Raw genomic sequence first — 144179 nt, forward strand, 5'->3', positions numbered from 1 at the left:
CCTCAGTCCATTCTGCCATCTCACAGCTGAGCGCAGCCATCTGTACTGCCCTTGATCTAACACAAGTGAAATTCAAAATTAACATGATATGACAGCTGGGGGCAGGTTAATTGGAAGCTGGAGACAGGTTTTTTCTTCTTCTGTTCTTTTATTCTACTGCATCTTACCAAGATCCTTTAAAAGGTTTTTGTCTGCCTGCTGCATGGTAATGCTGCTCACCAGAGCTGCCACTGTTCTTGCAGAAAGCTGACATGCTTCTGCAGGGTACTTAATTGTGGCACAGGAACTTTATGTACAGCAAGTCACAGAGCTGTTGCTAAAAAGAGTTAGTGCACTGTGGTTCGTGGCCTCTGGGCTTCAAGAGAAATGGCACTGAATCCCACAGGAAATATAGGAGCTGCTTTCCAAACAGGCATGGATAGAAACGGGCAGTGAGGACCTGCGGAACAGGCTGGTACTTCCATTCCAACAGATAGTGGGGAGACAAATATAAGTCCTAGGGCCGCCATTCCCAAAAAGCTCAGTCTATACAAGTCAAAGATGCGAGTCCTTCTATAGCCAAAATATCTCTGGCTGTAAGGTTATCCCAAACAAGCTTATTGCCATGGTTGCCTGATCTCTCACTGTCACAGCCCAGCATGTTGTTTGCCATTTCTCTTTGCGGGTCAGTCTGATGCTGTTTGCAAGTATGCTGGTGTGCAGAGGACTACCCTTAACAGGAAGTTAAGGCCTCATTAAACACATTTATAACCTGTATTTTCAAGATGTTCACACATAGAACTCCTCTTCAAGGTTTAAAAATGAAACTCCAGCCATAACAGGGATCCATCTCCTCTCACAGGTGCAGATGCAAAGAGTTTGTAGCATTTTAAGGTTTATCCAGCCTAATTGTATGTCCGTATTTGTTTACAGTTTTTTATGGGTCCTTTTCCTTCTTGAATGATCTTTTCCATCCTTCCAAAATGCAATTAGTAAAGTTCATCAAGTGTGCCATCAACTTTAGAGAAATCAAATTTGAAACAAGAGACAAATGCTTCCCCTGCTGGCTAGGATGGCAGGCTGTGTGTGCCTAACCAGCTGTGTCTATTTGAGACTGTAGAATGATAGTTGCATTCTATTCATAAATTATCTATGGATATGGAAGATGGTTTCATGTAAGTCTTCTTCCTACACAGCTGGATGAATTTACCCTAATTCTCTAATCTTGTCCACACCAGCACATCTTTCTTCACCGCAAAGCAGCAGTTTAATAAGAGCTCTGAGTATCTTAGCCGAGGTCATTAAGTTACTTTTAAATACTTGCACAGAGAATGTAAGTTTCACCTTCAGCAGCACCTCCCTTCCAGCAAGATTGGTATATAAATGTGTAATAATTGCATGATGACTCTGTTTCTTCCTTTCATTCTGATATCCACATCTTAGTTTTTATAAAGACAGGGTTGCATGTGGTCGAAGTGACTGTTTCTTCATGTAATAGACTTCTGAGCAGGAGGAATAAGAGAAGATAGGATGCACAGAAGTGCAGTACGAAGCTGTTTTCAGAACATACTCTCTCCCACTCCACCCATAAACCTTAAATTACTAATTTTCCTCAGCCACAAGGCATGGAGGAAAAAAGAAAGATCAAGGTATTTTAGGTAGGCAGCTTCAAGGAAACAGACCAAAAGGGGAATGAATAACTCAGTCAACTCCTATTTAAGCAATATTGTTAAAGTTCTTTGAGTGTCTCCTCACAGCTTTGCTGAGGAGTTTTTTATATTGTTCTATAAGATTAAAGCTAACCTCAACAGCTTTAAATCTCCAGTTTCATGGATGCCATATGCTATCATTCTTGAAGCATATGAAAAAGAGATGGTTAGGGAGCCACGCTGAAGACTTTACTGAGTCATCCAGTTTTGAACATACATAAAATTGTTGCTTGTTCCTGGGCATTTCTTTAAAAGGGTGAGTGAACTGATTAGGTTGAACCTGTCATTGCCTCTTTATTGTCCACAGAACCAGCCATTGCCTTTAGCAAGAAGGCAAAAAAAAAACGCTGCAGGCAGCTATTTAAACTGCACTTTACTGAAGAAATTATGCAGGATTTGTCTGGCATAGAATCACTGGCTTGTGTAAACACCAGATGTAAGTGAAACACAGTGTCTTAACTAGAATGCTGTGTTTAGGCCAATAAAAGTAATATATTATTATAGACAATGCTCCTGTTACCTATATCTGGGCTATGCACCAGCAGCATCTTCTGTCTCCCTGGACCTTGCCAAGGGCTGCTCTGACCACCTGGCTCTGCTGGTTTAGTGTTGGGAAGGACTGCAGCTGAGCTACACACGCATGTCCTGCTCTTGGGCTATGCTCTGAGACAGTTTTCCTTGGTGTCTGCAGAGATCCAACCTTGCTGTCTGATGTAGCCTTCTGCTTCTTGCCTCAGTGCTTGCATGTCTGCCTCGCAGGGTGTGCTCTGGCTCCAGACTCCTCGGGGAGCAAAAATGCAAGACTTTATTCCATCCAAGAGATGATAAACCCATGCCTGCTGGGTGAATACGAAGAGGGAAAGGTGCATACTGCAAGCAGGGATATAGTCTGTGAGGTGACTGACTTTGTTCTGTCTGCTGAGAAAGCTTGCAAGCAGGGCAGAAAGATGCTGTCTCAGGCTCTGCCTTCATGACCCCATCTTATCCCAACTGCAGCTGTTCCCAGTGTTGAAGAAGGCCACAGGCTGTGTACCCAGGTGAGTGCAAGTCTGTGCCTGGTGGCCACAGCAGCTGGAGGAAGGTACACCCCCCTGAAGATGTTCACTCCATAAGCTGTATCTAATGGGGAAGGGTGTGGGTAAATGGAGTCAGTCAAGATGCTGAACTTGAATGCAGCAATATGTTTAGCTGCTGACAAGTGTGGAGTCAGTGAGGCATGGGTCAAGAAGAGGCTAGGAGAACAAGGGCAATAAAAATGCTGTAGGCTTGCTAAGGTCCTCCTGAATCCTGGGTAGTTTGTGATGTCTGGATCCAAGACTCAGAAGAGGTATTGTTGGTTTCTCTGCATCATGGGGTCAACAACAGGACAAACCATACTGCAGAGACAAAGCCTGCACTAGCAGTGAGCATTTCATAAGTAAACAAAAATACAAAAGCATGCGAGGCACATTGAAGGATAAAGGCTGACACTGCAAGGGTTAGGTGGTGCAGAGAGTGACCTGGCAGAGAGTTAGTGGCACATGATTAGGCTGCACCTCGAGGTACTGTGTTCAGTTTTGGGTCTCTCACTACAAGAATGACATTGATGCCCTGGAGCGTGTCCAGAGATGGGAACAAAGCTGTGAAGAGTCTGGAGCACAAGTCTTATGAGGAGCAGCTGAGGGAATGGGAGTAGTTCAGTCTGGAGAAGAGGCAGCTCAGGGGAGACCTTGTCACTCTCTACAGCTACCTGAAAGGACTTTTGGTGAGGTGGGAGTCAGCCTTTTCCCACACATTACTAGCAAGGAAATGGTCTCAAGTTGCACCAGGGGAGATTCAGGTTGGATGGAAAAATTTCTTTTCCGAAAGAGTGGTTAGATCATGGAACAGGCTGCCCAGGGGGGAGGTGGAACCTTGTCCCTGGAGGTGCTCAAGAAATGTTTAGATGATTTATTAAGGAACATGGTTTTGTGCAGAAATATTGCTGTAGGTGAACAATTGGACTGGATGATCCTGGAGGTCTTTTCCTCCCTTGATGATTCTATGATTGTATGGGAACTGCTGAGTCATGGCCTGAAGCACTGATTGATCACCTGAGGCAAGCACTGAGTCAGCCATGGGAGAACAGGTGAAGGCGATTCAGCTGCGTGACCAGAAGGGATGGAGCCTGGCTGTAACACCAACTGTAGCAATGATAGTCCTACAGATTTTGCCAGAGACTCACTATAAAATACCGCTGAAAACCTCTACGTTTTATGGAGTAGTTTGTCCCACCTGACTTGGCTGTTTTTCACTTTCCTATGGGTGGCACAGCCATCAGCCTGCTGGAAAGCTTTCAGTCTCCCTATTAGGTGCTGTTCCTCACAGCTGGGAAGGAGGAAGAGTCCTCCTTCGTGCTCACTGTAACACCTGCTTCATCCACAACATGCTGCAGCAGTTGAGGACAGGACTTGAGGTTTTCCAGAGATGTTTAATGATGACAAAAGTAATTCAATTAGCTGACCAAAATAAGGTACCCTAAAATGTTCTCCTTCTTGGATAAAGCACATAGTTATCAAAGGTCATTAGCTGTGCTGTAGGAGAGCTGTAAGAATCCTGATGCTTTATTAATCACATAACAAAATGCTAGTACCTGTTTAAGTTCCCAGATTTGCTTAAGCCGTCTGGGAGCTGCACAAGCAATCTGATAACAGGTTTGCACCACTGGTCTGTTAAATGAACTTCATTAACCTCCCACTCTGTAACAGTGTGTGGCTTTATGCAGCTTTCTCTTTCTATCATGCAGTTCACTGAATTACCAAGGAAAACAGTGTTTTCTGAGCCTGGAAAAGGCTGGAGAGCATAGTTCTGATCACAGTGATCTTGCATGTGAACTCTTTAAATTAATCCCCTGTTCCTTCTGGCCTGTTTAAGACAAGAAGGTTTGAAACTTTCTCTTTTATTACTGTGGCACCACATAGTGAGGAATGAACTGGCTTTTCCATTACAAAGCACTTTTTCATTTCTCAGCACGCTGAAGCCTGGCATACAATGCTAACTCAAGGCACGGGAAGTTTTTTTAGCAGCTTAAAGAAAATTAGGCTTTCTTTGAGATTTGGGAGCAAACAGGGTTGTTTGTTTCTAGGGGAAAAACTGGGTGGTTTCAGCTGGAGTCTGGCAAAATAGTGCATGGAGAGAGCCAGGAAAGCCAGGTTGTTTTGTTGGCTCTAAATATACTCTTTCTCCTACTCTGACTAAGATTTTATTTTTAAAAACAGACAAGATTCCAGCAATCGCTTAGTTCTCACTTTGAGTAAGTTTCCTCTTTTTGGTTTGCATACTGTGTGTGCCTTTTTAACGTTTATTTATTTTCCTTTGCCAGCTCCACACTGAGAACAGATAGCCTACCCCTGAGGTATCAGCACGAGGAGGAATCACTTCTGTCCCTGCTGCGAGCAGCCACTTTCTGTCAGCCTCAGTACTACATCCTCAGCATGATGTGATAGGGATCAACATTGTGCATCCAGTCCCTGCATAATTTCAAGGGGATATGGAGAAGGTTCACACTGCTCTTAGTCACCTTTTCCAGAATGTATTCCTATCCCATGCGACCATGTCGTTGTAAAGAGATTACAGCACAATTATTTCCAAGCTCACGCTCCTCCTTAGCTACATCTGCACCTAGAGATGCAGCCTTCTTTCCCTGAAGCTGCATTGGAATTTGTCTCCTCTATCACTTCTGCTGACAAAATGTTAATAATGTCACTGTGAATATCATGTTCTTTATGGTCAGCTGTCTTTGTTTTATTTGGAAGATGCCCGAATAAGTCCAAAATAACCTGCAGCCTTAAGGTTGAGGAAAAATTGATTGACTGCACTGAAGTCATTACTGGAAGTAAACAGTGTTAAGCAAGATATATGAATGTATAAACCTACATTGCTCTTTATCCATTTGAAGATCACAGTGTAATGCAGATCTATGATCTGTAGGTTAGTTTTGACTTCAATTAGTAGTGGGCTGTGTATCAAATTTTATTTCCTTCAAAAATAGTATAATACATAAAACAGAGAGGTTTAAATTAATGCAGACTTAGTTGCCCTGAAATCACGTACACGGTCAACAGAGACATGGTGTTTTGTTTTTATAATACAAATACAACAGCAGAAATGCCCAGTGTGTGCTATCATTTATGTGTTGTCCTCTCCTCAAGGCAAAATTGTCTGTGTGCCTATCTATGTAGTGAGCATAATGAGAATTGTAAAAGTTAAATATGAAAGAGTGTGTTAATATAGGTCCATCTTCAAATGCTAAACTAAGACAAAATTCAAATGGAAAAATATTAAAAATAAATGTCCCTTCTCTCTAAAACCAGAACATGGAAAAAATGCAGCCTTCAATGATGTTAACCCTTTGTGTTTCTTGGAGCCTGCAGACCTCAAAGCAGTATGCCAGTGGGAGCTGCCAGCATGCTTCATCTTCATTTAACAGTGGGAGGAAGCTGATACAGCCCATCTGTTTCATTTTGGAGGTACAAAGCTTAGGAAGATGAGATGCTGATTTGTCACATGTAATTCAACCCTCTGAATGACAATGTCGTAAGAGAGTTCCGGTCTTCTTTGTGCATTTCTCTGACCTCCTTGCCTTTGATTAAACCATCCCCTTTCCTTCGGTGCATCTGTTGAAGACAGTAGCTAATGAGCAGCCTTGCAGCAGTGCTTGTACTCTGACCAGTGCATAATTTGATTGCCCAAAAGAAAGTAGTGCTGATTGTTGTTAAATATATATGTCCCATAGGATAAATAATCTCCAATGCAACCATTTTTCAGTCACAAACACTTTAGGCTTTGGTTTGTTCCTTTTGTCTAATGCTACTCAATTTTCTACATGAAGTGCCTCTTGTGACATCAATTCTGAGTCCTGTCAATGGTTCTTGTGCCACTAAAACCACACAGAATGCACACAACAGCAACCGAAAAATAAGCTGTATTTTTTCCTTGATCTTGTCTGAGTAGATTTTGCTTTTTATGCAAATACTCTCAGCTGTGGCCATAGCATAGAAGCTGCATTGTGCAATTGCCACTGTTGATGACACAATCGGTTTTGCTGAGACATTTTCTCTATTAGTGTCCTGCTGTGAGCATCTAAAGGAGATCTTTGACTGTAGACTGCAAAGATGGTGGAAGCAAAGGCTTGAATAAACCACCCATAATGCTGGTTTTGCATTTTAAGGAAAAATGGTAATTCTCTTCCTCCACTGCACAAAGTAACTTCCCAGTTCTATGAGACAAAAGAGAGATGTGGAATGAAGTAAAAAAAAAGGCTGTAATTGCATGATATCAGGGAGGAATACATGCAGTGTATGTATCAGCAGTAAATTCCCAACTGAGAAATGGGAAAAACAAAAGTTTTTTTTGATAGTATACAATCTGTCATAATGTTAAAGACTGGAACGAGAGGAGAAAAACAAACTGGCTTTTCAGTTAAGTACCTCCTAGAAATTAGTTCAATGGTTCCCAGTAGACTAAACAAGAATTAGTTCACAGAACAGGAGGGTTCACATAGAAAAACTTCAAACTCATTTTGTTTTCCCAAGTATTCCCTGCCTGGGGAATACTGGCTCCAGTCACCAGCGTTGTACTTGCCTGGCATGTTCTTAACCTGTCTGTATCACTACTGGTGGCCTATAGAAAAGCACTTTGAGATCTTTAGTACCAAAAGTTTTGCAATCATGTTGCATCATATTGTTGCTGGCTTTAAGGAAAGGTATGAAATGGAGATAGATTAACTGCCTCCAACAGGCTGAGTGATGCTTAATATTGAACAAAATCTTAACATGCACCAAACCACAAAGCTGTTGAGATAGTTCAGGCTTACTTCTTGCTGTTACCTGAGTTTTATTGTTACGTATTACCTCATGCAAATTTTGTTTCCCACGTGCTTCTCCAGAATGGCCAGATCTTTGTGCAACAGGGCTGACACCAGTTCACAGAGGAGAGCAGGCTCTGGGAGGGCACTGCTCACAGTCCCTGCTCCTGCTAATTCTCTTGGGTTAAGGACCAGGGCCAAAAAAAGAAAGAAAGGCAGAAAGTAGCTGTTTGCTCTGAATGAAGAGATACTGAGAACTCACAAAGACAAGCTTTTCACCTACAGGGTCAGGCTCTGTAGGAATGATGAAAAAGGCTTCTCTATGACCCTGTCCTACAGAGGCCATGAGGAGGCAAAAGGAAGGAAGGCACTGAGCCAGGAAAGGAGAAGAGGGAAGCCAAAGGGAGCTGCTACATGACCTGTCATCAGATCTGGAGCAAAACTGTCTACTGGAAAACCTCTCACTAGCTGGTGCAGGTCTGCCTCAGAGCCCACCAAAAGTATTGGGGAGAAATGGGCTCAGCCACTCCATGGGCTCTGCTCCATGGGGATCTGTCTTGTCACTTCAGAAGGTCTCTTCCACAGGGGCAGTGACAAGTTTGGGCTTCCAAAAAAAAATAAAAAAAGGCAAAACAATGGCTTTTGGGATCTGTTAAAAAGCCCCAAATGTCCCTCTGGATCCTCCTTATCAAAGTTTTAAGGCTGACAGTTGTGATTATGATGAGCTTTCCCCAACTTGTTGTCAAATTACATTTATCTTCCTGTCAAGCCTCTTTGTACCTGAGCAATAATGAACACGCCAGCAGTTTAAAGCACATTTCCCCAGCCTCTCTCCCTAGGAACCACTCCAAGTACTGTCATTTACCTGACCCAGATACTGTACTATTTTGCCAACATTTCTCCAGACCCTTCTTGATCCTTTCAAAACCCCACTTCTCAGCCTGCACTGTAGCTACACAGTAGTTGCTATTCTTAAATGCAGGTTTGTCAAAGCAGAGCACAGCAGGTATTAATAACCAGCTGCTGCTTTCCTTCTCAAGCGAAGTGATGAGGAGATGCTGAAGATCTGTTTACACAATTCTTGAAGAGCAAAGTTCTTCATTCCCTCCAGAAGCATTGTTGATTCAATTGAAGAACTCCCCTTGGGGAGGGTGTTGCTTGTGAAAGGTTACAGCCTATTAAGATAAAATCATCTCCATCAATTGTCAGCTCTTTAAGCTAATGATGATGATCTTGAGTAGTTTGCTCTACTCTGAAAAACTAGGTACACAGCTTAATTATATTAATTAGCAAAATAGTATTATCACAAAGAATCTATCTCTATATATCTCAATGCCAGAAAGAAAAGTTTTTTTTTAAAAAAAGTACAAATTAGTCTGAATGACACCTGTCATTTATTAAATAGGAACTGGTCACAGTCAAAACTTGTGTTTTGACTGCTGTAAATATGTCTTCATGCCTGTTCCAAAATCTCCAAAATGGACTAAAAAAATTGCTTGTTCATGAGTGGGTTTTCTAGGGTTTTTTGAGCTCTTTTGATTTGGGGTGTTATTGTTCTGTTGGTTTGGTTTTTTTTTTTATATTTGCAATGAATGCAGCATAGGAATGCTTATTGCTGTCCTTCCAAAGGGATATGTTTCAGTACTGTGGATCTATGCTTAAAATATGTAAAGAGGTGCTGTAAAGGTAGGTAGTTGAGGCAACAAGGTGGTTATGCAAGGCTATATCTGATTCCTAGAAATCCCAAGCTTTCCTGATCTATCTTGAGTAAACTGAAAAAAAAGAAAGAGGGAAGGGAAGCATAAATTGATGATCTTCATCAAGCCTGAGATGTGTAGGACTCAAAGAATGATGTTTTGTGGGTTTGCAGTAGACACCAAAGCGAGTCAGTATTACGTTTCATATTTCCTGCAGGGGAGCATCAGCAGACACATGATGTTCAGGAACATAAACTAAGTTCTCTTCTGTGCTTTGTTTTTCTATCATAAACCCATCTTTCACACTGAAGATTATATCTGCTTTTACTGTGTCTATCAGATGCTTTGTCTTTGTTTCAAAATTGTACATTACTTCAACCACGTGTTTGCAGCTAAAGTAGTGCTACCTTTAAGTAAAAAGAATGCATTTGATCCCACATTTCATGGAAAAATATTTTAAAAACTGCTCCAAAGCTTTCTGAACCATTGACTTTATTCCTCATTAAGTGTGGTAAAATGAGAAAATTCCTTGGAATGACAAGCCAGGAAATCAACAGTCTTCTAAAGGGGTAAACACAGAGGCTGCATGATCTATGCAGTCCTGGAAAACAAACTGTATTAAGCAATTTGCACTGTTTGAAAGCAGAGAGAGGACGAGGGTGGAGAATTCAAGTGTTGATGACCTAAGAAAACTCAGTATAAAAGATTTTACTAAATAATAGATCAAGTAAGCTTAACTTACTCAATAAGGTTATAATTGATAAATTTGTGCAGATGTTCTGTGTCATGCTCTTCAAATTAAAATGAATAGCAGTACCTAAAATTAGTTGAATTATGTTAATAATTAACTGTGAACAGGAAGACACCATCTTGAAGGAGACTTTCTAGTGGAGCACGATGTAGGCACCATGTAGATCATTGGATTTAGTTATTTCTTCACACTTTTCTGAAAGAAAATAGAACTAAGGATTAAATTTGCAGAGGACACAAGTTACTGAAGTATAAATAAAAATGAGGTGAATTGCTTTGTACAGATGGATTTCCATCACTTGACTACATAATTGCACTGAATGTGTATTTGGGAAAGAGGAGATGTGTGACTAGCAGAGGGAGCCCATGTGATGCATCACTAACTGGAACTGTGTGTCATTCCTGGAATACTATGTCTGTTTTCATAGCATCAACACCAGAATTTATGTTGAGAGATCAAAAGGGATTAGCAGGGAAGGCCAAAGAATGAGTTGAGGTCTTGACAGGGCACTTCAGGAAGATGCTTCAATTTGATGCATAATGTAACATGGGCTTCAGCGTGATTAGACCACATGAAAGATTTCTGATTACAATAGGAACTCTTGTCTGGTGAATGAGTGAAAGCTCAAGTCAGACAAAGTCAAGCTGGGAATGAAGTGCAAGTTTTACCAAGGAAAAAAATTAGCCTTTGAACAACACAGACTACAGAATGGTTTGATATTTAATTTTTATCATCCTGGATCTCTTAGGAAGGAAGGAATGTGGCTCTAAAGACCTGCTCCAAGTGAAGAATCTTTAGGCAGGAGACACTAGGTGAACTGGCCTTTATAACTCGTGTTAGACTAGATTATCTGAAACGTTTCCATCTGGACCTCCAAATATCTTTTTCTCATGTGTTGAAGAAGTGTTTGCTAGAAATTTTTAGTAAAATGAACCTGAGGCCAATTTATCCCTGCACAGTGGCATTCTTCAAGCCAAGAAGACAGATCTGTGATGTTTCCTTTGGTTTTCTGCGGGGGTACAAAATAAACAGTAGCCACTGAGATCATATATTTAGCTACATAGCAACTTTCAGGAAAAGCAGCAAAAGTTTTATAAATAGGGACAGGCAAAGCAACGGAGATGACGGAGTTAGAAACAACCTCATCCTGGACCACAGAAAAATATTTACAAAAAATGTGTGCAAAAATTAGACTATATAAAGCTGCCAGTGACTAAAATCAGAATGTTTTATGTGAATAATTTACCCCAGGGGAGAGAGACATCTATGGTTATGTGCATCATGACTGACATTTTCAAAGATGACATCCCAGGAGAGTAGCCCAACAAGCCTTGACTTTTAGAGGCACGATTCTCCTCTAAGAAGTTTGATCTAAGGTATAGCCATTCCTATCAGTTTTGGTGATGTTCCTCTGGTCCAGTGTTTAATCACTGGAATTGAGCCCCTTCTAAGTAGTCCACAAGATCTGCCATTTAGAGTGACAGTATTTTAGCTGCGTTGAAATATTCTTCAGAGAGAAAATTCATAGCTTAGGAGAGCAAGGGCTTTTGCCACAAGGTAGCCAGAAATAGTCTGTGGTGCACTCAAAGTAATATGATACATATAAAGCATACAAAAACTTCCTTTCAGATCCCAGAACACCAGCACACCTAGCCTCAATTCAACAGATGCATCGTCGTATGTTCAGCTGGGGTCAAGGAAGCAGTGCAGTTTGAGGTTTACAAAAATATATCACTTTCTCAAAATATCTCTGGCCATGTCCATCTTGGTCAGGCCTCAGCTTGGTCTCCAAATGCCACTGACATATCATTTCTGGATTACAGGGCACCAAACCATTTTCTTCTACTTGCAGTTTGCATTCTCACGGAAGCAATTTATAAGTCAATGTCACATCTCCAAAACATGTACTCATCTTTTGGACTGGTTGAAGAGTAGAGACCTCCCTGCATAGAAATTCTCTTCTGTTCCCACTGTCAGTGAAAACAGTTGCCCTAGATTGCCTTCAAAACAGAGAACATGGATTTAATACAAATTGTTACTCCAATATATGTCATGAAGTCTGAACCTAAAATTAATGACTCCATGTACAAGTTACGTTCATGTCTGCATGCTGTGGAAAATGACACCACCTACACTTTTTTTCTGAAATAATCTTGATATTTCATATGAATCAAGTTTCTCATGTGATCCATGGCTTCAGGCAACTTTCAGCTCAAGCAAAAAGAATTGAGAGGCTGGCTTTGTCTCCCTTAAAATTGGCCAAGTTTATGCTACTTGGAAAAAGATGAAACTGCATTTCCTAGATGGGTCTTTGCAAGACAAAGCCCTTTGATTTCAGACAGTTTTCTTGCCTTACTAAAAGAAGGAGCAATAATGCCTCTTCTGTGAATATTCAGTGCAGGTCCCTGGACACAGCTGGCTCTCCAATGAGCTGCCTTAGATCCTGAAAGTATGAAGAGCCCATAGTGGATTTCACAGAATCATAGCATGAGTCTTGAAATGGTTTCAGTTAGAAGTTGAAATTTCACCTCAAAACATCTCTAATGTATGTGGTATGTGCGAGATTCATGTGCAAGTTCTGCTCATACCTGTATGTGCTGTTATGCCCCTGCAGAGATCTATATGCTCCTTTGGCTGGGGCAGCCCTCTCTATCTGATACGCCAGCAAGACTCAATATCCTCTCTTTTAACCAGTGCTGTTCTTCAGCATCCCTCTTTGCAGAGCAAGCCCAAAGCAAGCACACAAGAAATGAAGAAAAGCCCCACTGCTGTTATTCCAAATTTATCATACTTTCTGTTACCTGCCCCGCTTGCTGAGCCTTCACTCTGTGATGAACCTGCGGCAGAGGACAGGTGCAGTCATGGCTGGCCACATACACATATGTTATACGTGTATTATGTGTATTATATGTGTATATGTTATATATACACCTGAGAGTGTTACAGTCCTGGTGGAAGATGGCTAGCTCACATCAGTGAGGAACATTTATGCACCTACAGTGGAGAACAAAAGAGTAACAGCTTGTAAAGCTCCTGTTCCCAAGTGCATTATCAAAAGGGAAAGATGTGAGCATCCTGCTGCCTCAGGCAGGCTGATGTTGCTTGCCTGTCTGCCCTGCTGACAAACTGGGACTTCAGCTCTGCTGGCGAAACGGTTAATGAAATAAACATGCTCCATTTCTCAGTCATTTAAGCTATTTTCACTTGTGTCAGGTTTCATTTTACAAAGCCCCGATGTTGCGGCTGAAAGCAATTGGCAGTTTGAAGCTTCTGAGAAAAGTTTCACAATGGATCATCCAGTATGTGGCAATGAATCTTTCTGACACCAAATTTTGCACTTCTTCCCATTAGAATTTCTGGCTGAATATTAATTTAACTTTGTTTTAGGCACAAGTAGCCTCCTGATCCCAGGCAGCCTCCTGATCCCAGACAGCCTCAGTGTGCAACAATCCACTGGATAAGGCTGAGCCTTCAGCTAATTTAGAATTCAGCTGGCTACAATTTACATGAGAAATAGTTGGCAGATCAGTCCATTTTGTCATCTTCCTTGCTTCTTCTGCAATGTCAGATCTCTTTCAGCCATAGAAGACTATGTGCATGAAGAGAATAAAGTCCCGCTGCTGAGACATTTAAATGCCATAAAATGTCACAACATCAGATATGCTTCAAGATCTTAAAAAAGAATTAGAAGTGCAGAGAATTTATTGGATACTGACATGCAGCTAATAGCACGTTTGTATGCAATGATTTCACACTATTTCTGCAGTTTTAAATGTCATCTAAGTGTATAAATTCCTTTCAAACATAACCTTTACTATGGGAACATCAGTAACATAAAATCTAATTAAAAGATAAAAAAACTTGTTGGAAGCATAGCCTTTTTCATATCAAATTGATAATGAGTTAGTAGAATTCTATGAGGGATATTATTTCAGATGAATACTGACCAGCACAGAGAAAACCCGACCTTCCACAGCATCATTTAGTGGAAGTTCCTCCCCTCTCTTCAGCACCTCATCCTCACCCTTTGTAATCTTGTGTGAATTATTATTCCATGTGGCTGCATCAAAACATATGAAAACAGCAGCTGGACCTCTGAAACCACCCCATTTCGTTCAGACTTAATCCCTCACACTGGGACACTTGCCACCTTGCCACAGTCTGTTACACCCAAGCCTGTGGCTACTGAGTTACAGCTCTGCCAGTCCTCCTGTCCAGCAAACCGCCAGTGCATGAGGAGGAACCCAGCATCATTAGCAGAGTTACAGAGCTCCATGGACAAAGTAATAGCAGGCTGTGTTTCCCTCGCTCAGTGCTTCCCCTGGAAAACTAGGCCACAGTGTCCTTCAAACCATAATGAGAATTATTATTGAGAGGATGTCAATCTATGTAACAGAAGAAACGAGGCTTGACAGTAAGGAAAATTAGGGGTACAGTACAGTACAGTACAGTACAGTAGGAGAACCAATTACTGCAAAAGGAATCTTTTTTATTTCTCTATGCTCAGACCAAAACAACAAGAATTTACCCTGGCCAAAGCAGTTGTCTAATTTTGACAATATATGGTTATCTGTACCTAGCTGAGTGTTGCCTGGAAGACTTAGAATATGAGAAAGTTCCACTTAGGCTGTTCTTTCCCTTGCTTAGTTTTTTGCATTAAGATCATGCTGCAGAAGTGATATCTGAAAATACCGTATCGCAATGCAAATGGACCAGCAGAGCAGCCCTCATCCCTTTCTGTTTCTCTTATTATATCCCTAGAGAATCACTGCAAGAATATTTTTGTCTTCTGTGACTTTCCAACCATCACTTACTTTCTCTTCCATCCTGGTCATTTAGAAACTATTCACCTTCCAGGTTTAATTGCTGTGGCTCTCTCACCCATGTCAGCATGCTCTGTAGGAGCTGCCAGCCCTGATATGATCTGCAATGGAAGCAGCAGCTTTGGGAGCAGTCAGCACTGGGAAAAATCACTGTGACAAAACTATATTTCTGGACTCCCTGACACAGGGCACAGTTCTTTCCAAATGAGGAAGTTCCCCATCTACTCACCACAGCCCCACAAAGTTACTTTAATTGAAGCCCTGCATCTCTTGTTGCTCTTACGGTTATATGGAGCAATGCTTGGGAGTCACCTCATTTTTAACACCCATTTCTCAGTGTTTGCTTCTGCTGCTGGATATGCAGAGACAGTTCTTTCTTCATACCCTTTGGCAAGAGAAGCATATGTCTTAAACATGAAAGTATTTTTACATTTACACAAAAACACAGGAATTATCCTGTAGTTTTAAATGCACTCTATCTACTGTAGCAGCTAGCATTGGCCACTGACCTGTACCAGTTTTCCAGTGTGTCGTTCCAAGTCCTCTCAATCATTACGAAAGAAAGAGATTATTTTAAGCCCTGAAGTAAGAGATTTAACCTTCCCTTGCTTAGTGCAATGTGCAGTGACTATGAAAATCCATATAAGCTGTGAGGACTCCAGCAACCTTCTTCAGCTTGCCAAGCTAGCCAATTGACTTCAATGAAATCCTGTGGCTGTGACTACTGCCTTCTAAAAAAATAAAATATTTTCTTTTATGGATTTCTGCATTTTCCAGCCTTTTGTTGCATTAAAGGATTTAACCAGTAATATACCTGTTCTGTATGCAAAACATTGCTCAGTAGAAGCTAGAAAAATGAATTCGTAGGATCAAATACAGTCATTCTTACAGCACTAGAAATGTCATTACTTGCAGTACAGGTCATGAAATAATTTTAACCTGATTCTTCTGGTGAGCAGTCTACAAACAGTATCTTGCCAGAGTGATTCTCAGGGAGGTTCATAACCCAGGGGAATGGCATCAATGCCATTTGCATGTAATCTACTTGGACAAATTGCAAAAGCTGCAGTTCCAGAGTTAGCAACCGCCCCTTTCTATTCTTCTACAATTTGTAACTTTACAAGAAAGTAAATACTTGAAATACGAGGAACTGGTCTGGGGATGGCTTCTTTTCTGTGTAGATTGTGAAAACTTTGGGCACTGATGTTAAAGTACACAGATCTGCATGCTGTCCTGTGCATCAGCGTGGGTGCGCTGTGTCTCTCAGAGCCCTCCTCTGAGGCTCATGCTGCTCTCATCTTCACAGAATCATAGAATGACTTGGGTTGAAAAAGATCACAAAGATCATCTAGCTTCAAGCCCCTGCTATGTGCAAGGTCACCAACCACCGGACCAGGCTGCCCAGAGCCAAACCCAGCCTGGCCTTGAATGCCTCCAGGGATGGAGCATCCACAACCTCCTTGGGCAACCTGTTCCAGTGCATCACCATCCTCTGTGTGAAAAACTTCCTTCTAATATCTAACCTAACCCTCCCCTGTCTCACTTTAAAACCACTCCCCCTTGTCCTATCACTATCAACCCATGTAAACAGTCATCTAGAAAGATGTTTGTTTACAAATTGATACAGATTTCATCAAGCAAATAAACCTCGAGCAGTAGTTGTGAGCCAAGGCCCAGGGCAGCACAACACCCTTCCTCCTTCCCTCCCAATTTCGGATCCTGCCTGCTTTGCTGGCGCACGGCCACAGCCTGCCAGGTTTCACCTATTTCATAACCACATTGCAATTATTGCCAGAGGGGATGAAACAGCACAGAAATGGCAACGAGTAAAGTGTGCGGCTCTTTAAACCTACATACAGGAAAGGTGAGCACAAAGCACAGCACTCCAGAGAAGGATGTTCAGGAAGCACTGTTCCCAGCGCTGCTGGCTGGCTGCTCCCTCTCCACAGCAGGAATGGCAGCACAGCTGCTCACTGTGGGAGTGCTCTGCACTCTGCAGTGAGATCCCTACCCACAGCCCCACACTGGTCCCAGAGAAGATCCACTTTTTCTCCACCCAGTGACATTCTGTCATCATTTTTCAGCAGTCCTGGCACAATCATTACCAGTGCGTTACGCAAATAAAAGATCTTTGACTCTTACTGGGCAGTAGTGATATTTAACTCCTCAGCCCACATGATCCCAAACACCCAGGCTCACTTTGCAGCTGACTGACAGTAGCTGTGTGTTAAAGCTCTCCTCAGCAGCCCATGGCACACTGGAGCATGACTGATGAATATGTGCCTCCAAAAAACATTTAGACATTAATGTGCTTCGTAAAACCCAGTGTACGTGACATTCAAATACGTTCTAAAGTTGAGCTATTTATTTGGCAGTTTATTTCACTCCTAGCAGGCACTGGGGGGGTTATATTTTTCAGCAGTCACACAGTATGTTGTTTCTTTTGTTACCTCAGAATGTGCTAGGTGTCATTTCCTCCAATTTATCAATGGAGGAAACCAAAGGACGGAGAACAAAACCCAGCCTGAGTTCCTGCGCTCCGCTTCCTGGCTGTGCTGCTTTCCTTCTCCCCAAGCAGTTCTCAGCTTACAGTGAGGCACTGATCAGTCACCTCCTCTCCCTCCAAAAGCTCCTCTATGGGCTGTAGACATTCCAGCAAGGCTGGGGCACTTCCAACCAGGCAGGAGGGGCAGCTGAACCCCCATTGGCAGTGCTGCCACTTCACATCCATTTTGTCCTGAGGCACTGCTAACACCTTCAGTGCCACTGGATCTTCCAGTACGCAGGGATACTAAGGGATGACACCAAGACCACACCATCCCATAGCTGCCCATATTCCTGGGCTAAAATTACCCACTTTTTTTTAACATTTGATTGCCTCCCCACTCCTTTGGCTTTCCAGCTTGTTACACTCTATAGTGGGTGCTCCCCTGCACGTGCAAGGGTTCTTGTTGCCCTTCACTCAAGCCCCATTTCTAATCTACTGTGCTGCTTTTGCAGCTCTGCCTTTCCCCAGCCACTGGAGATCAGAGATGGTAAGTCAGAAAATGAAGTTTAATAGTGTCCGGAAACAGAAATAACCATAAAGCCTCGAATGGTTTTACTGCCTTTTTCTTATGGAGAACAAGCAAGTTGTAATGAATAGAGGGAATCACGGGTCAGTTTGGAAAATTATTGGACTGATCTGTCCCACCACTGCCACAGAGGAAAAAAGAATCTGAGGGTTATAAGATTGTGGGTTTTTTTTTTTTCAAATGTTTACAGGAGTTCAAACAACTGAGATTGGTATAGGATACATGCAGGCTTACTAATTTTTGAACCAAGTTAGCAAATACTCCATTTAGAAAGCTTAGTCAGTGATGAGGTGTGAATTGAAGAAAGAAGTGGTGAAGTCCTACAGCCATTACAGGTGAAAGCAGCAAGCTAGCAACTTCTCCAGTATTAAAATGCCATGGGCCAGGTGTCCCACTGCAGCAGTTCTCCACTTCAGCTACAGGCTGTGAAATACACACCACTGTATATGCAAGCTTTGCTGCAACTATGGCTGCGTGACTCTCTCCTTTGCAAGTAGCACCCTTCATTTTGAACCTCAACACAGGTGTAAAGCTAGGTAGATCCAGGCTTACTGAAAGGAGTTTGACTCAGTGATCCTCCCGGGTCTCTTCCAACTTGGGATATTCTATGATTCTGTGAAAGATTATTACATGTGCACAGGAAAGCCAGGAGTTCCCTTGATCTGTGCAGCAAACAATGCATACAGCAAGTAGAAATACTACTGACAAAACTGCATTCATGCAGTAGAAATCCAGGAAATCATACATATGGAAATGTAAGAATCACAAGACTGGAAGATTAGGTCCTTTAGGATTAGTTCATTTGATTAGGAGAGCAGAATTAAAATTTGGAGCTCATTTCCATTTTTCATGCTGGCAGTTCTGATTCATCTCTCTGCTGCTTCAACTCCAAAACAGGAAAAAGTGAGCGTGGTAACCAGCCAGGGAGTCTTATAAAAATATTCCTGGGCTGTACGAAGCAGCTGAAAACCAGCGTGACTCATACAGCATCTTCCACTATGCCTACACCAGCAAGCCCATGAAATGGGGCACCCACCCGAGCTCCTTGCTGCAAAAGCATGAGAACATAAAGAAACAAATGGTCCAAGATGGAGAAGACATTTTGTAATACTGTGCTTAAGTCCTGACCCTGTTGGCTTGAGTAGGAAGACCAGCACTGAGAGAAGAATGGCCATAGCTTCTCCAGAACTTGTCCCTGAGCTGTTTTGAATGCTTTGATAAAATCGATAGGCCCTGAACTTCCCTCAGGAAGTGCTGTTGGAAGAATTTTTGGAGGACTGAGTTGCCATGTGCAAGTGCTTGGTGAGTTCAGAGGACGGAGAGCATGATCCTGGGCTTTGCACTTCCATCTCCAGTGGCTGCTACAGACTGGACCTCACCAAGCACAACTGCTGAGTGGGGTGTGAGGCAGGAGTGGAGATGGGGCTGATTTTTTCAGAGACACTCCTTTTAAAAGCTGGGTTTGTTTTATCCTTTTACTTGTATTCAAGAACAAACTTGCTGTTACTGTGTACATGGCGAATAATCCCTATGTGAATGTTTTCTTTCCCAATTAGTATTTTCTTTTAAATCAAGCAATATGTTGACTTATTTCTCTTTTCATATCCTTACTCACTTACTGAAGCCAAACAAAAACGAAAAATGCAGTCAGATAAACAGCCATTTGTGTTTTGTCTTCATCTTCCAGAGTTCAAAGCTATATAAACAGTTCAACTACTTTACAGCATATTTAAGAAAATAAAGGCAAAGAAAAGCATAATGTTAACTTCTGGCTTGATTTGCTAAGAGCACTTCACCATACTTTGTGTGTTTGTACTTCTGCATAAACTAAAACAAACACCGTCAAAAAGGACTAATAATAAAAATAATTGCATCGTGGATGCAAAGAATGCTTTAAGAAAGTACAACTGAGGAAAATACGCTGTAAGAGATTACTCTTTTACATCATTGTCCCAAAGCTTGCTGGGGAAACAGATGAACATGTCCAAGCAAGTCCTGGGCAAGGGTTGTGAACTCCTTTGTCTGAGGGACACAGATGGACAAGGCCAGGGGCAGTGAGAGAGATAAGCAGAGAAGAACAGAGCTGTCTGCCATCAGATTCCTCACTACGGAATTCCCGCATGCTGACAGACTCTCCTGGGCCTGCTACCTGAGTCCTGCTGCTTCCTCCTGGATTGGCTCTGTGACTTCCTGCTGCTGCTCTCCCCCCTCTGCTGCTTTTGCCTCAGACCATTGAAACGTGCAGCGGGACAACCGTTGGGTCCTGGTGGTGACTATCCCCGCTTTACGTGGTTCTTGCTTCTTTCCTTTCTTTCCCCTCATTCCCTTCCCTGTCTCCCTGATTAGGATTTATAATAAACTGGTTGGATCAACATTTGAACTGTTGTTTCTTTATCTTACGCCGGGTATACAGACATTAAAAGAACCTCCTCTCCCTGCTACAAATTGGAGCAAGACATATGCTAATAAATTTGGTTTTGAAATCATCATTACTGGGTTAACAGTGGAACCTCATACTTTGCTTGCAGGTGTTTATGTTGCATTCTCTTAGCATGTAACATGCAAACTGCCTGAAGGATTTTTAGCTACCCATCAACTTTCTAAGCATCTGTCTAACTGAGTTCATTTAAAGGCCTTATGTTACACACAGATTTGGACTGAATATGAATAATGCACAAAAGCAACTTCCATTTTAAGGTCTCAGCGTTACACTGGAATCCAAAAGAATTTAAATGGTCGTTTGGATAACTGCATCTATTTTAGCTGTTAGGTTGTTTTTGTTGTTTTGTTTTGTTTAAGCAGATGGTATATATGGATATTACTCACAAAACAGAATTATCTTCATTTTTAGTGAGATACAGAAGGATCAGAGGAGTTACGTATATAACAGAGTTCAACATACAAAACCTGTCAGCCTTAACTCATGTGGCATTCATCTTTCACTTTTTTTTTTTGCCTTAAAGTGAAGAAAAACACCAAACAACCTTACGTGTGTTTAATCCTTTCAGTGTTACCAGACATCTCTCAAAGATGTGATGTGCTAAGCAGCGATTTATCAACAGTAAGAATACCTGAGTCATTAATCCAGATGAAGAAAGAAGTTGTACAGAAACATTTGGTTTGAGATATCAATAAGATAGCTCTGTGATTGCCACTAAAAAAGTGATGGGCCAGGACTGCTAATGGAGCATCAGTGGCCCTTAGGCCTATCTGACGTATAATACTAACTGTACTGATGTTTTTTCAAAGTCTACACTTTTCAAATGGAGTAAAGTTGGTGGTAAAATTCCAGCAGCTTGGGTATTGTATTTTCTGATAAAGTGAAACTGACCTTGTCAATTTACAGCCCAGCTAAATCTTGATGTAACGTAGTTATTGTTGTATAGATAAGTTGGGAACAGATCTGACCCCGGAAGACTGATTTTATGCTGGCTCGGAGTACAGTCAGTAACAGCCAATGTCATGTTGCTTCCCACCAAGCGGACGTGCCTACGGAATGCTTGCAGCTGACGACATAGAGAAGGACTGCTCACAGAGCAGTGCTTGCAGGTGCTCACCATGGGTTAAAAGCTTCATTTTCTAAGAGCAGAACTCATTCCTGGCAGGATCATCATATTGAGGCATATGATCTGTCACTGGACACTGAAAGAGCTCAGCACCTTCTAAAACTGCTCCCAGACCATTCAGTTTGACATTTAAAAATGCAAGCTAAGACGTGACATTTACTGTGCAAATTGTTTTCATCTTTCTTTTCCTTTAACTTTATAATGACTAGAAAATAAATCTAAGTGCCTAACAATTCAGATTGAGTGCGGATATACTGACGTTCTTTGTCAGAGCCCTACTGACTTACAAGATGTTATCCATACACAGATTTACATTATAACCTAAATGCAAAAATAGGATCTCAAATTGGTTAAACAAATGGATAAATCTGTGTAGAATGCATGTCTTGAAAAGCTCTAATTAAAACAGTGATTTTCAACAGACACTGCCCTCTTCCACTTTTTCCCACAACTGAACAGAAACTGCATTTTGATCTCTGTAGGACTTTGCTTGTTTTTCTTCAAATTTATTAGCTTCTGTAATTATATAGTCCATTTTATTGTTAAATCAGGAACAGTAAGAGAACACTCTAGGTTGTTATAGTCATTTTACAATGAGCATATCAGCTACAATACCTTTACCTAATGTTGTCATAAAACCAAACAAACAGAACCAGAACAGCAATTTTTTTTTTTCTTTTGACAAATCTGCTTATTGAGATATCGCGTATTCCGCAAGGAAGAAAATACTTGAAAAATAAAAAAGTTAAAATTTAGTTAAAAGCTTTACTTGTCTAGGAGCAATCTCATAAAACTTTTTAAGATGAGCACTTCACTTCACAAAATGAAAAACTATTTACAACGTTTTGCTTGCAGTTTGGTCACATTATCTACACACATTTGCAGAAGATCTTAGGCAAAATAGGTATGAATCTTTTTTCTGACATAAGCTATCAGATTGATTGCACATTTTCCTTTTACGTAATGGCTCTCCTATAGTGCACTGAAGTCAGTGATCACTGTCTAATTACATTCTCGTTTTAATTTATGGCTCAACAATAAAATCAATAACACTTCAAATCCAAATATCTGAGCGGCTGAATTACGTATAGTGTGAAACATGTGGATCCCACTTTTTCGGACCTCATTTTCAAAAGTTAGGCGCACAATAATTCACCTTGCTAGCACAATTATGGAACTGTGCAAAGAAACAGAGAACCCACACATCTATCTTGAAAATCAAGGCAACTCGTCACATTCTGTGAACTGTTTTCTAATCATAGCTCATTTAAAAAACATTCACTTCCCTATGGCACTATAATAAACTTCTCAGCACGCTATGACTGAATTACAGTATCTTTTACATACATACTACATTTTGGCCAATAATGTAATTTCCATGTTACACAATATCATTGCCTTCACAAGCAGAGTTGCTACATACATTCACAGTTTCAATAGATTGTAATTAGCTTCTCCAGTTGTGCTTTGAAGATTCCAAATATTTTTCAACAGTAAGTGCAAAGCAAATGTCCTATGCAGCTACAATTGGTCACAGAGTTATAAACTCCATAATTATGAGATGAGAGTTCTCTCATTCTCCATTTTCATCACCTGCTTTTTCAGGTATGACCTCCAGGCTTCGACGGGGCTTTGAGATTTCAGCATTTTCAGTGCCTGGCTTATTGAGTCCACATGAAAGAGTGGCATAATGGATTTGTTTCAGATTCTCCAGTGCTTCATTTTTAGCATATTTGAGAAGATCAGCTTGTCCCTGTAAAACAAAAATGGTGTTTGAATACGCAGTGGATAATAGAGCTATATATCTCTTTTTTGCCCTTCTGTTTATTTCAGACTAATGGTAGAGTTGCCCTGTTCAAATTAAGTAAATAAATAAATAGTACATTACTTCATGCTTGTAAAGTGATAAGAACCAAGATCCTTGCCAGCTCTGGACCAATCTGTTACATAAACAAAGGATAGGGATTATTTCTAACAGCTTTCAGAAAGGTGATCTGTTCTGTATTTATGACCTATGGGACTAAAAATGTTTCCTCATGGACAGAATTGTGGGGGCTCATTTATATACTTCAAGGAGCAGTTAAACAACTTTCATTTTTGGTTCTTGGAGATTTTTTTTTCTAAGCACTGTGACTAATTCAGTAGTAGCATGGTAAAGAGCCAAAGTTTGTCAAAATATGAAATACAAAATACAGGTCAGGAAGTGACAGGTAAAAAGCACAGTGACAACAGAGACTTCATAGGACTGTCTGCAGTTCAGATCTATCTTGCAGTCTTAGCCTAACTGCAATTCAGCTTACGCAAAGCTGTAAGAGAAACTGTCCCAGACTCAGGTGATCCAGCTTTCTGTATTAAAGCCCTGTAACTACCACAGCTCAAAAATCAGATGATGCTTCAAAAATACCAGATCTTAAGCAACATTAGTTTGTATGGATCTGTTGATCACAGCCTGAGCCTCTGATTGACCACCTGAGGCAAGCACTGAGTCAGCCGTGGGAACACAGGTGAAGGTGATTCAGCTGTGTGACCAGAAGAGGTGGAGCCCGGCTGCATCTCTCCTAGACCCCATTTAAGGGCTGACTGCCACTGAGGAAGGATCTCTCTCTGGAGATTGCTCTTTGTGGAGTTTACTGCAAGTCTGCGATACTGGTGAGCATTTCTATTCAATTGTCTTTCCATTGAAATAATTTTACTAAGCCTAGCTTTTGTACACCTATTGATTGTATACAGTTCCAATTGAAGGGCAGAAAACAAGCACACAAATAACCAAAAAAGGCACTGTGGTTCTTTGAGACTCTCATTTCATGTAATGCTTAAAAAGTTATGAACTTTGACTGCACCTTCTCCTGCAATAGGAGTATTCATGTCTTTCTGAAGTAAAAATCCAGCTCCTGACAGTCACTTCTCTTGTACAGACATAACTGCTATGTCACCTCTCTTCCTCCCCTAAATAAGGGTGAAGTCCTACTTCACTTTTTGATTTCAAAAATGAAGGAAAGGTAAAATGACAATCAGATTACAGTAGATGTGCACTCAAGTTGTGATACCTAGCCTTGCTTCTTTTAGCAACTATAGAATATAAATACTACCTTAAGAAGTAAACAGAATTACACACTTGAGGCACACAAATCAAAAACATATATTGCTTTCTTCAAAGAAATACCTCCTTAGAATAATCCAAGGCTATAATAACTAGAATGTCTTTTATGTTTACAGGGCAGGAAAAATCTCAAAGCTTTTCCAAACACAGCAAAAGCTTCAGTAAAACTTTTTTCTAAGGAAAACCAGGGATACTTTTTTTTTTTTGAAATTACGTATTTTTTTTTCCAAACTGACAAACAACTAAAAGCTAATTTAAAACACTCCAGCAGACTAAATGAGTCATATCTGGAATGCAACTGTCTGTAGCCCAAGCTCTGTTTTACATGGATTAGTGCTAAATAATTCTAGAAGTTTAATGAAGTTGTTTATTATAGGCAGACTTGCTAGCAGCAGTCTAAAATCACTATGTTTTTGGTTTTTTTAAAATGTTTTCAGTTGCTTATATGCTTGCCAAACTTTTACTACTTAGACTGTTATTCTCCATGCAGGATTTTTGCCACTGGCAGATTTTATTATCATTACTGTTAATATTATTCTTTAACCTCAACCATATGGATCATTCAGTTCTGAGAATAAAGACAGGAAAATGCCATCAAAAAAACTTTTTTTAAGAATCTTCCATCCTCCCACCAACTCCTTTTTGGGGTAAGAACTTGTAATTCAGCAACACAGGATCCAGAGTTGTGGATCCAACTTATGATCTTCTAACAGATACAAATCAGATTTTGAGTGTGGTTAGTACAATCACACAGGATTTCATTCTTGATCATTTTTCATGTCCTGACAACTCCAGCAGGTGGCAAGGCAACACACATTCCATTCTCACACAATAATGTGTTTGAAGAAAATGCTTGTCCAAGCTGTCCTACCACCAGCATTTGGTTACAACACAAGCAGTCTCAAACCCTGATTGGAGGAAGGGAAGAAATAGCTTGGGATGGCAACTGACAAGGAAGCAGATAAAGGGAAGGAGGAGAGAGCAATCTCTAGACCTGACCTGGCAAGTAGTTTATGACTGAAGAAGAAGAAACTGGATTGCATAAGGCAAAGTAGTGACAAGATCCAACTGAAGGAGACTGTGAACTAGCAAAAAATCTAACACAGTGGAAGAATGCTGAGTTTAGAACAGGTAGGTTGAGAAGAGAGGAAAAAGAATGAAATAACAGCTTGAAATTGAGATTGGAATACCTAAAAAATAAAAAACAGATCTGACAAAAAACATCATGTTTAAAGAACCCTTGAAACAGTAGACCAGTAGGAGTAACAACTCAAAAAGAATGAAAGAGCTTTGCAACAAATTAAAAGCTGGTGAGAATAATAATAATAGAAATCAGAACAGGTAAGCAAGTGCAGAATACAATGAAATCAGGTAACGTGATGAGAAAAAGTTAACACTCATCAGGAAGACCTTGGGGAAGAGGGGACAATACAAACTAAAAAGCAACAGGAAAAGCTGCCAGAAGGGAATATGAGGCACCAAGTGTGAAAAGAATAGTGGATGGAGGAGACAGAGGAGAAAAGAAGACAGAGGTTGGCAGGAATGGCTGGGTTTTCAGCTGGGAACACATCTGAACAAGACTAACATGGAAGACTGCGTCAAGAGAAGTGTGACCAGCAGGTTGAGGGAGGTGATTCTGCCCCTCCACTCTGATCTTATGACACCCCACCTCAAGTACTGTGTCCAGTTCTGGAGACCCCAACACATGAAGAACCCAAAGCATTCTATGATCCTATGTTAAGATGAACTCTATAGACAAGAATATATCTGGGGTAAGGAGTTGGATAATGTTTTATGATTTTTGGTTATTGGTATTCCACACCAAAACATCATGTAATGCACTGGGGGTTTGACTGCTGATGCTCAAGTTCCAGGTGCCTGTCCGGAGGAGGAGAACTACATTTCCCCAGGGGGCTTTGTGGTCAGCGAGGAGATACAACTCCTGGCAAGGTCACCTGATGTTCGCTTCTCCGTCTGCTTTTCTTCATCGGCTCAACTGGACTGCACTTCTCACCTCAGCGTTGTGGTGAGGCCTATCCACTTTCCAGACACACTCTCTCTCATTATATTTTGCTGATACTATATTGAGTAAATTAGTTTGTTCCACCTCAGATTGTTGCCACTGTTTTCAATTATTTTGGGGTCCTCTATTTCCCTTTTCCAGAGGTGCGGATACACGGATCCTTCTGCCCCGCTGGTCACAGAACCAGGCCGAACCAGCCTGTAAACCATTGACATTCTTGGTGGAGAATGCGGGCAACAGTGTGTGGCTAAATAGTAGAGAAGCTCACCAACTGGCTGGCATTGCTAGGGACTCAGCCATTGACAGAGGTATTAGCACATGCCAAAACCAGGCCATTACCCTCTGAAAGCGGATGTTGTTAGCTGTAAAAGAAAGATACCCCTTCAAAGATGATCTGATGCCTGAGAAGAAGAAATGGGCTGATATGGAACAAGGCATCCGTTATTTGAGAGAATACGCTGTGGTGGAAATGTTACATAGCCCCAATTTCATTCCTGATGAGCCAGACCAAGAACATGATCCTGAGAGAGCCAGGTGTGCACCAAACATGTGGCGTACATTCACGAAGACTGCACCAGAAAGGTACACCAGTACATTTGCAGGAATGTATGGCAGAGGGGAAAGAAGACCCCTTATAAATGACTTGGTTAATAAACTTAAATATTTTGAGTTACATTTAAGCCCTCTATGAGCTTGTGTTTCAGCTGTTGCAAAAGTAGCTGAAAAACTGGACAGAATGGAGAACAAACAAGAAGATATAATAGACAAACTATCAACCATGCCTGATGCTGATGAATAATCCATGGTGGTAACAGATACATCCAGTGAGGAACAGAATTCCCAAAACAGCCTACTGGAGGGGCTGATCAACTTGATTTCCTCCCAGCCAGTGTCATCCAATGTCTCAGCTATCAGAAGAAGATGTCCTCCTGATCGAGCAAGTGACAACAGTAAGACTATGTCACGTTTTGCCTTGTGGCATTACCTACGTGACCATGGAGAAGATATGAAGGAGTGCCATAAACAACCTACTCCTTCACTTCAAGCACAGGTAAAAGAATTGCAAGACAAATCAACCACCAAGGTGAACTTTGCCAAAAAGGTGATGGCTCCAGTTGCTGCAGACAACAGAGGTAACATACAGAGGGGCCCTGCCCCCAGCTAGGGGGGAGGAGGGGGATAATAGAGTTTATTGGACTGTGTGGATTAGATGGCCTGGCATATCAGAATCACGGAAATATAAGGCCCTTGTGGATACTGGTGCACAGTGCACTCTAATGCCCTTGAGTCACCAAGGGACAAAATCAATTTACACTCACAGGGTGACTGAGGGTTCCCAAGAGCTGACTATGTTGGAGGCTGAAATCAGCCTCACTGGTAAAGACTGGCAAAAGCACCCTACTGTGACTGGCCCAGGAGCTCCATGTATACTGGGTATTGATTACCTCAGAAGGGGATATTTTAAGGATCCCAAAGGGTATCGATGGAATAGCTGCTGTAGACACAGAAGGTATTAAACAGTTATCTGTTTTGCCTGGCCTATCAGAAGATCTGTCTGTTGTGGAGTTGCTACGAGAGAAAGAGCAACAGGTACCAACAGCTACAAAAACGGTGCACAGGCAGAAGTACCGCACCAACAGGGATTCCTTGCTCCTCATTCAGAACTTGATTCGTCAACTAGAGAATCAGGGAGTGATTAGCAAGACTCACTCGCCTTTTAACAGTGCCATAACGGCCACCGCATAAAGCCAGTGGAGAATGGAGGCTGACGGTGGACTATCATGGCTTGAATGAAGGCACACCCCCATTGAGTGCTGCTGTGCCAGGTATGTTAGAACTCCAGTATGAACTGGAGTCAAAAGCAGCCAAATGGTATGCCACCACTGACACTGCTAATGCCTTTTTTCTCCATTCCTTTGGCCAAAGAATCTAGGCCACAGTTTGCTTTCACATGGAGGGGTGTTCAGTATACCTGGAATTGTTTGCCCCAGGGGTGGAAACATAGACCAACCATTTGCCATGGGCTGATCCAAGCCATGCTGGAACATGGAGGTGCTCCTGAGCACTTACAGTACATTGATGACAACACTGTGTGGGGCGATACAGCAAAGGAAGTTTTTGAGAAAGGAGAGCAAATAATCCAGATTGTTCTCCGTGCTGGTTTTGCCATTAAGCGAAGCAAAGTGAAAGGACCTGCCCAGGAAATTCAGTTCCTAGGTATAAAGTGGCAAGATGGCTGTTGTCACATCCCGACAGATGTGATTGACAAAATCACTGCCGTATCTCCACCCACTAATAAGAAAGAGACACAACTGTTTCTGGGTGTAGTGGGTTTTTGGAGAATGCATGTTCCAAACTACAGCCTCATTGTAAGCCCCCTTTATCAGGTGACGTGGAAGAAGAATGATTTTGTGTGGGGTCCTGAACAGCAGCACGCTTTTGAGCAGATTAAACAAGAGATAGCCCATGCTGTGGCCAGTATGGAATGGAACACAATGTAAAGAACATCCTCTACACTGCTGCTGGAGAGAAAGGTTGCACTTGGAGTTTGTGTCAGAGTTTCAGGAGAGATCCGAGGCCGACCCCTGGAATTTTGAAGTCGGGTGTACAGAGAGTCTGAAGAATGTTACACTCCAACTGAGAAGGAGATCTTAGCTGCGTATGAGGGGGTTCGGGCTGCTTCCAAAGTAGTTGGTACTGAAACCCAGCTCCTTCTGGCACCTTGACTGCCAGTGCTGAACTGGATGTTCAAGGGAAAGGTTCCCTCCACCCATCATGCTACTGATGCCACTTGGAGTAAGTGGATTGCATTGATTACCCAGTGAGCACAGATGGGGAACCTCAGCTGTCCAGGAATCCTAGAGGTGATCATGGACTGGCCTGAAGGCAAAAAGTTTGGAACACCACCAGCAGAAGAGGTATCACGTGCTAAAGAGGCCCCACCATACAATGAACTACCAGAAAATGAAAAGAAATATGCCCTGTTCACAGATGGATCGTGTCATACTGTGGGGAAGCATCGCAGATGGAAATCTGCTGTGTGGAGCCCCACACGACAAGTTGCAGAGGCCACTGAAGGGAAAGGAGAATCAAGCCAATTTGCAGGAGGTTAAGGCTGTCCAACTGGCCTTAGATGTTGCTGAACGGGAGAGGTGGCCAATGCTCTATCTTTACACTGACTCATGGATGGTAGCAAATACCTTATGGGGGTGGTTACAGCAGTGAGAACAAAATAACTGGCAAAGAAGGGGTAAACCTATTTGGGCTGCTGAACTGTAGAAAGACATTGCTGCCCAAACAAAAAGTATGGTATAAAGGTACATCATGTAGATGCTCATGTGCCCAAGAGTCGGGCTACTGAAGAACAGCAAAATAACCATCAGGTAGACTGAGCTGCCAGAACTGAGGTGACTCAAATAGACCTGGACTGGCAGAACAAGGGTGAATTATTTCTAGCTCGATGGGCCCGTGAGACCTCAGGCCATCAAGGAAGAGATGCAACATATAAGTGGGCTAGAGACCAAGGGGTGGATTTAACTCTGGATGCTGTTGCACAAATCATTCATGACTGTGACACATGTGCCACAGTTAAACAAGCCAAGAGGATGAAACCTCTCTGGGGGGAGGGGTGATGGCATGAGTACAAAACTGGGGAGGCATGGCAGGTTGATTATATCACCTTGCCATGACCTCGCAATGGTAAGAGTTATGTGCTCACCATGGTGGAGGCAACAACTGGGTGGCTTGAAACATATGCAGTACCCCATGCTACCACCCAGAACACCATATTAGGTCTGGAGAGGCAAATCCTGTGGCGACATGGCACCCTGGAAAGAATTGAGTCAGATAATGGGGCTCATTTCCAAAATTCACTTGTGGATACTTGGGCCAGAGAACATGGCATCGAGTGGATTTATCATATCCCCTATCATGTACCAGCCCCTGGTAAGATTGAATGCTACAACAGGTTCTTAAAAACTATGTTAAAAGCACTGGGTGGCGGAACATTTAAGCACTGGGAGAAGTATTTTGCAGAAAAATTTGGCAGCCAACACCAGAGGATCAGTCAGTCGAGATGGTCTCACCCAATCCAGCTCCCTACATATTGTAGAGGGAGGTAAGTTCCCTGTAGTACATGTAAAGAATATGCTGGGAAAAGCTGTTTGGGTCTTTCCAGCTTCTGGGAAGGGCAAACCTCTATGTGAAACTGTCTTTGCCCAAGGACCTGGGTCCACCTGGTGGGTGATGCAGGAAAACGGGGATGTTCAGTGTGTACCACAAGGGAATCTGATGTTGGGGGAGTGCAGTCAGTAATTCCTTGTGTTCATATTTTGTTTGTATATATATATATTAAGCATGATGTAGTGATGTAGAATAAGGGGTGGAATGTGTAATGGTTTTGTGATTTTTGGTTATCAGTATTCCACACCAAAACATCACGTAATGCACTGGGGGTTTGACTGCTGATGCTCAAGTTCCAGGTGCCTGTCCAGAGGAGAACTACATTTCCCCAGGGGGCTTTGTGGTCAGCGAGGAGATACAACTCCTGGCAAGGTCACCTGATGCTCTCTTCTCCATCTGCCTTTCTTCATCGCCATTCACCTCCTTCATAGCCACTGCTTTTCTTCTTCGGCTCAACTGGACTGCACTTCTCACCTCAGCGTTGTGGTGAGGCCTATCCACTTTCCAGACACACTCTCTCTCATTATATTTTGCTGATACTATATTGAGTAAATTAGTTTGTTCCACCTCAGATTGTTGCCACTGTTTTCAATTATTTTGGGGTCCTCTATTTCCCTTTTCCAGAGGTGCGGATCCACGGATCCCTCTGCCTGCTGGTCACAGAACCGGGCTGAACCAGCCTGTAAACCATTGTCAGATTATTATTATAGGCAAAAGGGGTTTAGACTAAACACATTTGGCCAAGTGGGGTCAAGTTTAGACTGAGGTAAAATACAAAAATGAATCTGTATTCATTAGACACTCTCTTATCCAACAATTACAATGAAGAAATTGATTTCTGAATGTTTCTAACTTAGAAAACCATTTGTGAAACCAACATGTGCTGGTATACCTTGAGTAACAACCAGAACAGCTACTTTTTTCCTCTGGTATGTATTCTCTTGTGATTTTTGGTTAGAAAGTTCTCCAGTTATTATGTAACATTAAAGTGCTACATAGATGATATCTGAAATAACTGCCTAACTCTCTCCAAGAAATCCCAGGAAACTGTATTACAAATGAATAGGCTTTAGCTCAGGTTCTGGGACCCCAAAGCTCTTAGTGCCTAAATAGCAGGCTGCTTGGTTTGCTGTGGTATCCCACAGCGCTCCACATCCAGATGACTTGCTTTGAGTGCATTTACAGAATCAAGCCTTAAAGGATTTAGCTTCGTAACTTATAAGAATTGCTTTAATTAGGAGCCAAAGCTCTACAAATCTGGCAATAGCAAGAGAATACTTTTCAGTATTTTAATAGAATTCATTTTTCTTCTGCACACCTACAGTAGTAAGCAGCAGGTGTCAGGGGTTTTATGAATACTCAAGGTGACAACAGTATTGCCTGAATTCATTGATTCAGTTCATAAAATTTGGATGATGAAATAAATATCTAAGAAGTTGCATCCTGGTGTTTCAAATGTTCTGTTTATAAATACATTTACAATCATAATTCAGATGAAAGATCAACATCATTGCAGAGGTAATACATGCTATGAACTGGTGGATTACAAAAATATAGAAAATAGTTTGTGTTGACCAATATGATGTCTAAAAAATCATAGCCCACAATATGCAACTGAAAAATGTTGGAATTACAACTCACTTTCATTCCAAGTTCTTCATTTGAACTCTCCCCATATGCTTAGAACAGAATTCTGTTGCAGAGAGTAATTTACAGAAGCTGTTGTGCTCTTTTTCTTCCTACGGGCATTTCAATGTCTGTGCCTATTTTTTTTTTCCAAAGTTTTGCTATGCCAGTAAAATCTATGAATTGTTTCTTTAGGTTGTTTGCAGAAGTCTGCTTCAACAGAACTTAAGAGTGATTTTTTCAGATGGTGCGCTCTTTCTGGCAGGAAATCTGATTATCAGTGTTTAGAAAATATGAGTTCTACCAGTCTGAATCATAATGATAAATTACCAACAAGTGGTCTTGCAAATTAACTATCTGAAAGAGAAGAACAGTCTAGCAGTAAGACCTCTAAAACTGGGAGCAGCCCTTGTAGATAGGTCAGCTCTTCTAGCAAAGATCTCCCCTAGAATTAAGCTGTCAATTTTGTTATTTTATCAGACTTTCCATTGCATCAATCATAGTCAAAATGTCCCAGTTAAGATAAAGAAGATCAATTTTGCCTTGAAGGCAAAATGCAACTTAATCAGTTTGGAAAATGTGTCAGTCACAACACATGAGCAGCCTACTCCTCTTGGGAAGAGCTGATGATCATGTTCATCTTAATCTTGGACCAGAAAAAAAAACTATGTCAATGTTGAAAAGATTTCCTCAATAATCTCTTCAAAAGGAAGGCCTTCTAACTTCATAATTACGTTAATTCTAGGGACACGTGCAAAAGCCCATCAGTGCTCTCAGGAGTCAGATCTCCAGTATGGGTTCTCCAATTCCTGGCTTACACAGAAATTCCAATTTCACAGGTCAGTCATTCATCAATTGCAAAGCCTTCCCCCTCACCAGCCTTTACATTTTGAATGGAAATAAGAGATGAAGCAAAGCTACTGTTGCTTCTAGAATTAAAATAAATTTACTTCTCCAAATGGTATCTGATAGTTGAAAATTAAGGAGTATAATTTGTCAGAGTTCAAGAAGTATTTGCACAGCATTCTCAGGCATAGGGATTGATTTTGGGGTGGTCCTGTACAGAGCCAAGGGTTGCAGTCCGTGATCCTTGTGGGTTCCTTCCAACTCACAATATTCTGCGATTCTAGAAATTTGTCCAATGCCACTGAACTGTCTCTCCACCTCTGTACCTCCTGGTTAGTACAGGCTTGCTATTTGACACATCACATGTGTCATCTTCAGGAAATACTGCTTTAATAAAGGAAAAGTAACAGTCTGCTTCTTTGATCTCAAAGCAGAATCTGCAAATATGGTTTTAGAATGCATTAAATGTACACACTGTAGCAAATTTGACCTCTTTTTGATCCTCTTCTGCTCTGGATGGAAAGAGCAAGCAGCACACAGAAAAACTTAACAGCTGAAACTAACACAGAAAGCAGAGACATGACAACATGACAGGTTTTCTGTAGTAGTCCACTGTAAAGAGAAGTGGTAGCGAATTCTATTTTCAATAATAAGAACTAAAAATGAAGCACACATGGGAGAAAATTCTAACTAAAACAGATTTTATAGTTTAATATAGCAATGAAATATTTGAGTGGGAAAGAAGAACTCATTAGTAGATGTAAACACAAAATTTGAATAATCTGGGCTAGAAGGATAGTGTCAAGGGAATAAATTAGGGTAGGCAGTTTTTCTGTCTCTATAAATTTTGATATACTCTGCCAAGATGAAAGAGAAGAGATAAGAAACTTGAAAACCTATCCACATTCAAGTTTCCTGAGGGTTTCTAGCTGAAAGTTCTTTTTGATTACATCATTTAAAGTTATGTAAAAATATAAGCAAATGTGCTCAACAAAAGGCAAAGAGAATCTCTGGGTCATATATGCTCACTTTACTATACTACGGATGATTTGTATGCTTTGTATGTACCTTAATTGCCATTCATCACTGACTGCAATAGCAACATCTTTCCTTTTGTTTTCCAGTAGCCACATTACCCTGAATACTCTCACTTCCTTTGAAATCAAAGAACAGGGTTTACCCAGCAGCACAACTTCCTCTCAGACCAAGCATCTTCATACAAATCAGTACTCATTTCATCCATGCATTGACATTAAGAGGTTTTAAAATAAAAACCTCAGGGACAAACAAAACGAAATAACCTCCAAAATAATATATAAAAATACAAAAATATGCTGTCAATCTGTGTGTTTTCAAAGTAATGAATGTTGAAAATGACCGTAAAAGTGAACAAATCTAGTCGAGCTATGAGACAGAATAATGACCAATAATAACTACAGAATGCCACCTGTGAATAGAAAAATAGCTAACTAATGGAAGACACATTACCTTTAAAATTGTAATATTCCATGTAAAGCTTTCTACTGATTTTTGCAGTTTTCTTTCTTTTAAGCCTTCTCTTGCTCCTATATTGTGCAGGTTTTCATGAAACTCCATTGCTGTGGAGAGTAAAAGAGAGAGTAACATAGTAAATATTTTCCTGTATTTCTGTGATCATAGAAACAGTGATTTGAAACTAAAAAGGTAAAGAACAATGAAAAAGCTTCAGAAATTTCATTCTTCAAGCACAAATATATCTGTGAAGTTACAGTACCTGCCTACATACTCAGATCTCTCTAAGTCAAAATCTGCACTGCAATACCTGCTGGGTCACTGCCATAGGAACATGGAGCCAAACAAATATTTACTATACAAAATATTTTTCAATCACAATAGAATCTGTTGCACTACATGTGAAGACCTTCTCGTGGATCACTGTGAAATGGAAGCACTAATTTCAGGAAATACATCCCAACAAATTTATGTTGTGCTTTGCTCTAGTGTGAACCAAATTTACATCACAGTTGCCCAATTTACGTGTTGGGAGCCATGCAGAATACAGCCTTCTCACCCTACCCCTGAGGGAAAGGGCACAAATGTGAAAAAGGTGGCAGGGAAGTGAACCACCAAGAACATTTCCACTTATGTAAACTACTGTCTCTATGCAACTTGCATCTGACAGAATCCAACCCAAAAATTTACTGCAAAATTCAATGCAGTAGAATTACTAGAGCATACATTTTAATTCAGTGAAATGCACAGATTTAATAACAAATAAATTGCTTCCCATTATGCTGTTACAAGTCATACATAAAGAAGTTTGAAACACAGTTTCCTTCCTACACAGAAAGTAGCATGTCCTTCCATGGATATACACATCATCACAGCCTGCATTGCAGTAATCCTCCTCCCTTCTTAAACTGTTCTCTGAAGGTACCATCAGTAATAACATAAAAGTTACATAATGCAATTTACAGGCATGAACTTAAAATCAAGGTAAAACGTGATACTAAATTATTCTATTAACCACATTGATTCATTTCTTCTATCTGCTATTGAGTAGATGTGCTTTCAAATTTACATGGAATTAATTGCCATGAAATCCACATACAAACCTGTGTTGCCCATCAATCCTAATCAGAGTAGGTTGACTTTTAAGGGCATTATTGTATCTGCTCTTTTCTGTAATCTCTCAGCCTCACACTCATATCTTAATACAAAAGAAAGATCTGACTGAATGTTTTCATCATATTCTTGTTTACCTTATTCCTACATAAACATATATAAGTATACATATGCATATATAAAAAATTAAAAATGATTCATAAATTAATTTCAAAGAAAGACAAAAAACCCTCTTGTTAACTTTTCTTACCATTTAAATTTTACTGCAAGAAAAAAAGACAGCATATACTTTCCTTGAATTAAACTACCGTACTGTTTTTAATTCAAAATATTTCTCCATAGCTCTACCTCTGCATTGAGAGTACAGCCTTAAGAAAAGCTTTCATTTGGCATTTCCTCAGATCTTAAACCAGGTGAGAAATTAAAGTTCCTCCATCCATCACTGTTTCCAAGTATCTGTTTCCTGTTCAGATCATCATTAAAAAAAAAAAAAAAAAAAAAACAAAAAAAAAAAAAAACACCTCCCAGTGTGATCATGGAAAGATGATGCATAGATCCATATTTAGAACACTACATTTTTAAGCCTCCGTAACAATGGAGATTATCTTATCTGCACCATTTATGCCTAGATTATGCTGATAAACTTGGAGTTCTGTACTCCAATTCTCAGCAGAATAAATAAATAAGCAAGGTGCATGGAATATAAGCAGGTGACTTGCAGCATAACCCCATTATCAGCTGTTATTACATTTAAAAAAAAGTGAAAGGAGGTGGACAAGAGTGCAAGAGGCACGCTTACAGAACTGCAGTAATGATGTATTAACCTCATCTCCATCTTTATAAATACTGCCTTTCAAGTCCTAGCCCCTGGGCACTAGTGACTGATAACAACCATGAAGCAAAGCTACTCTGAGATTAAGAATAATGCTGAGGGACTGCATAAACAATGTGAAGTCAGTGCTTTGCAGATTATAGATTAATTTATACAATATCACTGGTAATACAGACATGGAGACAACAGTCTCCAAATGTTCTGCTAGCTAGAAGAACTCATCACTTATGGCACACTGAGGAATTTCTGTGATGATCACCTTCTTCACACGCAAGCTGAGCTACATTCCTGTTTTGTCAAAGCCATTCCACTTGAGCTAAATACTCCGAGTGGTTGGCAGCAACATCTCATTGTCTTTTTTTCAGAAAACAAAATCATGTCAGATGATCCCACCAAGGCATACACACGTAGAACTTGGACAAACAAGAGCTGCCTGCTTAACAAGCACTAATCACACCTCTGTCCTCAACTCTTCTTAGAGACAGGAAAGGACAGCTCCTCATTATCACAGTAAACTTTAAGCTATCCCATTCTAAACCTAAAAATACAACCAGAGGCAAATGGATTTCAATCATATTTCTGTTGCTATTACTACTTTGCCAGGTAAACTTAAATGGATTATCTCACCTTTCATTATTGATGAAATGAGACTGTATCAGTCTCGTTTTTTTTCCATCTGCTGATTGGAATTAGCCGTGCTCCCTATACAGCACATGGACAACCTGAGCCTTAATTATGAAGTATGAATGCAGCACAGCATTTATCTATTGACTACATTTCTCCTGGTATTCTCCTTCTCTGTCCCTGCTTCTTTTTCCTGAGTCTTTTTTTTTTCTCAGAACTGGCTATTTTCATGCATTAATATTGGCAAAGTAATAACAGAAGCGTTAAATTCCAAAATGAGACTGACTTTCAGAAGATAAAAGGAAAAAGGGAAGAAAGAGATTTTCATTCACAATTCATTAATAAAATGACAAATATGTTCACACAGTCACTTGAAAGTGTCTTTAAGATAAGCTTAAAAAAACCTCTTTTTTAATAAATAAATTCACAGGATTTTCTATATCCTTGCAAGCAAAAATTCAGCTCTTGCTGTCAATAAGATATGGTAAGCAAGTTAACTTTATGAGGCTTAACTACTTCTAGAATTATTAGTCCATTAGTATCTTGAACTGCCTAACATCTCTTGGAGGATAATAGTCATTATGCTAATTTGATTTATCGTTCTTACATATTTCTATGTATACCACCTGTTTAATGCAAGAAATACAAGTTACTCATGCTTTTCATTTTTACTGTCAGCTATTAAAAAAAGACATCACCCACAAATTTCTCAGTGGTCATGAAAATTATATAGGATTCCAGAGTACACTAATGCAATGGTAATGTCATTATTAACATTCAGTCGTATTTTTCCCAGTGAAAAAGGTCCTAAACTATAAAAGAGCTGCTACTCTGTGAAACAGGAAGATGGCCTCCTTTTTTCCTTTAACAGAACAGATGACAAGAGCATGCTATGTCTGCATTCTCAAGAGAAGCATTTCTTGACTTTTAAATTTGGTGTTATCGCTGAAGGTCAATATGAAACAAAAAAAACATGAACATAAACAGTATAGAGTTGAACAAGAATTCCTCAAAAGGTGATACATATAAGGAACCATGGCAACATGGTCACTCTCTAAGTACCTCTGCATCACTCCAGAGCATACATTTGCTATGCTTAGCAGTCATTTCATTCTGCTGCATCCTGCACAGCAAATAGGAATGGCAAATGAAGACTGTATGAAGGCTTCTCAGTGTCAGCCAGAAAGCATCCCCCATTCCCACCCTTCTTCAGAAAGGCCTTTTACAAATTAATCACAGATTTGCTCTTAGTACCATTTTATGCTGAATCAGAACCAAAGTGCTGTCATCAGTAAGTAATGACATCAGTATAGTATCCAACTGATGTGAAATGAAGTACTACATCTCTCAGAATGCTGATGGAAGTGATCTGAGTATGAAAGCTCTTGACTTAGGAGATCAGTGCAAAGACTGAGATGACAGCCATAATTCTATCAAAAGCTGTCCACTTTCATCCGCAAATTAATTTTAACAATTATCTGCTAAGATACTCATACTAATGTATACAGACTCTGAATTCTGTAGTTGTAGGACTTGAAGCCATCAAGAAAGGTTGATGTAGTTGGCTTACCAGGAAAATTTGAAAAGAGAAAAAGCAATAAAAAGGAGCTGAGGAAGGCTCAGTAGATAAATGTCTGCTCAGCAACACCTGGCTAAATAAGAACTGCAATAAGATTTTGTCTCTAGTGAAAATTACAGTCGGGAGGAAAAAGAGCTCCTCTCACGCTGAGAGAAATCATCTATGATAGATTTGTTAATCCCAGCCATCATAATTGTGTACAGAATGACATACAACACAATAACAACAAGTTGATTTCTTATTAATCTTACAGACTTAACCGACTTAACTGAGTAAAAACAGCTCAAAAAAGGTGAGACACCCGTGGTTCTGAATAGCTCAGGAATGACAACACCCACTTATCTTTTGCCTCCTGCTCTATCTTATGCAATTACCAATTATACTACCAGAAGTAATCTAGTTTATTACTGGTAGTGCAATGAACTAATGGGAATTTAATCCATCCCATTTATCACAATGGTGAAAAGAATTTTAATATCACTGTTTAGGAGATTATCTTAAGGTTTGTTTGTGCTGTTTTGAGCAAATATTACTACTGAGTAGTGATCGCAACCTCTCATTTATGTTAACTGAGATAGCTCAGTTTCACTTATGAATTAGAATGCACTGACTTACATTGCCTTAACTACAGGTTTTACTTCCTGTTGTTTAGAAATCTACATGTGGCCAAATGCTGTGGTCTGCCTGGTAAATGCTGTTGAGGCAGTGCTTTAAGCCTGGCTGGTCAGATGAATTTCAGCCCTCCTCACTGTCCTCTTATCCAGCCTGTACTTCCTGAATGTCTGAGACAATGTTACAGGAGTGTGTTGAAAGCATCAGCAGAGTCAAAACAAGACCAAGACCAAGCTAGTCTTTTCACAGCACTGTAGTCACCTCAAGGTACTGTAACTGTAATAAGGACTAAAATATGATATACAAAGCAGCATAACTCATTGTTATTATTTTTAAACTACTCAAAAAGAGTATATTAAAAGCATTAAAAGCAATGAACCTGCTTGGAACTTTGGAATTTTTTTTTTTTTTTTTTTAAGATTTGCTATCACAAAGCCCTGTCATACAAACTCCATTTATGGGTATAAAAATTAAACCATTTCTTTAGCTGATAGTTGAGATATTTGTTTTTTATGGGATCCCTGCTGAAACAGTGAGCACAATACTTACTATGCTGTACTTCTGAAGCCAGGTTTCTACTTTACATACTGGCTTGTTTTCTTTGATTACAATTTTCTTGCCACGAACCTGATTTACAAAATAGCCAAGATATAATTATACAGCAGGTAAGTTTCTTCTAGTTTAGGCTTCTTTTCTTAACAAGGCTCTTTACTAACGCAACAACAAAATGTAAAACTTTGGCAATGAATACACAGTAGGCCTAATATGAAATGGACAGCAAACAGTATTTTTCCATAGCTACATAAAAAACGTGTCACCGACACTCTTGTTAGGAACTTAACTTCTGCCAAGTTAAGTATGTTTTATTTCATTCTTGGAAGGGTGCTTTGATTTAGAAGTGAATTAAATATTTTTTCAAGATATTAATAAATAGGTAATAAAAATAATTAAGAATTAAATATTTTAAAAACTTGAGGAAAATAGCATACAGCTCTTGATTAGATTACCACAGACTGCAGCTCGATAACTATGTACACTCTTTTTGAAAAAAAAAAAAAAAAAAAATCCAAGAAAGCACTTTAGGCTTGAACATTTTTCTACCTAGGAAAGAATTCTAGGAAAGAATTTAAAATGTAAGTGCCCATTTCGACCCATAAATACTTAATCTGCACATACAGCTGCTACATTTGCCTGCATCTTTGAAGGCCAAGGCTTTAATTTTATTCTGAACAGAATATGTTTCTTAGTAGTTTTCTTTCTGATTATATTTCCTTAACATTCAGGTAGTTCAACCTCATAAATAATTTCTTCTTAAAACAAAATTTATCACAGAAGTTCTTGAGAAAAGAGTCTGGTTACCAGATCACTGCTGCAATAAATCATACAAGTCACGTTAGAGGAGCAACAGAAATTACTACAGCTGTATATAAACTCTCAAGTAACTTCGCTTACAGAAAACTTTTCATACAAAGATTTAAAATGCACTTTATTAAAATTACTTCTCTGTGCACCATTGTATCGTGTATCACTTTAAGCTACAAAAACTGAGTCTTAACAGGAAAAAGGATTACATGCACACATAATTTCTAGGACCCACTTCCCACTGAAGTCACCCAAAATATTTTATATCATAACTAGAGGATTATGTGTGTTGTTCTTCAGTTTCAAGAAGCTCCAGGTCAGAATTATTTGCATTCAAAATACTTAGGTTAATAGTTGATGAAATAATATATTAGCTAAATAAAATGCTCAGTATTTTTTAATTATTTCAACTTCCTTGGCAACATGCTGTATGTCCTTACTAAGAAAAATATTCCCCACATATAGCCAGCCATGTCCTGCCTCCACTCGGAGGGTTAAGAAGACTTTCTGATGCTCCATTATTCTTCTGAAGTAGGGAAGAAAAACTGTATGCCTAAGATGCCTTTCTTATTCCAACACCTCAAATGATAATGGTATCACAATCTGCCTAAAAACATCCTCTCCGCTACCAACATCAGTAGTTAGTCTTTCAATCCCAATACATCCAGTTCCATTCTCATCACAGTAATTCACTAATTCACCATAAGATGGTCTCACAATACACCAACTTTTTACTGAACTGCTGTTACAAGAAATAAAAAGTAGCTGTAACACCAAATTTATGCTGCTACAAAAATACAAAGAGGACATCTGGCCATGACTTAATTATAGTTTGATAACTTCCATAACTGCAGTAACAAGTTTCAACTTCCTCAAACACCTTCAACAGTCCTGCATAAAATTTTCTAGACAACAAAGTCAACAAAATACTCAAGACTCACACACCCATACTTTTCATGAGCCCCCAACAGTGTACAAAATACACAACTAGGCCTTCATAAATTAAGACATTTGCACTGAAAAGAAGACCCATAGTATCCCACCCTGATTTCTGGCAAACTGTAGCCTACAAGGACAAATCACATTTCTGAATGTGGGTGAAGTTAAGCCACTACCACATGAGAATGAATTCCTGCTGTCAATAAGGGTAGAAACACAGAGTGGAAATGGACAGAATATTTTTTTCCACATACTGCTGTTTCCATCTTTTATTTATCAGCTGTGATCCTCATGAGAGATCACTGAAAGTCTAAGAAAAAAAAAATTCCTAATGTTACTGAATGCTAGAAAGCAGACTTAATAAGGACATTGATTTATGGTACATTGTAATTTCTCCCAGTCTTCAGATCCTGCTGTGCCCACATCGTTTCGCTGGCAACAGTAATTACTATATCTTTCTGTTCAACAAGAATGCTATTTCTCCATTCTTTAATGCTACCTTCTGCTTCAGAGAAGTTGGCTACCTTTTTCTACCAAATTATCTGATTAACACAATCAAGTGTCAAACAGCCTGTGTTTAACTTGGAATTTGTTATTGTTTAAAGTATGAAGAATGAAATGAATGTGCTTCTGAAAACTCATTCATCTCTTTTTGAAGTATAGCCCTTCAGTTAATAAAATATAGTAAAAAATTTGTCTATCAGCTGTATTACTTCTAACAATTTACTATTTTTTCTTCACCTCCATCTATGGATAGGTTGGAAGCGTTGATTCGCCTTAGCAGGTGCTGTACCTGTTCTGTCCTGACATGTAGATACAGACAGTCTGACGGGAGGATAGAAGAATGCCTCACTCTTTCCTGCTGTTTTGGATTAGATATCAGTTAGGATAACAATACAGCTTTTGATCAGTCCTTAGCACACAAAATGTTTAATGTACTCGTGTGCATTCTAGTGTACCTCTAAATATCTTCAGATATACAATTAATCTTCCATATTTAATCAGGTTAATCATAGAAGGCAAATACAAATTGCAAGCTAGTATCAGATTAATTTTGCAAATATTTTTGCTTTAGGGAAACCACACTTAAATCAAGACTATTATTTCAGTCTTTCAGAACTATATTAGTATTTCTAGTACATAACCGTATTTTACAATTATTTCTGCTACTGAAGCTACTGGGAGTTGAACATGCAGCTCATTCATCACTAATATGACCTGATCTTTTACATTGTTAGTATCAAATTAACTGTAATGAAAAAAGGCTTCATGTAAAGAGGCAAGCTCACAAGAGCACTGCAAGCTCTGTGTTAGTTTGTTTTTGCAATCTTTTATGTACAACATTTAAATATAAATATACATGGCAAAATAAACTTGTAAATGAAGTTGAACTGAGAATATAAAGAAAAGTAGCATGGCATGTGAATGTGATAACAACCAGAACACAAAGAATCTAGACTTGTAACACCATATTTCAGCTACAAGCATAGTCTGCTGCTTATGTCACCTGTGCACATGAGGCCAAAATAGGATGTTCAACAAATGACTACTTGAACTACGAGAATGACATTGAGATACATTCAGTCAAGTATATGCATTTTCCTCAGAAAAGTGCTACGTTAGATGATTCCAGGAATATAGCATTTGCTCACTGGAGAGTCCAGCGGAGAGCTACAAAGATGATGAAGGGCCTGGTGTATCTCGAGAGGAAAGGTTGAGAGAACTGGAATTGGAGAAGTTCAGCACAGAGAAGACTGAGAAGGGATCTCATCAATGTTTACAAATACCTGAAGGGCAGGTATCAGAATGATGGGGCTCTTTTGGTGATGCTCAGAGACAGAACAAGAGGTAACAGGCACAAACTAGAACACAGTAAGTTCCATTTGAACATGAGAAATAACTTTACTTTGAGGGTGACAGACTATTGGGATGAGCTGCCTAGAGAGGCCGAGGAGCCTCCTCTGGAGATTTTCAAAACTGCTTTCCTGTGTAACTTACTCTAGGGAACTTGCCTAAAGCAGGGGAGTTGGACTAGATGATCTCCAGAGACCCCCTGCAACACCTACAGTTCTGTGATACATCAGTTTATCATAAAAAACACGATCCTTGGTGGTTATTCCATGCCTATTTCTTCATGTTTTCCACCATGATGGAATGTGGATTCAAAAATATTCAAGGCACAAGAGAGACAAACAGGATTAAATAACTGCAGAGTATAAAACAGTTTGATAGCTGGCTTATTAAAAAATGGGAAAAGGGAAAAAATAAAGAAAAGCAGGTATTTCAGAAGAATGGAAACAGAATTAAAGAGGCCTCAAAGTGCTATTTTAGTCTAATGGATGTTGGAGTTTAGGCACTAGGTGTAAGTACTGTAGATGTTTTACTTTCAAAAGTGAACCTCATGAAAAACAAACAAAAGGATCCAATTCTAAGTTTTAACTTGAAGATCAGTACAGACTACTGATGCAAACACATTAAATATTGCTCACTTAGGGAGTACAACAGTAATACATAAAGTAGCATTTTTTCAGTAGCCCACATATGAAGCCAATCTTAGTTACTGTAGCTTCTAATCAGAAATCCAGACTTGCTGATGAATGACAGTATTTCAGAAGGTACAGATTAATAAACTCTGGCAGACCTGTGTAAATAATACGATATCATGTCAAGAAACTGCAAATTCTCGTTCAAATCAGAATTAACTGCAAAAATGTTGAGAAAAACTGTTCCAGTCACTCTCTTTCATTGGTTAAAAAGACTTCAACTGCCTGTCTATATACTTAGTCAAAAGTGCTCCTTAATATTTAATTGTAATTATTTATTTTCATCTATTAGTGGATTACCTAATATGTACACAACATATAATGTACAATATTATTTTTTTCTGCATCTTACATGCTCTGTTATAATGGACCCTAAGCCTAAAACCAATTTAGACTACAAATAATTTAGACTACAAATAATGCAAAAAAAAAAAAAAATTAAACAGCTCTGTAAAGATGCAGTTTTGCTGAAAATCTATTAAGACAAAATGAATTTTATCATTTTAGTTTTCAACTCCAAGAAGAATTTGCAGTGCTTATATGGTCATTATCATGTTATTTGCATGCACCTCAGACATAACTTCTTCCCAGTGCATACTGTGCACTGTTTATCTTTGACAGCATCCGGTATGGCTGGATCTTCCTCAAACAGTATCCTGTTTCTGATACTGCTGAAAGACTGCTTTGGAGTACATATTAAAACATGTACTCATTTTATGTCTTTTACTACCTGCATTGTTTAATAACCCCAGTCCCTGCTGGTTTTGTCACTGTACAGATGGAATAAATGAGACAGTTCTTGCTCCAACAACCTGGAATCTAACCATAAGGAAAAACGATAACAGATGGGCAAAGAAAGAGGAGTGAGTGCAAGGAAGCAACGAAAGCTATTTTTGTTAAGGTAGTAGGAGGACATGTGTCAATCCAGCTATATTTGTAGGAGAATTTTAAAAATCAATTCAGATTTTTAACAGCCCTGTGGATGTTTACAGTGAGTATGTGGGGCAACATGATAGATAGCAGGATGATGGCTCACTCGCTATCAGACAATGGAAATTCTTGTTACCAGATGAGCAAATGCAAGAAAAGTAAAAGCAGCTCAGCCAGTGTAGAAAAAGGAAAAAGTAGAAGGATGCGTATTGGGACAAACATTAGGAAAATGACAGCAGGAAAATGATGTCAGAAAGGTAAAATTAAAACGGTCAAGCTCAGAAAGAAGGACAGGGGTATCAAACTGTCAGAAGGTTAGAACCTGAACAAGAGTTCTGGCTGCACGGGTAATTAGGGAAAACTATACTTTTAAAATCATACAGGAAAAAAGAGGGATCTGAATGATCAACACACAGCACTGGAGAACTCCCTTTCCTGAATTACAACAGTAAACTTAAATGCATTTCTTCCAGGTATCAACACAGCCATTTTCTTCCATGTGCACGTTAATCTATCTTATTGATGTTACATTTCACACAGTGTTTAATTCAATTCACTGCTTAATGTCACAAGACCCCACCGTACTGTTTCACAGTCCAATCCAGATTTGAATACACTCAACAATTCTTTGCCACCAGCAAACTGTGTTCACTCATGATTTGCTGCTGATCATTTAATGAACACGTGGAATACCAAGTGTACTGCTGAGCTTTTGCCTCTGAACGCTAAAATACAACCTAAGCTTTGGTTCTCTCTTTTAACCACTGATTAATTCAGACAGCATTTGAATTAGGAGCAACTGGTGATTCAAGAAAAGTGGAAGAATATAAAGGAGGACAGGGATGGGATAAGATGATCCGGACATTCAAATTCTTTATTCCAGTAGTAGCATTTTAGTTCTTGTAAAAGATTAAAGGTATAGAGTGGATTATCTTTAAACTCTCTTTAACACCTACCCTTTATTTTCTTGTAGTATATTCAGTTGACCCAGTAGCAACAAAATAAATGGTGATTAAACCATTTTAAAGTAACTATTTTTTTCTTCATATATTTTCACTAGTTGTTGTATCTAAAATGCTTTCTATAAATAATTAAGAATAGAATGTACTGAGCAGAAATTAATACGCTGGTATGAAGAAAGTGGAAAAGCTCTTTGATATGGATTAATTTTTAAAAACCGAGGGAAGAACAAAAGTTTAACAAATATTTTCATTTTCCTACAGAATACTAACTGCAAACAATCTGAATTCCGAAAAAAAGTCATAGCAAGAATCACATCTTTGCTTATTCTCTAAAGGCCACCAACCTAAGAAATAATATTGCAGTTACTTCAAAATTAGTTCTGAACTTTAAAAGAGGGCCAAAGTCTTATCATTAAAGCTAAGCCAGAAAATGGTTTAATAGAGAAAGTTCAACAAATTTCTCTTACAAGCCTGTTAATATAACGTTATTGCTTATTCCCACTTGATCAGTTTTGCTTCTTAATTTTTCAATTTTTTTTCACTAGTTGACCCACAGAACAAACAAACAAAAAACCACTGACAAATACATGATTTTTCTTTTCCCTTATCAAGAAACTACACCGGAAAAAGTATAATCCTTAACTCAGAATTAAATAGTGTAGTATCTACTGAGATCATTTAGTCTTAAGAAAATATCTGACAATCATTGATATTTAAATGTAATTTAATACTACTCATCCATCTTAACAAATACCCTGACCCTGCAGGGCTGCAGCTGCCCTAAATAGCAGCATCTATTACATAATCCATACTTAGGCTTATGTCGTTGTGCTGTAGGTTTCTCATCTAAATGAGATCAAAATCTCTCTTCACTGCTTACCACTGGTTTTAAGTCCTTAGCCTTCTTAAACAAAGGGTTGTTGCACTTTAAATGAAATAAGGTTGTAAGATACAGGAAGATCAGATAAGTGCAAGTTTATAGAAACCTGTATGACCTAGTAGCAAGCAATCTTTTCTAAAGGGTAACAGCTCTTAAAAACATGAGGATAATAGGCAACAAGGTTTTGCCCTGCATCTCACCGAAGGAACTGAGCTGTCTGACACAGCATTGTAGCTAAAAAATATGGCACAGTACCAACAAGATATATTTTTGTCACTCATGTTATTTACGATTATATTTGACCACTTAAAGTAAATAGGACAAGGTAAATTTTTCAAGTACTTTGACAATTCTATGGTTTGATTAAGGTTCACAGAGTCCAAGGAGTGTATACTAAGAATACAGTTTAGATCCTGAAATTGAAAGCGGGTACACCTTCCTGCATCTCATCTGAGTTGAAAGGCATCTGCTAACAAAAAAAGAGTTTGTAAAGAGAGAGACTGAAATTTTGTGGACAGCAATGAAAGGGACCAAAGAATGCAAGAAAACCATGTAAGATTATGGCTACTGCACAATGCTGAATATCAGATAGAAAAAAAAATGTATTTGCGCATAAAAAGCTTTCGTTCCAATTGATTTGTGCATGACAGCACTGATTGCAAATACTTCGACTTTCTAGCAGATTTCCTGCTTCTGATGCAGAATGAGATGCACCATTACTCTGAGCAAATGTGCTACGTTATTTAAAAAATACTTGAGAGCAATCAATAAAAAACCAGCATGATTAAGCAGCACGGTCAGAGATGCTATTCAAAATAAAGTAGTAGCCTTAAATACTCATATTTGTGTCCACATGGAAAATTTTTATAACATATCAGGTGAGAAGGGGACAATTTGTGAAAGGACTAAGAACAAAGTGATTATACAACCTGTTTCAAATATATCAGAAACAGGAAAACTTCCAGAGAATGTGTAGGTGGGACCCATAGATCGCAACAAAGTTTTTTATAAAAAGATTTTGTGCATCCGTGGACTAGGAAAAAACTGCCACTGAAGGTGCACGTAACTGAAACAAAATTGTTTTATTCTAAACAGACAACATGGTAAGTAACAAATCGACAGAGCCAGAGCATATTCATCTAACAGAGCTAAACATGAGTTGTAATTTTACAGCTGCTTGATTTCTATTATTTGAAATATCCTTTTCACTGTTGCTGTACACTACTGTAAACTAATGCACATATATATGCGTGCCTATAGCTGAATAAATAAACTCAAATAAAAGTTTTGGGAAATAAAGAAAAATGTCTTTATAATACTTTATAACGGTTTTAAAAGACAATGTGCACTTACCTGCTTTCTGACATTGCACTATCCTCTCATATAAGCTATCTGCATTTTCAACTAGAGTCCGGATGGTCTGAATCATCTGTAGAGAAAATAAAATATACAGAAATATCAGTAAAATTCATTTCTTACTGGCAATTTTAAATTTGAAAAATATTCTAAATTTAAACTGAAATCAGTAATCTATTGTTTGTTTTAAACATAACAAAGACATTCTTCTTCCTTGTTATGACCAAGCAGAAAAGTGCCGCAAATGTGGCATAAGGACACAAAAAACATGATAGTTTTGGGTCAGGATCTGTGAACACTGGAGTAAAATGTCAATTCCATAACTCACTGTTTATCAAAACATATGGAAATTATTTAACTGTTTACCAGGTTGTTTGCTTTTGTTGGCTTGGGAGAAACAACCTGGCTTCCTCTTTGTTAATCACTCAGATGCTCAGGATGGTGATAGCTCATTGCCCAGTAACTGTTTCCATATTTATCATGCCACTGCTTTTCCAGATTTGCACCTCCGTATTTTCCCTTTCTGTGGCTAAACTTGCGCATGTGCATGAGCTAGCACTAAGGAGGAAAACAAATCACTCGAGGCTCGTACTAGAGGATAAGGACAATAAATGATTTCCTTACTTGATCTTTCCCAAGCAAAAACCTTTCATGGAAACTCAGCCAAAAGCACACTGATTAAAATGGATCTGTGCAGATTCTTCAGCCCAGGATATGTATTCAGAAGGATAGACTTTGCTTTACCCCTTAACCATTAATGTCTCTGGGATCTAATCAAGCAGCATTACTTCTACGAGCACGTTTCCCTTCACAAAAACATTGGTTAAGCTAGATATACTGCTTATCTGAGTCTTGAGGTGGAACTTTCTTTTCTTTAAGAACTACAATTGCTATTACGAACAGGAGCATTTCAGGTTACAGAAAAAAAAAAAAAAAAAAAAAAAAAAAGAAAAACAAAAACAACTAAAAATCCTGCTCATCAATACAATGCTTTAAGAGGCAGGACTACAGCAGTCCTTTCTCCCACCTAGTAGAGGAAGCTTTCCCCAGCTGAGTGACGCTGACATTGAGGCTGATTTCCTGAACGCTGCTCTAAGTGCACTCTATAACTTCCTGAAGGGAGGTTGTTATGAGGAGGGGTTTGGCCTCTTCTCCCAGGCAACAAACAGGATCTGAGGAAACAGCCACAAGTTGTGCCAGGGAAGATTTAGCTTAGACATAGGGAAGAACTTTTTGTCTCAGGGGGAGGTCAGGCACTGGAATGGTCTGCCCAGGGAAGTGGTGGAGTCATCGTCCCTAGGTTCAAGAGGCACCTGGACGAGGGGCTACGAGACATGGTTCAGTGCCTTGTGGTAGCAATAGTAGAGAGAGGACGGTTGGACTAGATGATCTTGTAGGTCCAAAACTTCTCCAAACTTGTGATTATATAAGTGAGACATGAATGAATTTGGAGAAATGGGTAAATGAGCCCAATTTTGGATCACAGAAAGCATGCAAGCAAGAAGGAACACCACCTGTGGGGATGTAAACTGCGTTACAGGCTTCTGTTATTTTCAGCTAGACAAAAATCTAGTTTAAGTAAATGACAAAGTATCTAAAGGTAATTCTAGGTTAATTTCTACAACTACAGCTGTGGAGGTCACTGTACTGGATAATGCTTACATTTAACCTTCACATCCTGATTAATCTGTTTATAATTTCAAAGAATCTTTACCCTGACTTATGTCAATTAAAAAAAAAAGAACTGCAAACTATAACAATAAGTGAGGAAAAAATAGTAACTGGATCAGGTTGCTAAGCTGCAAGGGAAATATTTTAGCTTACCCTTTTTTAACTGGATTGTTCTTTGAATATAAATATCAATGCTCACTCAGGCAAAAATTGCCTATGCATAGAATTATGCTAATTACTAATTAGTTGCGATAAAGACAACAATTGTACAGAGAAGCTCATTTTAAACAATAGCGTATTTTACCCAGAAAGACTTCCATAGGGAGCACTGCAAATTAACTATTCCTGGATTGTCAAGGAGTGTTTCACTATCATTGGTTCTTCAAAGCAGTATACAGAAATCGAAATGAACCTACCATAAATTTCCTTGAAAGGCAAAGATTTTACTTGTTTCAACATATATGTCAAGGAACATTTTTCTTTCTGTAATGCACTTAAACGAAAAGGTCCAAAGCATGATTGACATCAACTGCAAATATACACCCAATAAGCAATAATGTTAGTTTACTATCTAGCTGAAAGGATCCTGTAAAGCACTCTGCTCTGAGCTTTTCCTGCTTTGAAAATCACTTTGAAAAATAAAATGCTGAACATGTATAACTCTTGTTTGGTCAGGATCCCAACACACAATAATGTGGGATTCTTCTCTTAACCTGAGAACATTTTTGATCGGAATTCCTAACAGAGCAGTTATGCTGCCCACTCAAGGTATTTGTTCTGGAGGGACTGTGCAAGCTATTGTGACTGCACTGTGTTATCTAATCTGTGTTTCTGACCGCACATATACAGTAATTTCCATGCCCTCAGTTCCTCCATATAATACATTCTACATGCAGATAATTTAGAAAACGTGGTAACAGTGGTAGATTCGAAAACTTACTCTTCTGTTCTGGGACACTGCACTGATATTCAGAAAAAAAGAGAATACAAAGATGACTAAATATGCTCACATCTTGGTGTTCCTTTGTTTAGCTCCTGTACTTGAAAGAGTAAGAAAGTCACACTAGTATTGCAGATGGAAGGAAAAGAAACAGATCACAGTGTCAGTGTTCCTCCATTGTGATAAGGTTAACACTGAAGAAGATATAATAATTTAGAGGTTTAAAATTTCACAGTTTTGGTATGAAAAATATCCTTAGATCAAATGTAATGCTTCCCTTGCAAATTTTGGGAAGAAAAAAAAAGTGACAAATAATTCTAATACAAATTTTGGTACCAACAATACCAGAACAAGTTTCTTTCTTTACCTTCAGTTTCCTTTAAAACACATACAAAGCTGTATTTAAGATTAACAGCGTCAGTAAGCAAAATTGGCTCAACTAACAAAAATTCAAGAGTTGATTCCCACCACCATTTAATCAATATCAGTGCTACACCCCAATTTTGTTGATGTCAAAGGAAATTACATGCTGTTTTTGTAAACAAAAAGAATTCTATCACTAAAAACAGAACCAAGCAGTAAGGTGTGTACATGTCCACACATCACCTTCTAGTTATGTTTGATTAACGAAGTAATAATAATAGTTCATTACAATTTTATTGTTACATTGCTTCTCACCACATCCCTCAGCAAATACTCAGCTGTTACAACCCTTACAAACTGTTCCAACATATAAATTCTTTCCAGAATTTTAGCCAAATTGTATCACAGAAACAATCAAGCAGATATTAACAGAGAATGAAGACTTTTTGGTAGGCACAGCATGCAGAACAACTAAGTATAAATAGTACTATTTAAACAGAAAATCAGCTTGGTCCACATCATACTTGTTTTGTGCTTGGTACAAAAGCAAAGTAGAAAATGAAGAGTAAGCAGAAGCTTCAGTGTGAGAAACAGAATGTCTGTAAGCAGAATGAGAAATGAAATTCTGAAGGTGAATTAGTTGTGGAAGCAGAGGAGAAAAACAAACTATATTCTAGTGTGCATTACATAAGCATATAATGAACAAGGCAATCAAAAGGCAGGAATTTCCTAACCACTGCTAACTTGTATTTTAAGTGACAAAACTGGAAAGAGAAATGCAAACAAGCTTAATAGGGAACAAGCAGTTAGAAGTGCTCCTCATTAAAAATGTACTATAAATTATGCATGCCTATTCTAAGAGAATAACAAATATTATACTAAGATTAATACTTCCCAGTCTTTTACAATATTAATTCCCAATTCTACTGTTGCTTTCCCCTGGAAGTGCAGATTCCAGATATCTGGTGAATATTTTTTAAAGACGAAACATACAACATTTACTGGAATTGTTTCAGCTCTCCCTGCAATTCCTGCCTCTCATCCATCTTATGACCAGAGTTCTGGTACTTACAATGTAAGTGTCAGGAATGGCTGGACTACGTTCTTATTTTTCTGGACAATGGAAAATGAGAAATTCAAGATACACCTTATAAGCCTTGAAGTGTTTGAATTTGACAGGCTGACAGTTTGATCTATTCCTTCAACAATATTTGCTAAATCATGCGATCATTTCACCTGCTTATCAGAAAAACTGTTAATAATTCAACCAAAAGAATAAATGTCAACAAAGATGATAAGAACATTTGAGTTATTTCATCTATCAAAGGTATTAGAAAAGAAATGGCTATAATGGATAGAAATAAAAAACATTCTTGTTTCCTACTAATAGAACTTCACCACTACTATTGGTAACATTCACCCCTTTTGTGACTCCATCTTCACAGAACAAATGAAAAAATCATATGCTTAAAGTATCTATTCTTTTCTCGGCAAAACAGAATATATCATTAGGACAGTTATAGGAAAATAATAATAAAGGAATATGGAAGTTTAGACTATCCTTTAAGATTATTTTTAGTGTTTCAGAGCTTTGTTTTGTCTGTTTTGTTTTACTGAAGAGGTAAGATCTATGAACTAATACTGTGTATATCTATATATATGTACATAGTACGTATCACATGTAAGACAATATATTATATAATGTATGTAATATCTAATATATGTAAGTACATACAGGTATAAGTATATATGCACGTATGTAGAAGTATATCTATGTATATAAATGCTCACATGGATGTACATGCACATTCTATTAAAACTACTTGAAATGATTCTGAATTCTAATAAGAAGTCGAGATTTATTATTACCAGGCTGATGAAGATATCTTTTTTGGTAGAAGACAGAACATTCTACTCATGCCTCCAACTTAGGGGAAAGACATAGATTGAATTTAAACTTAAATATTTTACACACTACATTCTAACAAGAATACAGACCTTGAGACAGAATTCTTTGAGTGACAGGGAAAAAAAAAAAAAAGCCCACTATAGTATTTATTGTTATAGTAATAATAATTTATTAATACTAGTATTTGTTATTTCTCTGGAACTGGTAGGTAGCATACCTGTGGGAATACAAGAAAAACTGTTCAGAGCAGAAGCTGTGGAGCAAGATAAACAGCATGAGAACCAAGGACACCTCTAGAAGAAGAAAGAACATCTCACAGCTCTGACTGGATAAGCGCCTGTGTGAACGGTTGAAGAGTGTTTTCTAGAATGCTCTGTTGACATGTAAAGGGAGGGGTGGATGGGAAAGCTAGAAAAAGAAAACTTGTGAAGGTATATAATGATGTGAGAACTTGTAATAAAGGATTTGGATCATTCACATCTCAGTCTGCATCAGATGTTGCACATACCAAGAGATAAATCATAAAACATTTTACAAGAATCCAGCTAATGGTAAGCTGTGCCAGGATGATGAAACTCAGTGAGAGAAAATACCTTCACTGAGTTGCAACATCAAGGATGAATTTTATTTTGTAGCAATTAAAGCACACTACAAAAGAAGAGCATGTGTTAAAAATACTGGCAGATCTATGTTCCAACAGTAAAAAACACACTTAAAATAGGCATAAACCAAATCTTTATTTAAAAAGTTATCTCCACAAAACGCTATTCACATTCTTCTTTTCTCTTGAATCTCAGTGTATTAGATACCCTTCTGTGACATTTCTGGAAACTGCTTAATATCCAGTGGCCAAACTGGTGCCACCATATGCACTGGGAACACAAACAAAATATTGTCAGCTCTAACTAAATATCCATATAAATTCTACCTAAGCAGTCCAGTATTCAATTTGCTGCATCAAAACGGTGTTTTGTTGTAACACTGGAATAAGCAAAAGAATTGTTCTCAGTCCTTCCAGTGTCATCTGCCTGTCAGTTTGCTGTGCAGTTGCATAAAGAGTTGTTTAGAATTATATATATACTGACTTTATTTTCAGCTGGAAAAGAATGCAGCTATAGCACTAGGAAGGAAATGTACTGGAAAATCAGATTCTGAACTCATTTTAAACCTCGAACCCAAGTGAATTATTCTAATGGTGAGGGGACTGAAAGCATTCTGAAACATGCTTTTATCTAACACGAACATCAACAGCAGTGCACTTCCATTAAGCTGGAAAGTGCTCTTCACATTACTGAGCTCAGTTCAAAATTCAATAACCAGTGATTTAATCTTGACAGTTAACTGACAGCTAGATCAATGCTACTAAGTTTTCAAAAGAAAGGGGTTCTCAAGCCTGATTCAGTCATCAGTGGCATACCCTAGGGGCTGATACTTGAGCTAACAGTGTTTAATACCCCCATTTATCACCTGCATGATGGGTCACAGGGCACTTTCAGCAAGCTTGGCAGAAGATACAAGGCTTGGAGAAGGTGGGTACAGCACATAGCTGTACTGCTACTCAGAAAGACTTTGACAGGCTGGAGAGATGAGTTGACAGGAACCTTGTGAAGTTCAGTGAAGGCAAATGATCTCCATGTGCACCAGTACAGGCTGGAGGCTGACTGACTGGAAGGCAGCTTCTGAGACCAGGACCAGAGGGCCCTGATGGATAACAAAGAGAAAACAACAAAGGAAGTACATCCCCAGAAGACAAAGGGGAATAATCTTTCCCCCTTACTAAGCATTGCTGAGGCCACACGTGGAACACCCAGGGCAGTCTGGGTCTCTGAGGTAGAAGAATGATAGGGACTTACTGGAGTAAGCCCAGCACAAGACCACAAAGACAGTTCCTTAAAAGGACTGAGGCATCTTTCTTATACTGGGAGGCTGAGAGAGCTGAGACTGTTCAGGCTCAAGCAGAGAAGGCTCAGGGGAATCTTGTGTGGTCATACAATGGCACAGTTTGCCCAGAGAGTCTGTCGAGTGTTCATCCTGTGTGATACTCAACACCCAACTGAACAGTCTTAGGCAATGTGCTATAGCTGGCCCTGATCTCATCAAGGGATTGGACAAGATGATTTCCAGAGATGGCTTCCATCATTAATGATTCTACGTACGGATTTTAAAGTTCACATCTTCAATCAAAAGAAATTTTTACAATTGAGCTTTCTAGCAGTACACTTACAGAAACAAACAAAAAAATCAATAGTAACTTCATTATAAGTAAAAATCAGGTGTGGTTCAGCCCAGACAGTCCAGAGATGCCATATAATGAAGAATAATTGATCTTTCTACTATCTGTGTACTGTCCAAAATACAAGATGAGAAAACGAAACTGCTAACTGCGACTTCAGTGCGCACTGAAGACGTCTCACATTTACCAAAGGAACCAAGAGTCCACAAATTCTGTATCTAAAAGCCTGTATGTTCTCTCTTCATTCCTCATAACTGAAGTACTTGAAAAGACCAGATTGAAGACAGAGTAAATAAAATAACCTGCAGCTCTCTTTTAAACTGTGCATGCAATGCACGCTCAACAACCATTTTGCCTTGTTTTCCTGTTGCTCTGGCTATCAGAACAAAATGCTTTTCATTATCTTTAAACAAACAGAATGAGAACACCATGTAAAAAGTGGACAATAAGGAGGCATGTAAATATATGTATACATACATGTATAGAAAGGAAAATAGCCTGCATCTGTAAAAAGAAGCAGAACACTGCTATCCTTGGGAAAAATATTAATATGCAACATTATTTTTGAAACTCAGAGTATCAGTGAAAGATCAAATAACCACGTTTCTTACACAGGAGTGGTCAGAAAGACAAACAGAAGATCAAAAATTCATTGGGAAAGAAAACAAGAACTACTATTGGAAATATGGAGTACATTTAAGACAAGTTACTATTCATGTGACCTATTTTTGTGCTTTTCCACTAACATGCCATTGGAATATGTTAGAAACAAGAAAGTAAGCCAGATGAACTTTTCTTCTCATGTAGTACTATTATTCTATGTTCTTATAAATAGTCAGACATAAGCTATAATGGAATTACTGAGAGGACATCAAAATTTTCATCATTCATTCTCTTAATTTTTTTAAAAAAAGAAATCTTGACTTTCCAAAAGCATCAAGTTGTCATTATCAGAGTTTTTCAATGTGGAACAGCTGATACTCTACAACATTTGGCAGTGAAGCTTGAATATCCAAAATTAGACCTTTGTTTTTGCCCTTTTGGACTGAAAAAGCCAATATAATTTGAGGTTATCATCTGCAGCTCCACTTTTGGATGTGTAATTGCAGCTTGCAGTTTAGAATGACTGTCCTGTTATACAACAGGAAAACAAGAACTGATAACAAATAACATAGCTGCTTTTGCAGGAACTGCCCATGCTATTGACTGTATGTTCCATCAGTACTTTGTTTCTCAACAGTTTTTTTGACAGATTAACAACTGCACTCAGCAACTATTTAAACTCATTAGAAAAAAAAAAAAAAAAAAGCAGTTATAATTAAACAGGACAAAAATATTACTTAGGCTATCTGCAATATTAAATTGCAACTAATATGCTGAAATTAGTATTGCCCTTAGATCTCTTCACCACTGAGTTGTATCCGTTTATCACCTGAGACTGTCCTTGGGGAACCATTAGGTCATACATCTTCAAAACAATTTAGCTGTATTAGCTAGATCAAAATTCTTGCAGAAGACTTACAGTCTACCTTACTTTTTTTTAGAAAATTACAACCAAATGCAATAATGAATACAAATAACTCTCATAAAAACTCATTTCCTGTTGGAACAGCTAGTTCGGGCTCCTCACTGTAAGAAAGACATTGAGGCCCTGGAACGCGTCCAGAGAAGGGCAATGAAACTGGTAAGGGGGGCTGGAACACAAGCCTTATGAGGAGCAGCTGAGGGAGCTGGGATTGTTTAGTCTGGAGAAGAGGAGGCTCAGAGGAGACCTGACTGCACTCTACAGCTTCCTGAACGGAGGCTGTGTTGAGGAGGGCTGGTCTCTTCTCCCAGACAAAGAACAGGACCCGAGGAAATGGCTGCAAGTTGTACCAGAGGAAGTTTTGGTTAGACACAAGGAGAATTTTTCTCTTTTTCTCTCATAGAGTGTTCAGGCACTGGAATGGCTGCCCAGGGAGGTGGTGGAGTTGCCGTCCCTGGCAGTATTCAAGAAGTGTCTGGATGAGGAGCTGCAAGATACGGTTTAGGAGCTAGTGGTAGCAACGGTAGTGGGACGATGGTTGGACTAGATGATCTTGCATCAAGGTCTTTTCCAACCTTGTGATTCTATGATTCTAGTTAAACTCATCATTTACTCCAGTTTTCAGGGCATAATAAACTATTCAAAAGGCTAAAAAATTTAGTGATAACTTCATTTCAACCTAAGCATTTGGAAAGGGACTTTGACAAATGCTTTTTACAAAATAGATTAGTCTCCCTTGTTTACAAGCTTCTTGACTTCAAAGAACTCTCCCATTTTCACAGTACAGATGACAGGCTGTCTGAGCTGAAAATCCTTGATTTCCTCTGGAAACCTTTTGAAATACTGGCACCACACTACCAACTTAGATAGTCAGTTTTAGGTGTGAGGATACACACAGCAATTTAGCAGTTTGGATATATCAATCCTTGAGAATGCTTGAATGAATATCATTATAGTAATTTATTTTTTCAGTCACATTGTCTTTCTTCTGTAATTTCTTCTACTAGCAAATCAGCTAGAGGTGCACTCTCCACTGATTTCCACATAAAGAAATGTTTCATATGAACCTTCAATCTCCAAAGGTATATGCATGCAAAAAAAATTTAGTCTTATGGCTTTGTTTCTTTCCTGCAGGTTATATTCTTTCATCAGCTAGCAGCTGTACACGCTCTGATGGACTTCGTTTCCATTATTTTCAAGAAACAATTCATTGTTATTTTTAAATCAGCGAGGGTTGCTCCTGAATTTCTTCACAGTGAGCTCTTATATTTTTGTAATTAACACAATACGGCTTAATATCTATTTATCCTCCTTATATTCACATGACTTCAACATTTTGGAGGATGCCTTGTAACATGGACTTCAGAAGAAATGCAGTCAAGAATGACGTTCTGAATCAACTGGGGAAAACTAAGCACAGCTTTCGTAGTCTATGCCAGTCACATATTCCTCAGAAAAGGCACCAGATTGAAAAATCTAGATTTTCTTTAGGTGCACAAAGCAGACAGAGGTCAGATGCTATCACATGTGGTCCAAAGTTAGATTAGATTGGTAAGAACTCAGCTTTCCTTGCAACAATCCAAAATCTAAAATTTCAGTCTAAAGTTATATGAGAGATAAAGCAATCTGTACACTCATTCCACCTTACAAGAACAATCAGTAAGTAGCAGCGCTGGACCTTGTACCTCTCATTAGCACAGACACTTTCAATCCCAAAGGAACAAAGGCTTGTGAGCTAACTAACTATGGCACATCAACAAGCTGAGAGGAAGTGGAAAAGTCTTAATTTACACATTCTCTCAAGATACAGTTTCATAACCACAGAAGAATGACTGAAATTTCTTAACTACATTTGGAAGGTAACCATGACCTAGAACCTACATCATCAACAAGGTAACTAATATAGATTTTACAAGCACAGTATAACTCAAAACAGATCTCCTAATTATTCCTTGGAAAATTTACATTCCACAGAATTGATACGCTTTTTGTTTCTGTCAGAATTACAGATTTCAACCCAGCATGTCTGATACAGAAGTGTCCCACCAAATTCATTTGCATGGATACCATCATGATTTTTAAAGATGAAGAACATCTACGGTACTGAGCAGCAGACGAAATATTAGATGACCAAAACCTAGACAGTAAGTTGTTTTTAGATAGTTTTTAGTAAACCCTGCTAGTGTTGATTCAGTCTATAACAATTCTAGGATTAATGTCAAAGTATCTTGTGAATAGAATGGAAATCAAAATACAGGCTACATTAATTAGCTCATGTCACTGGAAACATTTGCAACTACATAACATGAAGTTAACTTCAACATGACTGTATATGCAATCTGCTGCCAACAGTCAGATAAACCAGATGCAAGCTTACTACAGAATTACTATTCACAGATCAGATTGTGTATTCTGGTTTACAAGCTTTGGTGTCTTTTAATACCTCTCATTTTCATTATCTCGTAATCCTCAGCATCAATAAACTCAGACCTGATTTTGATCCTGTCCCTAGAGCGCATCTATAAAAGCTATCCATACTACTTGAAACAAATTAAGACCTCCTGTACTATCAGTCTGAATACACTTTGAATTACAATATAACCTTCATGTGCGGGTTTTTTTTTTCTGTTTTTTTTCATTTTCTTTTCTTTTCTTTTCTTTTCTTTTCTTTTCTTTTCTTTTCTTTTCTTTTCTTTTCTTTTCTTTTCTTTTTTTTTAATGTGAAAAAAATAGGCCTAGCAGCACTACACAATTAGGTCTTAATAACAATCAATCCTAATTATTACAGCAGTATTACTTTGTTTTCTTTCACACAGGAAGAGCTTTCTGCATTTTCTATGTTAGTTTTCTTCTTGTAAGTACATTTTTCCTTGCAAACTTCAGAAAACCTCATCTTCATCAAATGGGACACTTCATCCTTCACAAAGGACAAACAAAGACAATATCTGAACAGCATCTGGCTTCCTCTGTATGATCCTCTAGCATATCTTTGCAGTGCTATTACAGTCATCACTGAATAATGCTGCAGACTTAGGACAAGGTAATTTTTTTTCTCTTGCCATAATACAACTTTTTAAAGTTTACTTACTCTTCATCTTAAATCTCATAAGACATAAAAAAACATGCAATGGTGTGGAAGAGGCACTTGCCTTAACTCCAAGCTTCAGTCTGCAGCACTGATCAGTGATGGGTGTGATGACACCAACAGAGTGCATGCTGAAGTATCACATAAAGGAAGCTGAAGTTCATGAATGAAAGGGAAAAATAAAACATCGTTAAACAGTGAGAAAAAATATGAGAGAAAATTTACTCAGGAGCATGGAGTAGCTAGAGAAAAATACGCCACTTCAGCTTCTTAAAATTTCCCAGTTATATCTGTTTTCATTCTTCTGGAAAGACACCTCAACTGCCATAACATGGATATAAGCTGAAGATTTTCTTATTTCCTGGGTAAACTTTTGGTTTTAGTAAGGCTGATGGAAAAACACTCATCAAGCTCAAAGATACATTATTTTAACCCATAGCTCCTCTGTACGTAGTAGTGAACACTGGCAATTTAAAAAAAGCATTACATGCTGTTTGTTTACATACATAAAAATAATTATGTAGTGACGTGCTAATTAACATATCATTTGTTTAGTTGTTTCCTTAAAAATTGTATGTAATCATGTGAACCTGAAGTTATTCTCACATTAGATGTGTCCTTGCAGTACTGCACTCTCCTTATAATTGTAATTATTTCAATGCAGACTGACTGTCCCACTGTAAGTTCTTACATCTTGTCTCACTTTACAGGGAAAAGATGAGCCCTCTAACGCTTTCAATGCAAATAAATTCTTCTAGATAATTAATAATCTTGGCTGAATATTGCTTTCTATGTTGATTATGATTTTATAAAGTTGAGAGCATATCTGACAAATAAAAATTCTTTCATTTGTCCCAAATACTCTCACTCTGAAGTAGAATTACTTTGAAAATATCATTCAGACTGCCATATTCGAAATTCATGCAAGGTCATAACAACTTGTGCATTTACAGTGTTAACCTATGTTTAATTAATGAATATGTAATGTGTTCCCTTTTAACATCACGATTTCATAGTGAGCATACTGACACACCATTATGTGTGTGTCATAGAATATGGCTGAAATATAATTTTGATCTATGCTGACGCCTAAACCAGCATAAAATAAGACAAGGAGGTAATCATTATTTTGATGGCACAGCTACCCTTTCTTAATTCTAGATAAGACTTCTCATTACTAAGCCCAATTTTACACCCACCTGCTCTTTAATGATGGCCAGAAAATCCCCAAACCAAAAGCAACTATTGATATAAAGTGTGTCATTTTGAGGACTTACTAAATTCAAACCAAAAATACAGAAAAAAACTCATTAATATAGTATCAGACTCTAAACATCTGTCACCATAGCAAATTTTGAAATGTGAGCTAGGAAGCTTCACATCTTCTCATGGTCAGTGATACGCATCCTCACATTTTCTCCAGTTGATATCTAGGTGAGATCTCCAAAAAAAAGAAGAGCTATCAGCACAGCTCCCATTTCTGACATAGGATTATCCAGTAGATCCCACTGATTTTAATTGCTTAAAACTTTTTGTCCAGCTGGACAGGCCAAGTTTCATGAATTGAAATGCATCTCATTATTTTTATTTGTAAGTTTGACTAAAATCATCGTTTTGATTATTAATCTTCAATATTATTTAAAGCTAAAAGTTTGAAGTCATGTCTTAATGTTTGTCTTTGTATGAAATGGAGTCTCCATCATTCTTTACAGAAGCAGAGATGGTAAAATGCTTTGAATATGCCATTACATAAATATTCTACTGTTTTGATCAATGAAAATGAAGTATAGATTTCTAAGTACACAAATATTCAAATCACTTGAGGACTACAGGGGAAGGGGGTTAAAGCTACATTAGAGAAAAGGAAAAAAAAAACTGTATTGTGAAGCTGTCTGAATGTATGAGTCACCTCTAAAAAAGTATTTAAAAAGAAGAATTTTAATTAAAATACTTAAATATTCGGAATAGTTTAATAACAAACATGGAGCAGCATCAGAACAAATGGCAGGTCTGAGACATTTCCACCAACAAAATAGAACTTCATTAAGTACATTATATGTGTAAATCCAACAATCACGCCTGTTTCCATCCTAATTATGATGATATCTTGTAAGGCTACCACTAAGATACCATCTTTTTGTAACTGTGCTACCGCTAAGATCAAATTCTATTGTATGTACACCATCATTAAGCTATACAAGCTCTACATAAATTGTTAATTACCAATTCATACTTAGTACTTTAGGACAGTGGTATAGTATTATTCTAAAAGTGCTTTTTATCTAGAAAATGGTTTAAAATATATATATGCATATATATATATATGTATGGAACTGAACTACCAGTTTATTTTCTTTCTCTTTTTTTTTTCTTTTAAATAGCAGAGTGTTTTCAACATGGTGACTTGATCTTGTTGAGTGAGGTTTCTCCTTTGAACATAGAGAAGTAATGCAAAATTATCCTACAGATATTTTCTTATTGTCAGATGATACATCAGATTAAAGCAATTACAAAATAAACAAATATAAAGCTCAGTTACAGAAATTCTAGATGACAGAAGTGGAGGACATTTCAAATCACACTCATCTGTTCAGTGGATCTTTCTTTTTTTGATACTTTAGATTTTTGGTAGGTAGGTATAATCCATTATTTCTCAATGTTTTCCTTCCTTGTAAAATGTTAAATTTCCAGTTTCTGAAGACACAATTTACACATTTACTTAAGTATAAAATCTGAAGTTAATATTACAGCTGATTACAGAGTAATTCAATGAGTTTGAGTTCTCCAGGAAAGATACAGCACAGGAAAATGAAAAGGCATGTGCAGATTTTAACACTTCAAGTTGCTTCTAAAACTAAAATTCCTAACAACTTTTTCTGACTCCTTTCTGTTTACACTAAGTCAATGCCAAAGGAATGTTCATAAAATGAAAAATACCAAGTAGCAAATATTTGTAAGAGGTTTACTGATAGGCAGACAGCTTCAAGATACTGCAGAACAGGTAAATTAACACATCCTCTTCATGTTACACTCTCTTGATTATAACAACTTTGCTTTCTGAAGTGTACAAACACTTCCATATTCACATGCAGTGTATAGCTCTTTTACCTGATATGAAAACACTACCAGTTGCAGCACATTCATGGGAATGGCTTTCAAACACACGTAATGAAGCATGAAACAGCAATACAGAGGTTAAAATGACCTTTCTAAGCAGGCATAGTACTGCGTATTCTAAGAAGAAAGTGTTCAGATAGCATATAAAACAACCACAAAAGACTACTCACCATGTCATATGCTGTTACAATCTTTTTCAAGACCTCTGGAACTATCCCTTGGAGCTCCATAGTCGGATACTGATCATTGAGATTCAGTACTACCAAGGGTGCACTATCAGGCCCAACCAAGCGCGTAGACACTGCCAAAATGCACTGCATAAGATTTGCTACAGGAGAGAGGCCACATAATTCTTTGAATGAGACTACTGCATTCTGCAAAAAGGAAAGAAAGAGTTTCCTTTACAGTTAAATACAATTTTAAATTTATCATTCTTTCAGGTTAATATACAACACTACAACAGCTGAGCTAAAACGTACACAGATTTTCCCCGAAGAACTGGCAGCTTTAAAGCAAACAAGATTACACTTGTAATTAACTAGAAAAGTTAAAAGTTCCAGCAATACCTTCTGCAGCAAAAATCTAATTAGAACAAGTGTGTGGCCTATTCCACTACTAAAATTAACAATGCAAATAAAATGAATTCTGAAGCATACTGCTTTTTTGTTTTGAAAAAATTCTGAAAGATATTTCAAAGTAACTTACAATACGTTATCAGGAGAAACAGCAGGTGGTGAATGTCCCATATAAGCAAGGTGGAGTGGAAAGAGAAATTCAGTCCATTTGTAACTTTAGAAATACCTTAACTATCATCCAGACGTGCTGTGGATCTGCTGGCTCCCATTTGGTGCAATTCACAAACCCAGCACTCCATTAACTGATGTCACTCCTATCACAGGATGACTTAAACCAATTTTTCAGGTACTTTTATATAAATTCCAATTTTGTATATTTCTCTAAAATTTATTATAGTTTTAATTGATATCCAATACGGTGGAATATAAAATTGCATGTTAAAACTTGAGAAGAATTTCCAGTATTAGAAATACAATGCGACTCCAAGCAGCCACTGAAATTCTATGAGAGGAATGTTCTCAGCACTGTATTGAATTTAGGATGTCTGTACCAAGTGGGAGCTGGTGATCTCTGGCAGGTCTGGAGTTTGTTTTCCTGGAAGAAACAAAATCATTGCACATTTGAGTTACAAATGTGCTCAATGCTCCCTTCTTTCTCATCTACACTGGGTATCTGACCAGTTTTTAGGACTGATTAATCATTTTCATCAAACCATTTTCCATCTTGACGGCTTTTTTTTGGACAAATTACCTTGAGGGACGTAATGTCAACTTTAATGCAAATAGTAATCAAATGTGAAATATTCTGCGCTCCTTTTATGAAACAAAATAAATAAAATAGATTTCAAGATATCTACATACAGGATACAGGTGCCAACCTATGTGAATACCTACGTTACATCTATTACGTTCACTTACAGTATACTTCAGTAAAGTAGCGTTCAGTAAACGTCCAGCAAAGACAAACTACTTCTAACAACCAGACTACAGCTTAATGATACAATAATTACACAGTTGGAAGGAAAAAAAAAAAAAAAAGACATTGGAACGTCTTTTCAAGCCGATTTTGTTTAACAGCATGAATAAATCATTATGATCAATAATTTTACAGAGAGGTAAATGAGAGCACAGGGAGCATACACATTAGCTACTGGCAGGCAAGACAAAGATACAGCTGTAACTCTTGCCTTTGACTTGTAACCCTATATCCGACTCCATCAAACAATTTAAACATACATCACATCCACTGTTCTTTCATCAGTGATGAAAGTGATGATCACATAACAAGTTATGACATCAGCTTTTGTCATGGCATTGCAGTGCATAACAAAGATGATAAAAGGCTACCTATGATTAAAAATATGATTAAAAAAAAAAAAAAATTAGACTTCCTGCTCTACAATTCCTTATTTTTTACCTTCTTCCAGTTTATTTTAAAAACAAAACCAGTTTCTCAGTATCTGGCTTCAGGGACATTATGTTCTTCTTTACTCCCAAAAGCCATAATTCATAAATCACATTCCTTGACATAAGCTGGTATTTATTTTGAGTGGCTTACTTATTTTTATTAGCTGGAAACCTTTAGTTATACAGATTTTAAATTATGCACATTATATAACCTGCCAGGAAAGCTACACAAAACTAATGTTCCTACATATACATATCATAAATACCTTCTTGATAGCACTTTGGGATACAATAACAATTTAGTTGATAATGCAACTTAAACTGAGAGAATAAAATATCTAAGACATCTTCCAATATCTGCCATTCAAAGAAACCATACTGCAAAGACCGACAGATTATAGCAGCTCTGGAAAACAAAGCAGCACATGCAGTGAAGAGTTTAAAGCAGCTACAAAAGCTGCACGTTTTTGCTCTCCTTAAATCTCAGATTCAGCTATTCCTTGAAAGCCATTTTAAAATACAGTACCTCTTATGTGACAGAATGTTACGCTTCAAGAGATTAACTACACGTAAAGCTCACTCTATACCTAGCTTGTAAAGCAAAACACTTTCACAAACCAAAATATTATCTCCATATCTTTCTAATAATTTCTTAGTATAGTAATGTTATATATCAAATAGAATGGGGGAGCTTCAAAACACTGAAATACTTTCTTCTTCCATAAAGAGAAAAACCAGTTTTAAAACTGTACTACTAATAAAATCTCTTCAAGATAACATTATTCATGAAGAAAATTTATCTACGCTGATGTCTTTGATCAGTTTCCCCTTCATGTTAAATAAAAGTATGATGATTTAATAAGCCACTTCATTTCAAATGAAGTTGCTGAATTTTACAGATCGCTGCTAGTATTTCTTCAGAAGTTTGTAATTAGTTAAAAGCTTTACTAAATAAAATGTAACTTTAAAGTCCTCTGATTTAGAACTAAAAAGAGCTTATTTACCTGAAATCTTTATTAGAATCTCCAAAAATTGCATTTGGAAGTTAGATCTCCTGGGTTCTGCAAAAACAAGCTAAAATCTTACTGTACTTTCTACTAGCATATATATAATAATTTTTTTCAAAGACACAGGTCTAGTCAACAGGTTTGAGTTCTGAATCTCGTTTTTCACACAGAAAAAAATGGCAAACTATGTGTATGAATCACAGTTTACATCAGTAGATGGTATCACCCCAAAAGTTGCTCTAATATAATCAGTTTTTAAAGCTGCTCAGCATTAGACTTGATTCAAGTAACTTACAAAATGCAATAAGACTCTAAACAGCACATATTATTTACGTATCATAACACAAAAATACACATAACGTACTGATAAATTCACCATAAAAACTGTACCTGCATATTTTCTCTCAAATCCGTGGCATCTCGTATAGGCTGGAGAGCATTCTTGAACACTTCATCTATTGTTTTAATCCACAGTGTTCTCACAGAAGCATACTCCCGTGATTTCTTGCCCTTCCTCACAGAGAGGCCCCGCTTATGAGGTTTCCCACCACCCCTTCGATTAGTAATGGCCACATGCACGAACAAGGAAGCATGTGCTAACATTTCACCAGTTAAAGACTGCAGAGGAACATGACGATAACCAGTCTGTAGACACTCAAAGGGAATAGTGTACTGCCCGATAAACTCATCCCCAATGTAATCATCATCCAGCACTACAAAACGCACCATTGCTAGTTCTGGTAAATTTATTTGAAATTCAAAACTTTCATCAAAAATTGGATTATCACCATTCTGGTGCATAGTCTTTGTCCTTTGCTCGGCACAGTCAGCAGGGATTCCATGTATTTCAACATAGACATATGGATCCACAACATCACCTTTGGCACCTGATCCTTTGGGTTTAGGAAAGTTTTGCCCACTAATGATTTTAATATGAAGCAGCTGAGGTGAAACTCCAGGCACAGTGTCTTTTGTGTTTGCACTAAAGAAAGATACTTCTTCTCTCATGATAGCAGGACGAAGGACGTAGCCACAGTTCCCATTTTGTCGAAACCAACCAATGTTAAGATCCATCATTAATCCAGGCGTCTGAAAGTTCATGGCTACTATCTGACAACCACATTTCCAAAAATCCTGGGGATTCATATTACTAGAGTCGATCCTCATAGGACTGGGAAAAACTCTGGCAAGAAAACGTTTGTTGTAATTTACAAAGTCTCCCGGGTTTTCATTGGCATATTTGCTAGCAAGCACTTCATTAAATGAGCACACTTCCCAGTACTTCTGGAGCTGAAATGAAACTTGAAACTCTTTGAACTGAACTGATTTACATATGCTTACCAACTCAGAGAGCTCTTTGCAAAGCTGAAATCGTTTCCCAGTCAAAGAGTTTTGTTGTTCTACACCCTCTTTCCCCACTCTTTGTGACATTTCTGCCCCTTCATCTTCATCCGTAACATCTCCTTCTAGTCCAGAACAATTTGAGGAAAGCTTTTTTGCTTTAATTAGTATTTTTCCTTTAAGTGATTCTGGTGATGGAAGATAAGAGTCTTCAATGTTTGGAGACTGCGTATGTAGTTTGTCTCCCAAAATTTTCTTCATGTGTTGTACCATCACTTTCTGCTGCTTTATAGAACAGTGATTTTCTAAACATAAAATAAGAGGATACTCTGAAGCAAAAAATGCATACTTGTTAATAATGTCAATCACACTACGGAAGACAATCTGAGAAGTCATTGTATGTCCCGTGTAAATCACAGGCTCATTATCTGGACCATCCCAAACATCCAGTTCAACACTGCGACAACCCATTTTAAGAGCACGAATATAACCCGTGATGTCAGAAGGCCCTCGAAACTGATCCTCTATCAAGTATGTATTATGAGATGAATTTATAAAATAATGAGATAATGGCTGTTTCATATCTTGACAAACTTTTTTATGTTCTGGGTCAAATATGTGGCAGTCTGGTGAAGTAAGGTAATTCGTAAACCCATCTATAGAAAGCCAACCCTTTTCCTGGCCCTCTTTGGCTGGCTCATATTTCTGAATAATTTCAAGGCTTATTTCTTCTGTGACATGTGCCATACCCTGTTCTGCTTCTAAAAACATCATAAGGTCCTTGGTATCTAGGAATTCTTTATTGCTTGAAAACTGAACCAACAGGAAATAGATTTCAGGTCGAGTACAAAGCTCATGAAAAACTTCAATAAACTCTTCTTTTGTTACTTCAGTACCAGTTTTTTCCTTGGATCTATGTAACTCCTTGAATTTTAATTCAATTTTATTTGTTTTTAAACCAGGATTTAGGTCTTTTATAAATTGTACAGCATTACACAGGGGTATATGTCCTACATTATCTACATCCGATTCACTGAACATTTGTGAAAGCCATGAAGTCCGCATATTATCTTGAGTACTTTCTATCATGTCTAGAGTATGTTTTCCGTAAGAAATCAGGTATCTTAAGCCAGTAACCCAAACATTTGCAATATCTGCTGAGTTAGCAACAAGATCTAGTGACTCATAGTTTTCTCCATATATGATTGAGAAAGCGCAGTCTTCTGATATCTGGTCATATATTCCATTGCTGCGAAAAATATCTGTATTTTTTCCTGTTCTTACTTCTTTGATTGACTTGATGTCAATCTTTGCTTTTTCAGAATCCTTTTTTGAAGGTTCCCAGCGTAGGGATTGCATATCTGCATCTAAAAGAAAATATCGGTGATACACTCTGGAATTGGATCGAATCTTTTTGAGCTCAGAGCCTTCAACCATTGCATTTATGCAGTCACTTGCACTGCTGATCTTTTTCTCAGTCGGCATACTGCTGAAAGACACTGTCTTCTTCCGTTCTCGTTTTTGTTTCGTACCATCCTGGTAAACAGGGGGGGAAGAAAAGAAAAGAAAACATGTATCAGTATCATTTTGCTCAATATTGAAGTAGGTTTCAGCTTACACCTGAAAGTTAATAAAGCACTCCGAGAAGGTCTGCATGTGATGACCAGCACATTCTTATTGGAATCATTACAAATTAAAACATTGATAATAGCTTAACATTTGCTCCTCTGTATAGACATAACATTTTTTTTTTTTAATGTATTTTTCATAAACACAGAATTAATCAAGGAAAGTTTTAGGAATGTTAATAATAATGTTGTCTATATACATTTTATCAATAATAATCTATTTAAATACTTAGTTGGTCTACAGCCAAGGCAGTAGGAAGTAAGATATCTTCTGAGCCTTTACATAGTACTATAGATACTTGCAAAACAAAATGCAGTGCTTTAATACCACGACAACGTGATCTTCTCAAGAATACTAGAGAAACAATAATACAAAATTAGTTATTTAAAATTCATAGGATATGGTCCTTATCTAAGTGTACAGACAAGACAGCACTTAACATGCTTAGTTCCCTCCTCTACTGCACCCATCCATGTTCTTCTCTCAGTCTGTCTATAGTATTGTCACATGCATCCCACCCCCATTTTAGAAAAACACACATTTTAGAAAAAATCCACATTAGTCTTAATGAGCTACACTGAAAAATAAATGACAGGACTGGAGAAGATAATTCACTCCACATTCTGAATTTCAGGAAATACAGTGACAGTGACTCAGGAGGGAGTGCCTGAGAGGGTTAAAGGTTAACACGTTCCAAAGAAGATGTGTATGGTCAGAAAGACAGTGAATGGAAAGGCAAGACCTGGTCAAGAAAGGAAGCAAAGTTCACCTTTGCTCATAAAACTATGAAAGAACCCTAAGTTCTTAGTCTGCTAGAGAAAGCCTTGATAGAAGACTAGACATAAGTCATTAACCAAACAAAATTAAGAAGAAAAATAATGTCATTTAGCTTAATTGTTATTTATATTGATTCAAACAAGTATAAATCAATAACAGATTAGATACAATCAATTCCTCAATCATTTTTTTTTGCTTTCATTATCTGCATCTTTTTTAAGAATAAAAAATACTGCAACAGTTTGAACAGTTGCATGCACTGAGAAGCAACTCTATAAGACTTTTAGTCTGAAATAATCTTTTAATGGAATAACCTTTTTATGTTAGATATCCCAGTTAGAAGTGTTCTTATATTCCAGCTTTGCTTGAAAAAAACGTATCCAGATGTCTACAACAAAATTGTTAGTTTTCCGTCGAACAGTTTTCCATCTGAAGTACATCCCAGTGCAAATAAGCATCACATATAAGACAGAAAGGAGAGGAAAAGAAAGCTTTTAACAACTAAAATACCAAACAGATATTCAAAAATCATCCTATAGAGAACGCACTTTCAGTTCATGTCATATATATTCTTTATTTAATTTCATAGAGTTAAAAATTATGTGCAATAATTCTGTTTTTATAATTCAATTCATAAGCACTGCAAAGGTTTTCAATGAAAACAGTGAAGTAGACTTAATATTCGTGGTTCCATGTTTGGAAAAAATAATTAACCATATGATTATTGCATCTTTAATGACAGCAGAATATCCTTTACACAAGCTCTCCAGAGCCTAGTAAAAATTAATAACCCTACAAAGGACTGATTTAGTCTAAGTCCAAACCTCTGCAATGGATATTATGCAAGGCTAACTTGAAATGTCATTTCATGTAGTTCGGTCATTAAGATTGCTTTCAGACAAAGGAAAGTTTCCTTACTTGGAAAAAAAAAAAATACAAATGTGATTTTTGTTCACAAAGGTTTTAGTTCTATTTTAACCCTCATTTATCCAAGGTTTTAGTTCTACTTTAAGCCTCATTTATCCATATCACTGAATTTGAAGGAAAAGAAGGGTGAGTCCCATAGAACTGAGCAATGAAGCTCCTTTCTGCTATCTCGGGCCTTGAAATGAAGTGTGCTAAACTGCTTAGATTTTTCAGACACAAATCTAGGAGGGGAATATGATCCATAAACTCTTTCATGAGACAGATGGCAGATAACCTCCTGACATGAGAAGCATCAAGAGTTGGGAAGTATCACCTTGCCTGTTCATAATCAGTATTTTTAAAGCCAAAAAAAAATGTATGCCTTTCTCCATCAAGACCATGTCTGATCCTAGACACCAAATAGCAAGGGAGAAAAAAAAAAGTGCAGTTTCTTGATGCCATCTAACGTTAGCAAGTCCATCTCACGGAATTCTCATTCGCAAGCAGTTTCTGAAAGCCTGAATTGGAGTTCACACATATGTATTAGAAGAATAATTTAATCTAGCACATGCAAGACCATTTTACTTGCTTGCTAGATGAATCCAAGGCCATTTCAACAGCATTCTACTTTTCTGCAGGGCAAAACAGTTGCCCCACTTGCCTTACTCATGTAAAGCCTGCTGGCAGTAGATATCCCTCTTTGAATGTGATAACCACAAAGACAAATTTTAAAATACTCTGCAGAGTTTCTCACAGCTCTGAGCTCCAGAATACTGATCATAAGATTTGCTTCTCGAGACATCAGGGATCCTGAGGTTGCGAGAGTCCTCATCCCAATAGACACAGGGACAGTCACAATCAATCTGAATAAACAAAAGAACTTAAAGGATATTTTCACAAAGACACAGGCCAGGACCATCTACCAAATTACAGAAGACTTACAGAAGAGAAAGACAAGGGAAACTCTCCCTCATATACTGAAAATGTAATTGCATATTCTGTATTTAACAAGTTTGTGAGCCTCAGCAATAGAGTCTGACATGGAAAAGACGACAGATGTATTCTGCTATATAATGTGGAGGATTTCTCCTTGACTTTGGGGTGCATTCGTGACCTGGATCCAGCCTCTCACGGCCTTATGTCTGACTTACAGATTAGCAAACTTCATGTATCTGACAATTTCTCAGCATTCACAAAACAGTGTTCTCAATGCTATTCAAGATGCTCAAAGTGAAACCTCTCCAGCATGGCTTCATAATTCTGTCCATCACAGAAACTAGATTTTTTGTTGAAAGAGCTCTCTAGTATCTCTACACAGTGAAGACCACGTCAATATTCGGATTATAACTGACACTGTCATCACAAAGCAGAACTTTTAGGACTGCATGTTCTTTAGAAGGCATTAACACTGAAACCAGAATGACCACCTCATCAATACATTTCCAAAAACAGGTGTCACATCCAATTTCATCTCCAACAAATTTTGAGATGGAAAAAGTGCAGATGAACAGCACAAAGAGTTTAGTTTATCCAGGAGTTTGTGCCCACAGAAAGCAAGTTCAAACACCAGAAATAATCCCAGCTGACATCTATAGCACTTAAAGAAAGCTGGAGAAAAATGCTTAAAAGAGCACATAGAGAAGACAGGCTTGTTCAAAGATTCTCTCCATGGTAACTTGTTTATTATTACTATCTCTCTCACAAAACAAAACAATGAAATACTTATGTGACTAAGAAAGCAATGTTGCCAAAAAAAGAATAACCCAGAAGTTCAGATATTGCTTGGTATAGGAGAATGTAAGGTGTTCTAGAAGGAAAGCTGTAGAGCCAAGACAGCCCTCAGCCTTCCCAAGGCAGAGGTGAAGGGTCTGCGGAGATGCAAGTGAGCTCCACACAGCAGAGAATGACCCTCCCATGGATCAGCCAGCGGGGGTCTCTGAGATGGGAGACTGGGACTCCATCTGCCTCCATAGCTACCTGCAGTTCTGATGTGGTAGTTATGGTAACTGGGATTTGAAGGTGAAGCCTTTGTCTGCCTTTTGCCCACAAAGGTACTCACTCCTTTTGAAACGTTGCTTTACAATGATGAGACAACGGTAACAAAAGGAAGTGGCAGAATGACACGTTTTTAGAGAACTTGTCCAGGAAGTGAAAGTTCCTGGTGTTGATACTCTGCAAACATTTCACTTGGTGACTCCAAATGCTAACTGCACAGGCAGTCCACGCAGCAGGGACCATAACTCTGAGACTTGCCTGCTCAGAGAAATAGTCATTCCCCTTGTTTAAGCTTTACCTTACATTTCCATTTGTGGTTATGCACCAGAGGTTGCGCAGAAGAGTGGAAGGCAGTTCCATCCCCACCCCGAAAACGTTCTCCCAGCACACGAGGAGCTGCAGGCCTGAATTTACTGTCATCTAGCAAAAAGCTGGTTTGGAAGTAATTTAATGGCATCTGTAGCCAACGCTTGCAATACAATTCATTGTTTTATGACAGGATTGAGAATCTAGCGATCTCTGCGATGAACACAGAGCAAACTACCCTTGTCACATTTTATATAACTCATCAATGACTTGCTTTTATTCCTTGTGTGATGCTTAACTGGCACATTTCACTATGAAATCTGCCCATTTTCTTCAAATACAATGCAGCAGCAATTGCAAAAATCACCCAATTTAACAATGCCATCTATAACATAAGTCTATTTCAGAAAGTGCTTACTTTAAAAAAGAATTGAAGCCCTGCTTATTTATTGTACTTTTCTTCAAAATCCTGCACAGCAGAAAAACATAGAGCTCTCTTCAAAAAAGTATGCTTAATAAATATGGTAATAATAGAAATGATCATTTATTTCTCCAAACACTAAAAAAATGCTTCATTATTATTTATGGATCACCTGTGTACAGATGCTAGCTCTTTGCAGACCAAAACATGAAACATTATAAAAGAAACTAAGAAAGCTTTTGTGTGTGAGTCAGTACAAAAAGAAGGGGAAAAAAGGAACTGCAACTAAAATCAGTTTAGAAATTTTACATCACTGTTACAGAAAATCTAGCCCTGATTTTAAAGTTATACAGGAGGGCAGCTCTAAAATAATGCCACCTATTTTATTATGTTATTATGTCCATGACAACAGAGGTGGATGTTGGTGGTATGGCAGTAGAGGTTGAACTTCCAACCAACAATCCATAACATATAAACTACCATCAGCAAGTTTGCAAAACACCAAGCTGACCTGGACAAGCTTGAAAGGGGGTCCATGTGAATGAGGCTCAACAAGGCTAAGTGCAAGGTGCTGCGCTTGTGCTGAGGCAATCCCAGACATGAGTACAGACTAGGGGAAGAAGTCATTGAGAAAAGCCCTGTGGAGATGGGTGTGAGGGTTCTGGTGGACGAGAAGCTAGACATGAGCCACAAGCATTCACCCGCAGCCTGGAAGGCCAACCGTATCCTGGGCTGCATGAAAAGAGAGGTGGCCAGGAACACAAGGGACGTGCACTTCCCCCTCTATTCTGCCCTCATAAAGCCCCATCTGCCTCCAAGTCTGAGGCCTCCAGCCTAAGAAAGCTGTGGAACTGTCAGAATGCGTCCAGAGGAAGGCCATAAAGATGATCAGAAGGCTGGAACACCTCTCCTGTGAAGAGAGGCTGAGGGAGATGAACTTGCTCAGCCTGGAGAAGAGAAGGCTCTGGAGAGATCACACTGTGACCCTCAAGTATTATAATGTGGCTTATAAAAGAGATGGAGAGCAATCATTTACACGGACAGATAGTGACAGGACAAGGGAGAATGGTTTTAAGTTGAAAGAAGAGAGATTTAGATTAGATGTCAGGAAGAAAGTTTTTACGCAAAGTGTGGTGAAGCACTGGCACAGCTGCCCAGAGAAACTATGGATGCTTCATCTCTGAAGGCACTCACAGCCAGGTTGGAAGGGGTCCAGGGCAGCCTCAGCTGGTGGGTGGCAGCCCTGCCCATGGCATGGAATTGGGCTAGTTGACTTTTAACATCACTTCCAATCCAAGCCATTCTATGATTCTACAAATTCTGTCTGAAAGTGATAAAAGCATCATGCACTATCAAGCATACATATTAATGGCACTGGACCAAGTGAAGTCATTAAGTTATTTTAACAGTATAGGAAAAAAAAAAACACACAAAACCAAGTCTATTAATTATTTTTAATTACACTTAATTAAAAATATGAAAGTAGTTCTTCTTCCAAGTATGTCTACATATTAATGTAGACTGAATTTTTTTTCATTGGCAGTTCAACAACCTGCACTTTCAGAATGGCTCTGGTTTCCACATTCTGCTTTTCCTAAAGAAAAGCACAAGCACTAAATTGATCTTTTAGGGGTGCAGGAGGCAAGGTCTTCTTTGGAATAGAGGGTTATAAAAAAGATGGTGAGGGAGGGTAGGCAGTTCCCCATTAGGAACCATATTCTCAAAGGGTGGAGCTCTACATCCTCGGTACAGCCCCTCTCTGCATGAGTCACCACTCAGCCACACTCCTCTTTCCAGATATGTAAGGTGCTCATATCAGTACCTCTTAAGTTGTCACTGCAATGAGAATTTCACTAACACAGTGACCCAAATTCACTAAAAAGCATGCACATTATAGTGCTTTAACACAGCTGTACAAAGCTTGCAGGGCATGTGCAAATCAAAATAAGAGAAAACTCTCCAATTACCAGTTTAGCTAACAGAATTCCAAACACTTTCAGAAACAGCATGTAGTGCATCACACTGAGTACAATAGTCTCTGAATCGAATTGTAGCTACTGTTCAACAGCACACAGTCCTCAACATTTATATTTAAGACAAAGTAAAGAACATTCAACTGAAATAACAGACATTTGGGAGGAGACAAAACACCAGCTATTTTGAAAATACAGGGCCTCCCACTCATTGTGAATCACTAAATTTGAGCTCAGCATTTAAATATTTTTCCAAGCTTGCACTCATGGCATATTTGATGTCTGAAGAAGTCTTTTAGGAGAATTGTATTTTTTCAGCATGTGGTGGGTTGACTCCAATTAGAGACAGTACACAATGTTAGAAATAACAATGATGGGGAAAGAAAAATATGAAGATTAGCTGCATAAGTAACAATTCATTATCTTTTTGTCTTTATTGCTAAAAGAAATCTATTATTAAAGGAACATGGATGCAGGGCAAGTCTTAGTTCAAACTTCAAACAAAAACAATCTGTATTATTTCAGATCAGCTAGTTGCATGGTTTCATGATACTGCTAAGCCAACAGCTGAACACCAACAAGAAAGGGAGCTATGTCCACCTTGCTGTTGCTATTCCTTCCTTAAATGTCTCTTCTTCATCCTATCGCAGGTGCATCTTATTTTCTTCTTCCTATCCCAGCTCCTCAGGTCAGCATCAGTGTCTGTCTCACATTCAGAGAGTGAATTTACCTCACTTACTGAAGAAGCAAAAAAAAAAATCCCATGTTTGCTGAATTAGTTTTCTGTAGTTTTAGTGAACTGAACTGATTCGCTGTGTGATCAGATGAACATCAAGAATTTCAAAAGCATACTGAACACAACAGCAAGGTATAAGAAAGAACTACACCATCATAAAACAACAGAATTAAAGCTCTCAGAGCTCTCATGGGTCATGAGAGTCATGGCCACTTCACTTCAAGAAAACGGGACACCAGGAAAAACACAATTACTACATGAGAGGCATCACCACTACAGTAGCAATTAGAAAGTGCAGAGAATAATGGTTTGCATTGTCCCAGGTTATTTTTAGAGCAAACAATTTAACTTTGTTAACTGACTGTGATGAGCGGGGAAATAGCAGGATATGTTTTTGCAAATAAAGTCAGGGCTAAGGACTTAGTTGTACAACTTCTTACAAAAGAGCTTAGTCATTTCATCAGTTCACTAAAGCTACACAATATTTTTGTTGTTGTTTGTTTATTTAATGATTTGTGTTTCTGTCTCGAGTAGCTTTAAGGCTCTGGAAAGTCCAAATGCTCTCCGAGCAGGTCACAAGGCTGAACCCCTGCTAAGAGGTTCTCCAACAACACTTCTCCGACAAGGACACCGACACATTCACATGTGTGCTGCTACTTGCTCTCAGAACTCTGTCACTCAGGTCCTAAAGATGACACAAGCTAAGCAGGATAAGAGAACATCCAAACTCCAGCACTAAAACTAACAGCTTGAACACACTGAAAGCATATCTTGAAAAGTGAACTGGATGATACTGGTAACCGTTGGTGCTTGCAAATCACTCTGGAGGTGTTTACACAGAGAACTAGAAAAGCAATTACAGCTTTCTTTGTAAAAGTAAATGACAAGACAGTGATTGCACTGAGCACTCCTGTTGCTCCCAACTTTCAACAAGCATTCTGAAGTTTTAATTCTCAGCCTCAATTTTAACTGCAACAGAGCCTACATACTAAAATAGCTTAGCCATCTCTTCACATAGTCATGTACAGCAGCAAAATGCATGCTTGGCCTCTTTGAGGATCCATTAATTAGCTTTTTTAAAACTAAACATTAAATCAAAGTGGTATTTCACTACATATTAACTCAGCACATATAGGTCTATTCCATATGTTTTTCAAAAGAAAGTAAACAATTTGATATTACTTACTCCGCTGAAAATAAAGTAGTAACTATTTAAACCATGTTTGATTTTGACTAGTAGCATTTATAAATTAAAAAGAAATAGTCACCTATAACAACCAAGTCTTCTCCATTCTGCAGTTTCATGCTGCCAATGAAGTTCAGCAACTGCTGTAGCTCATAGAAATGTGGTTCCATTTATAGATCAATATTCATGAGAGAACTTGACAATATTGCATCTGAATATTAAAATAGAATAGTAAAAATGACGCTAAAACACCACTGAAGCATTCTTTCCTATATGTGTACATCCAGTGAGGATACACTGATGATGTTATAATAAAGAGTCATTTGGTTTCAAAGATTAACTTTTGACACTGGTGAGAAATGGAAAGGGAAGAAAAGTCTGATCTCAAAAGAAAATAAATAAGAAGCATCAAAGGAAACTGCCTACACTGTTGGGAGCCTAAAGAGAGCCAAAGACCAAGTTATACTTGGCATGGAAGTCTAAGTTTTTATTTTCATTGAGTCAGTTAATGTTCAGGCTTCTGAGTAACACTTCCAGTGGAGCAAAACAGGCATCCAGTTTTCACAAACTAAGTAAAACCAAAACCATACACATTTCAGATCTAAAGAAACCCAGTATTTTAACCTAACTCATATAAACTACAGTAATTATTTATGAAAACTAAGAACTGATCAGTCCTAAACTGTGATAGAGGAAACTGCATCAACAGAAAGTTGTTAAAAATTACTTAAGGGTACTGTATGATCTTAAAGATCCCTTCCAATCCAAACCATTCTGATTCCATGATTCTGTGAACACACTGTAGGTTTTCAGGAGTCTCTCCCGGTCCTCTCCATAGGCTGGCTTCCCAGACAGACAAAGCAAAGAGCATAATTAAAATCCTTTGTCTGAAAGCATTATCCAAATGCTTCTTGAACTGGCAGCTTGGGGCTACAACCACTGCCCTGGACAGCCAGTTCCATGCCCATCACCTGCTGGTGGAGAACCTTTCCTAACACCCAACCTAACCAGCCACTGATGCCATTTCTTCCCGCCCTGCTGCTGTTACCAGATAGAAGAGATCAACGATCCCCTTATGAGGAGCTTCCCTCAGCCTCATCTGCTTTGAGCTGAACAAACCAAGGGACATCGGCCATTCCTCACATCTTATTCTCTAGACTCTTCCCCATATCTGTAGCCCTTCCTAAGATGCTTTTATCAGCTTTTATCTCCCCCTTATGCTGTGGCACCTTAATACGCAGCCAGTGCTCAAGGTGAAGACACACAGTGCAGAGCAGAGCAGGACAATCCCTTCCTTCACCCACTGATAGTGCTGAGTCTGGTACAGTCAAGGGTACAGTTGACCCTTTGGGCTGCCCAGCCACTCTGCTGGCCCAAATTCAACTTGCTCCCAACTAGAACCCCAGGTTCTTTTTTACAGGGCTGTTCTCCCACCCCTCATCCCTCAGCCAGTATGTAGAGCCAGGGCTGCCCCATCCCAGGTTCGGAATCCAGCACTTGCTCTTCTACATGCATATGGTGACCACCCTCAAATCTGGCAAGATCTTAGTGCAAGGTCTCTACAGCCTCAAGGGTGCCAAAACTTCCCAATTTAGCTTCATCCACAGATTTACTTAATATAACTTCCAGATCTTTATCAGAGTAATCGAAAACATTATAGATAAGTAAGTGGCTTGAAAATGGAGTCTTGCAGAATCCCACCTGTTGCAACTAAGTCAACTCTCAGGCCATAGCCTCCCCCCAACCAAAACAGCCATAGAGGAGGAGGATGGATCTTCCCTCACCAAAGCAGCTTTGGCTTCAGAGGAGCAGCAGCTCCAAGACAATAGCAATGTCAAGTCCATGGACATGGACCTACCTCTAGAGGAAGTACTGCATCCAACTCTATCAGGGCTTGGCAGGCACCACAATATTGCGCTTGCTTGGAGATATTGCCATGTGTGTCAGCAGTATACCAGGGCTCTCAAATTTGATCTCAGTGTTGAGGAGTCACCATCCACCAGTGTATGGGAACTGCTGAGTCACGGCCTGAACCTCTGATTGATCACCTGAGGCGAGCCATGAGTCAGCCAGAGGAGCACAGGTGAAGGCAATTCAGCTGTGTGACCAGAAAGGGTGGAGCCTGGCTCCAGCCCTCCTAGACCTATTTAAGAGCTGGCTACCAGGGGGGAAGGATCTCTTCTGGAGATCCCTTCTTCTAGTGCTTTCTGTAGGTGAGCCTAGCATACAGGTAAGCCTTCCATTTATTCTCCTTATTATCTTAGTCTACTTTGCCTAACTCTCTTGTTCTTTTGTGATTATAACATCTTAGTATCCACTGATTGTACATCTTAATATCCATTGATTATACAACCAGAAAGCCCTGCACCAGCTGCTGATCTTTCTACGCTCATTCTTTCCTCTAAGACCTCTCATCTTTTCTTTGCCAAGCTCAGAAGAAAAGGGAAGGACTGGAACTGGCAGCCTCTGAGCTGCAGTGCCAGGACAACAGGAGAAGACCACTGGACAGCCCCAAGATTCCTGCAGCCTCCAGGTGAGCCCTAAGGCAGACAGGAGGACTGGGACTGGTGTTCTCCGAGCTCCAGTGCCAGGACAACAGGAGCAGCCCAGCAGATGGTCCCAAGCTCCATAAAGCCGCCAGGTAATGTTAGAGAAGCTATGGAGACAGCTGTATCTTTGGAGAAATAGAAGACTTTGCTTTAGACAGGAAGAAGGTCTGACATTCAGCATGAAGGTCCAATCTAGTTGTTACATTAGGACTTCTTTTCAAGACAGGACAATAAACATAATAAAATAAAACTTAAAAAACAGTGAATTACTCTCCTTTTTGGTACTTTAGAGTCTGCAATGACACTTCTGTGCCCCCTCTTATCTCCTCATTGCCAAAGTTTGCATAGTGGAGTGAGGGCCCAGGCAGCACAGGGCAGACCACGAACATGTCTTTGCTGAGCACTAGGCATAGAGAGTGAAGGGGGGCTAAGGGGGGCTGTAGGGCACCAGAACTGCCCCCTCCTCTCACTGCAGAGTGGCACCAAGGGATGGGAAAGGCCTCAGCAGCCCCTGGCACCTGGTGGTTGGTGCAGAAGGGTACAGTATCTCTGCCACTTCCAATCACATCTCAGGTTTTTTAAGTATTCATAGCTGCAAGTCTTTACTGCTGTTGGAAAGCAATGCATTTTTCTATTTTCTGATTCGGGCATAAACAACAACTTGCTTGAATTGGCAAAATAAGTAATGTCTATAACACAGCTGTCAGGCTTCACAGTTTAAGGCAAAAATACAGTACATTAGGAATTTACAGATACAACACACAATCATTGTGTTTGAGATTTTGTAACTTCAGATAAAGCACTGGATCTGCAAAAAATGTACCTCACATCTTTACTGCTCCTCTTCAGCATCAGAGACAAAGAATGAGGATCAGCAAGAGGTGAGTGTGAGTACTGGCTCAGTCCTCTGTACCCTTCGAACTAACTGTTGGTAAAGCCTGCTCAGCATCTTTCCCAAAGTTTATCACAGACAACAGGGTAAGCCACCTGATAAAAAGGAGCTTCTGGAGCATGCATCTTGGAGTGCCATTGTTATTATGTACTCCATTATACTTTAAAAGTATTACATAAATCTAAATAATAAATAAAAAATAAGGAAAAGGGCACAGAACTCCATTGCAGGCAACAATCATATTTTTCAATGCTGAAAATGCAGCCAGTAAGTGAAAACAACAGTGTTTGTTACAAAATACTGATTTAGTCGTACAGCAAACAAGTATGCTGTCTCTCCTCCGCAGTGTAAGCTCAAATTGACAGTCAAGGGAATACAATGTAGGCTACTTTACACTTAGGAGTGTAACTTTAAACTTAGGCTCATAAAAAAATGAGCAGCAGATTTGTATATGTCCTTGTAACCTAATTTAGAGGACTGGACTTTATCATGCATCCATATTTGTCATCCCACCATACCTCTCACCACAAAGTTACACAGTAAATTACACTACTTCCCTTCCATTCATTTGGCATTCATTTCTACCTGTACTGCCAATTCATGTATTTTATCCAAATTTCAATCCAAGTGTCATCTGCTCTCTTGAGAAGATCTTAGTGTTTTTTTTATATGTACTTTCCTGTCACCCAGTGTTTTCCAAGAAAGGCACAAGTAAAATTATTCCTTAAAGGCTACTTCATCTAAGTACAATAAGTAAGAGGAATAAAATTTATATTTTTCTTCTAAAAATGATCATTGCTTCTGCCCTATAGCTCACAGAATCCTAGAATTGCTCAGGTTGGAAAAGACCTTCAAGATCACGTCCAACCTCAACCTAACCATACTAGCCTAACAACCCTCTGCTAAATCATGTCCCTGAGCTCCCTAATCTTCAATTGATTTACTTAATTGTAATTGATAAGTGGTGTCTTCAAATCTGCTTCTTGAATAACTACATTTGGACAAATTTCATAAGATGAAAAAAAAAAAACAGAACTTCACAAGTTCTACTGTTATATTTCTGTGGTTTGAGACAACTCAAATTACTTTTTATCAAATAGAAGAGTGACTATTAGCAATATTAACTCTTCAATGCCATGAACATAATCCAGTGTTGAATTAAGTACAATACATGAAACTTTCTAAAACACGCTACTTAATAAAAAAATAAAGATTATCTTCCAAATTCTTCTGAGTTGCCATTTCAGATGTATTACTTAGAAGCTTGTTATAATTAAACTTTTATAATTATCTATTTTTAAAGCAGAAAATTCTAATTTTTTTTTTTTTTGCCTAGTTCAGAATGTTACCATTGCTCAATGATTACACAAGCAGAAAAGACATGAACCCAAGTACCTTTGCTAACCAGGTGATACTGCTGATTCTGGTATGTGTTTTCCTTGTTGACTTTCAGATGTATGTAACAGTTGTCAAACAATTACAGGAAATTCTCATTCTGAACCCTACAGTGATGCCTTTTTCTCCCTTTACTCTGTTCTTTAATTATTCATAAGTTACAATTACTTAGAAAAGAACATTGAACTATAAATATTTAATAGAAGATGCCCATGACAGAAAAACACATAAGAGAGATTACAAAAAACAAATACTGTAAAGTATTTGTTTAACCTGAACTAACAACCAATAAGCAAGGCATATGCTCTTTAGGTTTTCATAGCTTTGACAAACCAAATGTATTAAGTCACCTGTATGCTTTACCAAACAAGCGCAATTAAACATGTATAAATCCCTAGGCGTAATAGTTTCCTCCAGACTTTTCCTACTTTGAAGGCTTTTTAAACTACGTTTTCAAGCAGTTAAAGGATGCAAGAGTCAAGAGCAAATACACTGAAGCTAGTGATGTCTGAAACCCCACATACAACAGATGCATCTTAGCAAACAGCTGATGATCTTAACACAAATTCTCAGTGTAATTAAGAATTCTAGCACTTGGAATGGTGACAAAGTATGCATGAATTTCAGATGTCCCAAAATCAAGTTCACACATCTTCTAGACGTGGAGGAGGGCTATGCATCCAACATGCACTCAAACATCAGGATAACATGGCAGGTAAAAATAATTCTACTTTGAATTTTCAGAGCTCATTATATTTAATACTTGGTATTAGCAACACCGAAAATATAGTAATGCAATAATTGTGTTCTGAAGAGGAAAAGGTAACTCGGAAAATAGAACTTTTTTTTTTAATCACTACTACATACTAGGGAAATATCAATCTTTCATAAGGTATTTGTCTACAGTATCTCAATACACTGTATGGAGCACTCTGAATATTCTACACATGACAAATACTGAAAAAGTTACATGACAAAGCACAAAAATTTAACTTAAATTGCATCTAAAAACTGAATCCAATCAGAGAAGCAAAACAATCCTCCCATTCAATTACTGATAATGGAATTAGTATCTGTTCCTTGTGAACCCAAAGGCCTTTGAGATTAAGTCACTCTCTCAGCATGACAGCATATCTATCTAAACCATTGACAAAAAAAAGAGTATACCTTCAGTGGTCAAGATAAAATTGAAGATGATTCATATAATACTTAGAAACCACATTCTTTTTCCTTACCTTGACCTTACAGCTGCACACAATACAGCCTCATAGTGCTTAAATGACTTCGTGATGTTTTGCTCACTTGATTTATCAGAGACAAAAATAGGGTGGATGAGCTCTAAAAAATCTTCCCCCTTACTTTCCTAGTTTCCTGCCTTTGACTGATTATTCTGTCTTGTTGTGTTCACTGATTTTTAACGAACTTTCAATCTTTGACATATCACAAATTCAAACATCCTTTATATTTCACTATTTCAACATAATGTAAAAATTCCACTTCAGCAACGAAGAATTTGTGTAATAACTGTTTTATTTTCCTGCTTCATTGTTAGTAGACTATTAGTGTCATTCAGAACTGAAAATAAATCACAGTTACCACTTTCATACATGAAGTATATACAGAGGAACCAATATGTGGTAGAGAGTTTTGAAAGTTTGTGTGTACAGTTGACTGAAAGATAAAGAAAATCTCAGCTGTAAATGATACCTGTGTACCAAAAAAGTACTAGAACAGACACAGTTTTATCTGCAAATGTCTCTTTTGGTTACTAATCTCACCCCTCTCAATAGTTAAATTATGCCAGCAAAAAAAAGGCTGCTGTTAGAATCTGTCTTTTCCCTAAAAATAGAGCTGCCCTATATGTTACCTATACCAATAAATCTAATCCAAAGGAGACAAGCCCTCAGTATTAATACTTACATTTGAACCCTTAAAATAAAGGCAACCATTCAAGTGCCAAAATTAAAAACAAAAAAAGAGCAAACTGGCAGGCTGATGCTTCTGTATCACTGGATTTTAAATGTCAGTAGAGTTTAAAAGGAAAGAACAAACAATAAGTAGAATAACTATTTCACTGATGTGTTGTAACTTCTGATTTAACGTATGTTGAAACCTTATTTCAGTAGCTTGTTCTATGCTGCATCTCTGTTACAATCATTATTCACAAAACTATAAGATACCTAAAGAAAAATCGGTTATTTTTGCAGATAAAATCTCAACTGACCTACAAATTCACCTCGAAATTAAAAGTTTTACAACTTTTTGCCTTGACCTTTGCATGCACAGCTATTCCAACAAAATAGTTCTAAGTTTCTGAGGTTCTGGGGCAAAGAGGGCACAAAGGCCAAAACAGTTACTCAGTCTAAAGCATCCAAGCCATTCAGTTAAGAATACCTGTCGGTATACCAGGTAATATGAAGAAATTTACAAACCACAAGTACTTTTATGAATGATAAGCTATGTGATACACTGTTGTCGTTTTTTCCTACCTATCTTGACTCAAGACATTAAGTATTCTTTGGAAACAATAAGATCTGGTTTCAAGATATGTCCCAATTTTCCTGTTTACATACTAAAACAATCTTAGTGGCTTTCTCTTTTGCCTTTGGTTTGCAGCATACAACCCATTTTCCAAAGTGAACACAGTTATGTTCATATAAAAGAACTTCAACTGAAATGCATCTTACCCCATCTTTAAGTTTTGTGTTGTTGGGGTTTTTTTTGTTTGTTTTTTAATTGTACCACAATTAAAGGGATAGAAATTGAAAATAAAGGAACAAACTTTCACAGTCACAGCAGATTCAGGCAATTCTAGCTACGCCTCATTATATTTGAGCAAAACAAAGGAAACTGTAGACGTGAATTATCCCAGGCAATGTACCATACACTCCCAAAATGTAACCACTCGCTACATTACGAACTAGACACTGCACAAAACACCATCACATATTAAGAATACACGTTTCTGTTGATTAGGTTTTCCTGCCTTAAGACTTCAAAAGAGAGTTTTGAAATCTATTTTTCAGAAATATTTTATTGGTTGGCAGCAAGAAATGACTGAGAAATAGATTACTTCCCAAGACATAGCATGTTAATGACTTACCTAAGAAAAAGGTGTACTAATGTGCTATTCTTTCTACAGGAGCATCACGTTATGTAAGCTCTCATTTATGCCTGGAAAAAATGCTTCTGACTCCAGGTTTGATTCTTTAACTGTCAAAAGGGACAAAGACAGCTTAGCTACTAGAAGTTTCCTTCCTCTTTAGCATAGTTTTAGTATAGATCTTTTTGGAGAGCTACATAGCACAGTACTACAGGGCAAAACTGTTTAGAAACATTAAAAATCTTGCGGAACAAGAGGGAGAAACAATGCAAATAAATGATTAACTTTTCTTAAATCCTAAGATAAAATACTACTAAATACCAGTTTGAATTGTAATAATAAAGAAATAAAAGTAGAAAATTGATAATTAGAAGTTGTTGGTAACAAAAAAAACAAACCACCCTTTGATGGATTCTATTCCCCCCACAGCATAAGACACATTTCCATTTTCAAGCTTTTTGAATTTCTAGAAACAAGAAACAATTAGCTGTACAATGAAAGAGTGTAAAAGTTTTCCGGATTTGGAAAAATCAACTGTAATTCGGCGCTGACCTCCTGCACAGGATTATTTATTTGAGCGTTTCCTAAGAGCAGCTGCAGTTGTACGCACGACATCATAAAGGATTCATTCTCACCACAGTAATTCATTATAAACACCCTTCATTTCTTGCAGGTCCCCTCCAGTACAGTATTATTTCCAGAGTGCTAAGGAGCTCAACCATCAGAAACTTTTGTTAAATGGTCTGCACAGAAATACAGCAGAATTATTGCAGTTTACATAGATCCTTTTACTCTTCTCCCTTACCACAGTATTTGAACCTCTCAGAATAGCATTTAGTTACAATAAAAACTACATCTGAAAAGCAAGATGCAGATTTACAAGAAGGAAATCATGGTTGAGAAACTTTCATGAGGAAAAAAGTGACTGATAGGAGCAGTCTGTTTCCAGGGCTACCAATGAACCACATATTATGTTTTAGATGGTTTCCTAGGAAAATAATTCTGAGAATCACATCATCTATGTGCGTCTTTTTATACATATTCCTCCTAACTTTAGAACTTATTTCTTGACTTCTATTAGATCAGTTAATAGAGTAGATAGTTAGAAAAATAATAGATACCAGTCTGATTATAAAAACAGCTTAATTCAAGAGTTCAGACCTCCTCAGATCCCTCAATCAATCAACAAAATGCAGCTCTACTGGAAACCACCTGTCACTAACTGTGTGACAGATGCAACTGATTCCAAAGCAGAGAAAAGATGCCACTGCGTTCCATCTTTCAGAGACAAGTAAAATTTCAGCCCAAAGAACTTCTCCCCTTTATTCTGTCTTCACCTAAATGAGAAGGACATACAGCACTGCGATGTAAGCATCTGAGCCACCTGTCATTAATGCCTATTGTTCAGAACTCCTTGTCAGACATTACAGCATTGCCAGGAACTCCTGTGGATCCATTAAAAAAAAAAAAAAAAAAAAAGAGAAGGTATCACATCTATGTATCAAGCCCTGCTCCAATATCTGCTTCTTCAAAAACAAAGCTCACTGCAGCTACGGAGACTGAGATTTGTTATCTCCCTTGGGCAAGAAACCACAGAGAGGTTTATCTTATCTGAGTATGGCCTGCTGTCTCCCCACAGAAGATACTGGTAATTTTAAGAGAGCAGGAAAGGTTATAGAAATGACCTTAGCCTATGTCAGAATTCCTACTGTGGTAAACAGGTGTTTCTTTCAGTGTTGGAAATTCATGTATTGCCCGAAGTGCTTAAAACCAGCTATGTACTATTCATCCTCTTTTTCTACCAAGACTGCTACTGTAAAATACATCTTAACAAAGCCATGCATCCCACTGGCCTTGGCAGGAGCTGACAAGTGATGGAAGGGCAGAAGAAAGTCAGAAAATTCAATTTTATTATGGCAATCTTTCATCAACTTTGTATTAGAATACATGAATTAAACCATAAGATTTCAGAACGCAGTTATTTGCGTTGATACAGTCAATCTGTATTCATTTTCCCAGGGGGACCCAGTTGAGTAAGAGGTTAACCTAAGTGTCACAGGTTTCCTGTTAAAATAATACCAAAGGCCTTAAGGCTCCTTAAGTTTTGCCTGGACTTGCCTTAGCCTGCTTGGACAGGCCTCTCTAGCTGCAACAGTTAATGATCCGGTGATCACTCCCTACTGTTTTGGATCTTGGTCAGCTGCGGAACGAAACGCCATTTATTCTTACAGAAAACAGAGAGCAGTAACAACTAGACAGCTTGTGTAGAATAAAGAGCCTATGACCAGAACATCAGAGAACAGGGTAGATGCTAGAAACCGTGTGTCAAGACTTCAACAATACATAATTTGAACTGTGTTACTGTCCTAAACAGACTAATAATTCTGTCATAAAACTGCTGATTTTATTTTCACTGTCAAAAAATTGGTGGCTTTGCATGTAAGGTGTTCCTTTAACCCATAACACGATTTTCAGTGCAATAAACTGGTTAGAATTCTGTAAGCTGGATGAATCAATTGGCAACGCTTCCCTTCACACTAGTGATTATCATCCCACATACAAGTAAATAACCTCCTGATGCTTAGTGAGCTATTTATTGTTATGTGATAGCAAGCAAAACTTACCAGTACACACCTGTTAAAATTTACCAAAAAAAAAAAAAAAAAAAAAAAAACACCCACAAGGCAAGTTCAAAAAGTTGATGAAATATGGTTACTGCATTTCCCCTAAACTTTCTGGAACAGATATTGATTGTTGGAGTCCAGCTTTCAGTTACTTGCATCAAACCTCTTTAAAAGATCTATTTTTTTGACTCCTGGCAAATCAGTCACTCCTTTGAGAAGGTGCTGGAGGTCAGGCAACCCAAAATGAGTAATCTGACATCATCACCACTTCCTACACAAAGGTATTTCTGAGTATCTTCAACCGCAAAGAAATCTTGCAGGATTGCAACCCTGAAAGGTAATTTAGTTCCTAACTAATTAATAGTCCCTGAGACAATATCATAACACCAATGTTTTATTTCAAGATACATGAAAGCATAACCAAAAATTCCCACTGCATTTAGCTGTACAGTTGCAGATGTACTACACCTATAGAACTATCATACTAGTTTTTCTCTCATAAACCAGATTGCAAAAATGATATACAGAAAAAACAAGCATATTTTATGGATGCATGCAGGAACATTACTCACTGGTTTATAAAACTTTGGCAGCTAAAAAGAAATGTTTACACAGTCAACTTTCACGGAGATCTATACTATATACTAATAGGACTATAATTCCACTTGAGATTAAAGTAAATTCTGCATTCAAAAACACACTTCATGTATACACAGAACTTTATGAAACAGAACGCCTGCCATACTCACCCTTTTTGTCACATATACAACTGAACAGCATACACACTAGCAATATAAGGCTCCTTAAAAAGAACAGACAGACTTCACACTCTGTGAATCCTGCAGTTTGGAGAAGTCATAAAAATGAGTAAGTGGATGGAAACTAATGCAAATAGCAAGACTGCACACACATCTGTCTTTAGCTGGTTCCAGAAACAAACCGAACAGCTGAAACCAAAAGGTAAACAGTTGTTAATTTGTTGGATGTTTCCAACATCCAAAGACTCTAAGTGTCAGTAAAATGTTCCAAATTTACACAGCATCTCTAACTCAGTGTATGGCATTAATTTGTTTTAACTTACTATAAATGTTGTATGTAGTCCAAAGTCTGAGGAAAATGGACAGGCTCATTTGCTGTCAGCAGATAAAGAATGATAAATAGCATGGAGAATATAGAGATAAAATTCAGCAGTATAAAAGACAAGGGGTTCAATCATATTCTTTACTTCCCCATCAGCTCCCTAACACATAGCAACAGATGTTAGTAGTATTTTTTTAATATGTTTTGCCTTGGTTTCTTTGTATGTTGCCACAGCAGGTTAGTATTTACAGAAGCCTCGTAGCTTGTTACGGTCATAACATTCACCTGGTAATCTTTTCTTGTCGTTGCTGCTTTCTGAAGACAGTATTTAGATAAATGACTTCTGTAACCACAAACTAGTTTATGGAACTTGCCTAATTCATTTGGTTCCCTTTGAAGAATGACATTTCCCACAAGAATGCATGATCCTTACATTATTACACATAATTACACCTTTTTTATTATATTCTTATTCAATAATATTATTCACCATTTGATAATTATGTTGCTAGCATATCCAGTTCTGATTTTCTTATTTTATTAAAATTAGAGTAGAATAAGGAAGTCTGGTCAAAATTCCTAATTTTCTAGGCAAAGTGCACTGAAGTATGTTTTGAAACCAACTTTACTGCTACTAACTTTAAACATGCACTGTGTGTCAAGAACTAAATAAGGATGCAGAAGTCCAAATTTTTTTTAAATTAAATAACTTAGATTGCTTTCTACAATTTCTACTTATAGATGGTTATGGATGTCCACAGAACAAATAAAAAATATTTCAGGAGCTAAGGTAACTATGAGAGAATAAGCATTCCATGACTTACTATTCCAACTAAATAAAGACAGGGGTAATATTGTTTGCTCTTCCCTTAAACTGCATAAATAAATGCAAAGTGCTAACAACACTAAGATACTTCCTGCTGAGGGCTCACCACTGCAAGAGGGAACGAGGGGAAAAAGAGGGGAAGAAAGGTAATTAACACAATGAAGAGTGACAATTATTCTTTATTAGGAGTTATATTTACCAAAGCTTTGCTAAACTATCAAACATTCAGTTGGCTACACTAATGCATGTGAATTTTCCACAGGGCAAGAAAGGTACTTGAATTCTGGAGAATTAAGACATGGAGAGACTTGTTCAGTAGAACAATCCACCACTGCATAACTGTATTCTACCAAAATAGTAGAATTCTACTGAAACTACTTAAGACTTCTTTTCATATCTTAAAACTGCTCTCTTAATTAAAATATTATATGCTCTTGTCGGTTTCATCTAGACACCGATACTGTCAAAGTACCCTGTTCTACATCTCTTCCTTTCATGTTCTATGGAGGCAGACATGTTGCTTGCTCAGCACGTCACAAACAACAAAAACAGACAGTGATTCTGTTTTCCATGACCTACTGTAATGAAGGATAAACAGGGCTGTGTTTCTTCACCCAGCTGCAAATGTTCATGAAATTTACAGAAACTAAACTGTGTCTGAGACCTCTATTCTGCAATCTTGTCAGGCAAAACCAGCTAGTGGCAGATAGGTGCAGCAAATCACATCTTCAAGAGACTTGGCTAGAAAAGTGATGTTACCATATAAATATAATTAACTTTTATAAACCCTTATCATATAAACATAATTAATTTTAATGAATACATGTGAGAATCTTTGGAGTAAGTTTCCATATCAGTGTAACTAGTTTATTATATATCTCCTTGTCTTTCAGCTGATTTTTTTTCAGGTAACTAAGGAGGTGTGATCTTTCTCACAACCATTAAAGGCAAAACACATTATACAAGAAATACATTCCAGCTACCATTTAAATTAAAAAAAAAAAAAAAAATCATCTTAAGGATTTACTTTAATATCCTAAAATGCTAAAAAAAATAATAACAAATCAAATGAATTTTCCATTCTCTGAGCATTCCAGACAGGAAGAACATATGAAAGAACAGCCTCGTCCTAGCTTTGTGAAAACCAAATAATTGCTTCTATATGACAGAAAAGACTACATACTTGAAGAAAATACAGTACAAAAGTGTGTTTTCCCATTTATCAAACATACTGCAGTGCTTATACAGGAAGCCATGCTGCCACACAGAACTTCCTAATTTGTTTACTTCACTAGAGGCACTCATGTTTCAAACTAATTTGCACTGTTCTCTAGTAGAATCACAGCTTTATATTTAGCTAACTTTAAAAGCCTTTTGCTAAGATTATATAGAACAGTATATTCTCTTTATGTCATGTTTTTGGAAGGAACTAGCCAAGCAAGCCTGTGGTATTGAGAAAATCATTTGTAGCAGATGCCATCAGTTCACTAGAAAAATATACTTGAGTCCTTTTGTTTATAAAATCTTTCACCAAAACCCACTGAGACCATCAGCAAAAATTTTGGCATGATTATCAGAGTTTAGTTCAGCATAGATAGAAAAAAGCACAGCTCTGGAACCAGTTGTGAAACAGCTGACTCTATACATCTTTGGCATACTGGTAGTAGAGGAAAAACTGATTGTTATGGTTTCCAATATTTGGTATTAAAAAATATATATTAAATATTACATTAAAACAAGTGAAAACTCATCCCTGAAAGTTTCCCTCTCATTCGAAAGTAGTAATATGTTGGGGTTTTTTGTTTTGGTTTGGTTTGGTTTGGTTTTTTTTAAGTGTTTTGTTTGTGGGTTTTTTCTTGTTTTTGTACTATTCTGGCCTTCTTTTTATTTTTAATATTAAAATAATCTCTTATTCACATCTTGCTTGAGTCCAAAACACTTCAGCAGAAATAGAAAAAGGACCTGCTTCTACAACAGGATCAAGCTATGACTCTCGTTCATAATATATCATGTTGTATGCAATAGAAAAGTATAATGGAACAGTAATGATTCCGCTTCGGAGAGAAGGCAAATGTAGGGGTGTCTGGGTGTGTATGTGTTCATAAATGCAATCACACAAACATGTAACAGTAAAGGGGAAGGGAGAACAGTCATCCTCCATAGTTTCGACTTCAAGAAGAAACAGTGTCCTTACTGGCATGCGCTTTGTTCTCGATCACATCTATGATAAAAATATATGATTGTGTCTAAAATTAACAGCAATTTTGCATAAAATTTGTCAGATGTAGAAGTGCCCTGATTTCTGGGTAACAGGCTTTCAAAACTTAATCAAAACATAGTTCAAGCCAATTTTTCAGAACTTAGATTTAGCTAAGGTAATTACCCAGGTCTGTAGATTATGGGCAGTTTGAAGGCATAACCTCTTTTGCTGGCAGAGTAGTTCAAGTATTTCACTAATGAAGGAAGGCAAGTTTGAGTGTTTGCACCTCAAAGTATTGGCTTTCAGTCATACTGCAGACTGAATAAAGCATTTTGGGAGAAAGCATGGGTGGTATTTAGAGCACTGAAATAAACACGAGATGAGAACTAGGTGGATTTGCTGGCTGTATTACAGGTTGCTGTGCTCCCTCAAAGACAAGCAAATAATGTAATGTTAACACCACATATCAGAGACCTACTGAGAACAGCATGATACACTTTTCAATCCAATTCGTTTAACTGATTTTTATTGCAATTTTTCTAAACTCTGTGAGTGTATCCCACCCAGAATGCGACTATGGTAACCCTATCCCCTGCCAAGTTTTATTTCAGAATAGTAACACTGTATTGAAACCTTAAGGTGACAGTGTTAACATATATTCTTGTGTACATTTACATAATGTACACATATCTAAACATATGCATACCTCTCCATATACTTTTGCTTCTGAACACAAAATAGCTGATCTGAAGGCGCTTCAGTTACAAGTCACTATGTCTTCTATTTTATACTGAAGTACGTTTTACCTGCAGTCCAAAAATCTACTGTCTTCTCAGCCTGGCAAATTATGAGTTGCATGAAATTTCCCATTTCAAGGCCTCACACCAAGAACAAAATCTCATAAAATCTACAGGAAAAAGTCCAAAGAAATAATGAAAGAAAAACACCAAATCTTTAAAGACAAGGACATACCACAATATCACACTTGCTATTTTTCTTGGAAAATAAAAGCAAATTGTCTTATCCACGTAATATTACAAAGATGTTTACAGATACTAGCAACTTCAATACTTTATTACACCAAACTCTTCTGACTCCACTTGGCCATGGCTTTTCACACTTAATGAGTCTTGTAAGAAACTAATTATGTTCTGATTTACAGAACCCCAGGAATATAACACTCATTCTACATCCTTTAATAGCTTACATATCTTTGTTTTAGAACTTCCTTTAGCCACTCTAACATAAAATACAGTATTCTGGATTTTCAGTGCCAGGCACCTAAGCAAAAATTGTCTCAGCAGCCCTGAAATTACACTAAAGCCATCTAGTTCCAGCAACTTCTGGAATGTATTTAACTGACCCTGTGGTTCACAGTCTCCATTGTCTTCCTCATGAAACTCCCTAGGAAATTTACCTTAATATTGGATGAGTTTTATTCCAGGTGTTTTTGTCCTTGCAGACACCACAACATTTCCATGGTAGGGCAGTATACATCCTAATAATCACGAAGTAAAAACCTCAAATTATTGATCATTTCCCGACTGCAGTGCTGACTGACATGAAATTCCAGCACTTTATGCTTTCCAATATTGTAAACCAATTGCTCCTCAGCAACAGAGGATAAGACAATCTTTTATTTATTAATTCAGTGATAACACGAAGTTAGAAAGCAAGTTCTTTAGTCAACAGCAAGGACGTGTTTCTTTTTCTGTTAATGCTACCATAGCTTGCCAGGAAAATTTCCACTCATTTTGCAAAAGCTAGCTAGTGTTTTTCATTTAAAAGTATTTGCCAAGTCCTCAGCTTACAAGAGCCTTCTAACTACCATTCATAGGGCCATTGATCGTACCACAAACATTAATTAATCAACCACTGCAATAAAAATTGCAAAGAAAAAGACAGCTCTCAGAACATGTATTTTAAGTTTACAGCCTTTACTAAACATGTGTTCACTAAAATTAGCTTGGAAAAGCACTGGGCCAAAAAGAGTTTAAGTACAGTTTATTCTCTTTCCTTTTGCAGCTGTTTTAAGAATAGATTAAAAAACCTTCCTGGTCCCTTTTCAGGCTACGGGGTTCAACTAATAGAAAAAACAGGCACAAGGAGTTTAGTAAGGATTCAGTAACTGAAAGAAGGAAAACACCAATGCAAAAAACTACTTCGATTAGGCTACAGTTGGGGATCATGGTTTAGGAAATGACTATAGAACAACACAAGGATCAGACTTACATTACTGTTCTATTCCAACAGGAAAAGGTCTCCCTAAGAGAGAAAACAAATTGACATCTATAGATCCCATGGAAGTAGTCAAGCAGGGAAATTATATCAGACTAACATAGCTATGCTTAAATGTCCACCTATTTGCCTGTCTTTACCCGTTACCACCTGTTAAAGTCATTTTATTCCAGCAGCTTTCATAAGTGTTGGCGTGAGGAGGAGACTGAAAATAGTACTTCTAACTAGAAAGAGTGGGCAAAATTAAGCTGTTTTTCATAAGACATTGACAAATGGCATATCTGTAAATTCCTATACAGCTACCTCTTAAAGAATGGGATTTAACCGGAGAATTCTCCAGTTGTTGTATACTTAGAATAGAGCTTTGAAAAATCTTAAAATCTGCACTGAATCATGTCTTAGATGTAGATTTTTAAGTAAAGTGTGTTCTACCCTCATCTTCCTTTATTTTTAAGCCTGTAAAACCATGGCTGCTGACCTGACAAACTTCTGTAAAGCACCTTTGACCACTGTCTCACCTTTAGACCCAGTAGATTCAATTTCCAATTTCATTTTCACCAAAATGGAAAAGATGCATTTAATGAGTTCCAACAATAGTCTGTGGTTTGACTGAAACCATTTAACACTATCGCTTCCAGGTACCAAGATGCTTCCTGTGCAGGCAAGAACCTGGACACTTCACCCAAGGACATTTTACATAGACTACCACTACTGATAAACAGTCTACAGATGGATTTAGGATCTTACGGTCTCGGTATACATAGTTAATCCACTCTGAAACTTGAGTAGTTGCAGCAGATGGTAATCAGAAATCTCTCATCAGCCCCAGAATATCCTCATGGTACATCATCCTATAAATAAAGCATATCCTTTTTCCCTTGGACTGTGGAATTGATTATGAATATCAGAATTTTCTCTGGATTACAGAAAGCTCAGAAAGCTACCATGCTGAAATTACTCACATCTTTTTTTTTTTTTTCTAGGGTTTTTGTTGTCTTAAATCAAGAAGCAAATGCAGTTTTGGAAAACATAGGACTAATTTGAATGTTTACACTATTTGGATTTTATACTATTATTTCTAATAATGGTACAAAGGCAGTTTTGAAGGCAAGTTTTGTCTTACTGCTACATTGAGTCATTTGTGAGTTTTAAAGAATTGTGGCCCACTAAGAATAAAAACACTGAAAATTGATGACAATTCAAAGAATAAATTAACACTACACATCTAAGAATTAGTGCTATTTATTCAAGGCAGAAAATGATACATTTGAGGTTTGATCACTGTTGATAGATAATGAGATACATAAAACCAATTATATGTTTCGATTTGTTTCCAAACAACTTCAACACCAATTCAGCATGAGTTTAACAAACCCATTTTTTTTGTTAATTTTGTTAAAAATAATTAATTAATTAATTAATTTTGTTAAAAATAATTTTGTTAAAAATTATTTGTTAACCCTTAACAAATAATCAAGCATTATTACTCCCTAGTTTAATCTTTGTCAGGGGAAAAAAAATCTGACTCAAAATACTGGATTCTTATCAGCTAGTAACAAATTCCTTACACTGTCTATATTGTCTTCTGTTAATTTCTGTCTATTCCATTGCACATAAAAGTATGTGTCTCTTATGTGTTTGTGCCCTTCAAATGCTTCTGAAAAATAAAACCTGAAGCCAAAACTTACATCACCACACTATGATATGCTCTCAACTTTCCTATCTAACTATCAGTAAGTAAGATTTATTTCTTCCCTTTAAATTTTTCAAATGAAGGCATCATTCTGAAAATCTAGAAAATGAATGTGGCAAAGTGAACAGCCTTCATTGCTTCTTCTGGCAACACGTTCCAAGTTCTGAGATTTCCTCAGCTGCAGGGCCAAAAAGGGACCTTATTTTCACCCTCTCTAAGGTCATAAAAGTTTCTGAAGAAGAACATCAGTATCAACATTCCACACTTAATAGGAACTTTCTCTCTTGAAACATTAAAATATATATATATATATATGTGTGTGTGTGTGTGTGTGTATATACACAGATTAATCTTTGGATATATATGTATATATATATATATATACACACATACATATATACAGATTAATCTTTGGAAATATATTTATATTAGCAAAACAATTCACTCAGACAATACCATCCAAAAGCATGCAACAAAATGTGATCCATCGCAACACGTTGCAAATGGTTAGACTTATCCTGATACATCTTTAAAAAGCTAACACCTGATCAAAACTGAACTTCAAGTTCTAATTTTTAATGAAGATACTTAAGTATCTGTATTAAATGAGAAGATTTCTACTACAGACCTTAATTACAATGGGCTACCCTGATTTAAATTCATTCATGTATACTTGGGAAGTTGAGAACTAATTCCCTACCCATCTTTCTATCATTATCTTGTTTACTACCGTGTCAAATTCATGTCTACAGTACTAAGAGCTACTAATAGATAACACTAGAATTCTCTACTTCCAAGGTTCATAGCAAAGCAGGCAAGATATTGGATATGAGCTGCAAGGATAACTTTCAAAACAATGCCTTATCTATTATATAGATTAACATAATAAGAGTGACTTCAAGTCATACTTGCAATTTTAAGTATACATACACTGAAAGGAAAACAAGAAAAAACAAGGAGAAAAAAAAAAAAAACAAACAAAAAAAACAAACAAGAATACTGAGATGCCAATAGGGCAAATACAAATATTTTTGAAGCTTCACTACATTAAAAAACCTTGACAGTATACTTACATAAACACATTACAAAACCAAGCTGCTAATGTTAGAGCTGCATTCTGTGGCCATCATTATTTACAATCAGTGCAAGCTGCTGCATTGTAATTAACTAATCTCTGTTAGTAACATACTCCTATTTCTAGCTGCCATGCTATACAGCCTAAGTAAATGCTAACAGTTACTGCAAGCATACTGACCACAGAATTATCTCTGCAAATTTATTCTGCTCTTGGGTGAAAGATTAAAACTATTTGCACACATTTTGCTAATTCATAAAGGCCAGCCGGAGGAAGAGATACAGCCTGTATTCTATCCTCCAGGTTTTGAATAGAAGTGGATGCAAAACTGCACCACTGTATGTTGTGACAGTGCCTATAGACTCACAGTTAAGGTAAGCATGTGAACACAGTAATTAGAAACTGCCCATCACAGAGTTTCCAAAAATAACATAAGAGTCCATAGGGCTTCTTTTGTATTCTATAAACTGATAAACAAGAAACAGACATAAACATGTCTTTCAAAGTCAGGAATTTTATTGAATAATGAGCTACCAGATCCTTTGGTATCAACTCTTGCACAGTTACACTCCTTCTCATTGCTGACAGGGCAAAGAAAATGAACATCACAGAGAGAATAAGGATAGCATTCATAACTAGAAGCAAGAGTCCTTGAGGGACTTTACCACTGGGAGTGGTAAAAGCTGGGGAAGTCATAAATAAATTGAAAGCAAAACAATCGATCCATGGAGAAGTGTGAGCAGCAAGAAGGTATTTCATCACTGCAGCAAGGGGCACAATGAGGACAACCAAAGCAAAACAAATGGCACTGGTGAGAAAGATGACAAACATCATTTTCATTTTCTATGTTTACTTCTACTAAGAAATCAAATAAGATTCTCAGAGTAGAAATTAAGAAATTAGTCATGATTTGATGAAAAGCAAAATGACAGGAGACTCAGAGGTAGAAATTAAGTATCTCAGATTTTGTGCAGGCTGGTGAAGATGGAAAAACAGTTCTGCTTCATCCGGAAGATGATGGAATTGGAGGAAAAGGCAGAGGCAGCCTGAAGATGTCTTCAGAAGGAAAGGAGGGGAAGAAAGGGAGAGGGTGATGACTTGTTAGCAGTGTTCCACACAGTACCCAAAAAAACCCTTGGGCCACTTTTTACTGGAAAACAACCCAATAGCAGGCTGAAACTCAGTTTCTAGAAACTGTGTTCACAGAACAGAGATAATAGCACTTTCCCAGCACTGAAGTCCCTTGTGAGGTAAATGTACTGACATTAGCACAGTGCTGCTCAAACACATTGAGAAATGGGAAAGAGGAACGCTGGAACTTCTATTCCTTGAAGTAAATACTCGCTAATAATCAGTGGTTCTGTACATGTGTATCTTAACTGAGTAATTCTGGAACTAAAGAAGATAAAGACATCTGTAGTTTACCTTTTTTTTTTTTTTTTTTTTTCTCTCTCTCTAAAGGGAACATTCCTATTGCGACAAGAGCAAACAACATTAGGGAAGTTACGCTACTAATGGGACATATTACTGCCTACAAGAGTACAAATCTTTCTATAAAACGATTCTGAAGGCATATTTGTATATTTGTGTGTATATATATATATATATATATATATATATATATATATAAGCTTGGATTATTTTCCTATTATTTTCCTGCATTTTATTAAGAAATTGGTCCTCCAGAATACTGCAAGCTCTCTGATAAAGATTCAGATGAAATGGACAAGTCACATTTTTTGTTTCAACTGTCCTCAGATGACACATTCCTGCCATTTAAAGAGAAGGCTTTGCTCATGTAATTTTCTGTGAAATCAATATACTGAAATTCATTTGCAACTTTCTGTTCCTGACTTGAAATCAAAAAGGCAGTGCTGTTTGGTTGACCACAAGATCTAGACAAGTTTCCATCTACAAGCAGGTACAAGAGGAATCGCAGGAGGCAGCTACTCAGCGTCACATCTGCCTAGGCAATGAAAAACAGAGTGACATTTAACTCATTTGCTTGAACCAGCAAGCACTGCCTTTTATGTCAAGTCTTAGTTTGAGAATAGCACAGGTAAAAATCCTCTAATAAAACACAGGAAGTTAATTTTTTACTTTTACTGATACAACCCTTGCAGTATTGTATTTTTTATGAGCTATGTAACAACTGCTTACTTCTACTTTAGTGAGTGCAAAGTGCTATGTTGACACAGGTTGGCCTTTTCATTTTAAACAAAAAAATCCAATTGGGTCTTTAACTTTCTGCATCATTTCACACTCCATTTGATCCTTCTTCTATTAAACACTATCTTTTTCTTAAATTTTAAAACATTGAATAAAAAAAACCCTACTTTCCACTTGCAAGACTGAGAACACAGTAACAGTTGCAAGTACTAGAATCTGGTAGAAAGAACATAAGCTCTTTAAAATGCCTTTATTCCCCACCACCACGAGTCCCCAGCTTCTAGATTAGTACCAATTAAGAACTGGTATGTTCTTCTTACATTCTATTTAACTTTGGCACGTTTTGTATGTTAAGCTACAGCGAAAAGGAGTTTAATAATAATATCAAGGAAAACCAACAGCAAAACCAAATAAATGTGCTTATTTCAATTTATATATTTTTTAATAGTAAAACATACTTGTTCCATCATTAGCAGTTCAGGTACTCTTCTATCCTTAAATCTTAAAACAAGAGTAGTTTGTCATTCTTGTTTGAATGGGCTTGTTTTCCTCTTGTTTTAATAGGGCTAAGTTTTCCTTAACAACACACTAACAGAAAACCCAACTATTTGGCGTTTCAATAACAGCTGACCAAAACGTGTTTGGCAGCGGATGTTTGCACAGCAATCCTTTCTCTGCAGCTTCTATACTGTTTGAATGAAACATGGTCTACAGCTGACATTTCATCTTCTACAATACTACAGCTAGAGAGAAAAGCAGCCAGAGGATAAATCCAAATCTTGGCACTGCCTCTTCTTGTTCATAGTGTTAACGCTGTGCTTCTTTTTAATCTTTTCTCCTTAACGTGTTTCAGTACAGACAACACATGGATATTTCTGGCAGTGGCAAACTCAATGCCAAGCTCAGGAATTTATTTTTCCATCCATAAGGGTCCAGTCTGCTGCTGCCTGTTGCTCAGCCTTTCTGTTGACCTGTTAGCCTGTTCAGCCCCTGCATGCAAGGCTGCTACACTCTGTAGCAAACCAATGTGCAAGCGCTTCTATAGCAAAAGGGCTTTCTTTCCAATTCCTGTTTGTGCCCACAAGAACCTGAGACACTCACACAAGGAGCTCTGCAAAAATAAGTAAAATTAACACTGTGTTGTTTTGTAAAATACTTAAAGAAACACTGGAGAATGAAAAACGTACATTCACACACCGATGTGCATGTTAGCTGGCAATCTGCTGATGGCTACAGAAAATAGTAATAGATACACGCCAATTTAATTAGTGCTAATTTAGCACTTGGTGATCTTTCACTTAATTCAAAACCATTCATGTACAAAATTGCACCTATTTGTGCCAAAGCAGTCAGTTACAGGCAAACGCTTAATGTCAAGCTTCACATTTCCTGCCAGCATTTAATACTTAAGATTTTTAAAACCCCACATACATCGAGGAACAACTGTGAGAACCAAATATCACTGATTTTCTTTATATAAAGACAATAAATAATAATAAATTTAATAAATTTACAGTTTATAAATTGTACTGAATCAACCGTCTAAAGCTGGATTTTACAGAAAAAAACTACACAAGAGTTTTCAACTACCGTTGATTTAAGAACCTGTTCTAAACATCTACCTACTGAAAAAGAATAACAAATGATATTTCATCTAGTTTCTCAAACTGACTCCTCATAAGCTAATTACCTGTATAACAGAGGAAATCAAAGTAGTTGGGCCAATGAAACAACAACTATGATCATCTCTTAGCAGTTTTTGTGTGACAGTTTTTTCCCAAATCATGAGTACTGTAGTTTGCAAGCCACAGCACATTCTCTTTGAATTCAAGATGAGTTTTTACCAGCTTAGGAGCAATTAACTGCTTTCAAATGTTACTAAAATGCTAGTACCTTATCAGACTTTCTGACCCACACATCCTAGATAATTCCTAAAAACTGACATATACTTGCTGAAATCATAAGGAAGTTCGGTGTGATGGGAGGAATATGAGATGAAAGTGAGAAATGATCAAAGGCCCTCTCTATTAAAATTAAACTCTTTACTTCAGCATAGTCAAGAAGATTTTCACGCTCTGTCACTGAGAAGAACAAATTCACGTTCTTACCCAAATGACCATGGTCTGGTGCACTGTTTTTTTTTGGTAGATGGGAAAATACATCGTAGCCTTAAGTTTTGTTATTAACATCAAAATACACGTGCAGAGAAACCCTAAGTCATACACGTGCAAGGAAAAGCATGTATTCTGTGGGAGAAGTTTATTACTCTGATGATCTGACTACAGGAGACAGGACTGACCTGGCCTGGCTATGACAGTTAACCTTCCCAAAGCAGCCTGTATGATGCTGTTGTTTGGTGGCTTACAGCAGCACTGACAACACAGCAGTGTTGTGGCTGCTGCTCAACAGTGCTTGCACAGTGTCAAGGCTCTGTGCCCACCTCAGCAAGAAGGCCAGGGGTAGCCAAGAAGCTGCATGGGATACAGCCTGAGTCTCAAATGCAGTGGGTTATTCATACCATATAGCATCATACTCAACAGTAATATCTGAAGTTTTATTCTCTTGGATGTTCACCTTCCAAGGCAGCTGTTCTCAAAGACTGGCTGGACACTGGCATGCTTGTGGGATTTGTCTCGCATAGCCTTTGTTTTTTTCTCTCAGTCTATCCACATAATCACAGAATGGCCAGGGTTGAAAGGGACCTCAAGGATCATGAATCTCCAAGCACCCTGCCACATGCAGGGCCACCAACCTTCACATTTAATACTAGACCAGGCTGCCCAGGGCCCCATCCAACTTGGTCTTGAACACCTCCAGGAACAGGCATCCACAACCTCTCTGGGCAGCCTGTTCCAGCACCTCACCACTCTCTCTGTAAAGAGCTTCCCTCTGACATCCAACCTAAATCTTCCCTCTCTCAACTTAAAACCAACTCCCCTTGTCCAGCTGTTATCAACCCTTTCAAAGAGTTGATTCCCTCCTGTTTATAGGCTCCCTTTAGGTACTGAAAGGCTGCAATTAGGTCACCCCACAGCCTTCACTTACTAAACAGTCTTTCTCACAACCCATGAGTTTTCTTGCTTTTCCTGTTCCTATTCCCTCCCCTTGACCTGCAGAGAGTGGGAGAAACAGGGAAGCAAGCAGCTGTCAAAGCAAGCAGCTGGAAGCAAGCCAGGGTCAACCCACCATACATGGCACCAACAAGGTCCTTTCCAGCCCTATTTTCAGCTAATAGAAAACATCACTAGCCCTTTCTTGGGACTAATACCACTGTCCTTTATGTGTGTAAAGACAAATAAAAATATAGAGAAAAAAAAACAATCAAGTGCTCCAGAGCAAGCAATGATATGGGGCAAATATCTGACTAAGGAAACTTCCCAGAAGAAGCTGAATTGGTGTTATGTTCTCATCACTTTGATACTAACCCTGCATATGCTTCTGCAAGCAGCAGAAAGAATTTCAGATTCCTAAATTAAGTGTCTTTTTACCACGCTGTTCAACAGATGTGTTGCCAAAGCAGTTCCAATCTTTTTCCTCAGTAAGCTTGAAGCTTCCATTTGTTTTGTCTAATCAGTCACAGTCCAGATTGTTTTTTCTAGACTTTGCTTATATTACTGCAGTCAGAAAATAAGTGCCCAACAATATCCCAAGGAAAGATCACTCTCCATATTTGCCTTGAGACATTTTTCCCCAAGGTACTGACAGAGACCCAGAGTTCAAAGCCTCCGGCTCCTATCAAAAGTAACAAATTAATTCTCACTTGTAAACAAAATCACAGTCTGTGAATCCCCCAGGCAGAGATTTCACCAGTTTAAGTAACCAGACTTTACAAGGTCGCCTTCCTTAAGTTTTTTGTTTTTATACATAATTCTAATGTTCTAACTTTGTTCTACAATCAAAAGAAAAAAAACCTCAAGAAAATAATAGAATTAGTTTTTATCTTATTTTCTTACAATCAGTAGAAAAACATGGCAGTAACACAGCTTGAATCCTGACCAGGAATTGTGGCATAAACTCTCTCTCGGTGAATTTCAGAGCTGAATACTCAGAACTTCACTTTGCAGAATATTTTCCAATTCAAACTATTCAGAATGATCTGCTAAGGACCATTCAGATCAACTGGATTGTATCAATTCTGAACACCACATACAATCACTGAACGGTTATTTGTTCATTTTCATCTCTTACAAACCACAATCCCCGTCCTGCAGAGCACGAAGGAATAATTTAAATACCCACCACGAGATAGCCACAGGTACCTACGTTCAATGCAAGAACTTTATTAATGAATTCAGCCAGCAAGCAATTTCTGTTCATAAAAGGCCAGCTTGAACTCCTTGAAAAGAGAAAAAAGGCATCAAGAGTGAAGAAAATCTTTCTCTCTCCCACACAAAGAAGTCATCAAATCATTCCAATCATTTTCAGAAATAAGAGCTTCTTTTATACAGGTAAAAGAGGTGAATGGAAGGGAAGGAGAATAAATAAAAGAACAAAATAAGGGGAAATGGTTTTAAACTATAAGAGGGGAGATTTAGATTAGAAGTTAAGTGGACATTTTTCACTCAGAGGGCAGTGAGGCCCTGGCCCAGGGATGCCCAGAGAAGCCGTGAATGCTCCATCTCCGGAGGCACTCAAGGCCAGGTTGGATGGTGTCCTGGGCAGCCTGAGCTGGAAGGGAGCAGCCCTGCCCACGGCAGGGGGTTGGGCGAGATGAATTTTAAGGTCCTTTCCAACCTAAGCCATTCTATAGTTCTAGTAGGCTAATTTGGGGAAGAATAATTCCAAGCACATTTGTCAAAACTAGAAGGTTTCATCTAAACCAAAAAGGAATGGTGTCAGCAATTTCATTCTTTTCTATAACTCCCTGTACATTAATAGTTGGAGAAAAGCTGTTAACAACTGAATAGCACACAGTTTAAAATGACGAATCCTTTGTGGAAGAAATTGTAGGAAGACTGTACATTGAAATAAGAACACAACAGAAAGTGATTATACTTAAATAGTGAATGAGGGTAAAAAAGAACAGATATTTAAACAATGTAGACAAACAAGATGGAGACACTAGAATTCCAAACTCTCTGTGTGGATACTGATGTGACATATTTCAGAAACTCACTGAAGTCAGTGCGAAATTACTGCCAGCACAGTTCATGAGGACAGAGCAGGCTTTGAGCAACACAGAAGAGTTGTGTTACAGGTGAAGGGTAGCTTACAAGTAAATCAGATATGATTAATCAGATAAATATGGTTCCAAGATCTCAAGAAATCTTTTAAGCTATACATTACGAATATTTACTTTATAGGACAGGAAGCTTCAAAAATTAAACAAATATCATACACCATAACACCTATCTACCAAAGGAGTCTATTCAGTTGATCCTGCCCATTGCACTAAGTAGAACCTTATGAGCTAAGACCCAGAAAATGACACACATTTTATTCTGCTACCTTTTAAAATAAAAGATTGCAAAAACAGAGTCATGAAGCGATACAAAACATACACAGACATCACAAGATGTACAACAAAAGAAAGGGAGCTATGCATATGGTAAAAAAATAAAACTGCATTATCCTTTTTATTGTTCTGAGCTAGCAACACAGGTCACCTATTAGAACAGAAATAGCAAGCAGATCAGAAAAGACTCCCTGCAGCCTCACACACAGAAATGAAAAGGGAAAAAAAATAACGTGTGAATGGAATTCAAAGCAAAGGAGTTGTATGAAGCCACCTGAAAAGACAGCCTTTTTATTGAGTGCTTCTTTCCTTCTGTTTGAAAATCTACCGTATTCCCTTCAGTAATTGTTAACAAACGCATCTTTGATTACTGTTCTGTCTCTGAGAATGATTTCTGAGACCTTAAGTTACAAATCAAGACCTTTCAGAACATCATGCAGTGCAAAGAGCTTCTCATCCCTAATAAGATTTGCATCAACTGAAGAACATATTGATGTGAAAATTTGCACGTAGCCTCTTACAAGTTTCAAAATAACTTGATGAATTTCTGAATTTGTTTAGTATTAGTGGTTAAAGTTACAGCTCAATATCACACCTAACAATGGTGGCTTTTCTGAAATTCTTACATGTAAACAAACCAGTTACAAAATCCAAGGAGGTGTCACCTTCCACCAATCGGTTACTATGCATGTTGAAATACAATGTCAGATGTGGGATGAGATAACAACATACTCAGTAACAGTCTTAATTCCAAGCCTCCCAAGAGTTCTAGTACATTTCATACCATGTTTTACAGTAACAAATTGCATTAAACTGATGATTTCCTGGAGGCAGGCAGAAACAGCTTTTCATTGCTGATTTAAAACAAATAACAAGTTTGGCAAGCGACACAAACAACAGAGATGGAAATAAGGAAGTTTCAAGCAGCACAATTTCTGTCTCGCAAGGCTGCAGCTGACATAACATTCAGAACAACCACAGACAGAGGGAACAGAATTCTCTCATACAGTTAATAAACACGTTGATGGATGAGAACATTTCTGACTCCTGAGCAGTTCTACAACTTAAGACAAAAATCCACATATTTTAATTTCTCTGAAGAGTTGCCTCTCTCCCTTTCTTCAACGTAGCAGGTACAAGAATGGCATTCCTACTTGTTTTCCCACTGTAATAAGGGAAAAAAAAGTGGGGTTTTCTTCCTGGGACAGTCACAAAATTCATTTTAAAGTAGGAAAACAAGATGCATTATATGAAAACAACATATTATTGTGACTACATTAACAAGTGAATCTTAAAAACTAGAAAAAAGAACTATTTTCAAACAGAGATATAGGAAATGCCAAATAAATTTCATACATGTTACCTTAAGAGAAGATGATTTGACAAATTACAGAGGGATTTTGCTGCTGCTCAAAAACTGCCTCTCTCAGTAGGATCTCTCAAGACACTTTCTAGCAAGAAACGTACTGGCATTTCAGGAGGAAAACATGAACAAACAAAGCACAAAGTACTGGTATGTGTTGTACTTAGTACTTATGCTCCTTTATCGTGATGAAATCATTTATGAGCTGCCAAAGTTGTAGGTAAAGGACTCAAAAATATATCGCCTCATTCCATCACATTATCCGAGGCCTGAAAAACATCCTCATCAGCCACCAAAAATCCTTAATATCTTTCACCAGCTCTCAAAAAACACCCTACCACTTAGCAAAGAGAACATAGGCAACATTAGCATTTAAAATATCGCTACTGATTATTGCATGTAACTCTTTTATTTCACTAGTAACTGTTTTCAAGAATGCAAGTGTGACTGCCCTCAGCTGTCTGTGAAATCATTGCCTTTCCCCTCATTACCAGCACAGAAATCTGCTAACATTCTCCAGCCGCTGGCTTCAGAAACCTTGGACTTATATTTAAGTTCCTGCCAAGTTGTTGGCCTGTACTAATAAAGAACTATTTTTTCCCCTTTATACTGTAACAAATTAAGATCTTTTAATTGATTCTTTTCTTGTCTGTCAAGAACAGCATTTTAAGGATTTCTAACTATTAGAACTCTTTTTTTAACCCGCATACTTTAGCTCCTCACAGCTCTGTATCTGGTTGTAAGTTTTGAGAATGCTGTAAATCTATTTATCCTAGCTTCTTTTCTCCAGAGAGATTTTCATAGTCAGACAAATAGAAGCTTTGCACTCCTGATTCCTGTTATACTAAAGAATGCCGACAAAGCCTGTGGGGCCTCTATTTTAACACAAATCAGAAATTAATCACTCCCAAACTGCTGAAACAAATAGATTAAGTAAAGTATAGGATCAATTTAAAGAGCTCTTAACATTTTTTTGTAAATATAACTAAGCATTAAACAATCAATTCCAGAATTAATTAAATAGCTGCTAAGAGAGCAAGTTTCAACTACAATGTTGGCACCTTGCTAACCCTGCTAATCACATAAAAATAAATCAAGAAAACAAAACAATAAGGTGCAACTTGATAAAAAAAACTAAAATGCATTATCAATATTCTATTATCTAACATTATCTGCCCGCCATAACAGCTGTCTGTGTAATTATCATATGTTCTTCCATCTCGTGGTGTTTTCTTAAACCCCTTCTGGATCATTATATCTGAGAATCTCCACTTGAACTTAAATTTTGTATGTATTCATATATTCCTATGCCAGGAACTTGAAAATATGGCGCATATGCAGAATGGCATAAAATCAGATCAGTTAATTTTCACAAGCTATGCTTTTTTTTTTTTTAATGCTTTTTTTTTTTTTTTTAATTTCACAGTTTTGTAGACTTTGTGATATTAGAATGTTCAGAGTCAGGCAGTGCTGTGGGAAAACATAACAGGAATGCAAAACATGCACTTCACATACTTCATCTCAAAGAGTTTTGTTACAGTCAACACAAGAAATTAAGGACATAGGAGGTAAGCAGAAGAGTGCGCGCTGTCTAGAACAACTAGGAGATCAACAAAGCAAGAAAAGTCAGCTACAAAGTCCCAGAAAGGTCAAGGATAATCTGATAATTTCATGAGGGTTTACTGGAAGTTAACTTTATGGGCAGAAATATTCTACACTACTGATTTTGTTCTAAATACAGCCACAGTTTGGGGATAGGGAAAGTCATGAAGGGTAAAGAGCTGATCAGTGCCGGGCCAATACTGCTCATAAGACAACAACCTACAAGGGCCTCCAGAAGCCTCTTAGCGATGTCTTCTAGATAACTAAAAAGAGGAAGGTCTCCATTGCACAGTGGAGAATTACACAAGGTTTTGAAATCAACTGACCTAAGAGTTCACTCTGAATCATGTTTTTGAGAATTCCTGGAACAAAGAAGTACACAAACCGAAGGGCCTACCTGGGCTATGATCAAAGCAGAAAACAGAAGTATGCAAAAGAAACCCTTGACATATTCCCATCAACCACTATTAAGTGCTGCGGATCAGACGTTTAAAATAAGGAAGGGTTATGAGGAATGCCTTTCTAGTGTAAAGAACTGTATTATATGCATTTTGAAGCAATAAGCAGATAAAAAACTATGCAATTACACATATTTTGCAACGTCAAGAAAAAGTATCGTTTGCTGTACAGGAATACTAAACCAATTTTGAGTACCATTAACACCATATTGTAACTAGTAAGTAGCTACAAGATACTGTAAGATCTTAATAAGATAGCGCGCATGGAAGTAAGAAGGGCATACAATTTACTTTGAGGCTACTGACTCGAATCATCAACTTTCAAAGATGCAGGCTGTATTCCCAAATCACTCATTTCACTTTGGGAAGAGCAAGGAGTCACCTTCACTATAAATAATTTTGACTCTTGTAAAGTTTAAAGATACAGAAAAGAAAAGAAAAGTTCTCAGCCAAACAGAAGGAAACATAACATGGCTCTGTGTTTCTGTTTCATACACAAAACAATTTCACTTGTATTTATTTTAGACTATTTAGACTTTTAACAGCTACACTTTATCATAACAGAAAGCATCAGAAAATACTTGGTATTATCTCAGCCTCAAGCACGCTTAGTGAAGTACTGTGAGCAACTATTGAATTAATATTCAAAATCTATTTCACGGTGAACTATTAGGCATCATGCTAAACCACAAAGTGGAGTTTTCTCTGGAAAAGACACATTCAGTTTTTGGTATAATATCATGTAATTTTACCAACTTTACTTGAAACAAAACAAGATTCACGCTAAGTTCAGTAATTAATTATTCACTTCAGAATATTTCCAATGCATGCAGGGATTGTTTGCAGACTGTACTATAAATCTAAAACCGTAACCTAACTGAAAATAATAATACAAGGTTCTTAGATCTGTGGCAAGTGGTTAATTTTGCAAATTAATTTTTAGAAGCCAGGCCTTTAACCACGAGGCTCTTTCCTTTAAAATCTGCCCTCATCTTCCTCCCCTAAGTGATTATAGAAAATGTTATATATATCCACCACGGGCAGAGTTGAATTTGAGATTCGACAGAGAAGAATATACTTGTTGCAGCTGACCACACTGAAAGTATAGGATTGAGATAGTTATGTTTAGATAGTTATGGTTTTGGTTTTTTTTTTTTTTAATTAACATAAATATAAAAATCATCAGCAATTGCCAGGATAGAAATGGTAAATTTTATTTTGGTGAGACAGAGACCTCTAAACTACCATTTGGGACACTAAGCTCAATAATTCGGAAATATTATCTTCCATACGTAAGATGGAAGTGTTAATCCATGTTATGTTCTATTCCTGTTATTTGAATGCTTATTACTTTCAGGTAGAAGAAAAACAGCATGTAATCAGACATTTTAAAGCAAGAAGTAGAATTACCTGAAGCTTAGAAGCATAAAGATAACATTTCTCACAAAGATGCTCAAAAATATTATGATTCAAGCACTGAACTTTGTCACAAAAGTAGACACAGGAGCATGAAAATTCAAGAATGACAACAACAGAAGGGTCTTCCACTGTCTCACCACAGCTGACTGAGAAGCAAAAACCTAACAAAAGTTACTCCCTCTCTTCTATAGCCTGAAAGTTCTGAATAAGGAAGAAATAAAACAAAGCAACCTGATTTTCCAAAGGAAATTAAAAAAAAAAAGAAAGAAAGAAAAAAAAAGATACTCCTACATAACCCTAACAAAGACTCAAGACATCAATCTACCAGATTTGTTGCAACACTTCTATTTTCAGCAGCTTAAGTGTCAAAGTGTTGGGATTTCCTTCTGAGATAATGCTGTTGTATCAATCCTGTGGGAGTAAAAAACTTGTGGCTATTTTTACCTTTTACTGCTCACTGCAACCTTTCAATAACTTTTTAATCCTCAACTGAATTCTTCTCTGAAGATGAAGCATTTGATGCTCTCATATTTTCAGGAAGCTAACTGAGCTTGCTATTTTATCTTACACATGTTTCCTAAAGGCTAGAAATGCCTTGTTGGCTCTTCTGGATTCTGATGGAGACAACCTGGAAGACCCCCACATACTGTAAAAGTGAAAGGAATAAAAAATTTGGGTAAAGCAATCCATTGCATGAGTACTGGACAAGACTCTGAAAATCCAAAAACCTAACATCACATTTATAAAAACAAGGTCTTTCCTCATTCTTTAATACTGAGTAGATTATTTTAAAAGCATCTTTATCACTACTATATTTTTCAGCTTTGTGCAACGTCCACGCCATTTTATTCTGTTAATATGCAAAGAAGTGCACTCAACCATAGCTAGAAGCTAGATGTACTAATCAGCAATCTCTTCTGTCCTCAGTAACATAAAAAGACTTTCATAACATATTAAAAAAATTTCTAACAGACCTTCAGCCTCAAATAGAGATGTTAATGCCAACCATTTCCAACACAACAAGCACCATCACCAGCAAAGACATCCTTATACAGCTCTTCAAAGGGAAAGTAAATGGCTTTAACAGCGGTCCTCCATTACCAATTAGTGGCATTTAAATCTTTCATGCTGACAACACTCAAAAGTAATAAATTACAATACAATTTAGTATCACAACTAAATACGGCAATATTCTTTACCCTGGAAAAGAAAAAGATGACAAAGATCAAGTATGACAAACACCTTTTGACTCACATAGAATACAGAAAGCAAGGACAAGACAATTGTTTACTTGATATCCCTTCATTCGTGTGTTAGGTAGCAAACAAGTAGGTACCACATAAAACCAGGCAGAAAGGCACTTCTCACAGCACTTTGTTAAAAAACTGCCATAGGATGTTAAAGCAGTGTTAAGCTTAGAAAAGCCAACCTGGTCTTTGACAATGGATTACTAAGCACAAAGACGTCTTCAACTCCAAATGTCTGGGAGCAGATGTCAGGAAAGGATGCTTTACCTACTCATCTTTCTCATAGGAGTCACAGCTGGAGGCCAGCTAATATACCAGATGGACTTCTCTTCTCACCCAGCCTTTCCTAAATTCACAAGGGCTGACAACATATGAAGAGGGTTTCAGGAAAGGATACAAGAACAGATGCACCTGCCCTAAACTGTGCAGGCAGCTTTCTCTGTAAGCATGGGCCTCAACCCTGTGGGACTTCAGGCCACCGTGAATGGCCAACAGCCTTGCACAGGAACCTCAACCCAGGATTTTATTACTCCTTTCTGGGGATTCACAGACACGAACCACTGCTCTACTGCACATAGAGCTCTGCTCTCCTCTCAGATCTTGCTGGGTACAGAAGGATCCCCAGAGCAGAGAGGAAGAGCAGAGCATGGCCAGCCCATGGTGGCTGTTGCTCAAGAACAAAAAACAAAGGTGTGTGAGGGACAAGACCAAAGAAGGGAAGCAGTGAACAACCAGGGGGACACCGTAGGACAAGGTGACAACATGGAATCAGGCCAAGCAGTAAGTACAGTGAAAGACTAACTTCAGGAATTCTTCCACAGTCTCACTTCTAAATCCACAAAATACCAAAAGACAACACTCACAACTAAATATTCAGTGTCTTCATACCATAACAACTCTCTTTGGCTAGATTTTATTCAGGTTGGCCATTCACCAAAGAAGGAGCAAGTATGAGGCACAGAGTGCATGTTAGTCAAGCAGAGGAACAAAACAGCACTGGAAGCCTCAAACAACAGCTGTGAGATGTGGCACTGCGCTTCCTGCAAATGGGGAGAGTCAGGCTCTGGCCAACCAGGTACTTCCAACAGCTGTAAAATGCTTCTGAGGGCTCTCCAAAAGAAAAAAAAACAACCGTAATCCATCTGAACTCCCAACGCCTTACGTCTTCCATACCTTTTGCACTATGTGGTAGTACTGTACCACACTAAATACCTCCTCTCATTTCACATAACATTAGTCTTTAACTCTTAGAAAACTACTGCAAAAGCCATTTCCAGAATCTATCAGCACATTTAAAAAACAACAACAACAAACCTGATCTAGAGACCACTCTCTATAAGTGACATTTGGTTGATTCAAGAAATTTCCAGAAGCAATTTATTTCCAGCTATCCCTTAGTTTCTTCTGCCTTATTCATGATGATAATGAATGTAGTTGTGAAACAACTAGAAGTATTATTTCAGCAACTCAAAATCTATGCTTTTTTACACAATATTCATGAAAGATACTGATTCTGCCTATCATTTAATAGTGAAAAAATTATCACTGAATATATAAAAAATCTCTTGCTTTTATTAAAAAAATTGTTCCTGTACCATTAACAGGAATTATCTATAACTCAGTAAACAACCTACAACTATCCTATAAACTCCAACAACAACTTGCAGGAAGAAAGCAATATAAACAATAGCTTTGACAGCAAGTTGCATTCCTGACCCTTTATTCCAAAGGTCCACTTTAATAATACCAAGATCACAAATGGAGCAATGAAATTAGATGCTATCTTTTATTTAAGTAAACAGACATTTACTTTTTTTTTTTTTTTTAAGGATTGCGGTTAGATTAAACTGTTGACAGACAAGATCAAACACTTCTGTCATCAAGATCTAGGCAATGAAGTATGTAAGGCAACCAGGCTTCTCCATCACTGAGAGGTATTTCACAAAGAAAAAACACACAGACTCTGCCAGCCTACATTAAAAAGGTAAAGGACGGGGCTATGTTCAAACAGTGGCAATCACAGAAGCTCAACCAGAAGGAGATCTTGAAAAATCCGTGGAAGTGCTTTCTAACAAAACACCAGCAGTTCTTTTTCTCCTGCAATACTGACTACCATTACAGCACAACATTTGCAGCAATTCCAGCAAAGTTAAGATGATGTTTGTAACAAATATTATGCATATTAGTGTTACCAGCTATGTATTTGTAAGGTATATAGTTCAGATACTAAAATAAAACCCATAAATACATTGCTTTTCTAAAATTAAACATACTGCTTTCCTGAAATTAAATATCTTTATGGTCAAGTGGGAAATCTGGCTTCATAAGTTCTAATGTTTTATTGTACAACAAAAGTCTCAGATCATGAAAAAAAAATTTTTTGTTTGTTTAAAGTCACTTCCTGCCTGCCTGTGCTCCTGAACTATGTACTGTAGTCTCCAGAAAATGAATGTCTGGTATCTGAAAAGACCCCTGATCCCCGATTCCTTCAGATCTACAATCTGATGAACTCTGGGATATTTTATTACTTATTCAAGGGATGAAATGATATCAAAAGAAACCCCAGGGAGCCAACAGAAGCAGAAACAAATCCCATCCTTTTAACCCTCTCAAGGCCGCACTAGTTAGCTCTGTGATCCTCAGGGCAGCCAACTTCCAGTGACAGGCTATAAGATGCTCTTTGCTGACTTGGACATTGATGCTTTGTGAGGCCAAGGTCTAGGAGGGAAGAAAGGGGTGAAATGAGCCATGCTCCTCTTCAGATGCAAGGGACAAAGAGGCCTACCCTGACCTTCTTAACAAGTAACTAGCTAAGTAGAAATGAGAGGGGTGCTGCAGTCCAGAGGATGCACAACACAGCCTTCCAAAGTATTGCTCCAAACGTAACAGCCTGAAGTAAAGACAAATTAGTAAAGTGATGGCATTGACCCCATGCCAGATGTGAAAATTGACTGTAAAGCTTTAAGGATAGACTTTGTAAGCACTGCTAATGAGTAAGGAAAGATGACACTTGCTACTGACTCTCCTTAAAGACATGTAAAACAGCTCCTTCCAGAGCTGCCTTTTTTTATCCCAATCTTGCGATCTATTGAGCATATTCATAAATTCATACTTACTGTCTATTAATTTCATATACTTAAAAATAAAGGCATCTCCTCATAAATATATTTCAGAGTTAGATTCTACAGCATCGTATCGCCCAGTTTACAGGCAGCAAAGAACAAAACCACTGATTTGTAGTTTCACCACGGAGTACTATCACATAAAGAAAAAATAACAAATATTGTACAATGCAAATGGGTTCACATTGAAATCTGGCTATTAATGTGAAGGTGGAAGAGTTGCAGCCATGTTAGAAAGTGAGTCACAATCAGAAATAACCTGATAAATTTAACATATGATCCAAAATAATTAAAACTCAGGCAACAGGACAAGTATGAGCTTTGAAACTCTGTGCAGATCAGTGCTTTCGCTCGTGTGCAAGAATCAGTCCACAGTTCTGCACAGGAGGAACAAAAAGAAAAAGTGATTAAATTGCAAGAGCATCATACCAAAATTGATAGAGTTGATTCTCTAACAAAGTGCTAGACCAGAATAGGCTGACCTCTCAAAGTCTGGTTGAGCCCTATTTCTAAACATGCTTTAATACACATATGCTGCTGCCTTTTGTTTTCCTTTTCATCACTTATGCTAAACACATTATTACATTTCTTCCCATAAAGTCTATCTGCTCATCTGTTTCTATTTAAATTTCCAAATTTTCAACACAATCCCAAACTAGTGTCCAAAGAGAGTAGTTTACAATTCATACACAGTACAGCAGTAAGTGTTAATTTGTCCCTTAAAGACAGACAATCAGCTGATTTTATTTAAAGGAACTCAAAGAAAACTAGTGACAAAATATTAAGACCGACATCAGTATCACCCATGGACCAGCAAAGGCTAGCAAACTATGCAATTAAACTTGAACTGCCAACCTCAGTTCTATATATATATATATATATTTTTAATCTTCTGTGAATGCAAGCAAATCATGTGAGCAATCCATTATCCCTGAGCCATGGGTAGGGAAGGTAGGAAACCACCACTCTAATTCCTAGTTGTAACAAAGTCTAAACTGATAGTTCTACATTTGATCAAGTCTGGTAATAGGCATGAACAAAAAAAAACTCATCAGGTGTTCATAATTATTTTAAAATACCATTTATTGGTTTTTCACATAACAGACTGAACATGTTTTATGGATATTCTAAGGATTTGGGAGCAGAGGGTGTGAAGGAGTTGTTACTATGCACAGTAGCCAAGCTCTTCATACAGTCAATAGAAATAGGCAGATAAGCTCTTCCAGAAGAGAAGTCAGACAAGCTAAATTCATCCAAATTAAGCTCTCTCTCCAAGTCATCTCTTGGGGGGGGGGGGGGGAGGGAAAGTTTTCTTTTCACTGGCTATAGTAGGTAAACAAACTAAACTACATGCTGAACGAGGAGAAAGTGAAAATCCTTGTGTCTCTGTTTCTATGAACACATTCTCTTTTCCTCTTTTTTTTTTTAAATAGTGTTAATCCAAGCAAAGTTTTGATTACTGCAGTCTAGATAAAGCACTAAGGCAAACAAAAATATATACCAAATACAATGCACCACACAATCACTCAATGGCTGTGCCACAAGACACTTCACAGCGCAGCCTCACTGTTAAAAAGCAGCACACTGCCTAATATGTGTGTGTGTGTGTATTCAGTTTACATACACTTTATCCAAAAACCAATAATAGTAACAATAAAATAAAAATTTAGAAAGAGCTACTATGTGTCAACTATTGTTTGAGAATTCAATTCATGTAACATTGCTAAAAATGGTTATACAGTAAGTAGTAGAGGATGAAACAGAAGAAACACTTATCAAAAGGTGCTTGTAACCTTCTGCAATGTAGATAGGAAGTGTGACAAATCAAAGAGAAAATAACCCCCAAGAGAAAGCTCCAGGTGCTCACCCACCTCTCCTGCTGTATGACAAACAGTGGCGATGGGATCATGGCTCTAACAGGCATCAACAAGAACAAAACAGACAGCAAAATCCAGAACAGCTCCTCAGAAAACCTCCACTTCCACCATCCAGTTGGAAGCCTGCTCAGAGTAAGATGTAGGAGTAGCTGAACTGCTGCAGACTTGTTTGCTAACGCTTTGATTCTGGCATCAACTCAGTTAACACGTGTGTGTGAGTGAATGATCCTCCACTGCTGGGACATTTGTAATGTCTTTCCTCCACACAGACCTTGTGGAACTGCGAAGAATAAAGCTCATACAATAGGTTTTTGTTCCCAAGCGGAAAGGGTGTGGAGCAAGAAAGCACAGGCTAGTTTTCTTTCTTTTCCCTACACGACTGTTTTCTTTGAACTTGAGGAGCCTCAGCACCTTTGAGCCCATCAGTGCTCAGCCAAGTTTAGCTGAAAATCTCCAGCACATCTAAGGCACAAATGCCCATATATCTATAAAAAACAATATCACTTCACAGGTTTCTTCTCCAATATCAAAGGTGGCTGAATATCACATAATTTCATATACTTTAAACTGATTCCAACAACCTAACTTCTTTATACCCTTCTAGGTGGAAACTGAAAGCATGTGATCTATTCCTGGATCTCCACCAGGACATGCTAACGTGCCATTTTAGCTAAGGTAATTTAGGGCTTCAGAAAATCGAGATCTACTAAAAATATTGCCTTAGAGTTTACTGTAAATGCAAATACAGAGGTATATAAAAAGCTTTAAAGCTATCACCGTAGGAGAAAATACTGCATAACATTCTCCGTATTTCATATTTTGTACGCCCCTTACAAACAGGTATACAGTACCAACCGGAGAGCACAGAGGACTGAATGAGATAATGGCATCTATTGGTATGTTGATTTGAAAAAAAGAAAACTCTGTTGCATATGCTACAGGACTCCCTAACTGTAGACACAGACATAAGAACAACCAATTTCAAAAGCAAAGCTCTGTTGTGAATTACAGCCAAGAAAATCTGCCTGCTCAATTTGATTCCTCTCTTCTCACAGGCATTAGAACTTACAGAGTTGCCAATGACCAACAACTGCCTGATTTCACAAACTGAAAGCTTACGTTCACAGTCAGGCAGAGAGGAAAGAAAGAAAGAAAATAAATACAAGAGAGATATAAATTTGCTTAAGTTATCAGCCTAGAAATTTATTGACACTAAGATCATTATTACTATATGAAAAAAAGAAAAAAAACAAGCCCACACCTGGACTTTGCTTCCAGACACATGCTGCCCACACAACACCTGGCCACTTTTCTTCATTTATTTCTCACTGTTGTCTTCCCAGACAAGTGGGGTTGCTCCTAAGTGTGTCTCTTCTTAGTACTTTAACACCTCTCCTAATACATTCATTCCTTCACACTGCTGGGTCTCCTTCTGTCTAGGTCTACAGTTTTGACAAGGTGTGAGGTTCTCTGAGTGGTTTGTATTTCCCTGGAGGTCCCTGGAAGCAGGCAGCTGAGGAAACACGCAGACCACAAGTCATCTGCCTTCTTAAAGTGCCTCAAAGGCTCACCATCTCTAAATCTTTTTAAGAGAGATGCGAAAGAACCCCGCAAGAAATAAAGCAAGCCCACTGCCAATTACCACAGCAGCTGAGAGAAGCTCACAGGATGTTTACATTCACTTTCAGCTGCAAGATGGACTCACTGTAAATTAATTTTATAGAAAATTGTTAAGGACTACTGTAGGAAATTACATTATAGAAGGCACAGACAGTTGCCTCAAGAAAAGTGTTATGGAAAACCATAATACTGACCCAAAAAATAAAGAAAAAAGGCATTAGGTACAAGTATCTGGTATGTAAATTAGTTCACAAATTAGGTCTCTGAAGAGCCTAAAGCCTACGAATGTACCATGCATCATCACTGCCACCTCTGAAAACAAATCAGACTCTCATAAACTGAAGGCAGCAAACTGAAAATGCACATCGCTATAAACACAGCCCTCAGGTTTGGTTCAGTAACAGCAAGCACTGAAACTAGACTATGCCACAAAAACTGTTCAGAATTAATGGCACAGTCTTTAATAGAGCTTATATATCAGAGTGAAAGGCCAAGTAAACTACCATGACCGTCTTAGTTTTCCCAGTAACAGTGACCCTATCACCCATCATCATCCTGGAAGGCATCATCCTCAAAGAGGAAACACTCTTGTCCCAATGAAAAAATAAAAACCCAAAATGATGCAGGAGCAGAAAATAAATAAAAGGAAAAAATATGGAACCAGTAAAAAAAAAAAAAATAATAAAAATAAAAAGAAGGAATAGAAGATGCAAATAAGGGTTAAAAAGAAGCAACAGGGAAAAAAAAAAGTGACTACTCTGAGAAGTGTCCTGAAAATGGACAGAAATGGTCAACCAATGGAAGCACAGATTACAAACAGAATAAGATATACTGCGATGGCCCAATTTCTGTGAACAAACAAGCACTTCAGAGGAGTTTAATCTGAACTACTACTCACACACCAATTTTCTGCTTGTAACTCAAAAGTCTACACAGTAATTGGCAGGCAAAACATTTAAAGCATTAGATATCCCATAAATCTGCATTTTAAAAATCAACCAACATCATCCTGTATTCTGCACAGAAGTATGAGAACTGTGTTTGCACGGCACGGAGCAGTTTCCTCAGATTACTCCTTACATTCCTTAAGAGCAGTTTTACATCATTTATGTAAGTAACTAAAACTCCAGGAACGCTCCTGAAAAATAGATTACATTTTACTTTTTTCCCCACTCTGCTTTATACACTTCTGCTCTGCAAGAGCAGACAACAAGGAGCACATTAAGGTTTACCATTCACGCCAGATTTTCCAAAAGGTTTCATATTGAAAATGAGGTACCTACACAACCTGATTCAAACTACCTGCAAACTGCTGAAGCAAGCAGACGAAAGATATTCAGCATGTGTGAAGTAATTTTCCCAGAAGCATTAAAAGAGTCGTATCTAAAATAAACATGGATCACATAGCTTTAAAAGCATTGCTGCCAGATTTTTCCACTCAATCAATACTAGAAAATTAAGTAATTTTACATTCCAGAGCACTGTAATTTCTGTAGAAACAAGAACCTTGACTTAGGTGTTCATGAAACAATGCAAGCCAGATTTCCTTATCTCATGCTTAATTTCAGTATATCCCATCCCTACGTACTGTCCTTGGCTGGTCACCGAAGTAGCTGAAGGCTGCTGTAACCAAATTGTAAATAATAAAATAGTATTATGGCACATTGCACGCTGCAAGCAATGTATTACCCTTCTTGGGCTATCACAGATAACCCAAAACAATGTTAGGAATTAACAGAGCTGTAAAAAATTGCTGGCAAACCCAGTACGCACCAGGTTACTCCAACACAGAGTTCAGCTGCCTCTCATTTACTGTTGTATTTTCTTTAACTCACACACAAACATACACACCTAGCACCACTGCTTGAACAGGAAGGGTGGGTGCAGGCTGTCAGATGCGTTCCGCTGCTGACTGCCCTTGCTCTCCCCTTGACTTCTAAAGCAAGGTCCAGGAAGCACTGACACAACCTGAGATACAGAACCAGCCCTGCATTTCCACACGTTTTGCTATTATCCTGCTAATGGAACTTCATATGCTGACTTCAGAGATGTATAAATATTTATGCAGACAACAAATCTAGCTTGATTTTGATCTAGCTGATCTTGATTGAACTCAATTCTTAAACACTTGAAGTTGTGTTTTATTCTGTCCTTAGCAGAACCATCAGCACAAATGGACATGCATTCCTATATGTTCTTTCTGCTTTTCCATTGAGTCACAAAAGCTACCCGTAGACAATGTCTCACCTTCCAGAATCAATGGTTTAAGAAAAGAGAACAGTTGTTTGTGTGAACAACTGTATCAACAATCCTCCCATTCTATTTTCCACTTACCTACATTCTACCACTGATGTTTCCCTACTTTTCAAGCACAAACACGAGCATTCAGAATATGCAGAACAAACCATAAACACAGGTTGTTCCTACAGGTGAAACCCAACACAGCCTGCTGTTACATGACAGCCACTTTTAACACAAAGAGCCCCCTGTCCTACCTTCTCCCACCCCCAGCATAGTGAGAGCCACATCTTCATCACTTGCTGTGTGTCTGTCACATGCACAGCCCAAAGGAGTCACAAATTGCTCCGCACAAGTGCCTCCCAAACAACACAGATGCAGCATAATCCCATCCTTCAATGCCAGACTGGTGCCCATGTTGTCATTTCAGAAGCCAGTCAGGCTCCTTCCACACAGGAGTTGCAGTTTTCCTTTGAATAAACCCAAAAGCACAAGTCCCTGCCAGGTGTGGATGTATACGAAGCCATCATTTTCTGCCGTTCACTTCTGACAAAGGGAAAATCAGGTCCCCTCAACGGGAGGGACACACACACACAAAACCAGCAGCATATCCCTTCATGTGGAGCCACATCTCTGCCACACACAGAAGCGAAACCCCGCTGGGAGGAGTGCTGCCCTTACCTTAATGATGCTGCTCCTCCGGGGGATGCCGGGCTTGCCCTCCCGCTGCTGCCCGCAGGGAAACCCTTTCTCCTTGCCGCTGTTCTCGGGGCTTCCGGGGGGCGCGGATCCCGGCTCCTCACCGGCCCCCGCCAGCGCGCAGTCCCCGTTGGAGACGCGGCCACCGGCGCTGTCAAAGCGGACTCTCCCACCGCCGCCTCCGCCGTCCCCGTCGCCAGCCCTGAAGGCCACCTTGCCCTGCAGCGGCCCCGGGGAGCCGGGCAGCCCCCCGCCGCCGCCGCCGAACTCCGCCATCAGCCGCCGGGCTGCAGCAGCGCTGCGCCGCGGTCCCCCTCCCCTCTGCCGCAGCCGCTGCTCGGCGGTGCCGCTCCTTCCGCTTTCTGGGTATTTACGAGCGGGGGGGAATCAGCAAAAGTCTCTCTCCGCCGTTCATTTGGCACCGAGATCGCGTCTCTCCAGGAGGTTGGTGGGGGGCAGACGCCTCGCTGTCGTCTCTGCGAGCACCAGCGCTCGGTCCGTCAGCCCTTCAGCACCTGGGAAAGGAAAAGAGGCGAAACGTGACGGGCTGCTCCCGCACGCGGCGGCGGCGGGGGGGAGCGTTACACCGCGGCACTCGCACTCACTCACTCATACACGCACACACACGCGGATGGGAGGAGGGCCCGCACGCAGCCCCGCACCGGACGAGCACAGCCACCAGCTAGGGCACCTCCTGCTCCATCGCGTGCTGAAATCGGCGTTTTCCCGCTGACACCGACCTCGCCATCGCAGCCCGGCGCCAAAAAGCGGGAACGTGGCGAGAACTTGAGTGCAACACCCCGGACTCCCCCGGCGGCGGCCAGGCGCAGTCCATCTCGGCGGCGCGGCGGCGACCCGTGGGGCTCCGGGAAGAGCGGGCACCACCAGCCGCCCCGCTGGCCGCCGCCGGCAACTTTTCTTCCCTCCCGCCGCCACCCGCCCCTCGCCGCGCTGTCCCCGGGTAATCCGCTGCCCGCCCGTCCCCGGCAGCCGCCCTCCCGCGCCCCCGGCCACCGCCCGCCGCGCCCCGCTACCCACCTCGGCTGCGAAGTGACGGGGGGTTCCCCCGCCGCCGCCGCCCCGGAGACGCTTTTCCCCCTCTCCCCTCCTCCCCGCTACGGTTGCCGCCTCTGCCCGGAGCCGGATACGGAGAGAAACTGATTCGCGTGGCCGCTTCCCTCGTTCTTCGCGCCGCCTCCCTCGGCGGAGCGCTCGGCGGCCCCGAGCAGGCAAAACGCCGGCAGCGCCGAGGGCAAAGGCGCCCCGGCCGCCCCCGCTCGGAAACTCTCTGGGAAAGGCAGCGCGAGCGAGCCCGGCTCCCCCCCGCCCCGCGCTGCCAATCACGGGGGCGGCCCCGCGCGGATTGGGCGGCCCCGCCGCCAGCAGCCCCCCCTCCGGCAACTCGGGGCGCGCCGCCGGGGGCAGGACCCGCGGTCACCGCGCTGCGAGGAGGAAGGGAGCAGCGGGGCCGGCAGCGAATTCCTCCACGCGCGCCCTCACCGCTGAGGGCTCCTCGCGCTCCCGGTGTTCCCGCCGCCCCTCCGGCGCTGCGCCGTCGCCCGGCGAGAGCTGCCCGCCCTCAGAGAGCCCGCCCGCCCCCAGCGGCCCCGCCGGAGCCCCCCGCCGCGTGGGCAGGAAGGGCGGGGGCCGGCGGCCGTTCCGCGCTGTTAGGCGATACCTCAGCTGCAGCCTGACGAGGGCTTCCCCGAGGCAGCCAGTGAGCGCAATTAGGCCTGTTAATTAGGGAAAGACAAGGTGGTCAAGCGCAGGACTAACGACAGCATAATGAGAACAGTAACGTGGTGGTCACCTCTGAGATGTGTCCACTACAAAGCCAGTGTGACTGGTGTGCCCTTACGTACCACACTTGTGCATTCAGAACGTGGCCAAACAAGCTCAAGCAACAAGAATTAGGACCCGAGGGAACAGCGTGGAGCTGCATGGGGGCGGGTCAAGTCGGGTATCAGGAAAAGGTTCTTCACCAGAGGGCAGTGGGCATGGATCTGGATGCCTAGGACAATGGTCACGGCCCCAAGCTGCTGTAGTTCAGCAGTGTTTGGAGAGTGCTCTCAGACACAGGGCTTGAAACTTGGGTGGTGCCGTGTGGAACCAGGAGCTGGACTCAGTGGTCGTTATGGGTCAGTTCCAACCTGGGACATTCTGTGGTACTATGAGTTGATGTATGAGGAATAACTTAGAGATGTATGTTTCTAATGACTCAGAACCTGACACTGTTACATCACTCATCTAAATCATTCCCAGTTTTAATCAAATATTCACATAACGTTAGTTCAAATGAAAACCAAAGCATGTGCAGGGTACAGGCTGCAAACTGCAAAGAACATTGACATTAAACTTCAGATTCAAAATATCCAAAGTTTCTGGTTTCCGTGAGCCAGAGATAGAGAGCTTTCACCATGTGTCCTCATCTGAACATCTGCTCTTGCCCAAATGTCTTGCCACTGAAAAGGAAAAGTCAGTCTTGCATATTAAAGCAGCCTTTAGCACTGTATCTACAGATGAGCACGTCACAAACTGCTCCTACAGGAGACACTTTAGGACCACCACAATTTCTTCTGGAAGATGAGAATTACACACAGCAGACAGAAAGTGCTATAGATTCGTTTGTCGCAGAGCATTGCCAGTAAGCTGGCAAGGAAGAAGACACATGTTTTCAGTGTTTTTGCTATTCCAGATGCACATAATAAAACACCACTTTTTAGGCCTTTAACAATGTTTGATCAGTTCTGTCTCAGAGAAAGAAAAAACAAAAGTAAAAAAGAACACTTCCTTTTCCAACTCTACTTATCTATCCAACCTGTACAGATACAAGATAACAACGCTGACAAAGAAATCATTTAGCTGCAGCCTTGGCAGTTCTGTAATGAATGATATCAAGAACCTGCAGACTTTTGACCATAAAGTGATGATAATACAAAGCAACCAGTAAAATTTCTGAACCTCATCTGAAGGGCACATGCCTGAAAACTGATTTTGTTGTACTGGTATTGTGCTTATTCTAGTACCTTGCAGATATTTAGTGACTGAGAAAACATGAGTGCCAGATGCAGAACTACAGGGGTTATGCTAGAAAAATAGAGATAGCAAATAATGGTTTCTCCAGTTGTGAGATTTCCTCCATCACTTTTCGTTCCCTGATTTTTATTATTGCCCCCATTTCTGTTTTAAGGATTTTCCTTCCATGAGTAAAACTATTAAAGAGTGTCCAAAGGAAAGCTACAAAGACGGTGAAGGTCTAGAGAGGAATGAGGTATGAGGAGCAGCTAAGGTCCCTCGGTTTGCCCAGCCCAGAGAAGAGGAGCTGAGGGGAGGCTTCATGACAGCTGCAGCTCTCATAGGGAGCAGAGGGCAGCGCTGAGCCCTGCTGTCTGACAGCGACAGGGCCCAGGGAACGGCGTGGGGCTGTGTCAGGGGAGAGGCAGGTTGGGTGTCGGGAAAAGGTTGATCACCAGAGAGCAGTAGGCATGGAACTGGCTGCCCAGAGCAGTGGTGATGGCACCAAGCTGATGGAGTTCAAGAAGCATCTGGACTATGCTCTCAGACATATGGTCTGATTTTTGGGTGGTACTATGTACTCCATATGGTACTCCATGATCCTTATGCGTCCCTTCCAACTTGGGTCATTCTGTGATTCTATGAATGTGGTTATTCAAATGTGTTTTGAACTACTGCCATACACAAAATGAAATATTTCTGATAAACCAAAGTCTCAGAAGTGGCCACAAAATTGGCCTTTGCTTATTGATACCTTGCTTATCCTTGCGAGCTCAAGGTTCCAAAGCATAATAATACATGTAATACAAATGTAAACCACGTACTTTCTTTGCCATAACTTTTGAATGTCAGAGAGTGAAGAAACTTTCTTGCTATTATACAGTGTTGGCCTCAGCAGCCTTATTTGTTTACTTGTTAAATGAAATAAGGATTATAATGGAATCAAAAGACACTTTTGTGACAATATTGAACTGTGAGGAGTTGCTGCTACGTGCACATATTAGCTATTTCCATAAAATCCTATTAAATATCAGAGTTCCACAGCTAAGCTAATATTACCCATTGAACTTTTCTAACTCAAATAGCATGGCAGCAGAAACCTGCCAAGAAACAGACCATGTTTAAGTCCCAAGCCAGCAATTACATGACCAGTATTTAAATAAACCAAATACTATTAGGATGTTTTTACTAATATCCTAAATATTTTTTTTTTTTGTTCCAAACACGAGAAGTTTTAATTAGCAATTAACTTGTCTGAATGTTGCTTTTCTGACATCTCTGCTTGGAATTTGTTTTTTCATTACTGTAAGTATCTCTGCAATTCCAGTGATAATTTCTTAAATTGCCTGACTTCACTGTTTGGGTCATGATCTTGCATACACTCGTTTATTATTCTTGCCTATAATTAAGTATACATGTTTAAGTAGTCCTATTAAAGTCAGAATCTAATTCATAATTAATCCAAAGCAAAGTTTAGGTATAAATAATGCATTACTGTATACATCTGTAAAGTGCAGGTGTTCTGTACGCACATAAGAGGAGACTTGGACATGGGAGGGAATATGAACTAATGGGTATCTAAGATAGCAAAAGTGTAGGTAGGCAAACATAGGCTAAATCAACTGACTTATTGACTGGAAAGCATTTGTTAGTACTGTGTCCTTGAAATTAATTATGTTTATCATTTTGGAGAGTTCACTATACTTGCAGTAAGTATGGTGATTTTTATATATGTATATTTTTCATTATTATTTTTTTTTAATCAGCAGATCAACCATTTCAGCCTATTAATCGCAGCCTAAGGAATGTTTACCCTCTGTCCTACCTATCATGCCAATTAGTTTGGCTAACAGCCTACTTAATTTGACAGCTGAGGATTAACAAGAGCTTAACAGTTCCCCTACAGACTACTGAATCCAGAAGGGATGCTTTTCCAAATCAAGATCATTCAAATGTTATTCTCTGAACTGCCTGTTATTAAGACTATCATGCTGTGGGGTTAGCTGGCTGCAATGTAGCCTTAAGTCACACTGTTTTGAAAACGAGAGTCGTTGTTTATACGTTTAAAAAAGGTCAAGATTTTTCAAAACTGAATAACAATGTTCCCTGCCTTTTAAAATATTGAACTAGACGCTTTAATGGAAAGTTAAAGAGCAGACATAAAGGTCTTTCTGGAAATCCAGTTCCCCTAAGGCCTTAGTTTGCAAGCTAAATATTAAGCCTCAACTTAGGCACTATTTTCGAGGTACTGTGTTGAGAAGTTATTTCTAGTGGAAATGAGAGTTCATTGTACCTCTTTGCCACTCTTCAAAGCACTAACAGACAAACAGTTTTCTCTTTGTTTCTAGTTTGGAGAAACTTATTTCATAACAATAATATCTGAGGTTATTTTGGGTAAAGCTTCCATGGAGCAAAAATTCTATTTCCTTCTATGAAAACAGACAGACACAATGAGTAAGATTTGCATCATGAGCACTTAAACGAAGGCACATATGTTTTACCAGAGAGACCACAACAACAAACTTGCTCTTGGGATGCTTCTTTTGTATCATTACAAGCAGCATGCAACCACAGTTTGTCACCTCCTCCGGCTGTACTCTGCCCTCTAAGGAGAAGTTACAGAGTTACAAAATGGGCTGAGAGCCAGAATTCTGGGAAGGATTGGGTTTCATTTTGTCTCTCCTTACATCTGTTGGTAACTATTGGACATATGCAGAGACATTTGACTTCTGGAACATAAGGCATTTCATAAGTCATCTATTCTTGTAATTAGAAGAAACTATTACTGTGGGAGCTTGCAAATTAAGCTGACTTCAATGGATTTCATACCTTGTTAAAACCTAAACTACTCTTGCAAACTAACCAAAGCATCAGTACTGACAACATCTTTCATTAAATTCTCACATAGAAAAAGATAAAGCTTGTAATTTGTGATTTCAGGATGATATGCTTTGCAAATTCTCTTCACAGTTGCATATTAAACTTTTTCACGGCTTTGAGGGAAATCACATCTCTTCCATTATAGGAGAGTAGGTAAATAAAATAAATTGATTTTTGTCACCTGGGCTCCTTCTATAGTTTTCTCCACTTTATCATGTCCATGAGGCTAAACAGTGGGTCTACCCATGCTGCAGTGCATTATGACTTTACTTTGAGGACCAAAGTTAACTCATACACACTGCTGCTACTAAGCACTTAACTGTGGGCTGGTGACAGTGTAACTAGTTATAAAATTTAAGACACACAATACCACAGAAAAGGGAAAATATATGTATAAAAGAGGAATGAAGTTCTAGCAATGAATGTCAGTCAAAATCCTCATTAACCAATTCAACCTAGTCATGTTTCTGAATTATAAAAAGTCATGCAGGACTTAGCATATGCCTGCTAAAAAAGGCAGAACAGGAGCTCATTAAACTCATCATACCCTCAAACAGAAATGGATTTTATTTCAATCATCTGAGAAAACTACAGTGGACAAATCATTTGAAACAGTTTTTTAAAATGTTACTAACACATGGTGGAACGTAGTTTTTCTTGTTGTTTGGGACTGGTAGGCTGATTGCATCACCAGGGTCAGTGAGACTGTGTTCCTTACTAAAACTTGTCATGCAGTTCCTTAATCCTATTAATTACTTTTGGATTGCTCACATGCATAAAATGATCACCAGACCTTGTCCCATAGAGATGGCAAGCTTGGCTGTGCTGAATTAACCAGCACAAGCCTCAACAGAAATTAATTCCAGCCTTTAATGTTACCTAATCTTTCAACTTCTGAAGCATAAGTTAACAGTCATACTAGTTTGCTTTATTTTTGGCTATAAAAGTTGCTAATAAGTCACAGTATTTATAGATGCTTTCATATGCATATTCAAAACATCTTTACTGGAAATAGCTTCATGGTTGAAACATCTGGTCAGACATCTCAACTAAGCATCTATTGTACTATTACCACAAATACTGATAGAAACACAGTAAGTAGAAAATACTCTTCTTAATCTCTCAAGCATTTATGTTCTGCATAAAGTATCCACGAAAGTCAGAGTCCTGACTATCAGTTGTAACTTTTACTGTGCTCTCTGGATTTTTCAGATCAATGCCTATGTACAAAATGTCACTATTAGTATATGGCAACTTTGTTTTCTGAGTAAACAGCAGCTGAAATAAGGGGAAGTCGCCACTTTTCCTTCTGCCATAAAAACAGAAGGGAAATTCCCCACTTCTGTTCTTTGCTATGGCAAAGTACTCCTGGAAGAAGAGTCACCAAGAGGAGGAACCTGAAGTGGGACAATGGTAAGACTAACCAGTACCTGAAGAATTTCTAGTTCTCTCACTTTTTGCCTGCAAGTAAAAAATATTGGCAGGCTGGGAAAGCAAAGTTTTTCCAGCTTGCAATCCTCTAAGTCATTTTCATGTGTTAAAAAACATTTCCATTCTTCATTCCCCCAACCAACTCCGACTTTCTGCTAGGTGATCAAAGGAAGACCTATACTTCTCCCTTCAACTCACTGTAAAAATTGCTTCTTGTCCCACTATGTAAGATAAAAAAACTACAACCAAACAGTATGATCAGTCTTGGTAACTGCCCAAGGAAGAATGAATGGATTAAAATGATTAATGAAAAGAGAAAACAGCAGAAAGGATCAAAAGGACATAGCAGTAAAAACTATTAACATTCATTTATAACAAATTTCAGGATTACTGTAATCACACTTCATAGCATTATGTGGCTGAGGGATGGGGAAATAGAAAAAGAATGGAGTCAAAGTTGGAGAGGAAGATAACACCAAGGAACTGGCAAATAGAAAGCCACGGTAGGATAAAGACAAGAACTGCTAGCCATTTAAATCAGAAAAACAACTGAAGAAAAGACAGAAGTGGCAGTTAGAGGAAGTTAGAGAAAAAGGCTTGTAAGATAGAAGAAATATATAATAAAGAATGTCTTGAGACTATTACAATGAAATTGAAGGAATTTGTTTAGCTGTCAAGGGTTTTGACTATAGCAGAAGCAGAAAACTAGACAGTCCTCAAGAAAAGATTGTTAATGCAAGAACTACACATCTTCAGATATGATGATGAAGTAACAGACACAGGCTGAAGAAGGGATTTTTCTCCTTCAAACAACTGTTATATTTCTGTATGCATATGGCCTGACAGAAGAAGCTGAGGTCTAAATGCATGCTTCTGGAATTCTTTGTGTCATCATTTCAGTACTCAATAAGGCCACTTTTTGGGGAAAGAGGATGTCAAGTTCTTGCTGCACTTAAAAAAAATCCCATTTTTTTTCCCTACATTCTGAAATTCTTCCCAATCAAGAAACAGAACACAAACGTCTGTTTCTATGAAGAATAAGATTGCTGATTTAATTGTTTCTGAATTAATGTTATTTATAGCTGCATTACAAAAAAAGACAGAAGGTTCAAGATCAAGGCTGTCTGCCACTGCCATTGTACAAATCCATGCCACCTTTCACTTCAGAGCTGGCCCCTTGCCATCCAGCTTGGAATGCAAACAGGATGATCTTCCATCTGCTTGAAAAAGACCCCATAGACCTTCTCTGCATAATGTTGGAAATGTCCAACAGTTAAATATGGATCCTCCAAAATTCCTGTCCCTCTTTCTAATCACTTGATCATCTTTCTCCTCCACAGAGAAAAATAGCTGCTGGTCCACATGTGTGCAACTTGAAGGAATTCAGGACAAGGGGCAGTGAAGAGCTGAAGCCCTGTGTATACCCAAAGGATCTGCCAGTTTGCAGCAATGGAGCTCACTGACTTCTAACAGTTCTAACAGAAAATTCTCTGTATTTTCATTTGTTTTAATTATGTTAAGGTACTTCATATATTTTAGGTTTATTTGAAGTCTCAAGAAAAATGCATTGTACTAATACCAGCCATTTTACATGAATGATTCTGTACAGGCGAAAAGGTGGCATTGCCAATGAAGGGAAGATTATCTTGGTTAATCTTCATGAAGAGCAGCATTTTAACATAAGACAGGCAATGAAATTCAATGACTGATTTACTTAAGTTCATATGTTTCATATCTTATAAATCTTTACAAAGGCTCCCTGGGTATTTAGAAATGCAGGTGTGTTTATCCCAGCTCCTTGCAACGAAGTTCAGCTCTTTCTCTGACCAATTATCCCAGAACTTTGATTTTGCTGTTTTCATTCGTTGTTTCTGACTGAGAAGGTACCACTTAAAATGTTTAAATATTGTTCAGAGGGAAAAAGCAGTTTCTTTGGCTTCTATTTTTTTCCTATCTAACTTGTTGAATTCTTAACAATACTTTTGTTTCACATTGTTTATCAGCATGGTCTCTGGATGATGATTATGCTCACACACACATGGTCAAGGCTATTTTCTTTGTTTTCACATTCTGTAGTGAGTATCCTTTGTGGTTTTTCCCAATAAAATTCAATGCTGTGCTCTGGAAAAAATAGATGAAGTTACATCAAGCAAACAAAACAGATGTTTGTAGCAAGAAAAACTGTGCGAAAAGATCAAGTAAAGCTGAAGAAGAGAGCATATAAAGCACTATTCCTTGGCAATTGGCCATGGGAAGCACCTCACAAATACTGGCTGTAAGTCTAAACATGAGTTGCCCAAGAGAAAGAGAAAAATAGGCCAGAAAAACACTATGTTCCATAAATGGATATTTTACCTGAATTTCTGTTTTTGGAATTGATTTAAAATTGTGATATGCGAAATGACTTACAAATCCAATGGGAAACCAAAAGAAATTCAGCAAAAAAAATTTCGCCCTAAGGCACTAAGATTGTTTCATTATATGTAAACTAATTTTCCTGAAACTGGTAATTTTTTTTTTTTTTAATTTAATCAGGAGTAACCTAGGATAGACAAACTGCACAGTAATTCTCTCTTCTCCTTATAGATAAAGGACAGACCTTTTGGTTCATCAGCACAGATTTCTCTAAAATGCCTGCCAGGCAAAACAAAGATTCCATCTTGGTTTAATACACTTCAATATGACAGTTTGAACATTAGAAATCCACCAAAGTAATTAAAACATACTATTCTATATACAGAGCTGCTTTTCTTTCACATGCCAACTACAATTAGCCATAGTCTCCTTTGTGATTTACCTTAGCCTAAAGGAGCAGTGTTAGATAAGTTGACCTATGGGTTCCTCAGTTGTTAGGATGGCAGAAAGTTGGTACAGTACAAAGAGGAGGTCAGTTATTCCCAGAGAAGCCAGAAGTACTGGGCAGAAGCTTGGCATTACATAATTTACATCTTGCAATTTATGACTTAATTAAAGCTCACATAAATTATCTGAACATCTGCATTTTGTGCTGCTACCTAGGGCTCTCACCATATTCTTTATAGCGCTGTCAACTAAAAAGGTTTACATAAAGATACATTTTTTTTCTTGTATAAAGACAGTAGCTGAGAAATTCAGCTCAAGGACTATCTATGCATATGGGCTCACATTATATTCACTTAGGTCAGTGGACCTAATAGTCATATTCAGAGGATGGCTTGTATTCAGATTATTTCCTTTTTTATGTAGCCAAGTGTGAGCAGCTACACTGAGCCTTCACAGGCTGCAGCCCACAGACATGGAACCATACAGAGGGCATGACTGCTAAGGATCAGTAAAGAAAGAGAATACTGCATCCTTCCAGCAAGATGAGTTTGAAACTATACCCCTTTTTGTGTTCACTCCTTTGCTGGCACTCTAGAAGCAGTAATGCACAAAATAGTCCTCCACTGCAAAATGAGCGCAAAAAAGATTTTTGAGTTGCTAACAAGATAAATCATCATTTCAGCCAAACCCCCCTCGCTTTCCAGGCCTATTCCATGTTTCAGATACCTCATGATGTTTCTTTTCCATTCCCTAGTATTGCTGTCTGTATGTAGTAATAGTATTCTCTACAATAATTCCAATAATTAATGATAAACTACACTCATTAAACAAATGAACAAGTATCTTACAATCTGATACTGTCCTTTTCTTATTTCCCTACACCTTACCAGGACTTTTGTAGTCTACAGACATTTGTAACAGATCTCCTTGGCACTTTGGAGTCTTATCTTACAAAACACAAAATGTTCTGGCTCTCATCCAGGAAAGCACTTAGATACATGTTGACATTTAAGTAGATGAGTGGCCTTAGTGAGGTCAATTGGGCTACTTATTTGTGTAAAGCTAAACCCACTCTGAAATATTTTGTTCAATGGTTGCTGACGATTCAGCACTTTGAATGACTGACCCCTCCATGAGATCACACACAATTGTTATTATTACTGCACAAATGCTTTATGTAATAATTGCTTTCCAAATGATTAGAAATATTCAGGTTTATCACAGATCACACACAACTGTTATTGTTACTGCACAAATGCTTTGTGCAATAATAATTTCTTTCCAAATGATTAACAATTACTGTACCTTATTTATCTAACCCCACAGAAAAGGTATACGATTATTTTCAGTACTTATAAGGAATTTCTAATTGCCTCTGTGAATTTCTGTAGTGCTTTGAGGTGTTCACGTGGAAAGGATAAGGATATACTACGGCCTGGGTGAACCTCAAACCTGCCCCACTGAGCATAGCTGTCTCTCATGGCCTTGCGCATCAGATGAGCATTACACCTCTAGTTATTCTCAGGTACAGCCTTGCAGATGCTAGCTGCTCCTGCATCTTCCTGGGGGAGCATTTTTTAAGCCAAGGTAAATGACCAGACCCAAAACTTGCAAGCGTTTTTAATAGGAAAAGAACATTGAGATAGCTCAGTGCTATGTTTCTGGGCTTATTGTAAGCTCAGAGTTCATTTTAATTCTTCCTCTTGAGAAACTGTATGGCTGTCTACCATCATTGTTTATTTATTTTTCCCCTGTAACTTCTGAACAGAAATTCACACACATACACACACACAAAAAAAAAAAAAAAAAGAAGAGGTTTTGGGTTTTGTGGTCACTTACTGTTCTTTGTTTGAAGTACCCAGCACAGAAGGAAAAGAAGATACACCTCTCATGAGAGCTGAGAGGAAAGTCCAAATATGTCTGGCCCTTACTAACCCTGTGACTCACTGGATGTAAGGCTTTGAGAGCTCGGAGAAGCACACTGGTTAACAAGTGACATGATGATAACTGTGGCGTCACAACAACAGCACCAGCTTGGTCTGAGCTGCACTTTCAGCTTCATTCAGACTTCCATCAAATCACTTCTGTTAATGACTTGAACAAACAATTCCAAGGTTTTGGAGCAAAAGTCTTTTTATGGTCCTGATATTTATGTTTCATCTATTATATACATTCTTATACATAACAGGAAATATTAACTAGCAAGATCCTAATTAAGAATTTTCCAGAGTTTATTTACTTACATTTTTATGATATTCAAGTCCTGGAAAAGCAGAAAGTGAACGCACTACTCGGGGCTGCCGTCCCCTTCATGCACTCCTCATGCCACATGTCAACTCCCTGCCAACAACGGAATGCCACAGCAAATAATTGCAAGGGAGAACATCTCTGACCAGCTATTCCAATACACAACGATCACTGAAATGACCAACATTTGAAGATGCTTAACGCCCTCCCCACAGCACACCAGCATTCCACGAAGTAACACATTTCCCCACAGGTAAACCCAGCAAAGATTCTGAGTTCAATCAGTCAACAACATCTGGAAATTCAACGAGTATCTCAGAACACACTCAGGCTCTACGAACCTTGTAACTCCTACAGCAGGGCCGTGACTCTGGCAGCAGCGAGCTGCCTCCAGGAGGTCAGAGCTTCCTGCTGCTGTGCTCACCGAGCCCGCCGTGGTCAGGAGCAGGAAGTCAGGGAGGCGTCACTGAAAAGTTCGTTAACCAAGCTGCTGAAACCCTCGTGAGCGGCCTGTCTGAGCCTGGCCAAAGGTTACTCTGCCTCCTGAAAACTCATCTAATCTGCCTTCATCTGCTGCGGACTTTCTGTTGCATATAAAACAGGAAGCTATGGCCGCAGTGAGATCCAGCTAAAATATCTTTCATTTTCTTTCATGCTTGTTTGACTCGGCTAATCTGCTGTTTAATTGTTTTTATTATGGTGCATAGCACTTTGGTAATCCAAGAACTGCCGGAGCATTCTGGCGTTGATAAGACATTTGTGACCACCAGGACTCGTTGAGAACATCAGTTCAGAACATTTCTGTTTGTTTTGCTACAGCCCTGCTAGCACACTATTCTGAGAAGAACACACCTTCTGAAAGTATTCGAGAACATGCAGTAAGAAAAAGGAACATTCTTGCTGCCAAAGGGTGCTAATTTTAAACACGGCTTGAAAATGAGCTTACTCATGGAATACTAACACAAGAAAATAACCTTTTTTGGGTTGTTCGTTTTTCTTTTTTCTTTGATGGAAACTCTGAGAGCCTTAATCCAGACTCCTCTTCAAACCCACCCGGAAGAAGCACTGTTTTGCTAAGTCCTCTGCTCAAGTGTGTGCAGCGAGGCTCTCTTTCTCTTTCTATCATGTTTCTAAAGTGCCTCCCTCTCACCGGTTACCAGGCAACAGAACAATATTGCTCTGCATGCTCGTCCAGCAATAACTGGCATTCTACTGTAGTTTCGCAGTTTCTCAGAGAAAATAAAGATGTTCTGAAATACTGTCTTGTGCGATGAGCAGCTACTGTCCAGAAGACATTTAAACATTTAAATGTTTACAAGGCCAATTTCTTTTGTCAGAGAAATTCAGAGAGTGATAATAACCTTTGTTTAATGGAGGAGCTCCCATCCTAAGTAAACTTTAAGGCTAAAATAGACCACGCTGCAGAAAATAAAAAAGCTGCTTCAGTTTTTATTTCAAACAATTAACAGCCTTTTAGGTTCTATTAGTATTCACATAACCCTTTTTCTTAAAATCAAGGCAAAAGTAAAGCAGCAGCTAAGGAGTTAAAATATTTTTTGTGTGCTTTGAAAACTAAAATGCTGCCTGTATGATGAAGTCCTCTTTTAGTCCTATTTTATTTGCTGTTCTGATGTCAATAAAACAGTCAGGAAAGCTCAGCACTTTGCCCAAGATTCACCACTATTGAGAGCAGCCATTAAAGATGGGCCCAGACTCAAACAAACCACATGCCATCACTGAGCCCAAATGACCACAGGAAGGAAGGGACAAGCCTCAGCCCTTCAAATGGAACCAGGTGCTGTTCAAGAAAAAGCTGATTCTAGACCCTGACCCGAGTGACTCTGGGTCTTTTGTGAAGCTGCGATTCAGCTTCACATTTCACACTGTAGATCAAATTCACCTCAAAGTAGCACGAAGATAAGAAATTGCTGTGCAGTTTTTTCACTTCCCAAAGAAAGGAGATATCTTTAATTATAAACAAATGTTCCACCTAGTCCCACCAAAACATGCAATGTAGTGAATTCTTATTTTCTTAGTAACTAAAAGTTATGCAGCTCAATCTCCAAAGAAGGACAGTAAATTGTCCTTGCAGGTATGTTAAATTTACCTGAAAGCAACATCAGAGGTGAGCTTTGAAATCTCAGAATACTCAGTAGTAAACATTTTTTGATTGGTTAAGTTGCATCATGGTTCAAGAGATTTCAATTTAAAATTATAAGGAGCACTTCCATTTTTGTTACGCTTGTCTTATACCTTTTTTTCTTGTTTTAGATTTTTAAATGATTAATGCTTTCAAGTCTGATAAAAATCTGTTCCCAGAATTATTTGAATTGTATTGAATTGAATTGCACAAAGGCAGCGCATCAAGATATACACGACAACTTGAAAAAAAAACTGTTTCATTCCCCAGTGCTATTGATGCACAATTGGTATGTAGACAGCATTAAGATTTGTGGCTCACTTTCTTGGACCTAGGAAAGAAGAAGGCATAATGATGCATTCTCAACTTGTCTAGGTAAGATAAATATCAATACATATGTTTGACACTGTGTTACTCCAAAGGTCAGCATAAATGAGCACTGATGCTGTACTATAAACACCTCAGTTCTGCTTCTAGCTCTAAAAGGAGGGATCAAATCCAAACCCTGGATTAACTTATTTGCAGAATGGCTGAAATATTAGCTGGCTGTTGCTTGTAGTGGACATATTATGTCTTGATCAGAAGAAAGACTCCAGTCTGCCCTGAAATATAAATAGCAATCACAAGAACTAGCATCTCGAGGCATGACCTAGCTTAGTAGTAGTTAATGGACATTTCTTGTACACGTACAGCTTCTTCTAACTGGACAGAAAATACCTTTAGCTTATTCTACAGTTTCTAAAATCCAGTACACTCAAGAATACTTCCTGAACCTTATATAAAGTCCCCAAGTAGAAGGCAACAGCAGATTTTCTCTGCAGAAAACAAACAAACAAACAAACAAACAAATCAGGTGGGATGACAGTGAACAGAAAGAGGATGTGCTAAACAAGTCAGCTAGATCCCTGTGCGTTCATTCCTTGAGTTGGGCATTTTCACAGAAGTCAAATTTTGAGAGGGAAAAAGTTCAAGTCAGGCAGCAGAGGGTGAATGGTAACACCTGGACTTCCCTGAAGTAAACTTCCACTTTTTGTTCTACCAAAGTCATCTTTCAGTGGTGCCACTGAATGTTAAGGGAGAAACAAGCACTTATAAATGAGTATTCATTTTATTATATATTACCAATGTGTATTGAGTCCTTTTCACATGTAGAGATTCACAACTTACAATTCAATTAGTTTAAGCTAAGCTAAATGAAAAAATAGATTGTGCTATAGCCTAAAAAAACAATCAATAGCCACTGTAAGGATCGATGGTCTAAAAAACTATTGACTGCTCATGTCACAGCCCATACTTTCCATTCCACGCTAAACACAATTGTAGGTCGATATCTGCCAGATGTCTATTTGGAAGCAAAACATTCTGGCTGTAGTCTGTGTCCTTCACCTTGCAAAAAAATATCGGTTTTACATTTCATTTAAAACAACTCCTGGTGTGCCACCATATTCCATTAAGAGCATGTCCTAGAAGTCTCATTATTTTCCTTTTTTGGACTTTATGAGGGTGGTACTTCCCATGGCATTCATTAGTCCGCCCCACACTGTATGTATCCAGGGTTCATCGTTCTGACAGCGGAGACATGTTCATTCAGCTAAAAATGGAACGAGAGGAAATCACCCAGTCTATTCATGAAGAACCATTTCTCATCCTTAGAGTTGACTATCAAGACTTAACACTTTACAGTGAGCTGCTGCTCTTGCTTATCAATATAATTGATGAATCTCCTAAAAACCATCACCTCCTTTTAAAAAAATGGAAGGCTAAACAACACATAAACTACTTCAGCAACCAAAATCCCAGTCTCTCTGCTGTACAAGCTGCCGCTCCTCCAAATAGATTTGAGGCACTGACTTTGTTGAGTATGGAGGTGTTACCATTCCTCCATTGCAGGTAGATAGGCACTCACACAGGCCAAGCTCAAAGGGCTGCAGGACGGACAAAGGCCGTACTGATGAGCAGCGGGATGATCCTGTGGGTAGGATTCCTCTGTCCTGAGTCCTGTGAGAAGAACGGTGTAAGTGCTGCTGTACTGAAAGGGCTGCAGAATCTTGTGTTGTCAGAGAGGGAGAGAAGGTTTAAATAGGTAATTTTTAGAGGCTGTCAAAACTGAAAAGTGTAAACATTGTTAACATTTCTTTAAAATTCTGGCAGGGAATGAAAGCTGCCTGGATGTGTGCCATCCTATAGTTGCAAAAAAGTTTAGCAAACCATATGCTGCCCTAGGAGACAGGTCCCAGCCAGATCCAACCTGCTAATGCTCCAGAGAGAAGCACCAGCAGGCCTAGGAGTGCTGCTGCCATTTCCCAGCTCAGCACCACCGCTGCTTCCTGCTTCTGCAGCAGTTTGAGAGATGTGTTGCACCAGGTCCTAGAGACAGTGAGCATAGCTGATTTTGACGGCAGGAAGCATAGATGCTCCTCTTTCCAACTGTAAATGTCTCTTCTTTCCATTTACATTTATGTGGTAGGTATTTGAATATCTATCTGATTATTAAGGTTTTTAAACAGAGTCTAAATTCTCTTCCCAGTTGATGTTGAATGAGAAAATTCTGTACAGAACAGTTCCCCCTCATCAGTATAATTCTGCAGTAATTTTCCTGACATCATCAGCTCTACATCAATGTGAAATGGGTGTAAGCAATTTCACAGCCAGATATTAGGATTTTTCACAAGTTTTCTGTAGCTGTAACCAAAAACACTGGTTCAATGACTGCAGTGTAGATGTTTTTAGCATGCTGCCAATGACTGCAATTCAACATGATTCCAAAAATCAAAACATCAGTTTCTTACATTTTGCTCTCTTGTCCTAGCAGCTCTGATGAACTTGTGAGAGTATACAACTGTAACTGAAAGTGAACTTGGCCCAGCCATGCAAAATGCCATTCGAATTTCAAAACAGGCAACATTTTGCAACAGTAACAAACATTCCCCAACCCCCATAAATTACATACACTTGCACAGACTTCTGTTTGGTCTACAAAAGGTTCGCATTTTCCCTAAACTCCAAATGGCAAGGTCTGGATCTCCCATCCTCTGAACTGGAGGTTCCTGCATGCCCACAATCCCAGTGTTAATTAATTGTGTGATCTTCAATCCCCTATTTCCTCAGTCCCATAAATACTATTCTGGGCCTTTTGGCCTGATGTTAATTACTGTGCCCTACAATTCACACCGGCACATTTTGTCTTGGACTGGAACTCTCTCTTATGGTGACTGCTCCAACCATACATGTAAGTCTTTCTTCTTGGACTCAAACTCTTTCTTATGGTGATTGCTCTATACATGTAAGTCTTTCTCCTAGAGCCCATCAGACTCTCCTGGCTTTAACATCTGTAACATACTAGGTAACAATCAGCTTTATCATCCTTCAGCACCCTATCTTGCTCACTGTCCATTTCTGCTCCTCCTCCTCTTCCACAGATTCTCCACTCCTTTTTCATGTTCAGGGGAAAAACTTCAGGTACCATTCTCTCCTTCCCCCAGCCCTGAACACAGGGCAGAAGGAGAAACAAGGCATTTCTGTGGAGGCTGTGGCACAGAGAGAGCTTACAAGCATTCAATGCCATCCTTGTAGATTAATGTTCTTTCCTAGTGGATGAACACATGAGTTGGTTTGAACACTGCAGTCACACCAATTGATCAGCAATATTACTACTGCTGGTTACAATCAAGATTTTTACTGTATCAGGGAAAATATGAGGACCCTAGTAGTGACTTACTTGGGCACACCAGGCAGGGCTGCCTAGGTGGGCTAAAGAGCAACAGCACTGCAAGTTCCTGTTGGAATTTTCCTCCCCAGCTGCTCTGCAGCATCGGTATGGGGCTGAGGACAATGTCAGCAGGAGGCTGACAGAGCTCTCAGGGATGATCACTGCCACTGAATGCCCTGCGGGGCCTCTTGGCTTCCCCAGAGGCTGCTTCCCAGCTGTGTGCTGCTGGTGATGTGTGGAGAAGCCACTGCCGCAGAAGCAACCAGCAGGGAGATGGCAAGCAGTCTCAGGAGGACTGCAGCAGCAGGAGGGCCGCAGAGCATTGCACTTTGAGACAGAAAATCATGAGGTGAAGGGAGGTAAAAATACCAACCTCTTTCTTTCTGCTTTAAGTACTGTGCTCTTCCTCCCTTCTCCCCACCCCACTTTTAGGATAAGTAGCTTCCATTAAAGGATGACAGCGCTCTATCAGTGCTCTTGAAAAAGCAGACCCCTGTCACCCTTGCCAGCATGGGCCCACTGCCTGCAGGAGCTCTGGCCCTGCATCTCAGGCATGGTCACAGCCATATCACCACAAGGACAGCTGGGCCAGGATTGCTGACTCAGGGCATGGTTCAGCTCCCACAGCTGCACAGAGAGGTTAAACTGGCTTGTTCCACATATCACATCTGTTTGGGAACCTTGCACCCCGCACTGCCCCTGTGCAGAAAGAAATAGGAATACAGTGTATAAAAAGAGCCACACAGCATGGGCTCAGATAAGGAATCCAGGCTTGGGGATAACACCAATGTTCAAGAAAAGGATAATTTTCTATGAGAGGAGAAATAACAAGACTTAGCAGAAGGCAACAGGAAGGGGCAGTCTCCACATGAGGGGAACAAGCTCACAGTTTGCATTTTCCTGTTAGAGAAATCTAATATGACCTATAGAAAGACACATAGCAGATCTTTCTCTTCCTCCAGCAGATTATTATTCTCACAATCTACTTCACAAGCAGAAGCCAAAACTGCAGTAGTATGACCCAAGCCTTTTTAAAAATAGCCTACAAGGTCTTTTCTATTTGATTACTGCATCATAGAAATTTCAAGATGCACATTTTTGGGATTATAGTGTCAAGAAGCCGAGAATCTTAGCAACCACAGTCAGCTAATACCATTAACTGCAGACAGCTGTATTTCAAAGAAAAATACCAGCTACCTGTTTCAAGCAATGATGACTTGGAGAAGCCTGAGAAATCCTACAAGAATATGATGCAGAATGCTGCAGATATCACCATCATTTTTTTTTTTTTTAAATTAAATTAGGATTAGCTGGAATTTTATTTAAAACGCGCGAACGTTTTCCATTATGCACCCTGATGATATGGAATTACAGTAATGTACGTATAAAAGATTTTTCAGTGAGCAATAAGAACCAGGATTTTGCTAGTGAACTTCTGAACTTTTGCGCTGGTAAAGGCAGCGAGGCAGTGTTAGGAGGGGTAGGCACTGAGTGTAAATTCTTTCTTTGTGAGGCCTTTTGAGGACAAAACAGTCATAAGAAGTCTATCCCAGGCCTTCCAAAGCAATTTGTGCTCTGAAGCCAACCAGGAAACAGTCCCAGCCAGTATTCAGGCAGATGCCAAGAACAAATATATTCAGTTAAAGAAAATATGTTAACAATGCTTTAATTTTCAATAGATGTAATCAATATGTAGGCAAGCCAACAAAAATATGGCTGGAGATGCCACTGGAAAAGATCAAGAAAGTATTGAGCTATTCAAATCTACCCTATGCGTAATATCTTGTAGTGTGGTAAAGTTATTTTATTTGTCTGTAATTCCAGACAATTATTGTGTCACCAGCAAGTTTGGATTTGAATAAGACTGAGATAGAAACCATGGTAATCCTTTCTTTTTTGTTGAGCTAGAGAACACTTCTGCAAGCAGGAAATGACTACACCACTGGCAAAGTCAGGGTGAATCTTCCCCCTAAATAAAAGCCTCAAATATATTAAGACATGCAAAATAGTTGTGAAGTGGCAACATCACTAAACATCCTGATGCTGGAGGATGTCTCTGACAAATTATAGCTCAGTAATTTATTACAGAATGAAATATTCTGTATAGCTTTCCCATTTGTAGTGGGAATAATGAAAGATTTCGGCAGTTTATTTGAGAAGTTATTTCAAACCTGTAAATGAACTGTAATTTTTAGCAAGTAAGTGCTATCAACAATTGGTTTTTCATCCTCTTCTTTTGTCTTGTATCCTGTTTCTCTTTACTGCCTTATCTTCCATGTTGCCTTTCTCTAAATATATATTGGTAGAACACGTCAGGTGGTAGAATAATAAAGTAGGTCTGTCCAGCCCGACAACAGGCATGATGGGCAAGAGAACCCAACACAACCCCCATGCATCAAGCCTATATACTGTAGTTGGGTTATGCCTAACAAAAATGCCTGTTCTTCAATTTTTAGTTTTAGTGCTCTTTCTCTATACTTTTTTCTTCTCCAGTGAGCATAGTGCTGGACTTAGGAGCCATTTCCTCCCCTATGAGAGCCATCAGTTGAGGGGCATTGTTCATTTTCTTCTCCTTTTATTACATGATTTTAAAATATAGCAATAAATTATAGCATAACTTTAAGATTCACCACAGGCCAAAAAGAGCAGCAGTGCATTTTACTGGAGCAGAGCCTATCTCCACAGATGTTATAACTAACAAGGTACTGTATTACAAAATCTACAAACTGGGATTTGACTTAATAGGTTGGGAAAGTTGTTTAAACAGTTAAGTTATTGACTATTGCTTCAAGATAGATTATGCAGAGAATTCAAATGCCGTTTACTCTTGCCTTACAAAAAGTCTGGGTCTGATAAAATATGCAATTTATTTATTGTATTTAATAATATTTTTTCAGTAGATTCACATTTCCAGATCATTGTCAAATTTCTCCTTATCCTTCCTCCTACTGTCCTTATCTGCCTTTCCCACTCCTTCACTTATTTTTAAAAACCTCCTATGTTTTCCAGCACCCATGCTCTCCCTCCCTCCAGTCGCCACAACTTGCACCTTTAATTTTCCAGTATTTTTGTTTTTCTTTATTCTTTTGACATCTAGGATCTTCTCTACTACTGTTACTGCATATGACAACTTCTGTATTTTCCAACCATCCCTACCCCCACCCGTTAACAGAATTACCTTTACTGTTTACCTGCATCTTTGACTCCCACCAATAACCCTTAGAATTTCTGTCTGTCTGCTATTCCTCAGAAAGATTTCTGTACATGCTGAATACCCTGCAATCTTCTCCTATTAGGCCTCCTGCAATTTGTTCAAACTCTTGAAGCCCATCCAGTTTCTGCTGTATACTCTGGTTCCTTTTTGCTGCCAGAAAATGGTGGTGTTCTCATTTTCCTGGGCAAGAACATAATCTCCATTTCCTATCTCATCTCCTGGACACCATTCACCATGAAATTTCTCTGTCCTTCATACGTAACTTCTCTTTTGCCCCAGCCTTAGCAGATCTTAGATTTGTGCCTTGCTTTCTGACTTCTAGAGATCCAGGTACCACAGCATCATTTACCCATTATATTACCCATCACCTGCCTATTTTATGTATAACTAATCCAACCTCAAATATAGATAACCACAGTGTCTTAGGCAACTTAGCTCTGACTCCCTTCAGAGTATGAACCTGCTGAGAGATGGTTCTCTCCACAGAAATTGTGTACAGGTCATTGTAGAATAACGAATAACATTTTCACTCTGTGGAAATTCCGAAAGTTATGTCTGAAAATCTCATTCAATTTAATTTGGTGTTCTGCATGTTTTGAATTTAAGCTAACAATAAAGAGTTTTGTCATTATGCTGGTGAGCCAACATAGCTAAAAGAACTAACCTCTCTTCTCTGAGTAAATTGCTTTCTTTTCTTTCTTCATATATCTATTAATGCTCGTTCCTTATAAATATAAAAGACATTTTAGGAGATAACTGTTCTTTTTGTCACTTCTACTCAGGGCCTTGAATAAAATTTTGATCATCGTTCCCTTCCAATGTCCTAAGTCTGTAAATCCAAAAGTCAAGCTTTTCTTTTCACCTCATAGGAATGCACACTCTTAAGGTTGTACACTTAACCCGAGGTTCAGAGAGTTAATTCTCCATTGGATTTTGTTTGAGATGTCAGAAGTCTTAGCTGGCCTAGCTGTTTGCTGCTTCTTTGGAATAAATAATTACTGTGGCGTTTGCTTCAAAGGGAAGCAAGTAGCTGTATTCCTAGATATAGGATTACCTTTGATATTCAAGGAAAAAAAGAGCATTTCACTTGGGCTTACAGTCTGGACTTCAAAGTGAGACTGTATTTATGAGATGCAGTAAGCTCCAGTGCTGAGTACTCTTAGTAACTGCAAAAATATCTGAGAAGGATAAAGTTCTGAATCTCTCTTCCTTCTGTAGCACAGTTATGATTTGGATCAGCCAACAATCCAAAACAAACCAGAAAATTCAAAAAGAACATCAATGATTACAAATGATTATGGTTACATCATATATAATGTATTTGAGTTCAAGATGTTACTTCTCAGTGAAAGCGAACTCTGTATTTTCCCCTAATCATTTCTGAAGAGATCTTATCCCAGCTGTCTTCGTTATGGACAGAGGTTAATCTCAGCTTCCTAGAAATATGCCTGTAACAGTAACCAGAGATGAACTCTGTTATTTTCCATAATCACAATAGCAATGGAAATTCTAAGGCAAAATCTGCCCATCCTTTCTATCATGATATCCTCTGCTTATCATTCTTTGGGATCACTTCTTTTACATTAGGGAAAACTTCTTGTAGTCCACAAAACTGGAAAGATCTCCAAATAAACCTGGTTAGAGAACTCCTTTCCTTCATCCATCTTCCTTTCCATTGATAACAGCAGCAAGGAGAGGTGTGGTTTAACCCAACAGGGAGCTAAGCATCACACAACTGTTTGTTCACTACTCTCCTTCCCACTGGGATGTGGAAAAAAGCAAAGTAGAACTCATGGTTGAGATAAAACTATTTACTAAGACAGAGAAAAGGAAAAGGATAATAGTTATGACTATATATATATAAATGTGTATAACGTGGTGCACAAGCAATTGCTCACCACTTGCCAATTGATGCCCAGCTGGCCCCTGAGCAGCAGAACTCCCATTTCCTTCTGCATTATGTCATATGGTATGAAATATTTCCTTGGCCAGTTTAAGTCAACTGTCCTGAATTCTGCTCCCTCTCAGCTCCTTAAGCCCTTCACTGTGAGTGGCCTTGGCTCTGCACAACACTGCTTAGCAGAAAATATAAACAGCAGTGTGTTATCAGCCTTCTCCTAGAACCAAAACACAGCATCACACCAAACACTCTGAAGAAATCAGTTCTGTCCCAGCTGAAACTAAGACGAGAGAAGCAGTAACATTGCTAGATTGTCTCTACAGCACGCATACATTTGATACTAAGCAATCTTCTCCATGCCAGTTACTCTGT

At 38.7% G+C, this 144179-nt stretch overlaps 1 protein-coding gene across 2 annotated transcripts; it reads right to left on the bottom strand.

Moving 5' to 3' along the window:
- Window positions 1-22919: 22919 nt before the first annotated feature.
- Window positions 22920-120634, bottom strand: PLCL2 (phospholipase C like 2). 2 transcript variants are annotated; one of them, XM_042888626.1, is made up of 7 exons: window positions 120452-120531; window positions 98142-98256; window positions 66646-69132; window positions 63437-63640; window positions 48421-48496; window positions 34689-34798; window positions 22920-23176 (listed from the first exon to the last, which is right to left on the bottom strand). In XM_042888626.1, exons 3-7 carry the CDS (start codon window positions 69079-69081, stop codon window positions 22997-22999), a joined length of 3006 nt encoding a protein of 1001 aa, XP_042744560.1. In that variant the 5' UTR covers window positions 69082-69132; window positions 98142-98256; window positions 120452-120531; the 3' UTR covers window positions 22920-22996. The 2 variants fall into 2 exon arrangements, with proteins under 2 accessions (XP_042744560.1, XP_042744559.1); XM_042888625.1 differs by lacking the exon at window positions 98142-98256 and having other exon boundaries at window positions 120452-120634.
- Between the last annotated feature and the right edge of the window lie 23545 nt (window positions 120635-144179).

This window comes from Lagopus leucura, unplaced genomic scaffold (assembly GCF_019238085.1).
Source record: "Lagopus leucura isolate 7727_CA_CO unplaced genomic scaffold, USGS_WTPT01 Super-Scaffold_100157, whole genome shotgun sequence".
Classification (NCBI taxonomy): Eukaryota; Metazoa; Chordata; class Aves; order Galliformes; family Phasianidae; genus Lagopus; species Lagopus leucura.

What these genes read in the sequence shown, in the direction of transcription:
- PLCL2 (XM_042888625.1), bottom strand. Translation starts at nt 69,081, where the DNA reads ATGCCGACTGAGAAAAAGATCAGCAGTGCAAGTGACTGCATAAATGCA. An exon ending in TTGTAACAGCATATGACATG is followed by an intron (nt 48,497 to 63,436) that starts GTGAGTAGTCTT and finishes TTTTCTCTACAG; the next exon opens with ATGATTCAGACCATCCGGAC. An exon ending in AGTGCAATGTCAGAAAGCAG is followed by an intron (nt 34,799 to 48,420) that starts GTAAGTGCACAT and finishes TACTCTCCACAG; the next exon opens with CAATGGAGTTTCATGAAAAC.